General features: G+C 32.0%; 10 protein-coding genes, 2 long non-coding RNA genes and 1 pseudogene across 21 annotated transcripts in view; 5 read left to right on the forward strand and 8 right to left on the reverse strand.

Annotated features, from left to right (window-relative positions):
• Positions 1-21654: 21654 nt before the first annotated feature.
• Positions 21655-36978, reverse strand: LOC107904353 (uncharacterized). 4 transcript variants are annotated; one of them, XR_005926587.1, is made up of 4 exons: positions 36490-36969; positions 36326-36413; positions 36146-36243; positions 21655-21865 (listed from the first exon to the last, which is right to left on the reverse strand). XR_005926587.1 is itself a non-coding variant. In XM_041112315.1 (3 exons), the coding sequence occupies exons 1-3, from the start codon at positions 36757-36759 to the stop codon at positions 36179-36181; spliced, it is 375 nt and encodes a 124-aa protein (XP_040968249.1). In that variant the 5' UTR covers positions 36760-36978; the 3' UTR covers positions 36032-36178. The 4 variants fall into 4 exon arrangements, 2 of the variants coding, with proteins under 2 accessions (XP_040968249.1, XP_040968250.1); XR_001686203.2 differs by lacking the exon at positions 21655-21865 and having other exon boundaries at positions 36032-36243; positions 36490-36967; XM_041112315.1 differs by lacking the exon at positions 21655-21865 and having other exon boundaries at positions 36032-36243; positions 36326-36365; positions 36490-36978.
• Positions 36979-46394: 9416 nt separating this feature from the next.
• LOC107904350 (pullulanase 1, chloroplastic) lies at positions 46395-60630 on the forward strand. 4 transcript variants are annotated; one of them, XM_041112317.1, is made up of 27 exons: positions 46395-46761; positions 47206-47341; positions 47468-47520; positions 47717-47825; positions 48328-48464; positions 48580-48779; positions 48944-49093; positions 49611-49671; positions 50425-50545; positions 51152-51242; positions 51329-51422; positions 51581-51676; positions 51761-51901; positions 52109-52159; positions 52669-52739; positions 53503-53595; positions 54609-54699; positions 55200-55271; positions 55990-56046; positions 56676-56744; positions 57749-57805; positions 57911-57985; positions 58718-58806; positions 58960-59037; positions 59195-59333; positions 59993-60102; positions 60198-60630. In XM_041112317.1, the coding sequence occupies exons 1-27, from the start codon at positions 46732-46734 to the stop codon at positions 60406-60408; spliced, it is 2682 nt and encodes an 893-aa protein (XP_040968251.1). In that variant the 5' UTR covers positions 46395-46731; the 3' UTR covers positions 60409-60630. The 4 variants fall into 4 exon arrangements, 3 of the variants coding, with proteins under 3 accessions (XP_040968251.1, XP_040968253.1, XP_016686185.2); XR_001686202.2 differs by having other exon boundaries at positions 46408-46761; positions 59195-59287; positions 60198-60333; XM_041112319.1 differs by lacking the exon at positions 60198-60630 and adding an exon at positions 59813-59913 and having other exon boundaries at positions 46408-46761.
• Positions 60631-61749: 1119 nt separating this feature from the next.
• Positions 61750-62169, forward strand: LOC121229089 (putative RING-H2 finger protein ATL21A). The gene has a single exon (XM_041112320.1). It carries the CDS (start codon positions 61750-61752, stop codon positions 62167-62169), a length of 420 nt encoding a protein of 139 aa, XP_040968254.1.
• Positions 62170-62172: 3 nt separating this feature from the next.
• Positions 62173-63668, forward strand: LOC107904352 (rust resistance kinase Lr10). The gene is made up of 2 exons (XM_016830697.2): positions 62173-62314; positions 62414-63668. Exons 1-2 carry the CDS (start codon positions 62272-62274, stop codon positions 63505-63507), a joined length of 1137 nt encoding a protein of 378 aa, XP_016686186.2. The 5' UTR covers positions 62173-62271; the 3' UTR covers positions 63508-63668.
• Positions 63669-65297: 1629 nt separating this feature from the next.
• LOC107904349 (rust resistance kinase Lr10) lies at positions 65298-68524 on the reverse strand. Its single transcript, XM_016830693.2, has 3 exons — positions 67632-68524; positions 66841-66867; positions 65298-66741 (listed from the first exon to the last, which is right to left on the reverse strand). The coding sequence occupies exons 1-3, from the start codon at positions 68344-68346 to the stop codon at positions 65648-65650; spliced, it is 1836 nt and encodes a 611-aa protein (XP_016686182.2). The 5' UTR covers positions 68347-68524; the 3' UTR covers positions 65298-65647.
• A 14678-nt stretch (positions 68525-83202) lies between these two features.
• Positions 83203-84478, forward strand: LOC121228920 (protein MAINTENANCE OF MERISTEMS-like). The gene is made up of 3 exons (XM_041111943.1): positions 83203-83552; positions 83676-83808; positions 84377-84478. The coding sequence occupies exons 1-3, from the start codon at positions 83203-83205 to the stop codon at positions 84476-84478; spliced, it is 585 nt and encodes a 194-aa protein (XP_040967877.1).
• A 6944-nt stretch (positions 84479-91422) lies between these two features.
• On the reverse strand, positions 91423-93480 carry LOC107904348 (uncharacterized). Of its 2 annotated transcripts, XM_041112321.1 has the most exons (3): positions 93227-93480; positions 92726-92849; positions 91423-92211 (listed from the first exon to the last, which is right to left on the reverse strand). In XM_041112321.1, the coding sequence occupies exon 3, from the start codon at positions 91979-91981 to the stop codon at positions 91517-91519; it is 465 nt and encodes a 154-aa protein (XP_040968255.1). In that variant the 5' UTR covers positions 91982-92211; positions 92726-92849; positions 93227-93480; the 3' UTR covers positions 91423-91516. The 2 variants fall into 2 exon arrangements, with proteins under 2 accessions (XP_040968255.1, XP_040968256.1); XM_041112322.1 differs by having other exon boundaries at positions 91423-92305; positions 92726-93473.
• Positions 93481-108773: 15293 nt separating this feature from the next.
• LOC121229090 (uncharacterized) lies at positions 108774-109423 on the forward strand. Its single transcript, XR_005926588.1, has 2 exons — positions 108774-109029; positions 109120-109423. It is a non-coding gene; the product is annotated as an uncharacterized lncRNA (long non-coding RNA).
• Positions 109424-109553: 130 nt separating this feature from the next.
• LOC107904347 (glucomannan 4-beta-mannosyltransferase 9) lies at positions 109554-113835 on the reverse strand. Its single transcript, XM_016830687.2, has 8 exons — positions 113427-113835; positions 113251-113349; positions 112926-113178; positions 111936-112046; positions 111630-111766; positions 111413-111526; positions 110932-111326; positions 109554-110846 (listed from the first exon to the last, which is right to left on the reverse strand). Exons 1-8 carry the CDS (start codon positions 113700-113702, stop codon positions 110684-110686), a joined length of 1548 nt encoding a protein of 515 aa, XP_016686176.1. The 5' UTR covers positions 113703-113835; the 3' UTR covers positions 109554-110683.
• A 6553-nt stretch (positions 113836-120388) lies between these two features.
• On the reverse strand, positions 120389-123308 carry LOC107904346 (RNA polymerase II subunit A C-terminal domain phosphatase SSU72). 2 transcript variants are annotated; one of them, XM_016830685.2, is made up of 5 exons: positions 122878-123308; positions 122654-122799; positions 121305-121423; positions 121095-121197; positions 120389-120973 (listed from the first exon to the last, which is right to left on the reverse strand). In XM_016830685.2, the coding sequence occupies exons 1-4, from the start codon at positions 123090-123092 to the stop codon at positions 121096-121098; spliced, it is 582 nt and encodes a 193-aa protein (XP_016686174.1). In that variant the 5' UTR covers positions 123093-123308; the 3' UTR covers positions 120389-120973; position 121095. The 2 variants fall into 2 exon arrangements, with proteins under 2 accessions (XP_016686174.1, XP_016686175.1); XM_016830686.2 differs by having other exon boundaries at positions 120389-120967; positions 122878-123289.
• Positions 123309-124995: 1687 nt separating this feature from the next.
• On the reverse strand, positions 124996-127150 carry LOC107902501 (heparanase-like protein 2; annotated as a pseudogene).
• A 2390-nt stretch (positions 127151-129540) lies between these two features.
• LOC107904344 (uncharacterized) lies at positions 129541-136544 on the reverse strand. 2 transcript variants are annotated; one of them, XM_041112323.1, is made up of 3 exons: positions 136019-136499; positions 132719-133014; positions 129541-129869 (listed from the first exon to the last, which is right to left on the reverse strand). In XM_041112323.1, exons 2-3 carry the CDS (start codon positions 132992-132994, stop codon positions 129732-129734), a joined length of 414 nt encoding a protein of 137 aa, XP_040968257.1. In that variant the 5' UTR covers positions 132995-133014; positions 136019-136499; the 3' UTR covers positions 129541-129731. The 2 variants fall into 2 exon arrangements, with proteins under 2 accessions (XP_040968257.1, XP_016686172.1); XM_016830683.2 differs by lacking the exon at positions 132719-133014 and having other exon boundaries at positions 136019-136544.
• Positions 136545-143142: 6598 nt separating this feature from the next.
• Positions 143143-144179, reverse strand: part of LOC121229091 (uncharacterized) — a 1400-nt gene continuing 363 nt past the window's right edge. The window contains exons 1-3 of the long non-coding RNA XR_005926589.1: positions 144034-144179; positions 143810-143910; positions 143143-143710 (exon numbers count right to left, since the gene is read on the reverse strand). The exon at positions 144034-144179 is cut by the window's right edge and continues 363 nt beyond it. This is a non-coding gene — a long non-coding RNA (uncharacterized lncRNA). The remainder of the gene's footprint in view (positions 143711-143809; positions 143911-144033) is intronic.

Consider the following 144179-nt stretch of genomic DNA (forward strand, 5'->3'; position numbering starts at 1 on the left):
GAAATAAAGTGTGCAGATTTCATCAAACGGTCAACAATTACCCAAATGACATATTTCTTTTTCGGAGATAGGGGTAAATCTGACACAAAGTCCATGGTAACTTTTTCCTATTTCCATTCAAGTATTGTTACTGGCTGTAATAATCCTGAAGGTACCTGATGTTCAGCTTTAACTTGTTGACATATCAAACATTTAGATAGGAATTCTGAAATATCACTTTTCATTATCAGCTACTGGTACATCTCTTTCATCAAACATTTAGATAGGAATTCTGAAATATCACTTTTCATTATCAGCTACTAGTACATCTTTTTCAAGTCATTGTACATTTTATTACTCCTCGGATGAACAAACATAGTACCATTTTTAGCTTCGTACAAAATATTTTGTACAAGCTTCGAATCCTTTGGTACATAGACTCTGCTCTAAAATAACAGACAATCATCTGGTCCAGTCTAAAATTCTGAATCAAAAGTCGATTCACACTGTACCGTTTAACTTACAACTCACTATCACTTTTCTGAGCTTCACAGGTCTGTTGCAAAAACATCGGTTTAGCTTTTAGCTTAGCCAAGGTTGAACCATCATAGGCAATGACAATCGGTTATTCATTGCTCGTAAAGTAAACAAAGACTTTCTACTTAGAGCATCTGCAACTACATCTGTTTTTCTCGGATGATAATCAATTACCAAATCATAATCTTTTAACAATTCAAGCCATCCGTTACCTTAGATTCAAATCTTTTTGTGACATCAAGTACTTTAAACTTTAATGATATGTGAATATATGACATTTTTCACCAAACAAGTAGTGTCGTCAAATTTTCAAAGCAAATACAATAGCTGCTAATTCAAGATCATGTTTAAAAGCATAAACGTTACTATAAATTACAAATTCCTTACTCGATTCAAGTTGAACTAGAATGGTGTATCAATCAACAAGGTTTTCAATCTGTCAAAACTCTGCTGACATTTATCGGTCCATTCAAATTTCATATATTTCTGCAATAGTCATGTCATCAACAAAGCTATCATTGAGAATCCTTTCACAAACCTCCGATAATAACTAGCTAATCCCAAAAAACTTTTAACTTCAGATACATTTCTCGGTGGTTTCCAATTAACAATAGCTGAAATTTTATTCGGATCCACTCTAATGCCTTCAGCAGACACTATATGTCCAAGAAAACCAACTTCCCGAAGCCAAAATTCATATTTGCTAAATTTAGCATACAATTGTTTTTCATGCAGGGTTTGCAAAACAATTCTCAAATGATTAGCATGCTCGGTTTCATCTCGAGAATATACCAAAATATCATCAATGAATACTGTCGTAACCGTTTTTTGAAAAACGGGGATTGACTTGGATTTGAAAACGAAAACGAAAAATGAGAGTCGCCACCAATCCTTTTTGATGAGGTGTGATCGGGTCACCTTTAAATTAACCATTTTAATAAAAGTTAAGATTTACTAAAATGATAATTTTGGGTCTACGAAAATCAGAAAATGAGTTCGGGAGTCGGTTACGCACGAGGAAGGATTAACACCCTCGATATGCCCAAAATTGGTACCTAGTTGATTAATTAATGTCTTAAGATCGAAGATTGAAAACTTTGAAGACTTTTGAAATATGATCCTTCTTTATAAAAAGCTCAAGTGTTAAAGACCTTCTCGTCTCAAAATATGAAATGTCACATCCAGTAAGTTAGGACAAGATATCTTAAATTTCCGAGAGCGAGCTTGCCTTTTATAAAATCTGTGTATTTTATTAAAAGGGTATTTGATTATTTAGAGTAAACGAGAGAAATTGAAACCCAGTAAGTTAGGGCACATTTTCTCGAATTCTCGAACACCGAATATTGCCTTTATTTCAAAACAAATTCTTATTTTGAGATAACAAAATGTCATACCCGGTAAGTTAGAGCACAACACTTCGCATCTTCGAGAATAAGTATTTTTTAAAACTCGTATAGCGATTTAAAAGAGTATTCCGTTTTTTAGGTTAAATGAGAAAAATCGAAACCCAGTAAGTTAGGGCACGATTGTCTCGAATTATCAAATACGAAATATCACTTTTATGAAAGAATTATTTTAAGGTATCGAGTGAAAAATATAATGTGATTTATTGTAAAACATAAAACCAAATCGTGGTGCTAATACACAATAATAAGTGCGACAGTATCAATATAAGTGATTATAAAAGGATGAAAGCAAGGCTAGCAATATAAAAATATAAAACACAAGCATAAGGCAAATGAAATGATCGAATAAAAATAAATAAAGCATGGCAAAATAAAATGACAATGATGACGAAAACGACAACAAAAATAATAATATAAATAATGATAGCATATAACGATAATAATATATATGGTATTAAAATATATACGTGATAATGGAAATAAAAGTATATATAATATTAAAAATATATGTACGGGATACGTATGTGAAATAAGCACATAATAGTTATAAATATATATATAATAGAATATATGAATAATATGATATTTACAATATATATACATAAAAAACATAATAAAAAAATGATGTGTATGATATAATATTAATATACATGATGTAGTTTAAAAAAAACATAAACATAAGATAATATGAGAAATAAAAATATATAAATGATATAGTATTAAGGTATATGTATAACAATAAAAATACAATATTAAAATATATATACACGTAATATATAAAAATGTATCCGTATATGTATACATAATAAAATGCAATATTTAAAATATTCACATAGTATATACATGCTAAAAATAATAATAATGTTTTTTTTAAAAAAAAATATTACCTAGCTATATACGTATATATTAAAATGAATACATGATAATATTAAAAGTATGTACACAATATATAATATATTAAAAATGTATATATATATAATATTTATAAAAATATACAAGGCATAATGTTAATATGTATATACATAATATGTATTTAGATATTAAAACATATATACGTAATGTATAAAAAGAATATATATAGTATTAAAAAGGAGAAATATACATAATATATATATGTATAAAAATATAGACATCATATAATATTAACATAAATATGCATTAATAAGAATGATAATATTAAAACTATTAATAATACTTTATAACATATATATATATAAGTATTAAATAAAATGATAATAATGAGCTGTTAATAGAAATACAACAATAATAATACTACAATTAAATTAGAATAATAAGGAAAAGTAAAAAAAAGGGACGGAGTCGAATTAAAAATGGAATTTTGTGGCGAATTTAAAATAAATGAAGGAGAAAGGGGTTAATCTGAGCGCGCGAGCAACCAGGAGGGACCAAGGGGGAAACTATCCTCCCCTCTAAAACGCAACGTTTTAACTGGGGCTAAAATGAAATAGAAGTAAAATCATAGGGATAAAATTAAAGGAAAAAGAAATAGAACGAGACCCCATTGAACTAAGCCTCAAAAGCGGAGGGACTAAGGGCGCAAATAACCCCTCAGTCCAAAAACACGCGGATCATAGGCATAGGCGGGTCGGGTCATCGGGTCATTGTCTAAACGATGCCGTTTTGGGGCTTATGGGTGTCGACCAAAACGGCGTCGTTTCATAACATCTATATAAGTTAAAATTCAGCCTTTTAAGTCATTTTTGTTGCTTGTTTCTAAAAAACGAAGCCCCTTTTTTATTTTCTCTGCAGGTTCAGGCTCGGCCAGCAATCCGGTGAGCTGCCACCGTCCTCCGCCGCATCTCCAGCGCCGACGACCGCCGTGCACGGCGCTCGAAGGTAAAAATCTCCTCTTTTTTATTTTTTGATATTTTAAGTGTTTATAATATAGGTATATATATATGCAAATAGAAAATTCAAAAAATGGAAAAGAAAAAGAAATGAATCAAAAAAAAACGTACGGGATATAATCACCTTAGTTCTTTAGGTATCTGATTCTTGGTATTTGTTTTCCGATTTAGTGTTTTTTCTCTTTGATTGGTTGTTTTGTGCTTTTGACTTACTGATTTTTGTTTTAAAATCAAAATGCTTCTTTTTTTATTTCTCTTTTGTGCCGAATCCCACAAAGGTTTTGCTTGGCTTCTTTTATAGCCATTACATCTCTTTTTCTTTTAATATCTGTCTATTCTTTGCTTAATGCTCGCAGGGGTGCAACTTGGGGCGGTAGATGTGACTAGCTTGCAGACGTCAGTGGTGGATGGGATGGGGAGCAGGTGCTGAACGGCTAGGGTTTCCTTAGCTTTTTTCTTTTGTTGTGTGTGTGGGCATGGGTAGGTTTGGGCTTGGGCTAGGGTTTTAGTTTTTCTTTTGGGTTTGGGTCTGTAGTGGGCTTCTGTTGGGTCTGGGTCTTTGGGGTGATTTAGGTAGGTTATTTGTTTTGAGTGTAGTGGGTATTTAGTGGGCTTTGGTTTGGGTCAAACGGGTTTGTACAAATACAACAACAAATCTATCCAGATACGATCTGAAAATTCTATTCATCAAATCCATGAACACTGCAGGTGCATTTGTCAGGCCAAACGGCATCATAAGAAATTCATAATGTTCGTACTTTTTTCTGAAGGCTATTTTTGGCACATCCGAGTCTTTCACTCGTAACTGATAGTAACCAGAACGAAGATCTATTTTCGAGAATACTGTAGCACCCTTCAACTGATCAAACAAGTCATCAATACGAGGCAGTAGATACCTATTCTTAATTGTGACTTTATTAAGCTGCGGCAATCAATACATAACCTTAAGGATCCATCATTCTTCTTAACAAATAGAACTAGCACACCTCAAGGTGAAAAACTATGTCAAGCAAAACCTCTGTTAATCAGTTCCTGCAACTATACTTTTAACTCCTTTAATTCTGTGGAGTTATTCTGTAAGGTGCTATAGATGTCGGTGTTGTTCCTAGAACAAGATCTATAGAAAATTCAGCTTCTCTGACCGGTGGTAATCCGGGTAAATCTTCTGGAAACACATTAGGATTTCACATACCACTGGCACTGATTTAATTAGATTCAGATACTTTAGTGCCCAACACATAAGCAAGATAAGCATCATACCCTTTTCTGACATATTTTTGTGCTGACACGGCTGATATCACATTAGACAATCCGTCCAATTTATCAGATTCAATACAGAGTAATTCATTGTTCTGACATTTTAATACAATATGCTTCTGCTTACAATTTACCATGGCATCATGCTGAGTTAACCAGTCCATACCCAGAATTACATCAAATTCATCAGACGGCAATAACATCAAATCAGTAAGAAAACAATAATTCTTGCAAATTTTATCCACCATCACATACTGGCCCAAGGAGTTCGATACTTTAACAACAAATTCAGTAGACTCAACAGGTAAATTCTTACTAGACACTAAATTTGTGCAGATATATGAATAAGTTGAACCGGGATCAATTGAAGCAATTATATCAATATCAAGAAGAGAAAAAAAACCAATAATAACGTCAGGTGCAGAGGCATCCTCACGTGCACGAATAGCATATGTCCTTGCTGGTGCTCGTACTTTAGATTTGATAGTTGAATCTTTTGTCGTACCACGACTACCACTGACATTACCAGGGTTACGAGGTGGTCTACCTCTGGTAGCTGTATTGCTTGGCTTTGACGTTTGAATAATATCTCTTTCAACTTTCTCCAGACAATCTCTTAGATAATGGTCAAAGGAACCACATTTGAAACATGCTCCACTCTTCATTCTACACTCACCAAAATGCATTTTATTACAATTCTTACATTTAGGTTTGGTATTTCTAACACTGCCCGCACTTGCTATAGATGTAGCCTGAGATCTTGAACTAGAACGTGGAATACTTCTATCTCTTCTAGAGTACACCGCAGAAGTGGTAAAATAATCAAAATTTTTCTTTGATTTATTTGAAGCCCGACTGATATAACTTTCCCGTAAATCTTTTAATTAAAGTTAGGGCTTCAATCTCAACTTGTCTATTTTTCTTACTCAACTCTTTAGCTTTATGAGCTCGATCAACTAGTACAACAAATTCTTTCAGCTCAAGAATCCCAACCAATTACTTTATGTCTTCGTTTAAACTTTCTTCAAACCATTTACACATGGCAATTTCAGTCGGGATACATTCTCTGCCATATTTACTCAGTCGAACAAATTTCCTTTCATATTCAGATACTGTTCTATGCCCCTGTTTAAGCTCCATAAATTCTTTTCTTTTCTGATCAAGGAATCTCTAACTAATATACTTATTTTTGAATTCAATTTGGAAAAATTCCCAAGTGACACTTTCTTTCGATACAATAGAAATCAATGTATTCCACTATTGATAAGTTGAGTCTTTTAGTAGAGATACATCACATTTCAGACATCATCCGGTGAACAAGACAATTCATCCAAAACACTGATAGTGTTTTCAAGCCAGAATTCAGCCCTTTTAGGATCATCTTCGGCTATTGCTTTGAATTTTTCTGCCCCATATTTACAGATTTTATCTACAGGAGGCTTACTAGTTCTAACAAGTTTTGTACCTTGAGGCATTTTGGGAACCGGTTGAGAAACAGGAGGGGGAGGTTGTTGTACAGCCGGATCTGTTCTTACATATTCTATAAACTACTCATTCATCATTTAGAAGAAGACTTCTTTAGCCTCTCCTCCCCGGCCCTCAGATTCGGGACTTCTACTACTCGAAGCTACTCTTTGTACTGAAGCTTAAGCATTACTCTCAACTTTTTCAGATTCAGCTCTGTTGGATGACATTACTATATGAAAAAACATGTTTAAAATGGTCAGGAGATATCACACTATCACAGGTTATATAATAGCATGTATAGCTAGACTCGTACATGCTACGTTAGTCCGAGAATCGACTAAACTATAGCTCTGATACCAATAAATGTAACACCCCTAACCCATATCCATCGTCAAAATAGGGTTACGAAGCATTATTGGGATTTACAGAGCAAATACAAATATTTCATGTCACTTAGCATTCACACAATAAATCGATCATATTTAATCATATTGTCCCTTATATGAGCCCTCGAGGCCCATAATGCATATTAGAAACAAGTCAGGACTAAACCGGGTACTCAGAGAATTTTTTTTTTGCAAAATCTTAAATTTTTTTCAGCAAAATCTTAAACTTTTTTCAAGATACAGGGGGCACATGCTCGTGTGGTCAGGCTGTGTGGCTCACACGACCAAGAGACACACCTATGTCTCGGGCCATGTGGGCATTTGAAATAGGGCACATGGCTGTGTCCAGCCTGTGTTTGTACCCATGTAACTTTCTGACTTGGGTCACACGGCCAAGTCACACACCCGTGTGAACATGACAATTTACAGTAAATAGGTGCAGGGGTCACACGACCAAGCTACATGCCCGTGTGCCAGGCCATGTGATAAATTCTGAGCATTCTGTTTTAAAATCTTAAAGATGTAAGGAACACACGACCAAGCCACACGCCCATGTGACACACAGCTGAGACACACGCCCGTGTCTCTACCCGTGTGGACAAAAATAGGCCATTTCCAAGGCCACATTTCTCACCCAAATTTGCCTTCCACCTATATAAACACTTAAACACATTCACTAACCAATTCAAGACATTCAAATCAAGCCAAAATCATGCCTTAAACATAATATATTACTACACTCAACCAGTGTGCTCTTAGGCACATCAATTGACAATTTATTAACATTTCTACTTAGTGTTCATATTTACCTAAATAACCAAATGCATATATGCATAATCAAGCTCAATACTTTAATACGATAAATCCACTTATATATACATCAAAACATATCAAACATAAGCCATTCAAATAGCTATTATCAATCAAACATTTACATGCCAACATTTTGGCTAATTAACTTATACATGCCATTATAACCAAAATGAGCCAAGGGATAATATGATGATGCTTCGACCAACCTCCAACCTTTAAGAGCTTCCGAGTAATATAAAATAAGGAAAATAAAACAAAGTAAGCATATAATGCTTAGTAAGTTCGTATAACAAGAAATTTAACTTACCATTTAATCAAAATTAAGGTAAGCATATAAAACATACTCAAGCAAGATGACCAAAAGCCCTCGCACATATCCTCATCAACCATGTTAGACACTTTTTTCATATAAATGTCAAGGAGCATGTATAAGCTCAACAATATTGAGTTTCCATGTTCATGACTTTCCACTTCTTGTATTCACATATCAATTCCATATACTTCATGTATATACGGGTAATGATTCACTTTGAATTTATTTATTTTCTCATATCAGGGTTTTTTCTGTTGAATCATTTAAAATATCGATAGATTTCCAGGTAGTACACTCGAAGTGTACAAATATGTAATTTGTCAATTCATATTCGAGAATGCTCATGTGAGCACATAAAAGGGAAACTCTCTCTCGAGTCATATAATGGGAAGCTCATGTGAGTCATGTAACGAGAAGCTTATCCGGGCTATATAACAGGAAGCTCATAAGAGCCATAATCAGGAAGCTCATACGAGCCAATAACAGGTAGCTCCGAAGAGCCATTAATTAGGAAACTTCGGATAGCTATATATCGGGAAGCTCCGGAAAGCCATTAATCAGGAAGCTCACAAAAAGCCTTTAATTGGGAAGCTCACGAAGAGCCATATATCGGGACACTCATAAGAACTGTGGCGTGTCTACAACACATGCAGAATCACAACCAATCGGGATGCTCCGAAGAGCTATTAACGGGAAGCTCGCAAGAACCATAAAACGAGAAGCTCGAGAGGGCCAAATATCAGGATGCTCATTAGAGCTAATAACGGGACACTCCTTCGAGCTATGGTGTGTCCGCAACATATGCAGGATCACAACAAATACGGGAACCTAGTATCCATCGAATTTCATTTATTCAAACGGAACTTAATACTTGCTGATCATCATCGGATATGTAATTAATTTCATACATGGCAATTACACAATTCACATACACAACATTCAATTCAAACATGTAAATATAGAATTTAGTTACACGAACTTACCTTGACAAGTGTTCGTTGACTTGTTGTCTACTAATCCGACACTTTTTTTTCCTTGATCTAATTCTGTATTTTGTCTTTTAGGATCTATATGAGTAAGTTTAACTCAATTTAATACAATTCATATTTAATTCAATTCAATTCAATTCACATCTTAGGCAAAATTATCATTTTGCTCCTATATTTTTATTTAATTACATTTTGTCCCTAGGCTCGGAAAATAAAATTCATGCAATTTAATCATTGTTCCAAGCCTAGCCAATTTTTACATGTCATAATAGTAGCCCCATATATTTCATAAAATTTAGAATTTTTCCATGAATTTTACAACTTTTCAATTTAGTCATTAAATCATAATTTTATCAAAATTTCCTTTACAAAAGTTGTTTATCTATCAACAACCTTTCATTTTGTACTATAAAACTTCATAATCCAACTATATTCATCCATGGAAAAACCCTAATACTTTGATAACTTTGCAAATTAATCCCCAAGATAGTTAAATCAAGCTATTTCGATCTTGGAAACATAAAAATTACTAAAAACGAGACTTGAATACTCACCTAATTGAGCCAAAGTAAGCTTGTCTATCTTTAAGCTTCAAACTAGGGTTTCCATGTCTTTAATTTGGGAAAGATGATATAAAATGATAATATTTCTTATTTAATTCAAATATCATCTTTTATTATTTCATCTTTCCAATTTAGTCATTTTCTTTATTTAATTTTCCATCGATGAATCATTATACTTATCTACTAACTCCTCTTAATGTTCTATTTGTCATATAAGGACCTCAATTTTTGAATTTCATAGCTATTTGATACTTATAGCCACTAGAACGAATCCTTTCGGGCGTCAAAACAAGAGCATCCAACAGGCGAAGGAACATCCCAGTAACTCCAACCAACACCACTGCCACAATGATCTTCACTAGAAGCAATATTAATCCCATGGCTGCTCTTTTACTGTTTTTCTGCAGGCGAGGACCTCAATGATGGTAGCTTTATTTTCTTATTCTTCAAGGTCTATCATATACATAGAAAATCTTTATACTGTACGTGATAAATGGTTGGATGATTCTACATGTATATCAATTGGTCGTTTTGGGATATAATGTGGTTACTCTGTTAAATTTAAGTGGTGAGAGTAGTTGGGGTTTCCTTCTTGATTGAATTCTACATTTTTCCTTTCTGACTATTCAAAACAAAATTTGAATTATTAAAATATAGTACCATTATTAATAAAAATTATATTCATTTGATTTTTTTCTTTTAAAATGAAGATACTTTTTCTTTTTACTTTTTTCTTATATTATTAGGTATATTTTGGGTATAAATAAATTAAATTAGATATAAAATGATAGTTAAAATTTTTGTCCATTTGGTATTGGTTCGAATTATATGTTATTTTTACCCATCCCCTACTTTTAATATCATATAAAAAAATTATAAATACATAAAAAGCAAATTTCCTATTCAACTAAGGTTGAGTCAGAATTTGTAATTTCTAAACTAATTGGCCTCATTGTCATATAGAGAATATTTAAGATATAAACTGGGGCTTATAACAGATTTAACTAAGATTGTACAGGAAATAAAGTTGGCAATTTTATCCCATAAAGAAGTTAATTATGATTTAAATATTATTCAAGTTGAGCAACATTTTCTATTGCCATTTTAGCCTATACTTTATGTGTGTTCATTAAATTTACCATTGACTTTGATAATTAAAATTTGATGGCTATAGCTATATAGATAAAGACTATATTATTTGTTGGAAGTATTTTTTTATATTATCTAATTTATCAACCCAACTCGGTAAAATATTTTGATGGTTGAATCTAGAGGTATTCATGGATTGGGCCGAGTTCAATCAAAATTTTAAGCACGATTGTTAGGCCTTGGGCCTAGCCCGGCCCAAAAAATAGGCTTAAATTTTTGTCCAAGTCCAGTCCAGATAAAAATGCTAAAACTGGGATCTGACCTACTTGTATTAATTTTTTATATACTTTTTTTTAAAAAAAATAATACGTCAAAAATACTAAAAATATTAAAATAAATGTTTCCCAATAAATTGAAAATAAATTAAAAATTAATATGTATACTTAAATAACACTAAGATAGGTGCGACCTAATAAGCAAGTGCCTCTAAAATAGTAACAAAATAAATAATAAAACAAGAGTTATACAATACCCAAACAATAGCAACAAAACAATAGCAACATAATAGTGAAATGGTAGTAAAATAATGAAAAACAACAAGAAAATAGCAACAAAATAGTAAAAAACAGCAAAACAGTGAAAAAAAGTGCATATTCGGGCTGGGCCAGGCCGGGCTTGGGCCAAAAAACCGTTATCCGAGGTCTGACCCGTTTTCTGAATAGGTTTTATTTTATTTTTGCCAAAGCCCATTTTTCGGGCCTATATTTTTACCCAAACTCTCCTACTTTTCAGGTAGGCTTCCGGGTGGCCCAACCTATGGACAGTCTATTTGGATCTTTCGACATCGTCTATCCTTCTCTTTAATAAAAAAGAATTTGGGTTGGTTTGATTAAAAATATTAGTTTCTTTTATTTATATGATGCACGGATTAATTTTACGTATAAATAAAGAAATTTATTAAAATTTTAAATTTTGTATAAATTAAAATGTATAAATACAATAAAAATTAATAAACATGTGAATGAAATTAAATAATTTCTATCAATTGGTATATTTTAAATTAATTGTGATTATATTTATAGTAATAAAATATTCAAAAAACTCTTTCAAATTTTTAACATTAATTTTTTGTTAAATTTTGGTATTAGTCATTGTACTTTACAAAGTTTGTGGATTTAGTCCCTATACTTTTATTTGGTCATTTTTAGTCTATGTACTTTTCAAAGTTTAAAATTTTAGTCCTTGTCAAACAACAATTGTTAAATTCATTAAGTTTTGCTATTTCCAAAATCTAATGTACAAATATATTATCATGTGTGTAATGCCATGTCAACTTGTTATTTCCACATATTGCTCGCTAAAAATCCAATTAATAGATTAATGACGGTCATTTGCGTCAAGACTAAAATTTCAAATTTTCAAAAGTATAGGGACATAGAATGATCCAATTTGAGAATATGGGCTCAATCTACAATTGCACCCATAGTACAAGAATATTAATTGAATTTAACCCAAGGAATTTAACTATTATTTTTTGAGTCAAGACTAAAATTGACAAATTCAAAAAGTAAAGGGACTAAATTGAGCCATTTGAAAAATATAAGAACCAAAATTAATCAAATTATAGCGCAAGGACTAAATCCATAAATTTTACAAAGTATAAGAATTAATAGTAATTTTTATATATTTTGTCATTGACTGCAATATATTAAAAGACGAAACATTTATAATGTTAATGTTTAAATAGATATTCAAAAGATAGGAATGTATCTTGTATGTCTAAAGAAATTAAAATGTATTATGGAAGTATGATTGAATAAGAAAATCTTTGTATTTGATTTACAAATTATATTCTTTAATAAATTTATATTAATGAAAGTTTATTTAAATCAAAGTAAATAATTTAATCTTTTTATTAAATATGGGTATAATCTTGAGAATAGATGGAACTTTGATTTAGTTATAAAGGTTAAATTGAATGTTCAATAGCCAATGAAGGACTAACTTAGTAATTAACCCTTTTCAAGATTTATTAGGGAGCGAACTAGCTACTTTTACGTGAAAGTAAAAGAGTAAAAAAAGAAGGGTGAATTATACAAATGGTCATCCAACTATACTAGCGTTCCTATTTTAATCACCCAACTTTAAAAATTTTCAATTTAGATACTAACGTTTGAATTCTTTCTTTCTTTGGTCATTCACCGTTAAATTGATAATGAAAAGCATTTTTCTAACTAATATAATAACATATTTAGTCCTCAGTACTTACATATCAATTTGATCATAATTCTAAATAATTCAATAAATTTAACCATTCACATTTACAAATTCTATTAACTTGATTCTCAAACTTCCTAAACGAAGCTTTCAGCTTTAAAAACAAATGCATTCCACATCTATAAATTTATAAAACCCAAAAAAGAAAAAAAAAACTTCTCTCAATTAACAAGTCATTTTCCGAGCCAATTACTGATACCAATGAGTTTATCTTAAAACTTTATTTCCTTTTATTTTTTTTCATTAGTTTTCTTCTAAATATAATATTTTATAACCATTTGATTGATAAAATTTTGGGTAAAGAAAATGGAAAATGTAACACCCCTAACCCGTATCCATCGCCGAAATAGGGTTTCAAAGTATTACCGAGTAAATGTAACCTAAATCATTCATTTCAAAACATTTCAATAATCATAACATAACCCATCATTAAACATGCATAATACCACATTATTTCATGATTTGCTCTGTAACAGCCTGTTTTCAGTGAAGTCGAAATAGTGGTTTCGGGACCACAAATCCAAGTTAGAAAGAAAATTTATTTAATATTATTGCATGAATTGCATTATGATAGAAATGACGTATGAAAATTTCATGAAGAAAATTTTATCGATTACATGTTTAATTGTGGAAATGACCAAATTGCATAAAATGCAAAAGTTGAGTTCTAGTAGCTATAAGTATCAAATGGCTATGAAATTCAAAACTTGAGGTCCTTATATGAAAATTAGACCATTAAGAAAAGTTAGTAGATATTTTTTTTGATCCATCCATGGAAAATTAGAAAAAGAAAAGGACTAAATTAGAATTTAGAATAAATAAAGATGATAATAGTTTAATATCATTTTATTTCATCTTCATCCCCAAATTAAAATACATGGAAACTCTAGGAAAGAGAAAAACATTCAAGTAAGCTTTCTTGGCTTAATTGGGTAAGCATTATTGTCTCATTTTTAGTAATTTTTACATTTCTGAGTTCGTAATAGCTTAATCTATCTATTTTGGGGATTAATTTGTAAAGATATCAAAGTATGAAAATTTTTCCATGGATGAATATGCTGAGATTTTAAAATTTATGGTAGAAAATAAAAGGTTGTTGATAGATAAACAACTTTTACAAAGAGAATTTTCATGAAATTATGATTTAGGGACTAAATTGAAAAATGGTAAAACCCATGGAAAAATTCTAATTTTTGTGAAACACATGGGCTGCAAATGTTATATGTACAAGTTGATTAGGCTTGAAATAATGATTAAATTGTATGAATTTCAATTTCTGAGCCTATTGACAAAATTAGAATTAACTAAAAGTTTAGGGGCAAAATGGTAATTTTTTCTAGGAAATGAATTGAATTCAAATGAGTATGAAATGGATTAAATTGATGTTAAATTCATTTATTTAGATCTAGAAAGACCAAATAAAGAGTTCAATCGACGAAAAGAAAAGGTGACAGATTAGTAGATTATCATACACGAACAAATGTTGAGGTAAGTTCGTGTAACTTAATTATGTATATTAATATGTTTAAATTGAATGTTGTATTTGTGTGAATTGCATAAATTTTTAATGTATGAAATTAACCTTATGCTTGTTATTGCTTGATAATGATAAGTCTCGTTTGAATAATGAAATGGATAGATACAGTATTTTCCCATATTGATTATAGTCCTGCATGTGTTGCGGACATTATAGCTCGGACGAGCATCCTGTTAAAAATCCTCTTGAGCGTCCTGTTATATAGTTCCTGCAAGCATCCTGATTGGTAGTGATCTTGCATGTGTTACGCACTACCGCAGCTCTTTGTGAGCGTACTGTTACATGATTAGATCAATTGTGATCCAGCATTTATTGCGAACAAAAACGCAACTCTTTGTGAGCGTTCTGATATAGGCTATTATGAGCTTCCTAACATGGCTCGCTTGAACTCCCTGTTATGCTATCTGGAGCTCCCTGTTAATAACTCTTTGGATTTACCTGTTAAACTTAATGAGCTTCCAGATTAAAACTCTTATGAGTTTCATGTTTAGCTCGAATAAGCTTCCTGATACATGGCTTACATGAGCATTCTGTTACATGGCTCGAGAGAGTGCTTCCTGATTATGTGCCCTAATTGGGCACCCTTGAATACGAATTGACAGGTTTACTGTTTTGTACACTTTGAGTGTACTACTGATGTATCCATCGATATTTCAAATAAATTCAACGGGTAAAGTTATAACATGACTAAACTGAACTTGAGATGACTTGTTAAGGAAATGTATGAATGATGTGAAAATACGATATGAAAGAATTATGTATATGAAAGTTATTACCTGATGAGCTCATCATCATTATTGTTTGAAAAGCATTTAGAAAATTTATGACTAACTTGCCTGATTGAGTGATATATGGTTAGGCAATTGGCCAAATTGATGGGATCCATGTTTTTGATATACTTATTTAATATTTAATATGAACATTATTTGTAAGTGAAATTCCTGTTATACGAACTTACTAAGCATTAAATGCTTACTAGGTTTTCTTTTCTCTGTTTTGTAGTACTCGGAAGCTCGTAAAGGTTGGAGAGTGGTCGGAGCATCATCACAATACCTCCAGCTTGTTTGGTATAAATAAGAAACTTACTTTGGGATAATGGCATGTATAGTCTAATGGTGACAAGTAAGAGTATGTAAATGTTTTGGTTGTAATTAGCCATTGGAATGGCTAGTTGTAATACCCTGAAAATTTTTACAGTAAGATATTATCCTTGAAATAGTAAAATAAGGAAATAAAGTGACAAAAAGGGAAATTTTGAGTTATGTCAATATTGAGAAGTATATTATGATATATTAATTCAAGAAAGGACTAAATTGTAAAAGTGAGAAAAGTTTTGTTGCACAAGAGTAAATACTCAAAATTTGTGGGGTTAAAGTGTAAATATGAAAAATTTGAAGGACCAATAGTATAAATATTTTAAGAGTGGAATGATCTAGAAACTAAGGAAAATGGATGAATTAGGACCAAATTGAATAGGTGGAGAAATATGAGGGACTAAATTGTAATTTTACCAAATTAAATGATGACTCAAGGATGGAATTTTAAAAGATAATAAAGGGAAAAATGGTCAATTGGAAGAGAGAGAAATCTAGAAAGTAATGATGATGTTGATGATATTTTATGATTATTTAATTAGATATATATTATTTTAATGAGATATTTTATTATTTATTATTATTTCATTATTATTTTATTATTAATTATTTAGTATAAAAGGAAGGAAAGATGAATTTTCATCATCTTTCCATGCATGCAACCAACGTTAGAAGAGAAGGAAAAGAAAGAAATTTTCTTTTCTTTACAATTTGGTCCTTCCACCAAAATTCACCATTTTCACCTAGAAATCAAAAGAATTTCTATAGCTACTAAGAGAGAAAAATGTTAAGGAGACCATGGGGAGTTAGAATATCAAGTTGGATTCAAAAAATAGAAGCTGGAGGAGAGAGAAAATCAAGTTAAAGATTAGTATCAATAGAACAAGGTAAGTATATCAAGATTTCAATATGTTTTTAAGTTTGTTATTATTGACAAAGCATGGAAATAATGTTATAATAGAGTTTTCTTACATAAGTTCCTATGTTCTTGATATGTTAGTGAAGAGAAAATAAGAGAAAGTGATGAGAAATGGTGTAGAAAAAGAAAATAAGGGTGTTATAACATGGTAATTAATATATTGCACTAAAATAGTTTTGGACAACAGCAGTAGTCTAACTTTGAAAAATCATAAAAAAATTTATAAATCTAATTATAGGATGAATAAAATATGAAATTAAATCATATTAAGTCTAGTTTCTTATAGAAGAAATGATGTAAGCAATGGAATTGTAAATCATGAGATATGATGAATTTTGTGAGATAGGGTCAGAATGATTTCCGGTTCCCCTGTTCTAACTTTGTAAAATCATAAAAAATTGGATAAAAATAATTAGGGGCTTAAATTTATATTTTTATAACACTTAATGAGTCTATTTTCAATATAAACAAACTAGAACATCATTCAAATTCTGTACGAGGAGATAATTAATTTTTAGTGAAGAAGGGCCAGAACTGTCAGACAGCAGAATAGGGGTAAATTTAAAGAATAAACTGTACTTATTGGCTTAACCAAAAATTCTTAACATTTTATGGTAAGAATATATATGAGTCTAGTTTCAGGAAAAATTATCAAATCTTAATTTGGAGTTCTATAGCTCCAGATATAAATAATTTAGTGACTATGACGCAGATAGACAGATTGAATATTCATAAAAGTAAATAATAAAAATTATGGATAATGTTACTTACAAGTGTGTTATCTACATTAAGGATGTGGAATGGAGAGGAGAAGGAGGAAAAATATGTATGAATATTCATCTAGCATGGCTAATTTGTATATTTTAGGCTCAGGGACTAAATTGAATAAAAGTAAAACTTTATGTGTAATTTTGTAAAAATATCAAAAATGACCAAATTGCATGAAATGGATTATTTTATTATTTAAATTACAAAATTGAATGAAATTATTAATTTAGTTCAAGATCGGGGGAAAACATGCTTTAGGGATTAAATTGAAAAGTGTTGAAATTATGGAAAATTCTGATATTTTATAGAATTCATGGACTGTTATCAATACATATGAGAATAATAGCTGAAAATAAGGATTAAATTGCAAGAATTTTATTTTCCTGATCCTAAGGATGAAATCGTCATTAATTAAAAGTTTAGGGGCAAAATGGTAATTTTGCTTAGAGCATTAATTAAATGTATTAGAATATGAAATGAATCAAAATGATGATCAAATTTATTTATAAAGATCCAAACGACTCAAATATGAAACTTGATCGTGGAAAAGAAAAGATACCATGGCAACATGATATGAAATGTGCAAGACTATGGTTGAAAGATACCATGGCAACATGATTAGAAATGTGTAAGACCATGATTGAAAGATACCATGGAAACATGATATGAAATGTGTAAGACCATGGTTGAAAGATACCATGGCAACCTTATATGAAATGTGTAAGACCATGGTTGAAAGATACCATAGTAACGTGACATGAAAGAATAAGACCATGGTTGAAAGATACCATAGCAACATGATATGAAATGTGTAAGACCATGGTTGAAAGATACCATGGCAACCTGATATGAAATGTGTAAGACCATGATTGAAAGATACCATGGCAACATGACAGAAATTGAGTAAGACCATAGTTGAAAGACACTATGGCATCATGTCAAAGATAAATAAGACCATGGATGGGAGACGCTATGACATCTGTTGAACAATTGATATTCAGGGAATATGTATCAGATGACGAATGATTATATGAAATGATTGTGTGAAATGTTTACAAGAACTGGTCATATGGAAATATATGTACAAAATAGTTGTATGAAATAATTATGAAGATAGATAAACGAAATAAGTATAAGTACATGGAATATAATTTATGTTAAGATATAAGCTATTACCGAAATAAATATACATAAAATATATGGAAATGATGGAGCATGAAATATTGATATAATGAAATGAATGATATATGCTTATGAAGAAAATGTAAGAGCATGATATGTTTCATGACATGTACATATATGATTATCTTTGATATGCTGATACAAGGAAATTATGTAAGATGAGACTATTATTAAACTCAAGTGCGATATGCTGAGAAAATAGATATATCAATGTTGAATTTATATAAGATATGTGCAAGTATACTAACAATATTGCTGTTTGATGCTTATACAAGTGCCAAACTGTTGATTGAATGGTAATATATTTATTTATATGATGCATTGAATCGGTAAGTATTTAAAATTTTTTTAAGTGATCTGCATATGGTAGTAATGCTCCGAAACCCTGTTTTGGCAGCGGATACGGGTTAAGGGTGTTACACTAGTGATAACATATTTAATATATTTATGCATGAAATTATATCATGTTTAGTATGTGAGTATGCTTGGATTAGTAACTTAGATATAATCACACTTGGGTAAGTATATGAAAAAGGGGTAAGATGAATACTTGAAAGTGTGAGCAAACATGTCATGTATAAAACTTGAATATTAGTTTGAATTATATGTCTTAGATTGGTTGGTAAATATATTCAAATGTTGTTGTAGGTTGATGGAAATTTAGGTGAGAAATAAGGTTAGGAAATGACCTTATTTTGTCCACACCGGTAAACACACGAGCGTGTGTCTCAACCGTGTGACACACGGCTGTAGAAGCCCAAATTGTCCGGGCCCGATTATATCAAAACCCAACCAAACCTCTAAACCCACTAAAACCTTTAACTCATGACCCATTTACATCTACCCAAACCCATTACAAAACCCAAATATTAAACCCAATTCAAAAGCCCATTAAGCCCCCTCCCAAAAAAAACCTAACCCAAAAAAAAAGAAGAAAAACCTAACCCCAAAAAAAAAACCAAGAAACCCTAGCCACCTAGCCACTTTCCCACTTGCCCCATTTTTCCTCCCATTTTTTATATCCATTGTCTACCACCACCACCTACAAAATAGAAAATAAATAATAGAAAATCATGTAAAAGATGGCTATAAAAAGCCATTCAAAAATCATGTAAGAGGGGGGGATTTTTACAAAAATTGAAAAAGGAAAAAACACAAAAATCCCTTCAAATTTTGAACACAAAAGAAACATCAATAAAAAGGTTGCATCTTTTTCTTTTTTCCTCTTCTTTCGAATTTTTTTTCTTTTTTTGTATTGTTTTTTTTCTTTCTTTATATATACAGATATTGTTAAAAAAATTTTACCTTTTCCGGCCACCGCCCACGGTGGCCGGCGGTGGCCGGTGACGGGCGGCGACCGACGATCGACCGGTGACCGGCCCCCCTTGGCCGGATTTCCTTTCCCCCCTCCCTTTTCTCTTCTTTCCCCCTTCTTTTTTTTAGGTATTTTATATATATTATGTATATATTTTTTAATGCCATTAGTTATATATTTCTTATGTATATATTCTTAAATACTATTATATATACATATATATATATTTTAAATACCATATTGTGTATATATTATTATTACAAATTATTACTATTGCTAGTATTATTATAACTATTATTATATTAGTTTATATTTTATGTACATATGTATATATATTTTTTTTGTACATATCATTATTTTATATTATTGTTGTAAATTTTTTATGTATATATTTTTTATGTACGTTTCCTAATATTTTCTTTTATTGTAGATATTATTATTATTACATACTTTTATTATATGCATATATATATGTATTTTTATGTACATATTATTATTTTATATTATTATTACCAAATATATCATTTTTCCTATTTTATTATTAGTACATGATTTGTTTTTATTTTGTAAATATCATTATTATTGTTATTCTAATATTCTAGTATTCCATGTTAATATTTTTCATTAATGATATCATTTTTTTGCGTCCTTTATCTATTTTAATTTCTCACTTTAAGAATATTTTTTCTCATGTTTTAATTAATTTCAAAAATAAGGCAATGTACCAATTTAATATTAAGCCATCGATTTCATCGCTATGTTGGGTGAAATTCGTCGGCTTGTGTAAAAAACGGGACACCCTTTCTAAAAAAATCGAAAACTAAAAATTCTCATTTTTCAATCGGATCACGATTAAATATTATATTGAACTTGTATTTTTGAAAATCAAGTCAACACATGTTTATGAGATACCAATTTTGGGCGTCGCGAGGGTGCTAATACCTTCCTCGCGTGTAACTGACTCCCGAACCCCAATTTTTCACTGGACTTTCACGTAGCCTAAATTTGGCCTTCTTTTTGTTTTAAAATAATTTTATTAGGTGTCCGATCACACTTATAAAAAAGGATCGGTGGCGACTCCCTTTGTTAATAAAATCGAAAGTTGGTTTTCAAATGTTTAATAAATCGCCACAATTAGCGACCAAGCGAAACTAAAAAAATTTTTACGACGCTACAACGGCCATACGCACATGCGTGTGGTTTGGCCGTGTGTCTCTTGCATCCTTAAAATTTAGAAACAGAATGCTCAGAATTGGTCATACGGGTAGAGACATGGGCGAGTGACATAGCTGTGTGAATACTGCACCTAATTTTCAAAAATTAAATTATCCACACGGCCTAACACACAAGTGTGTGGATGACCGTGTAACCCAAGTTAGAGAGTTACACGGGTAAGGACACGGGCTGGAACACGGTCGTGTGCTTCATATCTAATGCCCACACGGCCTGAGACATGGGCGTGTCATTGGCCGTGTGAGCTACACGGCCTGGCCACACGGTCGTGTGTCCTCTGCACCTAAGAAAAATTTTGAGATTTCGCAAAAAATTTATGTAATCCCAGTTTAGTCCCGACACGATTCTAATATATATTTTGGGCCACGAGGACCCATACGAGGGACATTATGATTGACTGTGATTGATTTTCATAAACGAATAGTAAATGACATAAATTAATTGTAATTGAACTGTAAACTCCGGTAATGCTCAATAACCCTATTTCGACAACGGATACGGGTTAGGGGTATTACATTTATTAGTATCAGAGTCAGGTTTAGCCAATTCTTGGACTAACGTAGCAAGTATGAGTTTAGCTATACATGCCATTATATAAATTGTGATAGTGTAATATCTTCTGACTATTTTAAACATATTTTTCATATAGTAATATCATCCAAACAAGCAAGAGCTGAATCCGAGGAAGCTGAGAGCACTGCTCAAGCTTCAGTTCAAAAAGCTGCATCTAGTAGTAGTAGAAGGCCCGTATCTGAAGGCCGAGGTAATGAGGCAAAAGAAGCCGTCTTTCAAATGATGAACAAGTGGTTCACTGAATATTTGAGAACAAATCCTGCTGTACAAAAACCTCCCCTCCTGCTCCTCAACCGATTCCTGATATGTCATAAGGTATTGAATTATTTAGAACTGGTAAGCCTTCGGTGAATAAAATTTGTAAATATGGGGTAGAATAATTTAGAACTACTACCGAAGATGATCTGGAAAGGGCTAAATTTTGGTTGGAAAATACTATTAGGGTTTTAGATTAATTATCATGTACACAAGCTGAGTGCCTAAAATGTGTTGTATCATTATTGAAAGACACATATTATCAATGATGGAATACTTTGATTTCTGTTGTGCCAAGTGAAAATGTTATATGGGAGTTTTTCCAAACATAATTCAAAAGGAAGTATATTAGCCAAAGATTTCTGGATTAGAAAAAAGAAAAATTTCTAGAGCTTAAACAATAAAATATGACATTATCTGAATATGAGCTGGAATTCATTCGGTTAAGCAAGTATGCCAGAGAATGGGTTCCGACTGAGGTTGATATGTGTAAACATTTTGAAAAAGGATTAAATGAAGACATTAAACTATTGATAGGAATTCTTGAATTAAGGGAATTTATGGTACTGGTCGATCGAGCACACAAAGCCTAGAAATTAAGTAAAGAAAAGAAACAAGCAGAGAGGAAAGCCTAGATTTCTGGTAAAATATTTATGTGCAAGTCACAATCATCTATTTCAAAGAAATAAAAAAAATAGCATGATCGTTCTACCACATTTACGGGGTATTCTGGAAAAATATGAGGCTCTCAACACTCTAACCCGAGATCTTCGTTTCCATTTGTAATGAGTGTTGGAAGTGTTGGTAACCCTAAACCTAGATGCAAACACTACAATAAATTTTATTTTGGGAGTGTCGTATGAGAAGTGGAGCCTGCTATAAATGTGATTCTCTTGACCACTATCTTAAAGATGTTTCAGAAAGGATTGAAAGAGATACTGATCAGACTTCGAAGCCAAGTAACCCCGTCTTGAGAGGTAGACCCCCTTTACACCATGGTAATGTTAGTGGTAGCCGAAATGCTACAAAAGATTCAACAGTTAAGTCTGAAGCACGAGCACCCGCAAGGACATATACTATTCGTACAAGAGAAGATACCTCTGCACCAGACATCATTAATGGTACATTTTCTCTTCTTGATACTGATATTACTATTTTGATTGATCCTGGTTCAACATATTCATACATATGCACGAATTTAGTGTTTGTTAAAATTTACCTATTAAGTTCACTAAATTTATGGTTAAAGTTTTAAACCCCCTGAGCTAGCATGCTATGGTGGATAAAGTTTGTAAAAACTGTCTGTTGATGGTAAATGGTTAATATTTCTTGGTTGATCTGATGTTACTATCCTTTGATGAATTTGATGTAATTTTGGGAATGGATTTGTTAACCCAACATGATGCAGTTGTAAATTGTAAATAGAAATACATTGTGTTAAAATGTCAGAATGGTAAATTGCTGTGGGTTGAATCTAATAAACTGAATGGATTGTCTAATGTAATTTCAGCAATATCAGCATAGAAATATGTCAAAAAAGGGTATGATGCTTATCTTACATATGTGTTGGATACTAAAGTATCAGAATCAAAGATTAAATTAGTATTGATTGTTTGTGAATTTTCAGATGTATTTCCAGAAGAATTACTTGGGTTACCGCCAGTCAGAGAGGTTGAATTTTCTATAGATCTTATTTTTTGAACAACTCCAATATCAATAGCACCTTATAGAATGGCTCCACTAGAATTAAAAGAGTTGAAAGCACAGTTGCAATAACTTACTGACAGAGGATTTGCTGGACCCAGTTTTTCACATTGGGGTGCACTGGTTCTATTTGTAAAGAAGAAAGATGGATTGTTGAGGCTGTGCATTGATTACAGACAGCTCAACAAGGTTACAATCAAGAACAAGTATCCATTGCCTCAAATTGATGACCTGTTTGATCAACTGAAAGGTGTCACTGTGTTCTCTAAAATAGATCTCCGTTCTAGATACTATCAGTTGCGAGTGAAAGACTCACATGTACCGAAGACAGCTTTCAAGACCAGGTATGGACACTATGAATTCCTTCTGATGCCGTTCGGATTGATGAATTCATCTGCAGTATTTATGGATCCGATGAACAGAATTTTTAGACCGTATCTAGATAGGTTTGTGGCGGTATTTATCGATGATTTTCTAGTATATTCTCGAGATGAAAATGAACATGCTGTGATAAGCCGTAAATTATACATATTTTTACCCAATATTTAATGCATTTTATAGATGATTTCTCATTAGAATTGGTGAATTTGATGCTCCTAATGCTTTAATTTCATGTTGTGTACTTAGGAGAGCACCAAGAGTCAAAAGGAGCCAAAAAGGGACAAAATGGACCAAATTGAGAAGATGACACGGCTTAAGCCTTGCCACACGGGTAGCTCACACGCCCGTGGCTTTCGAGGGTGTCGACCAAGGTTTTCACAATTCACACGGCCTGGCCATTGACCCACACGGCCGTGTACAATTTAACGGATCGAACACGGCCTGGCAATCACATCACACGGTCGTGTCACACGGTCGTGTCACACGGGCGTGTCCCTACTGAGCCCAAGTTAAGTTCAATTCGGAAAAGGCCACTTTGAAAGGGTTTCGAAGCATTCCAAAGCCTATAAATACGCACTAAAGGAGGAGAAAAGGAGACGGAGAAGAGGGGTAAGGAATTACCCCAAGGAAGCCGATTGATCCATTTCAGAAGCTGGATTCATCATCAAGACTGGAGATCTCTCCTCAATTTCCCTTCAGGAGTTTTGGGTTTTTCTTTATGTTTTGTATTCTTTATTCTTCTGAGATGTTTTCTTATTTAGTTATGAACTAAATCTCCTAAATACCTAAGGGGAATGAAACCTAAGACGAATCTTGTTATTATTTTCTTAATCGTATGATAAACATTTAACTTGTTCTTAATTATGTGTTCTTAATTCTTGTTTTGATATCCCAGGATATTGATTCAAGACACGCTCTTATTCAGAGGAGGAATAGACCCTGTCTAAGAGTACATTTGCCATAATTTAGCGGAGTTGATTGCGCGCCTAGAAATAGGGTGACAAGATTTTGCCAGATTAGGGTGAAACCTAATAAGGGGATCCATAGATCGAGTTAATGCAACCCTAGAGCATTAATTAGAGAAAAGTCTCGGTTATTCAATCTAGGGATTAAACGTTATTAGTCTTGAATAGGGATAATAACATAACTTAGGGATCTCTACGGAACAAGTTGAATGACTAAATCGTCTGATTCAGAGCCAGAATAACAAGTAAAGTCTAGATGGATTTTTCCTTAGGTATTGTCTCAAGTCAATCGATTTTTCCAAAAGCAATTCCGCTATTCTTTTCTCTGTGCGTTCTTAGTTTAAATAATTAGTTAATTAAAACAAACCTTTTTATTCCTAGGCTAGATAATAAAAAGATAGTTATTACTAGTATTTTTGGTTCCCTTGGGTACGATATCCCGATCTTGCCATTACTATACTGTTGTTCGATAGGTGCGCTTGCCTTTTCGTCATGATAATAGTTAGTCTAGGTTTGATCTTCATTATAAATATTTATTACTTCATTATAAAACCAAGACAAATTAGCTGCCTCCTGTAATTGCAGCTAATCAAAATCCTACTCTACGTACTATGTATGACTATGTTAAACCCTCTTTAACAGAAACTGAATCAAGTATAGTTAGACCTGCTATTGCTGCGAATAATTTTAAATTAAAACCTAACACTATTCAGATGATACAACAGTTTGTTCAGTTTGATGGCTTGCGGGATGAAGATCCCAACACTCACTTAGTAAATTTTCTAGAATTTTGCGATACATTCAAAATCAATGGCGTTTCTGATGATGCCATCCATCTTCGGTTATTTCCCTTCTCACTGAGAAATAAAGCTAAACAGTGGTTAAACTCATTACCACGAGGGTCTATCACTACTTGGGAGCAAATGACCGAGAAATTTTTACTAAAATATTTTTCGCCGGCTAAAATGGCTAAATTACGCAATGATATCTCTTCTTTTATGTAGATGGACTTAGAAACACTTTACGATGCATGGGAGAGATACAAGGATTTATTGAGAAGGTGCCTCACCATGGGTTACCTCTATGTTGCAAGTTCAAACGTTCTACAATGGTGTGAATCCCTTGACAAGACAAATGATTGACACTGCTGCTGGCGGAACTATCAACAATAAAATACTGGAAGATACCTACGAATTCATAGAGGAGATGTTACTGAACAACTATCAATGGCAAGTCATGAGGACTAAGCCAACAAAAACAGCCGGCATTTATAACATCGATTCAGTCACCATGCTCTCTAATCAGGTAGAACTTCTCAATAAACAGATTAATAGTTTTCTTGGTTTTACGCAGGTACATCCAGTAATGAGGTGTGACTCAAGCAGAGGAGGTGTGCATACAGAATACCAATCCTTCAATCCTACAACTAAAGAAGAATAAGTCAACTATATGGGTAATAATAACTTTAGATCTCAAAATAATCCATATAGTAATACCTATAATACAGGTTGGAGAAACCACCCAAATTTTTCCTGGGGAGGTCAAGGGAATTAAAAGCTACAAAATCCTCAAGGTTTTCAACAGCCACCTTATCACCAAGAGAAGAAGCCGAACCTTGAAGAGATGCTCTCTAAATTCATCTCGGTGTCAGAAACTCATTTTCAAAATACCGAGACTGCACTTAAGAATCAACAAGCATCGATCCAAGGACTCGAAACTCAGATAGGCCAGCTGTCCAAACTAACCTCTGAAAGACTACAAGGTAGCCTACCAAGTAATACTGAACCTAATCCGAGGGAACACCTTAATGCAATTAGCACTCAAAATAAGGACGGACTCATTATACCCGAGCCAGAAATACAGCAAAACAACGCGACGAACAAAAGACGAGAAGAGGTAAACGATAATGATCCCAAACAGGTAAGTACGAATCATGAACCTCGTGTGCCATATCCTAAAGCGATGACGAAAGATAGAACAGAAGAACAATTCGGTAAGTTTGTCAAACTCTTAAAGAAATTACATATTAACTTACCCTTTATTAAAGTTCTTTCGCAGAATTCAGCAAAATTCTTAAAGGAACTTCTGAGCAATAAAATGAAATTAGACACTATATCGCATGTGGAACTCAATGCAGTCTACTCAGCTATTCTAAAGAACAAGCTACCTAACAAATTGCAAGATCCAGGGAGTTTTACAATTCCTTACTTAATTGGTAGTTTATCTGTGAATAATGCTTTAGCTGATCTAGGGGCAAGTATAAATGTTATGCCCTATAAAATGTTTAAACGACTAAGTCTTGGTAAACCCAAACAGACTAGGATGAGCATACAATTGGCTGACAAAATAGTTAGATTTCCTAAGGGTATTATTGAAGATGTTCTCGTTAAAATTGATAAATTTATTTACCCAGTAGACTTTGTTGTCTTAGATATGGATGAGGATAATGAGGTACCTTTAATTTTAGGACGACCTTTTTTAGCAACTGCCAGAACCATTATTAATGTAGGCACATGAGAGCTAACACTTCGTGCAGGTGATGACGCAGTAACACTCTAAACACGCGACTCAGTCAAAACCCTTAAGGCTCAGGAAAATGCTACAAAAACTGTCGATGATAAAACTAATATTCAATCGTCCTTGCAGGAACCTCCTCGAACAAAGACAACAGAGACAGTGCACTACTATCATAGAGGAGCTAGACGAATGGCGAGAACACAAACCGAGAATACATAATAAACCAAAACTACGCAAAAACAAGCCCGATACCTCTCCTAATCAACTTTAGGTCGGCGATACAGTCTTACTAGATGTTGTTGATCCTCACATTGTCACTACCACACCAAATAAGGAAATCCCTCTTACGGTACTCAGTATTTTTCCATTCGGTACAGTGGAGGTAAGTCATCCCAAGTTCAGCACTTTTAAGGTAAATAACACCCGTTTAAAACCTTATTTTAAAATTGACAACAGGAATGAAAAGTATGAACTCCTCAAACCACCATGATCATTCAACAGAGAGGTAAGTCGAGCTTAGACTATAAACAAGCGCTTCTCAAGAGGCAAACCGAGTACTAACCATTTTAAATTATTTTAAATTCAAGTTTTAAACATTTAGGTCACTAACAGAGTATTTGAAGCACAGGTTCCCAGCACCACACGGCCAGTAACACAGTTGTGCTTAAGGCCATGTGCCCAACATGGAGGGAAACACGTCCGTGCAATACGGCCGTGTGAAAATAGAATAAATGATTTCCCTAAAACACGGGATGTGATAAATCCCCACGGCCATGCGACATGGCCGTGGGTGAACTTGATAGAGGAACACGGGCGTGGGAATAGAAACACACGAGTGTGCTAGGGATAAGGCTCGATTCTGTTTCTTCGACACGGGCATGAGACATGCCCGTGCCGCTAAGCCATGGACAACAATACACGGGCGTGGTACCTTAACATGGGTGGGGGAAAAGCGAACAAAGCTAGGTACGGCCGTGCGATATGGCCGTGTACCACACACGCCCAAAACACACGGGCATGGGAGAATAGCCAATCATGACCTAAAATTGCAAGATTCGAAACACATGGGCTCACCCTCATACGTACACGGGCGTGGCCTAGGCTGTGTGGCCCTCCCCTTTATAAGCAAATCACTGTTCATTTTTTCTTCCTTTCAAAAAAAAAAGCCTAACCAAAATCTCTCCTTCTCCACTCCCTGATCCCTATTCTCAACCACCACTACCCTCTCGTCCAGTTCATGTGGCAGCTTTATATGCTGACATCTCTGAGCACCTCACCCGATTCAAGCTTTAGTGTTTTCAACGATTTGACAACATTGATGCTACTCTACAGCAGATTTGTCAGCACCTTCCTATCTCATCGCCAGTCCCACCTCGCGAACCATCCAGCAATGAAGATATCTAGAAATATTGATTTATTATTTTATGTTTTTACTAATTATTGAAACCATTTCTATTTTTTTATTAGACTTTAGATATTTTATTTTTCCTTATTAATTTCGGCTATTTCTTTTTGAGTATTTATCCTTTCTAATATCCCCTAAAAAGTTCCTGATTTTATCCAAATTATATAGAGCTCTTGAGCTCATCATCACATAGGAACTAAAGCTCTACCGGGAAACGTTCTCTACGACTTCCATGTCCTGCTCGACCACGACTATAGCTACCACTAAGTATAATATTCTTTTGGCGCAGGACTTATGGCCTAATGAACCTCTACGACCGCCGGAGTATCCTTATCCACTCTCAAACCAATCACTCTCCAAAACTCTAGTTCGAGGAATTCCTCATCCAGGAAGTTTCACTTCTCCCCCTATCTTATTTTTTCTCTAACATCTATCTTTGTACATTGAGGGCAATGTACATCTTAAGTGTGGGGGGTATTTATTTCACTATCAAAAAAATCCCTGAATAATCACCTTATTCTCATGAAAAACTCTCATATCATATTTAGGATAAATTTTAATTGATTTATGATTTTGATTGATATATTTTGAATTAAAACATAGGGATTTATGCATTGATTTTTTAAACTTTAAGACATTAGAGAATCAAGTATGATAAGTTGATTTTTAAGATATTAAATTATAAGTTGTTTCCCCAAGTCGAAGTATTACTTTGAATTAAAATTCACGAGCCTAAACATAAAAAAGCCATAATTTTTTGTGAGATTTTTTAGCCTTTTAAGCATCTATTCATCCTTTCATACTCACTTTTATTATTGCTTTGAGTGCGTCAATATTGAATTGTTATTTTAGAACTTGCTTGATTATGCATGTCGAGACCACACCATTGATTTGATATATCAAAATGATTAAGGCACTTAGGATTAACCCACTCATGCCATGAAAAGCTTACCTCCATGATTAACCCCTAGTAAACCCCCTTGAGCCCAACAAACCAATTCTTGTATTACCCTTAATATTAACCTTTAACCCATTATTGTTGAAATTCTCTAAATTAATCCCTATTTTTGTTGAGATTTGAGTTGAATAGATTGCCTAGCTATGTTTTGTTCTTGATATTTAGCCTACATTATTTAACTTGTTCTTAAAAAAGAACACACAACTATGTATACATATCTATAATTTCATATTCTGAGAGAAGCTCTATTGTACACAAGTGAAGATTAACTCTTTTTTTAGTTAGGCAACTTTTCAATTCAATCTTGATTCTAACCCTTTCTTTCAGCTTGTGACCACACCCCCTAACCAAGCCTCATTACACCCCTTTAAAAACCTTTTGATTGATGTATCATCTTAAAATTAAGTGGTGGAGATTTAATTTTCATGCAAGCCTATGGTAATGACTTTCCATTATTGACTATTAAGTGATTCCTTTATTGTCCTTAAAACACCTCGAGTGATTTGAGTGAATCTTTAGTGAGGATGTAAAACTCTGTGATATTCTGAATTAAAGGTAATTACTTAGATGAGGAAGACACTTATATTTTCGGGATAACATGCTCAACTTAGAATGATTGAAACTTTTATGTTCTTTTAGTTAAATTCTCAATGTATGATTACCTATGGATTAATTTAAGATATTATTGATAGAAATTATAAGTTGAGAAGGATTCATTCTGATTATGAGTTGAGAATTTTGCTTGAGGACAAGCAAATGCTTAAGTGTGGGGGTATTTGATAAACCGTAAATTATACATATTTTTACCCTATGTTTAATGTATTTTATAGATGATTTCTTATTAGAATTGGTGAATTCGATGCTCCTAATGCTTTAATTTCATGTTGTGTACTCAGGAGAGCATCAAGAGTCAAAAGGAACCAAAAACGAGTCAAAAAAGGACAAAACGGACCAAATCGAGAAGATGACACGGCTTAAGCCTTGCCACACGGGCAGCTCACACGCCCGTGTCTTTCGAGAGTGTCGACCAAGGCTTTCACGATTCACACGGCCTGGCCATTGACCTACATGGCCGTGTACAATTTAATGGATCGAACACGGCCTGGCAATCACGTCACATGGCCGTGTCGCACGGGCATGTCCCTGCTGAGCCCAAGTTAAGTTCAATTTGGAAAAGGCCACTTTAGAGGGTTTCGAGGCATTCCAAAGCCTATAAATACGCACTAGAGGAGGAGAAAAGGAGACGGAGAAGAGGGGTAAGGAATTACCCAATGAAGCCAATTGATCCATCTCAGAAGTCGGATTTATCATTAAGACTGAAGATCTCTCCTCAATTTCCCTTCAAGAGTTTTGGGTTTTCTTTATGTTTTGTATTTTTTATTCTTCTGAGATGTTTTCTTATTTAGTTATGAACTAAATCTCCTAAATACCTAAGGGGAATGAAACCTAAGATGAATCTTGTTGTTATTTTCTAAATCGTATGATAAATATTTAACTTGTTCTTAATTATGTGTTCTTAATTCTTGTTTTGATATCCCAAGATATTGATTCAAGACACGCTCTTATTCAGAGGAGGAATAGACCCTGTCTAAGAGTACATTTGCCATAATTAAGCGGAGTTGATTGCGTACCTAGAAATAGGGTGACAAGATTTTGCCGGATTAGGGTAAAACCTAATAAAGAGATCTATAGATCGAGTTAATGCAACCCTAGAGCGTTAATTAGAGAAAAGTCTCAGTTATTCAATCTAGGGATTAGATGTTATTAGTCTTGAATAGGGATAATAACATAACTTAGGGATCTCTACAGAATAAGTTGAATGAATAAATCGTTCGATTTGGAGCCAGAATAACAAGTACAGTCTAGTTGGATTTTTCCTTAGGTATTGTCTCAAGTCAATCGATTTTCCCAAAAGCAATTCCCCAATTCTTTTCTCTGTGTGTTCTTAGTTTAAATAATTAGTTAATTAAAACAAACCCTTTTATTCCTAGGCTAGATAATAAAAAGATAGTTATTACTAGTATTTTTGGTTTCCTTGGGTACGATATCCCGATCTTGCCATTACTATACTATTGTTCGATAGGTGCGCTTGCCTTTTCGTCGTGATAATAGTTAGTCTAGGTTTGATCTTCATTATAAATATTTATTACTTGTTACGAATCACTGCAATCATGCTAATCATTTGAGAATTGTACTGCAAACTTTGTGGGAGAAACAATTGTATGCCAAATTTAGTAAATGTGAATTTTGGCTTCGAGAAGTTGGTTTTCTTGGACATATAGTATTTTCTGAAGGTATCAGGGTGGATCTGACTAAAATTTCAGCAATTGTTAATTGGAAACCACCAAAAAATGTGTCTCAATTCAGAAGATTTCTGGGACTAGTAGGATATTATCGGAAGTTTGTTCAAGGGTTTTCAATGATAGCTTCTCTGATGACTCGTTTATTGTAGGAAGATGTGAAATTTGAGTGGTCTAATAAATGTCAGCAGAGTTTTGTCAGATTGAAAGCTTTGTTGAATGAAGCACCCGTACTAGTTCAACCTGAATCAAGTAAAGAATTTGTAATTTACAGTGATGCATCAATGAATGGTTTAGGCTGTGTTTTGATGCAATAAGGCAAAATAATAGCTTATACTTCTAGACAGCTAAAACGACATGAAAGAAATTACCTGATACATTATTTGGAGTTAGCAACTATTGTGTTTGCATTGAAAATTTGGCGACATTACTTGTTTGGTGAAAAGTGTCACATATTCTAAAAGTTTGAAGTATTTGATGTCGCAAAAAGTTTTGAATATGAGACAGCGAAGATGACTTGAATTGTTAAAAGATTATGATTTGGTTAATGAATACCATTCGGGAAAAGTCAATGTGGTTGTTGATGCTCTAAGCAGAAAATCTTTGTTTGCTTTGCGAGCAATGAATACTCGATTATCTTTGTCTAATGATGGTTCAATTGTAGTTGGGTTAAAAGCTAGACCAATAATCCTACAACAGATTTGTGAAGCTTAGAAGAATGATGATGAATTACAAGCTAAACGGGTACAATGAAGTCAACTTCCAATTCTAAATTTTAGATTGATTTTGATAATTGTCTGTTATTTAGAGACTGAATATGTGTACTGAAGAATTTAGAGTTGATACAAAAGAATTTGCACGAAGCTCATAATGGTACTCTGTCTGTTCATCAAGAAGTAATAAAATGTATAATGATTTGAAAAAGATGTATTGGTGGCCGGGAATGAAACGAGATATTCCTGAATTTGCATAAATGTTTGATATGTCAGTAAGTAAAAGTTGAACATCAGGTGTCTTCAGGATTACTACAACCAGTAACGATACCGGAATGGAAATGGGAAAGAGTTACTATGGATTTTGTATCAAGATTACCCTTATCCCCGAAAAAAAAAAGATGTCATTTGGGTAATAGTTTACCGTTTAACGAAGTCTGCACATTTTACTCCGGTACGTATGAATTTCTCCCTGGATAGTTTGGCTGAATTATATGTTTCTGAGATTGTCAGACTACATGGAGTGCCAGGACGATGTTAGCTACGGAATTAAAACAATTAAAATACATCAATACAACACAATTTAATTTCACATTGAATATTTCAATTTTTACTCAATATTTGCTTAAATTTTAATTTAGTCCGTAAACCGAGACTAATTTTATTCTTCACATTTAATCCTATATTTTTATACTAATTTTCACTTTAAGCTAAATTTAGCTCCCTATTTTTAATTAAATCCCTAAATTTCAAATTTTTCACAATTTAGTCTCTATTACCCAAAATTTACAATTTATTCTACAATTTAATCATTTTCCATTTCTAGCTTAAAAATCTATCAATTTAATCCCTAATACTAAAACTATTCAACATTAACAACATTTAAAATCTTAATCAATACTAAAATTTTAACATGAGTCAGGTAGTACTTAACATTGAGATTCCAAAAATATAAAAATTATAAAAAAGGACTAAATTAATTGACCGATTGAAGTTTAAACCATAAGTTCCCTATAGCCGTGCGTTAACCCTTCTTCTTTTCTCTTTTTCTCTCTTTTCTTTGATCAGTTTTTGCATGCATCCACTTTATTTTTAAATCTTTTGTTTTATTATACTTTATTTTATTAATATTATAACATATATACATGTATATACATTTCTTATTATGTAATATAACATATAATATATAATAAGTAAACCTATATAGAATATAAAAAAAATCATCATTAATGCCGTCCACTTAAAGAAATAAAGGTATAATTGTTTCTTTAGTCCCTTTAATTAATTTTTAATCTATAATTCAACTTTTACTCTATATGTGATTTAGTCCTTATACTACAATAATTCTTAATTCATGCATATTCACTTAAACAAAATCTAATTAACTGCACAACTAACTTTGTAAATACTTATTAAAAATATTTACAAGTCCAATTTATAGGAACATAGTCCTGGAAATACACTTTCCAACACCCCTGACTATAGGATCGTTACAGAAATACCTTTAAAAAAAACTTTAAATTTACTCTTGTTGTTAACAATATGATATTTACTTCAAGGTTCATAGAAATAGTCCTCGAAGTTGGTCATTAAAATTGAACATTAAATCCAGAGTTAAAATATATGTCTTTGAAAAATCCAATTGTTATGAACATTAATTTTTCATAAGAAAGAAATGTGAAAGAATTAATTAAATTTCTTTTTGGATAATTATTTTTTTAATTTTATAAAATAATTAAGGGATTATTATGTGTTCTATTTATTTTTAATTATTTTTTAGTACTAATAATCTGATTTAATGACAAATCATCTACCAAATTAATTAAAAACTAAAAATTATGCTAGTCAGAGTGAAAATTTTATTTTTTACAAATATTTAAATATTTTTTATTATATATTATATTTTTAAAATTTGTATTTTCTATTATTTTTAATGGTGTTTAGTTAATTTCTAACACTAGTTTCTTAAAAAAATAAATAAAAAGAGTTATGTACCAAATTAGATAATTTCAACCATAAATACAATAATTAATAGATGTGGGATCCCTCTGTTTTAAAAGTTGAAAGCTTTGGTTAAGTTAGATGATCAAATTGATAAAATTTGTAAATGTGAAGGGTTAGATTTATTGAATTATTTAGAATTAGGATCAAATTGATAGAATATATAAGTATTGAGAACTAAATGTGTTATTATACTAATTAGAAAAAGACTTTTCGTTATCAATTTAATGATGAGTGACCAAAATAGGAATGAGTTCAAACATTAGTGTCTAAATTGAACATTTTTAAAGTTGAGTGATTAAAACAAAAACGTGGACATAATTGGGTGACCATTTATGTTGTTTACCTAGAAAAGAACTAAAACTAAAAAGGTCAAAAAAAAAAGGGTAAGGTTTTGTTATGAAATAAAGATAAAAGAGAGTAAAGAACAAAGAAATTGGGAGAGCAAAAGAACTATTATGTTTTATTGATCAATAGAGATGTTTACAATGCTTCTCCAAAGTCTATAATTATAGACATAAAAAGGATAAATGAAATAAAATTCTACTTCTAATGAATACTAGAATCCTAAAGTACATCAAAGTTATCTTGATTTTGATTGACATCCACTTAATAATAAAATATTTATAACATTTCCCCTTAGATATCCATTGGAAGATAATATGCCTCGTTAAAACTTTACTAAGATAAAAATTTTGTGGGACGAAAATCTTAGTGAAGGAAAAAAAAAAGTACACTTATCATAATACGCATAACATATTGCCTCATTAAAAATCTTACCAAAAAAACCCAGTAGAACAAAACCTTGATTAAAGAAAAAAAAAAGAAAGGTAGAAGATGACCATTTTAATTAATGATTTTGACTTTTATACTTATAATTAACGTAACTAAATCAACATTAATTTATTTAAATTTAATTAAGCTAACCTTGGTGGACTTTTATTGTCATCCACCACCGTTTGGCCATATAAGTTGGTCTAATTGCTCATTTGGTCCTTTGATTAATTAAAAATCTATAGTGGTAAATTTTTACAATTTAGTCCTTATACATTAATTAACTATCAATTTGAAAAATTAAGCGACCAAACTTTAATAAACTTTAATATTAATCTCTTCAATATTAAATATTAATATTTACAGACTTAGACATCGGAAATGAGATTCTGAAACTATTGTTTCCGGTACTACTAAAAATTTAACTGTAACAACATCATTTTTTATTATATGACTATCAAGTGAATTTTTTTATCAAAAATATCACATCAAAGAATTGAACATAAAATCTTAACAATGTCAAGAGCTGAACCTTTATTTTGAAACTTGAAATGTAAATAAACTAAATTCTTAAGAATAAAAACAAAAAGAATATGAAAGAGAATACCAGGGTCTGAGTTCTATTTTGAGACACCCTCTTCTAGTTGTGGTAGCCCATTGGTCCCCTCCACTGGTGGGTTAAGTTTAATATGGATACGAGGTAATCTGGACCAAGAAATCAAGCTAGTTCAGGGTTTATTCAGGATGACATGGGGCAAATATTAGGTTCAAGGTATCGTATCCATACATAGGCTTGTACGGTGTGTATGGCTGAAGTGATGGCGGTCCTGCATGGATTATAGATTGCCCAAGAAATCGGTTTTCGGTGAATCATCCTGGAAAATGATTCAAGGACAGTAATAAGGAAATTACAATCAACTAATAAGGATTACTCAGCTCTTTGACCTATACCTGAGATGTGAAAGCTCTATCGAAAATTTTTGAGCTCTGTCGCTTCCCGTCTCGAGGATGTAATACTACTGCGCATTCAATAGCAGCTTTGGGTCGGAAAGAGTCGACTGACTGGTTCTGGGTGGAGGATGTTCCTCTAGAAGCCCAAGAAGCTTTTGTAGAGGATCGATGCTGGCTAGACCCACTGTGAGGTTGAATGCTCTGCTTGGTTCTGGGATTGAGGTATTTCATGATTTTGGAAAAGGTTCCCTCAATCTCCCTTCTTATCATAACAATTTCAGTAAGTTATGTAGGGGGTTCATTGTTTTCATTGGATTGGTGGATGATGGTTAATTGTTTGCTATTCATTTTAGGGTTTCAAAGTGTGTTGCTTTGTTTTGATTTTGGGTACTTATCTAAATTGTTTATGTTGTCTCTTCAACTTTTAGCTGTACTTTAATAGCCTTAGGAATTTTGTTGCCGCGTGTCTTTACAATGTTCTGCTGGTGTTTGTGTTTGTATTTGGCCATTATCCCATTAATAAAACCAATACGAATATTTTCAAAAATAAAAATAAAAAGACTAAATCTCAAATATAGAGATTTGAAGTATATTTTAACCGATTTTAATTTCAATATTTAAGATTTGAGTCTAACTTATTTTAAAATATATAATATTTATTGTGTAATTTATATTATAAATATATATAATTGTGATTTAAACAATAAAAGTCTATATAATGAATAATATATAACTGACGTAAATTTCTTTTATTTTCTATCATATTACTAAATTGATATTTAAAAAAAATTATAATATTTAATTTATATTGTTAATTAAAAAAGTTGACATAAAATAAAATTTGTGATAATTATACATTTAAAAATAATTATAATTTCCATTTACATTTATTACTTAAAAAAGTTTAGTTAAAATAATTATAATTGAAGTAAAAGTATACAATTACAATCATTTTAAAAAAAAATTCTAAACCTTGTGTGTTGGCTTGATAGTTAGGGTGTTTACCGTCCCAGGTGTAGCCTGAGTTCAAGTCGCATTAGTTGTAACACCCTTAACCTGTATCTGTCGCCGGAAGAAGGTTATGGAGCATTACCGAAATAGACAAATTAAATATAGACATTTCATATTAATTAACATTCATGTCAGATATCAATCATAAAGTCCCTTATATGGACCATCGAGGCCCAACACATATATTAGAAATAAGTCGGGACTAAATCGGGAACTTAGAGAATTTTTCACGAAATTTCGAAATTTCTCTTACATGCAGGGTATACACGTCCATGTGGTCAGGCCGTGTGGCTCACACGACCAATAGACACGCTCATGTCTCAGACCGTGTGAGCATTCGAAATGGGGCACACGGCCATGTCCTAACCCGTGTCTGTACTCATGTAACTTTCTGACTTGGGTCACATGGCCAATTCACACGCCCATGTGCTAGGTCGTGTGCAGGTGTAGGGGTCACATGGCCAAGCCACACGCCCGTGTGCCAGGCCATGTGAAAAATTCTGAGCATTCTGTTTTGAATTTTTAAGAAGCAAGGGACACACGGCCAAAACACACGCCCATGTGCTAGACACACGGCTGAGATACACGCCCTTGTTTTTGCTCGTTTGGACAAAATAAGGCCATTTTTAAGCCTTATTTCTCACCCAACTTGTCTCACACCTACATCAACACATAAATACATTTACAAGGCAATACCAATCACTTAAATCAAACCAAACCAAGTCATTTTATCACATATATCTTAGCATTCACATTTACCATGATGATCAAAACTCATATTTGCTTACTTACACCAAACACATATCAAACATGATAAAACCACATACATATTTATTTACTTCAAAATATGTTCACATAAACTATACCAATAGCAAATCACAACCAACACATATATGCCATCATTTGGCCAAACTTAGCCTATACATGCCATTATACCTAAAAGAAATTTTGCTATTTATACCGAAACGAGTTGAAGGATAGTATGATATAGCTCCGACCAGCTTCCAACCTTTACGAGCTTCCGAATACTATAAAACAGGGAAAATAAACAAAATAAGCTTTAAAGCTTAGTAAGTTCGTATAACAGGAATTTAACTTAACATTCATTTACATTTAAGGTAAGCATACAAAATACATCCAAAGAAAATTGGCTACTTGCCTAAACACATATCCTTATTAAGTATGTTAGTCATGTAATTCACATCAATATCAAGAAACATGTATGAGTTTATCAATATCAATTTCTACATACATGTATTTAACATTTCAATCCATGAACATGTACATATCATATCTTTATATTTAAAGTATTTCTTATAGTAATTCATCTCGGATTCATACCATCTCATGTCGAAACTTTACCCATTGAATCATTTAAAATATCGATAGATACAAGGGTAGTACACTTGAAGTGTACAAACTGTAATCCGTCAATTCATATTCGAGAGTGCTCCTTATAGTACATAATCGGGAATCCCTCTCTCGAACCATATAACGGGAAGCTCATGTGAGCCATGTAACGGGAAGCTTATCTAGGCTGTATAACAGGAAGCTCATAAGAGCCATAATCGGGAAGTTCATGCGAGCCAATAACGGGTAGCTCCGAAGAGCCATTAACGGGAATCTCCGGATAGCCATATATTGGGAAGTTCAAGTGAGCCATATCAGGTAGCTCCGGAGAGCCATTAACAAGAAGCTCACAAAGATCCTTTAATCAGGAAGCTCACGAATAGTCATATAACGGGATGCTCATAAGAGCTGCAGTGTGGCCACAACATATGCAATATCACAACCGATCGGGATGCTCCGAAGAGCTATTAACGGGAAGCTCGAGAGGGCTATTAATGGGATGTTTTTTCTAGTTATGGTGTGTCCGCAACATATGCAAGATCACAACCAATTCGGGAACCCTGTATCCATCGAATCTCATTTATCTAAATGTGACTTATTATTTATCGGGAATTATTGGATATGTTATCAACTTCATACATATGGCATTTATATAATTCATATATACAACATCCAATTCAAACATATAAATATTAACAATTTAGTTACACGAACTTACCTCGACAAGTGTTCGTGTATGCAAATTCTACTAATCCGATACTTTTTTCCACGTTCTAACTCCGTATTTGGTCTATCCAGATCTATATGAGTAAATTTAACTTAATTTAATACAATTCGTAATCAATTCAATTCAATTCACATCCTAGGAAAAATTACCATTTTCCCCTATACTTTTAATTAATGACAATTTCAACCCTAGGCTCGGAAAATAAAATTCATGCAATTTAATCTTTATTCCAAGCCTAACCGATTTTTACATGTAACATTAACAACCCATGCATTTCATAAAATTCATAATTTTTCCATAAATTTTACAACTTTTCAATTTAATCCCTAAATCACAATTTCATCAAAATTCCCTTTACAAAAGTTGTTTATCTATTAATAACTTTTCATTTTCTACCACAAAACTTCGTAATTCATACATACTCATCCATGGAAAAACCCTAGTACTTTGATAACTTTACAAATTAATCCCCAATATAGCTAGATTAAGCTATTATGATATAGGAAATATAAAAATTACTAAAAAGGGGACAAGATTACTTACCCAATTAAGCCAAGTAAGTTTGCTTGAGTTCTTTTCTCTTAGCTAGGGTTTCCATGTAACAAAATTTGGGAAAGCTGATGAAAAAGATGATTTTTCATTATTTAATTACTTATCATCTTTTATTATTTTTACTTTCCAATTTAGTCATTTTTTAATTAATTTTCCATGGATGAATCATCATACTTATCTACTAACTCCTCTTAATGGTCTATTTTCCATATAAGGACCTCAAATTTTGAATTCCATAGCTATTTGATACCTATAACTACTAGAATTCAACTTTTGTATTTTATGCAATTTGGTCCTTTCCATCTACTTAAATATGAAATCAGTAAGATTTTCTTTACAAATTGTTTTATATGATATTCCTATCATAAGGTAATTTTTCTTACAGACTCAGATTTGTGGTCCCGAAACCACTGTTTCGATTTCACTAAAAACGGGTTGTTACATTAGTTGCGTTGTTGTTAGGGCTTTTGCCCTCCTCTTGTAATTCACCAAAAAAAACTATAAATATTTTTTTTACATATATTATCTTTTGCTACTTATTAATTACATATTGGGAGGAATCCATTTACATTGGTATGAAACTAAAATAGCTTTGTACCCTTTCGCATATTTTGTACAATTAATATTTTAGCGATTCAACCTTTATATTTTATATTTCATTTATATAGATCATGCATGTCAAATTTGGCGTGAATTAAATTTTTAACTATTTATTTTAAATAAAAAATTTGAATCATTCAATATATTAATATAAACACTTTTTTAGATTGATATGATAGAGATATTGAATCGGTTTGAAATTTTACATGCATAACACGTACTATTATATGGATAAATTCAATTGTTGAATCATTAAAATATTAATCGTACAAAAATATATGGAAATGTGTACACTGGTATAAGTGGATCCCTTCCTATATATATTATTTACAAATTATTATAGTCAATTTATTACCTATTAAAAAAATAAAAATAAAAATTGAATAATAAAGAGTATATTTTACCCCATATATATTTTATTGGTTGTACAAATGTTTTGATAATAGGAACTTTTTATTAGTATTATATTTGAATTATTAAAATAATTAGTATTTTTGATTAGTTATTAATTTAAATAATAATTCCATGAAGTAAATTTATATTGTAGGTTGAAAATAGTACAAATGTTTTAATTATGATTTGATTTTTTTAATATTATTAAAAAATTATTAATTTACAAATTATCAATATTTTAATATGGTATTTGAAAATGTTTTTCTATTATATTTTAATTATATTTAAAAATTCAAATAATGAATAAAAAATTAATTACAATAATTAAAAATATTTTATTTAAAAATTAATAAAAAATTAAACGCGTAAAATCAGATGCAAGTATCATTAGAAATTAGTAAATATAAATGCGCGAGTTTGGAGAAACTTTATTTTGAATATATAAAGCGTTAATGACGAAACTTGTTGCTGCTATTACTCCTACTGATGAGAGGGTTTTTTAGGGTTTTCTTATTTCAATTTTATTTCAGTATTAGACTTTTTTTAATAACTTTTTGAATTGTTACAATATTGTGGGGAAATTCTAGGGTAAACTCCACTAAAAAAAGCTTAGCGAAAGCTTTTACCAAAATATCTAAGGATTTACTTTCTTTGATAAATCCTTAGATATTTTGGCAAAAGCTTTTTTTTTTTGAGTTGAAACTTATGATTGAAGTGTTCGTGTAGGATTACTTTCTTTGTACAAACTCTCTTAACTTTTTGCTTAACTTAATATGATTCTAATTATTATTACCGATGCTCAAGTTTAAAATGCATCAATGGTTGAATTGCTTGGATATTTTATGAGTTAAGTTTGTTTGTTTAAAGGAAATGTATTAAGGAGGAGATTTTGCTACATTGATGTTATTGTTTTCATATTATTTAGTTTTGTTTAAAAAATTACTAAAGGGAAAGATCGTTGAGGCAATTATATAACCAATGGCTCATACAGTGCCACAAGTAATGTCCACTATCATAACTTTGTATGGAGTACTTAAATATGATGTTTTGGAAGATTATTCAACAAAGAAATGGTTCTCTTTAAAATGCTTTAGATATTCCTCTCTCTCAGTGGAACTTCCTGGTTCTATTGCCACTAGAGTGCTAGCAACATGCTCATCCACCTTCACAATGTGTCATGACACTGTCAATTGGGGGGTTAATTGAAAATGGCCTTTTCTCCCTAGAATCAATATATCTTCTTATTAGTACAAATTTCCAGTGAGGAAAATCTCAAACATACGAACAGAACTCGAACAAAAAAAGAAGAAATAGGACAAGGCTCCAGGGCAAGTATCAAGTCACTATCTTTAAGGTTATATTCGCCTTACCTATCTTCAGTGTGCAAATGAGTTCTAAGGAAATTAACCTCGAGGATACAATGAAGCCAATGACTATTTACGTTTTACACTAACGAGAATAGTCCACCAAGCACTAAGGAATGTATAACAAGAAACTCAATTTCTACAAAGAATTTCTGTAGTAACTCTTTATAGAACAATCTAATAATATTAGAAAATGAGAAATGATAGAAAAAAAACTTTTAGAACTTGTTGGTATGGTTTCCAAATGAAATCTCATTCCTATTTATAGGAATTTTCATTTCTTTTCATAGAGACATATTTCAATAGGTGTCTTTATGAATAAAAAAATAATTATTCATTTAATTTTTACAACTTTTTCAAAAATCAAATGATATAACTTTTGACCAATGGCTAAAAGATTTTTCTTTTGATTAATTACACCCATTCGTTTATAATTATTGGAATACTATAAATATTTGAATATGTTCCAACACTTCTTTCCCTGGAAATCAAGGATGAGACTTCATAGCCAAAACAAGAATGGGCATGGGTTTAGATATCGAAGCTGATCCCAAAACTATGTATCCTTTGACAACGTTCTTTAGCTTTCCACTCTTTTACTTTCTTTTCTTTTTATTTATTACTTTTAATCCAAACATAGCGTTATTCCAAATTGAGATAAATGAAAATTAAGTATTTTAAAAGAAAGTAAGAGATACTCAATTTCCCTTACTTTCCCTTGTTTAAATTTAAAAAATAAAAATTTCAAGCCCTTTCCCTCTCCTTAACCCAATCCAAACATAGTATAAGGCACAATAGTATCAAAGTTAATTCGAATGGAGTAGCCAATAAGAATGGAGACTGGTCGACGACTAATGGTGTATTATGTGATTTTTTTGGAAATTGGATCGAAGGGTTTCGTAGGTTTGTTGGCAGGGGCTTGGCCGTGAATTTAGAGTTGTGGACGATTCTACATGGCCTAGAAATAACCCATATTAGATAACACAACAAGGTGGTTATTGAAACTGAATGTAGGTGAGCAGTGGAAGATTAAGGATTGCTTGGGAAGTACTTTTTAGGAAAATAAAAGAAGTATCTCACCAATTTGAGTATGTCAAATTCCAGTTTATGAACAAGGAATGAAACATGGTTGCTGATTGGCTAACCAAAACATGTCCATCTATTGAAGTTAATCTACATATTATTGATGCTCCTACATTCCATATTAGGAAATTACTTTTAGAATATAAATTTGGTATTCTTTATTTAAGAATAAATTGATCTAAGGCAATACAAAGCTTTCTCTTATTTATCAAAAAAGTTAGGCCTTCATCCCTATCTTTGGATAAATAGTGTAAAGGAAAGGAAAGGAAAGGAAAGGAAAAGAAGAGAAGATTAAGGAAAGGAAATGATATGTGTTTTTTTTTTTCGTTTGGATAGTTAAAATTAATAAAGGAAAGGAAAGTGAAGTGAAAAGTTTAAGAAATGATAACTTACGTAAAAGGTTAATGGGATAAAAAAGACATTTTACATATTAAAAGGCAATATCATTTTCTTTTTTCCCCAAATTGGGGTAATTAAAAATGGAGTAACTCTAAGGGAAATTAAAAGATATTCAACTCCCTTTACTAAAAGATATTCAACTCCCTTTACTTTCCCTTAAATAAAAAATATATCTAAATATGGGAAAGATTATTATTTTCCATTGCTTTCCTTTTCTTTTCCTTGTTTTTATTCCATCCAAACATAGGTCATTGTTACTTGAAACAACCGGATGTTGAATGGTTCAAATAAAACACATATGGATCCTATATCCATAATCCGGGCTTTGTAGGTGTGGGTGCTATTGTTTTTCGAGATTATAAAGGATCGTGGGTTGCCACCATTTTATAGGCTACACAACGAACTCAGTGGCTGAACTATGGGCTTTGCATGATACTCGCAGCAAACTTAGTTGTGGAAGTAGATGCTACAACAATGATTGCAGAACCTTTGATCAATGATTGCATGATTTATTGAAGTCGTTTCGGAATACTAGACTTCTCTATCTCTATTGCCAAGGAAATCATTGTGCCGATGCACTAACAAAGAAAGGAAGTGACCCAGCTTTTCTTTTCAATTTCAGTACTAGGAATAGTTTAAATGACTTCATTGTGTACTATGATATCCCAGTCTGTAAGGCTTCCTTTGTTCTTGCTGATAAACCAAGTTATCCTATGTTTAGACTTCTATAATTTATGAATGAAAGCGCTTTATTCCACAAAAAGAAAAAACTGAAGCTCCAAGGCTTCACATTGGTGTGTTGGCAAGGTGAAGTTTATATAGCTGCGTTTAAGTGTTACTAAATTTTTTTAATTGCACTTTAGACCCTTAAAACTTAATTGATTCATTCAATTAAGTCTTTTTCCGTTTTCCTTTTCCTAACGACACTCTAAAATGTATGATCTATTATGCTTAAATAAGTTATCAACAAATTCCTGTATTGTTGGGTAATTATGACAGTTTCAGTTTACTTTCTCTGTTAAACTTTGCTTTGTTGGAGAAGTCTTGTTTAACCTTTACATTTTTCTTTTATACTCTGTATTCTAAGTCATCTTTGATACCATCGCCTTGTCGGTATCTATAATTGAGAAAATATTGGAGCTAATATTTGGCAAGATTGATGGTTGTCATCAACAAGACTAAAGATTGAATCTTTGACCTGTTTAACAATCACTTTATGTTATAAAAAAAGAGCTTGCTTGGTGTCTTCGCCATTAGCTTGTACCCCGAAAAGGCTCGCCAATTATTTAAGTAAAAATTTAAGTTCGAAAATATGTTTCGAACAAATATTAGATCTATTTAAAATATAGATGGGGTTTGGGTTTAAATATTCTAAACTCAAGCTCGATCCGTCTCAACCATTTTCTAAGTTTGTAATATATTATAAGGATAAATCTAAATATTATATATAAACTTTGGTCTAATAAACAATGTTAGACATGAACTATTACTTTTTGTAATTTTATACATGAAATATTGATTTGATTCAATTTTCATAAATCAGAAGCACAATTATTGATATAACTTTATTTTATATTGACAAATTGTATATACAAATAATTATATCTATCTAATATAAAAATAAAGTGATGTATTTATTTCTTTAAATGTATATGGTTGAATCATAGTTAAAGTTTCATGTATATATTTGAATGAAAATCAAGGTTTAATGTGTATAATTGTGTCAAATCAAAGTTCATATATCAAATTGCATATTGGATTGAAGATTATAGGAAGTTTTGAGATTTATCCTTATATTATATTATTTTCATATGTTATTTACTTTATAATAAAAACAAATAAATCTATACTAATATATAATACTACAATGTAAACATTAAAAAATATTAAGTTATTTATATATAAAATTTAAATAAATGAAAAATTATAAATAATATAATATTTAAAAAACACTAAAACAATAATATGGGTGAGCTTGGTTTCAGTAAAAAAAAACATGAGTAAGCTTAAAATAGGCTTAGATTAGCCATGAGCAAAATTTTAAGTTGATATTTTAAGTTGAACCAAATTTATATAAGCATAAAATATGTTAATATTATATTTAAGTTCAACTCAAAACAATACAGAGGACAGCTAACTAATGACGATTAAAAATCAATAAAATAAGTGAAATTTTTAAATGGCAGTAAGGGACAATGCATTCAAATTTTCATGCGACAATACTAGAGCTGAGTATGGGGTTCTTCAATACAAATTTGATGTAAGCATTTAACAATACAAATTTAATAGATTATAAAAATGTAGAGGGATTAGTTTGCTATTTTTCAAAATTGAGGGATTGTAATGAAATCTGAGTTATAATACAGGGGCTTTTATTTTACTTTTACCTTATAATTCAATATCCAGATATTTATCCAAATTTAGTTGTTGGAAATTCATAATAAGCAGATTTGATCTTAGACATTGCTTCTAACTGTTAAAAAAGATCAGCTCCCACTCTCATTTCTCTGAGCATTGATAATTGATCATTCATCATTCAACAGACACTATTAGCCTAATAAGAAAAACCCAAATGGTTGATGTACTTTGTGTTCCATTTCCAGTTCTCCAATCATCGCCATCACTATCCTTCAAGCCTCGTCTTTGTCCTCTAATTCCTCCTTTACGACGTCGTCTCCATCTCAAGTCAAATCCTCTTCTCTTTCCTTTATTCTCTTCTTCCCCTTCCTTTTTCAAACTACCCCCCGTTGCTCTTCATCTCCCATGCCCCTTCAACTCTCCTCTTTGTCTCAGGTTCTTCTTCACCTTCTTCTTTTTTTCCGTCTTTGGGTTTTCTACGTTTTTTCGACTGGCATTTTCATTTTTAAGTTCGAATTTCTGTTCTTTGGATACTCTTTTCCTTTGGCAGATGTTATATACAGTTTCTGATGGTAGTTTAGGTATTTTTATTACATTTTAAGAAATGGGTTTCTTTTGGTTCTCTCGTTTCTTCAAGGATTAAATTCAACCAAAAAAAAAAAATACTTGGTTCTTTTTAATTCGGAGATGATGAAAATAAGGATTGGATTTGTTAATAATGAATGTTTCAAAAAGCATTATGAATACATATGTGATTGCAAGAAAACTTGAGACTTCTATAATGGAATTTGATATATGTATTCATTTAGCATCTTGATTAAAATGAATGCATGCTATTTATTGACGTAATTATTTGCGTGAAATGGTGATCAATTGCAGGACAGGTTGTTGTACTCGAGGGCCTATTGGGTTACAAAAACTATAATCGCGTGGAATGTGGATGTTGTAGAAGGTTCTTGCTACTTGTATGCAAGTAAAGTTGCTGCTTTGTCTGTTACAGATAATGGAATTCAAGGTCTGGATTGTGCTAACAGTTACCTTTCATTTATGATGATCTAGGTTTTCTGATTAGCATCTCATGTCTTTGATGTAAATCAAAGACCCCTATTTCTATCTTTTAATATTATCTTTGTCATTATAGGCCATGATTTGGAAATTAAGCTTGAGGAAGACCGGAGTGGGCTACATCCATATGTACGCATTTCTTTTCATTTTCTGTAATATTAAAGACATCAAGTTCTATCACTGCTATTGCTAGTTGTTGATGGTCGGCTTGTGTGGTTCACCTCCAAATTGTTCTTTCTTATTCACCATAATGTAGCATTACTAGTGCATATTTCTTAAGTTTGTAAGTAATTTTGAAAAAAAATATCATCCTTGATCTTGTTAGGTAATTGAGAAGTTTCCTCATATTCGAGATTATAAAGCTTTTAAGTTGCCTCCTGTGCTGGATGCCAAAAATCTCGTCAAATGCCAATTAGCTGTTGCTGAATTCAACTGTAAGCCTTTTGGCTGTGGCTTGTTTCTTCTATTTTCTCTTCTATTTATGTGCAAACTATTTTGCCACTGATAATGAAATAAATGATCTTATATTAGGATAATATGTTTTGAAGCATCCTCGGTTTTGTCTTTTCCGTTTTCTAATGAAACAACTCCCATTGCTAACAATCTATTCATGCTAGTTCAGTTTTGAATTTGTTTATTCATGTATATAATTGTAATTTTGTATGCTTTTTGGTGCATTGACTGATCTGCTCAACCTTCTAATATCAGTCTTCTTTTAAGTTCCTATTGGCCTTGTGACGTGTCAGAACAAGGTATTGCTGAATTCTATTGTTGCATGAGTGTTAATTTTTTTATTAAGTATCTTTACCTATTGTCTGGTCACAGTTCTCATCAGGTTGTCATTCTGAAAGAAAATAGCGCTTCTAATAACTTTTGGCCAGTTAGTGTTTGTAATTTGGTGCCTATAATTTATATCTCTTTTCTCCTTTTTTACAGCACAAGGAAAATGCAGAAATGCTACCGGTTTGCAGTTACCTGGTGTTCTGGATGAATTGTTCTCATATGATGGTCCTCTTGGTGCTTTTTATTCTGCAGAAGCAGTGTCTCTATGCCTCTGGGCTCCCACTGCCCAAGTACCGTACCATGAAAAAAATTGAAAAAAATCTTGTTTATGATCATTATAATTATTTTTTATTCACACAACTAATGACATGCAATTGTTATTTTTGCTTATTTTGAATTAATTAGGCAGTTTATGCTCACATCTATAAGGATCCAGTGGGTGGGAGTCCCCTGGAAATTATCCCGCTGGAGGAAACTAATGGTGTTTGGAGTACTAAAGGACCAAAAAGTTGGGAAGGCTGTTACTACATGTATGAAGTATCTGTCTACCATCCAAGCACGTTGCATATTGAAAAATGTTATGCAAATGATCCATATGCAAGAGGGTATGCTGGTTCTTTCAATTAGCCAACAATTTTTCTGGAACAGTTTTGGTGATTCATCTTTAAAGTTATATGGTACTCCTACCTGGTCATGGTTATATTGTGAGATCAAAACAAACATTGCATTCATTTTGTGTGGTGCTTATGCTGTCTTGTTGTTGAAGCAGGCTTTCAGCAGATGGAAAGCGAACTTTATTTGTTAATCTTCATGCTGATGATTTAAAACCTGAAGGATGGAATGAATTGGCAGACATGAAGTCGGATATACTTTCTTTCTCTGACATAAGCATATATGAATTACACATACGGGATTTCAGGTAGGTATGGAATTACTTTACTGTTTGTACAACTTAATCTGGCTTGCATTTGCCTTGTTTCTTTAACATAATTATAGTTTTGATTGGCTAGTATGTAGTATTCATAAGTTCCTTTCTTGGGTGGTGTTCAAATAGTTTGTAGAGTTATTCAATGAGGGAGAGTCTCTTCAAACACTGGCCCCTGAACTTAAAATGTGAAGCCTGCCCTGTCTACGGCTCCGTTGGAGCTTTGGCTCATGTTATCCTTTTACTATAATTTTTTTTGTTCAATTTAAAAGGATTTGACTGGGAACTTGAATTGGGGTGGAAGAGGGAGGGAGAATTTGAACCCTAGTCTGCTCATCCCTACTCTCTTTTAAGGGCCATTGTAGTAAGGCAAAAGGTTTGTATTGCCTAAAATGCTCAAAAGTTTTAAATTTAGCTTATGTGCTAAATTAGGTTTTGTCTTCTTTTTGGCCTTTATACAAAGTTCACCAAGTTGTGTTCATAATGAGAATCTTTGTTGTTGCTATTGCAGTGCCAATGATGATACTGTCAATGCTGACTTTCGTGGTGGTTATATGGCTTTCACCTTGAAGGTAGTTGTGTTCCTGTGAACCTTGTTTTCTGAAGAATCACAAGTCTCATATGCTAGCGTATTCTAGAAATCTAAAATGTTTATAGTTACTGCTACAGCACAAAATTGCTAGAGTCCGGAATTGGTGTAGTTTTCTTTAGTTGCATCATTGACTGTTTTGAAAAAGCAGAGCAAATTCCATTAGAACACAAGTTCTCATACATATATATATCTGTACCATACGGAATTAGAAGTACTACCATTCTACTCCCTCCCTCGATATCGATTCTTGTGTGACTTCTGCACCTCGTTCAGAATTATTTTTTAATGCTTTTTTATTTATTGAAATATCAAAACCATCTTTACTTTTAATTTCTTTTTTTAATTTTTAATTTTTAATGTTGAAAAATAGAAAGGAAATGTAAATTTTAATAAAGTTTAAGGCTAAGGGTTACAGACAATAATATTTGTACAAGGAATAGCATTCATAAAATTTCATGATTTATATGCAAACTACTGTTTTGTTACACAAGATGATATTTTCTAAGTTTTGGTTAAAATTCCACAATGCATTTGTGTGATCCACTTCCGTATTTACTGATCGGAGCCTAAGATAGATAAAAGCAATGCAAGTTGTAAGGACTGCTGTGCATAGAAGTTCATGTATAAAGAAAGGAAATTGCTATGATTACATACTACATTTTGTTTTTCTTTGGGTTTAAGATATTTATGCATGATTATTTGTTACTTAACATTTAGTTCATCCAATTTGAAGGACTCAGCAGGCGTGCTCCATCTGAAAAAATTATCGAAAGCTGGTATTACTCATGTTCATTTGCTGCCAACCTTCCAATTTGCTGCTGTTGATGATGAGAAGGAGAATTGGAAGTATGTGGGTAAGAGAGTTTCCTAGGTTAATGTCTTGGGATGTTGTATCTTAAGCAACAATTGCCATTCCTTTCCCTTTACCCCCTTGTTCTATTTGAAAGGAGACAAAAGCATTCCCCTGTGTGACGAAAAGGAGGCTTTTGTGTATCAACAAGTAATCAAGTTCCTTGTGAGCTTGATCTAGTTAAGTTTAATGGTTAGATTTTAACACTTGAACTCATTGAGCATCCTTTTTTTCTTTAAAAAGGAAAAAGAACTCTGGTCGATTCTCCGTCCATCTTTGTTGATTCAGCCTTTCCCCTTTTTGATATTAACTTGCTTAATTGTGTCTTTAGAAAAGTAAACAAAAATATAAGGGTTTAACATTATGATATTTTGGACATACAGATATATTTCCTTGGCATCTATCCATGTCCAAAGTAATGCTTTGACCAAAAAAAAAAAAAAGTAATGTAACATTACTTTTCTAAAGATTCCTTTTGTAAAGTTGGTTGCTAATCTTTTTGTTTGAAAGTTGGACGTACATATTTATTTATTTATTTGTATATGTGCTTGGTTTTGGCTTTCCTAGGTTGTGTTGGCAGCTAATTTGTTCAACACCAACTCTATTGCAGATTCTAAGATTCTGGAGAAGCTACCCCCAGATTCAGCTGAGCAGCAAGAGAAAATCACTGCCATCCAGGATGATGATGCGTATAACTGGGGGTGAGCATGTGAATAAAATTTGGATAAGAATTGTCTTATTTATTGCCTTTTGTATGCACTAATGCTTCCTTTATTGCCTTATGCAGGTACAATCCTGTTCTCTGGGGTGTCCCTAAGGGAAGCTATTCAAGTGATCCAAATGGTCCATGCCGTATAGTTGAATTTAGAAAGATGATTCAGGTCCAGATGTTTTCTTTTCCTCCTTTTGCCATATTTTGGCCATTGAGTGCGTAAAGTAGCTACAATGGAGCCATCAATGTTTTTACTTTATTGATCTATATAAGATTCTAAAGAAATTCATCTTTAGTCACTCAAATGATTTCACTTTCTGGCTGCAGGCACTCACCCATATTGGCCTTCGTGTTGTGTTGGATGTCGTCTATAATCACTTGCATGCAAATGGCCCTTTTGATAAGGATTCTGTCCTTGATAAGGTCCTTTTCTGATGTCAAAGATGCTTATACTCATTGGGTAGTAATATTTATTACCCTTTTGTTGTGACAGAAAGTTTCTTATAGATTGTTCCAGGTTACTATCTGAGAAGAAACACTGATGGTTTTATTGAGAACAGTACATGTGTTAACAATACTGCTAGTGAGCATTATATGGTCGAGCGCCTTATTGTTGATGATCTTTTGAGCTGGGCAATAAATTATAAGGTTATTATATTTTATTTCTTACCTTTCTTGGGTAATCAGATTACTTTAGTTCTCCTATATTTATGAAACTTTCTGCCATACTTTTCTATAGTTTTACTAATGCCTTATAAAATGTTTTTAAGGTTAAATTAGACTTCAATTTTATTTATATGAATTATTTTCGAATTTCATATATAATTGATCTTTTTCTGTTGATGGACCTGTCAGGTTGATGGGTTTCGTTTTGATCTCATGGGTCACATCATGAAACGCACGATGGTATGTAGCTTACTTTGATTCTATTTTTGGATTTCCTATTAAAAAATTGAGAGAAATAAAAAAGGCTTTCCATTAAAATTTTAATTGCATATCGGTTATGATCATGAAAGTGATGAGCATCATATAATTTTAATACATAAATGGCCTATTGATGGAGCTGAGTTGTATATGTAGCTCAGTTAGCTGTTGAAGTGAATGCGTTTAGTATATTAAAAATTATTGATGAGGCTTTCCAAGTTAGTTAATGATGTAACTTCTGATTTGTAGTCTATCAGTTTCTTTTTGTCAACATAGACTGGTTCCAAACAATGATCATTGATGTGTGGATAACTCTACGAGTGAGCAATAATGGTTGGGCTGAGATTTCTTGTTATTGGGATCTTTTGAACTGACAATCAATTTATATGGTCATTTCTTATAATTTCTTGCGGTTTTGGTTTCTTTATATCACTTTATTTGGTCTATATTCCGATATGCAACTCAGCAAGACTCATATGACCTATGCATAGGTGAAAGCAAAAGATGCACTTTGTAGCCTAACTAAGGAAAGGGATGGGGTTGATGGTTCAAGAATTTATATGTAAGTTTCATGAAATGATTTTCTTCCTCACTGACTCCTTTCTTGGTTTCTTGTGTTACTTTATAGGAAAGGCATTTTAAGTTTTAACTAGATACTTAAAATGTTGCAATAAGATCATTTCTTTTAAAGGGATTGGCACGGTTCAAACTTTCCACCCAGCTTTAATGGTGAACTCACAGCACATCTTTTTGAGTTGCTTCTCTTCTCTTTTCTTCTGATTTTTATCTTGTTTTCCCTTCATTATTGCTTATTCTTTTCACCTTCTGTAACATCCGTTTTATTTCTTTCTATAATCTTCCCCTGCACTCCTTGATCTCGCACTTGCTGCCACCTTTTGAGGGGTGAAGAAATATTCTAGAAAGAGACATTAGGGATGGGAGAGAAAGGGTGGATGGAGGTGTTTTGCAAGGAGAAAAGCAAAAGAACCATGGAAGAAAGAAAGAGCAAAATGAAAGATAAAAAATGCATTGTTATGAAATGAATATGATGTTGGCTTAAGGAATTCTCAGTAGTTCTCTTACCACCCCTGTGAAAAGATGGGTAAAAGAGGCAACTTAATCAATTTTAAAGATTAAAGGTTTGACTTGCAACATCTAGAAATTGTGTTTTCTTTCTTCACATACATAAATAAAGTGTTTTGTACTCAAAATCTTAAGGGTTTTCTATGTAGTTTCTCTATGTATCTTGGAGTTCCAAAGATTTTGAGTTTTTTTCACAGCAGCTATGCTTGGGGTATTTTAGTTGGAAATCTTCTTATTTACAGATACGGTGAAGGATGGGACTTTGGCGAAGTTGCAAAAAATGGGCGTGGGATAAATGCATCACAATTTAATATTTGTGGGACTGGAATAGGAAGGTACTTCGAATTCTCTTAAGGGATCAATATATTCTATACGCTATAATACAAATCTCTTACTGTTCTCTATTTCTCTTTTTTTAACCATGTACTTATTTCTGATTAAACTAAAACAACTTCTTTGACTCAGCACAGAGTTTTAAAGCAAATTTGTCTTTGAGGAATTTATTATTAAAATTTAGATATGTTTTTGTAATAATATTGACATTCAATTTGGTAATGAAAAATTAATTTTGAATATGGTAAATTAAGCAAATTTTAGATGTTCAGAAAGAAGATATAGTTTGTGATTGTCCAAATTTGCAAGGTGAATATCCATACTGAAATAAATGTAGTATTTTCTAACTAAATATTTAGTATGTAAAGGTTTCAAGTCATGGTTAACTCGATTGCATATCCAATTGTTGTAAACCACATCTATTGTAGTTTGAATTGCTTTCAGTAGATACTCTTAAGAAATAAGAGATATATTTGGTAATACAGCAGAATCCCGGGCTTTTAATTGGCTTTGTAATTATCATGCTAGCACGAGTTAAAAGAAGCAGTGAATAAAGTATGACATACCATTGAACTTTCTTTAGTTCTTAAATGAAGCCATTATGTCTTGTTATACCAAACCATTGAACTTCTAATTTGGTGCAAATATGTGTTATTGTTGTCACATCTGTTACCTACATAGCTGACGCTTGCAATAGAAAAAAAAATCAGAGTCCGCTATAACATATGGAATGTCTGTAATACATTTATGTTATTTCATGTAAATAGCAGTTCTATGATGTACTATGATTTTGGAAAGAGTGCTAAGTGCAAATTTAGACAAAATTTAGGTCCTTTATGCTTCATCCTGAAGTTCCGTTGTGTTCTTTTGCTGCCATTTTGCCACAAATGCTCATAACTTAAGTTTTTCTGTCATTTCTCTCAAATCTAGAAATATAATCTTCTTTTCTATATGGACCTGAATTTGTTTTATTTAGGTTTGTTTTGTGGTTTTATGCATTGTTGACTTTATTCAGTTTTAATGATCGAATTCGGGATGCAATGCTTGGTGGGTCTCCATTTGGTCCTCCACTCCAGCAGGGATTTGTAACAGGCCTGTTGTTGGAGGTAATGAAAAACTTAAAACCTGTAAAAAGGACTTAGATTTCTTTATTTTCATGTTATCTTATTGGACCACCTTCTTATTAGAAAATTAACTAAATTGATAATTTATTTTGTAGCCAGTTGCACTACAAAATTAAGACATCAGGTCCCAAAACCATTAAGCACAAATCTTAATAAAAGGCCTCTATAAATCCAAAATAACTGATGTGAGATGTAAAAAGGTGCAGCAGTTGCATTCCTGGATTCTTCCATGATATGCATCTAAAAGAAGTTATTTGTATTTACATATTCTGCAACAATTCATATTGATGGAAACTGTTATTGTCAGCTTCTCACTTGCATTTTTCTTTGTATGGGAAGTGAATTTAGAAGAATTAGGTTTTGCTTCAGTTAATTAGGCTTTGCTATACTCTAGTTGGAAAAACTGTTTCTTCATATGTGCGCGTGTGTGTGTGTGTGTTTGGAAAATTATACAGTACCTTGTTTTTATTCTTCTTATGCAGCCTAATGGTCATGATCATGGTACAAAGGATGTTGAAAAAGCAATGCTTGCTTCAGCAAAGGACCACATCCAGGTTAATTGTCTTGTTCAGCACATTTGATAGTGTTTAATCTGTGGTTTAAATCAGATAGGTTATTTACTGCATACTCTTTATAAATTGCTGTGGCGATGTTATTTTGGAGTCTTAAATTTTGTGGTAAACAAAACCAATCGTTTATAAATTTCTGGACTCTTTATGAAGATTCAACTGGTAAGCAGAATGGGTGCGGATTTTTAGTGCATTTTGAAGTATTTTTTATTACTACTCTTTAATTAACTTTTATAGCTAAGGACCTATGTCCAACACTTATTTTTCTTGAAGTATCATGTCCAACACTTGCGTCCGATGCATCTCCGGACGTGGATATGAGGATATGACTGTGCAAAAGAACTACATATACTTGGAAAAACTATTATTGAATATACCCATGTCACAAGCCCACCCTTGTCCGAGTAGCATAGGTTGAGTTGATTCCATCTGTAAATAAGGTTGGTAGATTCCCTTAGAATTGAATTAACATGGTTGCATAATTGTTTTTAATCATTTTGCAGCCTATTCTTGTGTGTAGCTTGGGGAATTGACATTTTTAACATTCACTCGCGTGTTTGTGTATAATGCAGTTATAGAGGTGTTGCATTATTATTATTTTTTAATCATGCTACAATTTATAATCCCCTTGCTTTAAGATCCAGATGTGACAAACTGGATTATGCTTGCCTTACAACTAATTAAATTAGTTTAATGTGATTAGGTTGGTCTGGCTGCAAATTTGAGGGATTTTGTGCTTACTGATTTTGAAGGAAAAGAGGTATAGGTTAATCTTGTTGGAATGTTGCATTGAGAAATTTTATTTTGGTGATGCTCCCATATAATTCCTCATATAAAGAATATGGCTCATGTTTTGTTTTCTTTCACTTATGGCAGGATTTATTTTGCTATGCTTTTTCCAACTAATCTGTCATTATGTGAAATGTTCTCCCCGCATTTGTTGAGAGTCAGCTTAAGTGATGCATAAAGTAGAAACTTGTTAATATATCTTTTCAGATTACAGGCATTAAATGCATGATATTTATATCCATGGCCATGTATAAGCTATGTTATTTTGACTCTTTGTTTTTCTTGAAGTACCCATGTTCGAAAATAACCCTCCTAATACATTGAAATTTTTTGAAAAAACTGAGTATATTCATGGTAGAAACATAGCCATATATGACATTCACAAATGAGTCTAAGTATTGTATAAGCATAAACTTCTATTCAATCTACCTTCACAAGTGTGCCATAGATACAAGTCAGATTTTTTGTATGTTTTATCATTTAATTCAATTCTATCTATTGTAATTTTCAAAAATCTCTATCTTTTTTACCACTTATCTTTTAATGTTAAATTTATGGGATGCTATTCTCCTTCTGATTCGTAACTTGATGTTTTCTTAGAGGAAAGGATCGGAAGTTCTCTGTTATGGTGGGACACCTGTCGGTTATGCTTTATGCCCCACAGAAACGGTACTTATCTTACTTTCTGAAAACACCTTGCTCAGATTCAATGTACCTGGCTTTGTTTTGAAAGTGTGCACATTACTTTCTGGAGTTAAATTTTCATGAGCTATGTGCTGTCAGTCATTCGTAACTTAAAGCCTACCTTGCCTTTATTCTCTCTGACATAAAGTAATGTCCCTAAGGGACAGAGAAGGGAAACTACAGTGGTTAGCACATCCCAACTTGCAACGTGATCCTATGAAATGGAAATCCAAAGGGGTTTTGGATGAAGGTTCTCTGAATGCTTTGTTTTTCAGGAACATGCTGTGAAGTTTTTAGAGATCAGACATTAGGCAGTATGATTTAGACCTTGGTCATCAGAATAGATGCTGCAAGATATTGACGGAACTGCTATACCTTGTTATTATCAATTGTTTTTGGTCTTGCAGTGGGTTGGTAGATTCTTCTCAGCTTGTATATGTTTGGTTTCTCTTCTAGAGATCCAATTCAGACAAATTTTAACTGTCGTATTCTGTTCTAGGGATAATATATAGATGCCTTAGATCCATTGGTAGGATAGTTGACTGCAGAAAGAAAATATGTAAGGACCATCAATTGGATTATACATTAAAGGAGATCTTAAATTTGCTAGTTGAAATTTCCTACAGTGTGACTATAACTATTACAAGATTTCTATGGTTAAGGAGTGGGGATACTCTGATCCAGTAATGGAGACTTTGGACCTGGATAGAGATCAAAAGTTTTCTGTTGACCAGATTCATGTAATGGTCAACTTAGAGATGGTTTCTTCAGTAAAACTGGGATTTATTATTTGGATATTGCCTTGCTGCTTGTCTTTTCTCTGTCATTCAAAATTTAAATGATTTTGCTTAGAAGGAATCACTGTTTCAAATTTTAAATATCAATTATGTGCATTTTCTAATAATGTATAAAAAAAAGTAAACGTTTTTACATAAGAGTATAAAGTTTTCTCAAACCATAAAGTATATATAACTGTAATAATTTCCCAGGTCAATTATGTTTCTGCTCATGACAATGAAACCCTCTTCGACATTATCAGCTTGAAGGTATGCTCATGATCATACTGTGTATAATGTTCTATTGTACTTATCAGAAAAAGGGAATAAAGTCCAATTTTACTCAACTATGACTATTAACTTTGCCCCTTGCAGACTCCAGTGGGAATATCGGTGGAAGATAGGTGCAGGATGAATCATTTTGCAACAAGTATAATTGCACTGACACAGGTTTTCCCCTCGCTAGTACTCAATATTTACATATCTGCATTGACCTATGGTCATAATATATAATAGGAACTTAAGATAAATGGTAACAGGAAATGTACCCCCCAACAAGAAGCTATGTTCAAAATGATTTAATATCTTTGTCCCAGATGGCCTGATACTGACACAAGACTAGAATTTGCATTGGGCACAAAATTGCCTAGCCTTTGAATAACTTATCCAGAATTAGGTTGAATATTAAACTGGTGCAATCTTAACCCATTTTGCTATTTGTAGGCTTTTGAAAACTTATGTTCCAATCTGGTGAAGTGAAGCTATTGATTCCCTACACATGATTGCGTTTATATTTATCAGATACAAATCTAGTTTTGATCCCATAGTCTAAAACACAATCAGGTCAAGATACCAGTATTTAAATAAATGTCTGGTTTATCTCGTTTTGCACAATAAATAAATAAATAAAATAAGCTCCTAAAATTATATAAAAATAGATGATACAAAACTGAAGTACATATGTTTACTCTCTCTCTCTGTGAACCTTAGTTGTTTTAAACCCTTTGGTCTTTATCCTCTACTGTTTTAGATGAGTTTGGTTCATTTTGTAGCAATGAAGTCTGTAACTTTTAAGGATCAAGCAAACGGTTTAGTATAATCTATGATGATCACTGCTCCATTTGCTGACGATTTGATGTTGTACTGTTGCTTTTTGTTTTATTTTGTTTTGTACAATTGTAGGGAATACCATTTTTTCATGCTGGGGATGAAATGCTTCGCTCAAAATCACTTGATCGTGATTCATACAACTCTGGTGATTGGTTCAATAGGTCTGATTTTCCATTTTACAAGTTTTCTTTCTACTTGTTATTTCAAAATTTGACTCTCTTTCTGAAAAAAATGATAGTCAATTATATCAATGATGATATTCTCAAAAAGTTGTTGCCCCCTCAACCTCATTTTTTGCTTGCCATAATTTCCAGACTAGACTTCACGTACAATTCTAACAACTGGGGCGTTGGGCTTCCTCCAAAACAGAAAAATGAAAACAGCTGGCCATTGTAAGCATCATCTTTTTTTCTGTTTTTTTTTTTTTTTTGGTTAACAGGGGTCACTTTTTGATGCTAAAATATCTTTTTGGCTAGTTAGTGCACAAGTATTCTACTTCTGAATTTTGTTGTATGATATCCCTAATGATCTTGGGTTTTGTTGTTGCAGGATACAGCCAAGACTAGCAGATCCCTCCTTCAAGCCTCAAAGGAGTCACATTCTTGCAGCTGTAGAGAACTTTACGGATGTCTTACGTATACGGTATTCTTCACCTCTTTTCCGTTTAAGGACAGCAAATACTATCCAGGTGAGGAAAGCCATTTATGACTTTGCCTTTACAAGGTTTAGTTTGAGATTCTATGACATTGTTGTGGAATTGAATCAAGGATACAGTTTTGTTTGTTAACTGCACAAAAAAGTTAACGGTTTTAGGTCAAACCAAGGTTAACTACATCTTTGTTGATAACCAGACTGAACTCATGTGAGATCCTTGCCATTTTCACCTTTTTGTGGCGTTGATAAAGGAATGCATGCCGGGGTAGTAAATTTTCCGAAAGTTCAATCAATTTCTTCCTATGTCATTGTGAAAGTAGAACCCAGATAAATGCATTTTTCCTACACTATTGTAGATCAAACTAAACTATTCCAGCTGACGTTTCCAGAAATGCAACTTGGTCATTTGGACTTGATGCTGCATCAATGGTTTTATATGCATTATATCTAGATTTGTGTTTTGTATACCTTGTATTGTTAGATATTGGTTTCCCATTTCTGCTTAATATTCAGCTTCCCTTTGTTACCTTGCGAACCCATCATTCTGAAGCTGAAGACCAACGCCTTCTTCCCCCTGTTAGCTTTAGTCTTTTTAAGAATGGATCTATTGAAAGGTAACATTAGGTGAAAGTTACACAAAAGAAACATATCGTTTTCTGCTCTCTATTGAAATGGCAAGGCTTATGTTCCCAGGAACGAGTACGGTTCCACAACACCGGTCCATCAAGTGTCCCTGGCTTCATTGTGATGAGTATCGAAGATGGTAATGAAGGCATCCCAGGGCTATCTCAGTTAGATCCCGTGTGGGTATTAATGATGTTTATAAAAATATATAATCATATATTGTAATATTGATGATATTGTGTATCGTAGTTTTGTAATTCTTTGTTATTTGCAGCTTTTCATACATTGTGGTTGTCTTCAATGCATGTCCAACTGAGGAATCATTCAGTAGCCCTACACTGCGAGGAAGAACTCTTCAACTGCATCCCATTCAAGTATCGTCAACTGATGAAACAGTCAAAAAGTCATCCTATGAAGCATCCACGGGGTGTTTCACTGTGCCTGCAAGGACAACATCTGTATTTGTTGAGCCTAGAAAGGTATGAGAAGTTTGTGGTGCTGAATTTGTCATCTGTTTTGTAAAATTTGGTGCCTAGTCATAGGGTTCTCCCTTATGCAGAAACTATACCATATTATATGGGTAATACTGGGTTGCTTACTGTACTGTGAGGGTAACGAAGCAAATAGCATAAGGATTGGTAAAGATTTTGGTGTTTAATGTAGATACTGATGAGTACATATGAATGGTAAAATCTTTCTATTTCAAACTTTGGGGTTTAAGTCAACTTGGTAATTTTGGACATGATACAATTGCATCACATGAACATGAGACAGGAAAGTAACTAAAACATAACTACAAGAACATGAGACAAAAATATGACATCAACAAAAAAATTTCATACATAAAATGACACAATGCAATAAAAATTATATAGATTATTATGAAAAAGGATAATGTTGAAGATCAGACAGTCAATGTTAAACATCAGAGAAGAAAGTTATTTAATAATAAAAAAGAAAAATGATAAAAGAGTCTTTGATTGATGACATAAATTTTAAATTTTAACAATTCAATAACTTAAATAAAAAAATTCAAATTATTCTGTATATATTTTATAAAATTTTAAAGTAAAAAAATCAAAACATTGATTTATTACATTAGAGTATAGTTGGCATAAAAAGAAAAGCGTGTTATTTTTTTCTCTTTAAATGGATCAAAAGTTCAAAGTCAAAATTACACGTAAAACACTTGGGAGGTATAGTCGACTGAAAAGGAAAAAGGAACCTTCAATGAACTTTGTAGTAAACAAGAAGTTTATCCATGGAGAAAAATGACTCACTTTCTTGGACTTCCTTTTATTGGTAATAAAGAATAACTTAATTAATTTTATGAAAAAGATTAAACTAAACTTAAACGTCTGGTAATTATGTATTATCTAAACGTGTTGTAAAAAAAAATAAATTAAACTTATTCATGATAATTATGTATTGTAAAATATCGTTTTCGATACTATAAGTCTGATAGTATTTTTTTATGAGAAATTGTTCTATTTCTTAATTATATTATATTTTTTTATTTTATTTTTTTTCCTTGAGAAAAAAATATATGTAATAAAATATAGAACAAAAGATACCAAAGAGAAAATGGCACATGTTCTTACTTTATATACTTAATCTTAGATTGCTTTCACTAATTTGAGCATTTGAGATGAGAATATTATCTTAAAAATATTATTTAAAAATAAAATAAATAGGAACAAAAGTTGACTTGGAAACTTCGGTCGTCTCCCCAGTCCCCACCGTGATGGATCGACATTAAAATAAAAGGCCACTAATTGTTCAACCTCCAAAATTGCTCAGTTTACACACAAAAAAGAAGTATTAAAATGGTGATTATTATCTTTCACTTCTTCTTGATATACAGTGCTGCAGCAGTTGGTCTTGCTCCACCCTCAACTTATCTAGATGGTTGCCAGCCGATGAGCTGCAAACGCGGCGCCCCCTCCGTGCGGTTCCCCTTCCAATTAAAAGGCCGGCAACATGAAAGCTGTGGCTCACCAGGGTTTAACCTGTCCTGCAACAACAAGAACCAGACGGTGCTGGAGCTGCCCAAATCGGTGAAGTTGTTGGTGAAGCGTATAGATTATGTAAAGCAAATGATTCAAGTGTATGCTGAAGATGGTTGCGTCCAAAATCAGCTCCCAAATCTCACAATGTCTTTGTCTCCTTTCAATCTCTTATCGGACAGTTATTATTACAGCGAACTGGGAAACTTTACTTTGTTCGAATGTTCCGATGAGGACTAATCCGACTACAGTAATGATAACAGCTTGTTTAACCAAATTAAAGCTTTCCTAGGAAGTGTTGTTTCAATCAGAAGCAAAGCATGCTGCTGATAAAGTTTAAAAATGGTGATGTGTGCAGGTGCAAGAACGAAGCTGATGATTTCAGGTACATTTGGGTAATCTAATGAGAAAATTAATGGAAAGTAATGATGATGAAACATATATCTGACAAGGATGGATCCCTGTGGGTGTTATTTGAATGCAGGTATAAGTATCGGTTCCTTTTTTCTTGCACTCAGCCTTTCTGTTGTTCTATATATGCACCATTTGCATAAAAAAGAGAAAGACGCTCAGCGCAAAATCGAACAGTTTTTGGAAGATTACAAAGCTCTCAAGCCCTCTCGATATTCCTATGCTGATATCAAGAGGATCACCTTTGATTTCAAGGAAAAGCTGGGACAAGGTGGCTATGAAACTGTTTTCAAAGGTACACTTTCCAACGATGTTTCCGTTGCCGTCAAGCTTCTTAACAATTTCAAAGGAAATGGGGAAGAGTTCATCAACGAAGTCAGCTCCATGGGTCGAATCCACCATGTCAATGTCACTCGTCTCGTCGGCTTTTGCGCCGACGGGTATAATCGAGCCTTGGTTTACGAGTACTTACCCAATGAGTCATTAGAGAAGTTCATATTCGGAGACAAAGGTGAGAATCATTTCCTGGGCTGGGAAAAGCTTCACGAAATTGCTCTAGGCATTGCCAAAGGCATTGAGTACTTGCACCAAGGTTGTGAGCAAAGAATCCTCCATTTCGACATCAAACCTCACAATATCTTGTTGGACCAGCACTTCAATCCGAAAATCTCTGATTTCGGGTTAGCCAAGCTATGTTCTAAAGAGCAGAGTGCGGTATCAATGACAGCAGCAAGGGGAACCATGGGCTACATTGCACCTGAAGTGCTGTCTAGGAACTTTGGGAACGTATCCTACAAATCAGATGTTTATAGTTTTGGAATGATGCTGCTGGAAATGGTGGGAGGACGCAAAAATATCGATGTCAAAGTGGAACATATGAGCCAAGTCTACTTCCCAGAATGGGTTTATAATCGTTTGGACAAAGGTGAAGCGTTGGGAATGAGCATTGAGAACGAAGAGCATGATAAGATAGCAAAGAAGCTTACAATTGTTGGACTTTGGAGCATCCAATGGTATCCGGTGGATCGTCCATCAATGAAATCGGTGGTTCAAATGTTGGAAGGAGAGGTTGAGCATCTCACAGTACCGCCAAATCCTTTTGCCTCTAAAGATGAAATGAGGGCTAAACTGCCCATAAACAGAGAGCTTCAAAATATTTCTGAATAATTAAGAGTATATATCAAACCAATAACCGATCTCTTATATTATAAAAAATTAAGAGTACATAAACTTTTGTTCACTTTAGAATTTAGTCCTTATTATAAAAAACTCAATGTAACTTGAAATTTTCCCACTCATTCACTTTTTATATCATCACTATTTCATCACACTTTATTTACATTCTCTTTTCAACATTCAAATTCACATAACCTATTTATGCTAATTTACAATTTAGTCCTTTTTCTACTACTTCATTGTACTAATTTAATTTCATATATAATATTTGAACATCCACAATTAATTAAACCAATTTAGCATACTCTATTCTTGATTTAAATTAAATAAATTAAAATTATCGAAGTACTTATATTGTCTCTTTAATCTCCTCACTTTTTCCACAACTTTCTCCAGTTCCACTTCCAATTTCTTTCTTCCAAGATGATATTCTTACTCTCTAATGTCTCTACTTCACTTCTCCCTTTGGGTGACTATAGAAATTTTCAGGAAATTTGGGAGAAAAAATGGATTTTATGGTGAAAGACCAAATTGTAATAAAAACAAAATTTTCTTCTCTACCTCTCTCACTCACGTTGGAACATGGAAGGATGATGATTTCTCTTCATCTTTCCTCTCTTTTTTATACTAACATTTTCATAACAAAATATTAATATTATAGTATTTATCTAATTATTAATTTAAAATATCATTAAAATATCTCCCATTTCATCATCACAATCTAGAATTTTCTCATTTTAATTGACCATTCTGTCCTTAATAATCCTTAAAAAAATTCCATTCTCATCATCACTTAATTTGGTAAAATGGTGATTTAGTCTATCAAATTTCTCCATGTATTTAATTTACTCCTTATTCATCCATTTTCCTTATTTTCTAGACTCTTCCACCCTTAAGATATTTGCATTATTGATCCTTCAACTTTTTCATATTTATACTTTAATCCATCACATGTTAAATATTTACACTTAGACCACATAACTTTTCATATTTTTATGATTTAGCCCCTAGCTCAAATTAATATTTCACACATATTTCTTATTTCATTTTTCTCTAACATCCTTTATCATTTACTTTCTTTATATCTTATTTGCTAAGAATATATCTCTTATTATTTTCAACCAATAGGTTTTGGGGATGTTACATTTTACTTCATAGATTCTGCTAAACCATTTTATAAGTATAAACACCAGTTCAATAATCATTAAAAGTCTAAGAAACAAACTCACTAGTATTAGTAAGAATCGTCTCAATTACATAATCTAAAAGTTTTGTTCTCAAACAAACAAGTAATCTCACAAACTACAAGTTGTGAGTTGATAACTCACATGTAATTAACTTGTAGATGCATTTACCAAAATTATATAAAGATATCCACTTGTTGGAAAAATGGACCCGTATTTCTTTCAGAAATGTAAGAGATTCAATCTTAACTTTTGTTAATGAGGTTGTTAATAAATCATCTTCTTTGAGAACAAGCAACGCTTGAAAATGAAGAATCTTTAAATTCTTTAATGGATGTCCATATAATTTCTTATTTTGTCGCATCATTATTAATCAGGATGGTTTAACCAATCATGCTAATTAATTAATATATCTAGACTGGTAAACTTCTGGTCTACTATACATGTAAATCAATCATACTAATATAAATAATTTCACTAGAAAATTCATTTAATAATATAGAAAAGAATAATTTAACACTAGTTTCAACACAATAAAATCAAAATCGAAGATATATTCATTTGTTGCAAATAAAATTTATCAATTTACAAAATATGTACAAACAAATATTTCATTTGTATAGATATATGTGTAAAATTAAGCAAATCATACAAGCATACCTTAAATACACAATAATTGAAAGTTGGAACATAAGATGAAACTATTTATTTAAATTTCAGTATCAATCATATTATCCATCTCATAATATCTTCAATCTTCCACTTGTAGTGGTGAATAAAATTATTATATCCATCCCTTTTACGATTATTATGGAACCATTTACTATACCCACGTTAAAGATTAGTTTGTTATATATTAATGCATTCAGCTCAGGGATGGAGCAAATCTAATATGAGATGTATACCAATCGTTGCAGATCGGATACTGCTTAGATATATACTCTTAATTATTCAGAAATAGTGGGAAGCTCTCTGTTAATGGGCAGTTTAGCCCTCATTTCATCTTTAGAGGCAAAAGGATTTGGCGGTACCGTGAGATGCTCAACCTCTCCTTCCAACATTTGAACCACCGATTTCATCGATGGACGATCCACCGGATACCATTGGATGCTCCAAAGTCCAACAATTGTAAGCTTCTTTGCTATCTTATCATGTTCTTCATTCTCAATGCTCATTCCCAACGCTTCACCTTTGTCCAAACGATTGTAAACCCATTCTGGGAAGTAGACTTGGCTCATATGTTCCACTTTGACATCGATATTTTTGCGTCCTCCCACCATTTCCAGCAGCATCATTCCAAAACTATAAACATCTGATTTGTAGGATACGTTCCCAAAGTTCCTAGACAGCACTTCAGGTGCAATGTAGCCCATGGTTCCCCTTGCTGCTGTCATTGATACCGCACTCTGCTCTTTAGAACATAGCTTGGCTAACCCGAAATCGGAGATTTTCGGATTGAAGTGCTGGTCCAACAAGATATTGTGAGGTTTGATGTCGAAATGGAGGATTCTTTGCTCACAACCTTGGTGCAAGTACTCAATGCCTTTGGCAATGCCTAGAGCAATTTCGTGAAGCTTTTCCCAGCCCAGGAAATGATTCTCACCTTTGTCTCCGAATATGAACTTCTCTAATGACTCATTGGGTAGGTACTCGTAAACCAAGGCTCGATTATACCCGTCGGCGCAAAAGCCGACGAGACGAGTGACATTGACATGGTGGATTCGACCCATGGAGCTGACTTCGTTGATGAACTCTTCCCCATTTCCTTTGAAATTGTTAAGAAGCTTGACGGCAACGGAAACATCGTTGGAAAGTGTACCTTTGAAAACAGTTCCATAGCCACCTTGTCCCAGCTTTTCCTTGAAATCAAAGGTGATCCTCTTGATATCAGCATAGGAATATCGAGAGGGCTTGAGAGCTTTGTAATCTTCCAAAAACTGTTCGATTTTGCGCTGAGCGTCCTTCTCTTTTTTATGCAAATGGTGCACATATAGAACAACAGAAAGGCCGAGTGCAAGAAAAAAGGAAGCGATGCTTATACCTGCATCCAAATAACACCCACAGGGATCCATCCTTGTCAGATATATGTTTCATCATCATTACTTTCCATTAATTTTCTCATTAGATTACACAAATGTACCTGAAATCATCAGCTTCGTTCTTGTACCTGCACACATCACCATTTTTAAACTTTATCAGCACCATGCTTTGCTTCTGATTAAGATTAATGTAAAAGGCAGCTGATGAGTAAAGTTAGAAGTTGGATTTAAGGCTAAATATCTTTTTTTTCACTAAATAATTAATTATATTATTTTCTTTTGAAAATTTATGAGTATTTTACTTTTTTTATTTATTGAAAATAGCCAAAAATGGTATCAAATAATTTTCATTATCTTACTTTACTCGTTATATTTGAATTTATCAAACATTCATTTGTACAGTTGAATTTTTTTTTTTAAAAAATTTAATTAACATAACGTTATTATTTAATTAAATTGATAAATATTAACTATTATTTTTTTAAAAATAGAAAATATTATATTATTTTAATAATAAAATATTTGATCCGGCCCACAGCAACTTAACAATATCACAGTCTCAGCCTAAGTCAAAAGTCAACAAAAGCAGGTATTCGTCTCTTCCAGAATATAAGTGGATATTATTTTAAAATAGGTAAATTAAGGAACTAGTCTTTTTTGTTTTAATAATTAAGAATTTAGTTAGCTTATTTTTATTAATTTATTGTGTTAAACCATCTATTTTAATTCATTTTTAACATATCAACTATTGAATAGTAAATGAAATAAATAAATTTAAATTTAGCATTTTTTTATATTTATTTTTACGTAATTACTTATTTTTAATACAGACCTCTACCCAATTTACTTCTACCGTTAAGATTAATAGCATAGAAAATCAGAAGAAACATACCCATATGTTTGATAGGGATGACAAAGCATTCGAAGCCGGAGGGATTGGTATCATTGCGTCGACATCCTTGGTGGCGTGCTTCGCAGTAACCGCACGACGGTCTGCTCCAATTAAAGTAAAAATTGTTGCTCCCAGTCCAACCTGATGATAACAGCGCGTGGGGAACTTCTTTGAGATCTATAGTCTTCCGGCAATGTAACAGATCGGTTCTTGCATAATCAGAATCCGTGTATTTAACGTAAAACCCAGGCTTACTACTTAAGCAACTGATGCTGTTATCATTACTGTAGTCGGATTGGTCCTCATCGGAACATTCGAACAAAGTAAAGTTTCGCAGTTCGCTGTAATAATAACTGTCCGATAAGAGATTGAAAGGAGACAAAGACATTGTGAGATTTGGGAGCTGATTTTGGACGCAACCATCTTCAGCATACACTTGAATCATTTGCTTTACATAATCTATACGCTTCACCAACAACTTCACCGATTTGGGCAGCTCCAGCACGGTCTGGTTCTTGTTGTTGCAGGACAGGTTAAACCCTGGTGAGCCACAGTTTTCATGTTGCCGGCCTTTCAATTGGAAGGGGAACCGCACGGAGGGGGCGCCGCGTTTGCACCTCGTCGGCTGGCAACCATTTGGATATGTTGGGGGCGGAGAAAGACCAACTGCTGCAGCAGTGTATAGCAAGAAGAAGTGGAAGAGAATAATCACCATTTCTTTTCTTTGGGTAATCTGAGGAATGGATGGTATGTTCGGAGGCTGAACAAGTCGTCTTCTGATTTTATGTTTGGACCGAGCCAGCCGGCAGACGACGACTGATGAAGTTTCCAAGTCAACTTCTGTTTTTTTTTTTGTTATTTTATTTATTTAAGCTGCTTTTTCTTTTTAGAAAAAAAAAAAAAGTCGTCTTCGCGGTGGTAAATACAACAAAGTTTAAGTGCTTGGGTTTTTAGTTTCAATTTAAATTTAAAACAATTTTTTTATTCAAAGCTAAATTCATTTAAAACTAATCAAAATATAAGTAATAAATAATAAATACTCTTAAAAATGAATATGAAAAATGTAGATTTAATTTTAAAAAATGATTACTTATCTAACCCGATTTCTTTAATTTGAAATATCAAATTTAAATATGTAAATTTCCAAAGTATACGGCCATTTTACAAGGAAAATCCCTTTTTTTTCTAAAATTACAAAAATAGGCCGCCTTTTTAATTATTTACCGGATTAGGTCGTTTTTCTTGAAATCGCATCGACGTCAGCGCGACTTAGTTGTTCACGTCAGCAAAACGCTCTCCCAGGGAAGCGTTTTGTCCACGTCAGCAGAAATCGCGTCCTTGAGGGCGCGCTTTGCTGATGTGGACAAAACGCTTCCCCGGGGGAGCGTTTTTGCCCGTTCAACAGTCAAAAATTTGACAATTGGCTTCCAACAGTCAGAAAAAAAAACTATAAAATGGCCCCCTAATTCATTTTTTCACACAAATCACTCTCAAATTCTCTAATTCTCTCAAAATTTCAATCCCCTCCTTTATTTTTCACACAATTCTTTGTTTAATCTCGATTTTCTTTCAATATTCCCTTAAAAAATCTATCAATTTTTAGTGCAACTTTCTTACAATTCCATCAAAATTTTACCAAATTTCTCTGTTTAAAATTTTTTTGAATTTAATTTTTTTAAATTAAAAAAATACCATCGTGCTAGCAATGGCCAAAAAACTAATCTGTCTTGATAATAAGCACATCTCCGTTGAGCAAATGAAAATGGTAAGTGATACTTTAATTTATTTATGCAAATTTAATTTTCATTTATGCAAATTTAAATTTTTTTAATTTAATTTTCAATTATGATATTTGCATTAATTAATTTATGCAATTTTAATTAATTTTTGTTTTATAATTTTTTATAATAGTCTGTAGATCAGGTGTTAGAATGTTACATTCGTAATATGCCTAATCCTCCATCGCCCTTGATCGAGAATTACTTGCGGGAAGCGGGATTCTGGCACGTGGCCACGATAGGCCGAGGGTGCAACTTGGACCCGAAACTAATCAGTGCGTTGATAGAGAGGTGGAGACTCGAGACGCATACTTTTCATCTTCCATGCGGAGAATGTACTATCACTCTGCAAGACGTACATTTGCAATTGGGATTGCCGGTGGATGGGTACGCAGTCACCGGATCCGCATCATCTAGTGATTGGAGCGCCGTATGCTACGAGCTTTTGGGTGCTATACCGGATTATATTAACGGAGGTCGGATCCAGATGGGCTGGTTACGAGACACATTCCCGGAGCCGGATAATGATTCAACAGAACTCGAAAGAATTTGATATGCTCGGGCATACATTCTCGAGATTATTGGAGGTTATCTGATGCCGGACTTGTCACGAAACCTTGTACATCTGAGATGGCTGTTGAAACTCGTAGATTTTAGAGCAGCCAGCGAATTGAGTTGGGGGCTGCCGTGTTGGCAAAGTTGTACAAGGAAATGTGCGGTGTGATGCTACCGAACAAAGCCAAAATAGGAGGTTGTCTATCACTACTGCAATCATGGGCACGGTTTCACTTTCCATTTTTACGTCATCGAGTTGACCATTCATATACATTTCCACTAATAACGAGGTAAATTTTATATTATATTTTACAATTATTACGTAGATTTAGTATATTGTATGCTAAAAAATTATTTAATTAGGTAGAACCGTTCGGCGAGTTATGTCGGAATACCCAACTCTCTCGAAGATATACGGCTTCTATTAGACCAACGATCGGATACACAAGTAAGTATTAAATAAATTATATATAATTAATAAAATAGTCGTTTCATATTTAGTATTTAGTATTTAGTATTATGTATATAAGTAATATTTTTATCATGTTCATATAGTTTGAATGGACACCATACGACGATCCGGCAATTCGGGCAATAATTCCAGATGAATACGTTCAAAATCCGAACGCTTAGCATGTGAAGGTCCCATTGGTGAACTATACTACGGTCGAGATGCACCAATCAGACAGAGTATTGCGACAATTTAGATTTCGACAACCGATTCCCGTGGCACCCGAAGTGTTTGATGAAGAGCATAAAGTCGACTTACGGCTATTGAATATGGATTGGCCAAGATACTGGTCAGGCTATATCGAAATGTGGGAAAATCGGTATGATTATATACCTACTCGGGAACCGATTATCGTTCTAGAGTTAGCACGCGTACCAGAATACATGCCATGGTTTAGGATCTATGGCAAGCCATATTTATTGTCGGAAAAGGAAAGGCGACGATAAATTCTTGTTCAAAGGGAACGACGGGGCCCTTCAAATCCAAGAAGAAGGGGACGACGATGCAGGCCCATCAACAGCGCCCACACAATCAGCTGGCCCATCAATAGCGCCCATACAATCAGCAAGCCCATCAACAGCGCCGCCACAATCACCAGGCCCAACAGTTCAACAGACGACACCCACATCATAGCCTTTTCCTAGTCCTATGTCAGGTACGTATCCTATCCCTTATATGTATCCTAACCCTTTTATGTTTCCTTTTCCTAGTCCTATGGCAGGTTGGAATCCATGGTCCGGTTCATCTCCGTTCCCGATTACATCGGGTCAACCGCCAATCTATAGGTCGTCGTCGCATGAGGGATCGTAGGAGACGCCATCGGGGGGCTCTTCTTTCTACCAATCCCCATCACCTTACGGGGTTCAAACACCTCCTCCATGGGTGATGCAAACACCACCGCAGTCATTATTCTATCAAGGTGGGTCAAGCTCTCAACACTCACAACCAGATCCCCTGCCGAATGAACCACAACCGCCGCCGGAAGCCGAACCAATGAGGAATCCAACACGAACCCGTCGACGACCCCCGTGTGGCACTGATTCTGACCGCCACGGACATTGAATTTTTTTAATATATGTGTACAAACTTTTTATATTGTTTAATTTGAATAAAATAAAATTTCTTTTGAATAAGGCAATTGTAAATTATATGTCTTAAAAACCCAATTGTACAAACTTTTTATATTGTTTAATTTTTATTTTTATTTATATTTTCTTTATTTGATTATATATGTCTTAAAAATTGTTTCTATATTTACCTCATTTGACCTCTCTCACCAACCCTACATTAACCCTATTTTTTTATCTCAATAAAATCAAACAAAAATACTCGATTGAATGATAAACATCATATTTGTGAAGAAAAGGAGGATGATAATTTTTTTTTATCATTCATAAATGCTAACCTTGAAGGTTTACATATTTATCAATTTGATGAATTCCGTCATTCTTATAGATAATTAAAATATATATAATTATACAAAATTAATAAAATTAATAAAATAATTTTTTTCAAAATTTTAAAAAAATCATAAATATTATAAAATATTCATAAAAAATTCTAAATATATAACTAATAACTATAATCCATCAATACATGTATTCCAACAAAAATTGAGGGTAATCTTTGAGCTAATTAATTACGTCTCAGTCATGTCTCGATGTCTTACTTGTATTTGATCGACATAGTTATTACGTAAAATAAAATAAATTACTATATTTTTATTAAAATAGAAGGTATTGTTTCGTTTGATAGAATAAAAGTTTGATATATTCCAATAAAAACTAAATTGAATAAAAGTAAAACTTTAGGGGCAACCTTATAAAATAAAAGTAAAAGTTTGATACATTTCATTTAATAAAATATAAATAATAAAACATAATTTTTTATGACAACTATTAACTATTTCGATTAGGACATGATCTACTTGTATGTCCTGGGTTCCTACAGTATCCGCATAATTTCTATTGATTGGTTGTTTCTTGGATATCCATATCGGTACGTATTCTAGTCGAGCAAGGTCGACCCTTTGGTTTGCGACGCAATTCTCTATCCGGTAACAGCTTAAACGGAGCAAGCGATACAGGCGGCCACTTACGTTCATCTGGGACAGGTGGGAATACATGTCTCCACACGTTGTACATGGTTTGTATTCTGTACATTTCGTTGACGTATCTCATAGGATCTATACGCAGATTTTGACAAGCTGCAATTACATGACTGCATGGATAACGAAGTGCGTCAAACCTCCCACAATCGCAAGTTCTATTTCTCAAGTGTACACGATATTGCCCGCCAATAATACTTTCCTGCGGTCTGTGAAACTCTGTCATACAAAACCATAGATTATCTCGATCGTGACACATTGTGTGCATGGTGTTCGCCCGCGCCTTCGTCTTGTTAATTTCTTGCAATACCTTTGCGCACCATACATGTCATCATTGGATTTGGCCTGCATAACTTGCTGTTTCGGGAATAGTGCCGCTAAATGAAAATATATCTCTCGAACAACTGATGTTATTGGTAAATGGCGTGTTCCTTTCAGAACAGAATTTATACATTCAGCCAGGTTTGAGGTCATATGACCATATCATAGGTCGCCGTCGTATGCTTGTCTCTACTGTTCGAAAGGTATATTACACAGGTAGTTTGCTCCTTCTTCGTTATCCGAATGCAAAATCGCCAACATTTCATGGAAATGATCCTTACTTATCTCATACCCTACCAATATAAGTTGATAGCGAAAATTACATACCACATTTCCAGTTAAAATAAATTCAGTATTACAAACGAAATTATATTAATAGATATTACATACCCATGTTGGTTACTTGTCGTTTTTCAGTTGTAGAATGAAATTGCCCGTGGTAGTTGGACGTAACGTGCCTTAGGCAATACCGATGGTGTGTGATGCCATATGCTTCCCTATCGCGCAATTGCGGCTAGTATTCCTGTGCCCCTATCTGATATGACACAGATATTAAGTTAGGGGCAAACATGCCTTCTTAGCCTAGAAAGAAAGAAATCCCAGTCATCAGCTGACTCCCCTAGTGTTATTGCAAACGCAATTGGAAGGATTCTCCCACTGTCATCCTGTGCCACAGCTAGCAATAGCCGATGGGTATATCTACCGTACATAAATGTACCGTCAATTTGTACCAACGGCTTACAATATGGAAATGCAACTCGGTATTGCTTAAAGCTCCAAAATAGACGCTTAAATACTTGGCATCTACGGAGCAATCGGTCGTTGTAGTACGCAGGTTTGGTTTGAAGGTCCGTTATGCAACCTGGGACATATCTCTCCAGCACCTGACACCACTGTCTGAGTTCGTTATATGAAGCGTCCCACCCACCATATAGCTTTTCTAACGCCTTCTGCTTAGCTACCCAAACCTTGCGGTAAGAGGGTGTGTACCTCAACTGGCTACGAATATTGGCAATTATGACAGGCACTGTAGTTCTAGGATCCGCCTTCATTGTCGGTAGTATTAAGGTAGCTATCATTTCTGAATTCATCTTGGGATGATCTCCAGAAACACCTGTCAATGAAGTAGGTTAAAAATATCAACAGTACACAATAATAGTACTATTAAAAAACCCTAAACAGTTAGTGGTACTATACCGGCAGCACATGTATGTGGACCTTTGTACTTTTTTATCTCCCACAAGTCTGTCCTTTTCCTCAATGAAGCCATGATTTTCCATGAAAATGTACCATCTTTCACTGCACACTTGGCCTCAAACTTATCGGGTTTAGACTTGATCACATTGTAGTTAACCCCGTTCATGATGCTATGTTGTTTTAATGTACCAAGAAAACTATCTTTATTTAGAAACTCTTTACCAGCTTCCAATTCACCCGAATCCAATGAGGAACTTGTACGATCACGCCTTTTATGTGGTAGATCTGGAAACTCCAACGCATCATCTTGAGATAAATCGACATTATGCATGTGGGCTGGAGGCGAGTACGCCTTGAATCGCGCATCTTTTTCTTCATCATCTGAACCCCCTTCGACATCTTCATGTATGGTTGGAACAGTCTCTGGTTCAGAAAATAATGCAATTTTTGCACCATCGGAGCCAGCCTCTCGAGGTGGATTCATATCGGACTCATCATCTGACCGATCATTATGTGCAACGTACTAGGTCCCCTCACCGGTAGAAGTTGTGGGGAATACATCATCCCTCTTTGTGGACGTTTCACAACGTCTCCAATCAAATGTGGATTGCCAACCACTTGAAGTTGATGTCATTCCCCAATATGTATTTCCAGCATCAAACATCGACCCACTGAGGTGCATGTCCCATCTACTAACGGAGTGTCGTGCAGGGGTCGGGTGTTCTATACTGCTACCAAATACGGGCGCTTCCGTCTTTTGCCACCCACTAACGGAGTGCCAGGCAAGGGTCATGTATTCCTCTTCACCAGTAGTAAATGTTGAAGTTTTAAATGCATCATTTGGCGATGAAAATTGTACATATAACTCAAGATAGGGTGATCCACTATCGAGATGAGTCTGCACCATTGCCTCCAAGCTCCGAGCACCTTTGATGTTGAATGAGTCGTATGTCACCAGATCAACAGAAGCACAAAACTGATACTTAATACACAAAACTTTCATTGGCGTCGTTCCAAAGATTTTGCGCCTAATTCTTTTACGAAGTTCTGTCAAATCTATGTTCTGGTTAAAAACCAGTCTCGCTATGTTCTCCGATAAAAAAACAACACCGTTCTTGGTGTTACAGACCTCACCATCATAGTAAATAACAGCACTAATACGTTCACTCATCTTAGATTTCTATTCTTCTTTGTCTCTCAATTTTTTTTGCTGTAAGTTATGCAACCTGAGAATAAAATTTGGCTCATTTATAGCCTCAGTTTTTCTACAAACTACTGTAGCAAAAGCGCGTCCACGTGGGAGCTTTTTTTCGAAATTTTGTTGACAGTGCATCCAGCTTGAAGTGTTTTTGACACTATTTGTTCAGAAACGTCTACTCAGAATTATTTTTCTACGAACTATTGTAGCAAAAGCGCGTCCATGTGGGAGATTTTTTCCGAAATTTTGCTGACAGTGCATCCTGCTTGAAGCGTTTTTGACACTATTTGTTCAGCAACGTCTACTCAGAATTATTTTTCTACGAACTACTGTAGCAAAAGCGCGTCCACGTGGGAGCTTTTTTCTGAAATTTTGCTGACGGTGCATCCTGCTTGAAGCGTTTTTGACACTATTTGTTCAGAAACGTCTACTCAGAATTATTTTACTACGAACTACTGTAGCAAAAGCGCGTCCACGTAGGAGCTTTTTTCTGAAATTTTGCTGACGGTGCATCCTGCTTGAAGTGTTTTTGACACTATTTGTTCAAAAACGTCTACTCAAAATTATTTTTCTACGAACTACTGTAGCAAAAGCGCGTCCACGTGGGATCTTTTTTCTGAAATTTTGCTGACAGTGCATCCTGCTTGAAGCGTTTTTGACACTATTTGTTCAGAAACGTCTACTCAGAATTATTTTTCTATGAACTACTGTAGCAAAAGTGCGTCCACATGGTAGCTTTTTTCCGAAATTTTGCTGACAGTGCATCCTGCTTGAAGTGTTTTTGACACTATTTGTTCAGAAACGTCTACTCAGAATTATTTTTCTACTAACTACTGTAGCAAAAGCGCGTCCACGTGGGAGCTTTTTTCCTAAATTTTGCTGACAGTGCATACTGCTTGAAGCGTTTTTGACACTATTTGTTCAGAAACGTCTACTCAGGATTATTTTTCTACGAACTATTATAGCAAAATGGCGTCCACGTGGGAGCTTTTTTCTGAAATTTTACTGACAGTGCATCTTGCTTGAAGCGTTTTTGACACTATTTGTTCAGAAACGTCTACTCAATTAACCTAAATTAACCCTAAATTAATCAATTAACGTTCATTTAATCAAATGATTAATCGAAACGCTGAAGTAATCGAATTATTTTTCTAATATTAAAATAGTATATGTAAACCATTATGTATCAATTAACCCTAAATTAATCAATTAACGCTCATTTAATCGAATAACCCTAATTTAATTAACTAACCATAAACCTTAAACTCTAATTTAGCATTTAGTATTTAAATTAATAGTTAATTTTATGAATTAACCCTAAAATCATAAACCACTAACCATAAACCCTAAACCACTAACTATAAACCCTAAAACAACTAATTAAAAAAAGGGGCAAAAATGTTCCCCCGGGGAAGCGTTTTATCCACGTCAGCAAAGCGCGCCCTCAAGGACGCGATTTTTGCTGACGTGGACAATTAAATCGCGCTGACGTGGACGCGATTTAGAAGAAAATAGCCTAATCCAGTAAATAATTAAAAAGTCAGCCTATTTCCGTAATTTTAGAAAAAAAAGAGATTTTCCTTGTAAAATGCCCAAAGTATACAATAATTTATCTTAAAATATATTTTTATATTTATTCATAGAAATACATTTTATGTTCCAATTATAATTTACATTTTAAGTATTTTCCCTTACTCTTTCAAAGGATGGAAAAAATAAATCAAGTACTCATGGAATATTGCAACATGACATAGGAATGATGATTTTGGTGTATATATTTCGATGTGATTCTTTGTATTTCACCATCACATTATAACTTTCCTGCTAGATTTTACTATATCTTAATTTAGTATTATTTTTCTAAATTTTTTTTTCGTAAAATAATATTTTTGTATAGAAATTAAAATTTTTTGCTTCTAATTTTAGTTAATTTTTTTGTCTCAAAATCACTTTTGAAAGGCTTAAAAATATTTTATTTAACAATATTTTATCTTAAAAATATTTTTTTGTCCCAAAAATATTTTTTAGAGACAACTCTTAGTCGCCAAAAGTTATTATTTTTAACCTCCTTCCCAAACAAAAATAAAGGATTTTTTATTTAAATAATTAAAAAATTAAGTATAAATATAAATTATTTATTTTTAAAGTAAAATTGGGTTTCTCTACCACTCTTATCATATGACAATCATTCCAAGTGAATTTAGGAAGTAGAAAAAATTAAAGTAATGCCGGAGTGAGTGTAATTAAAATTTTGGGCTTATCAATGAATGTTCAGACCAAAACGTTTGAGTGGGGAAAGGGTTTTTATTTGGGTTTATTTCTGCTTTCAATCCCTTTACTTTCTTAATTTTTAAAATTTATTTTTTTTCTCAATTCAAACTTCAAACTCTCCCAACTTTCTCTCTCATCTATTATATTCATAGGAGCAAATCAATTGGATTGGTTTCTGCTGAACACCAAGCTGCTCTATCTTATCCCTTGAGGAGTGAAAGAAACGCGAGGGACCATGAATGAGGTGAGTTACCAAAGGATCAAAACAAATGGTATATGGCTGCATAGAACAGAGCAAGGGACACGACCACTTGTTCTATTGCTTCAAGGCTTCCCTGAAATAGGGTATTCATGATGCCACCAGATTACTTTCTTGGCTAACCATGGCTATCATGTACTTGCTCCTGATTTGAGAAGCTATGGAGGCTCCGACTCCCCACTTTAGCCCAACCTCCTACACTTTATGCACCTTGTTCGGGACATCATTGGCCTGCTTGACCATTTTGGGGAACAACAGAAATAAATTTTAATTTTACCAATAAATTTTAAAAATTAAGAAAGTAGAGGAACTGGAAGCATAAATAAACCCAGAATAAAACCCTTGCCCACTCAAACGTTTTGGTCTGAATATCATGGATACGCCCAAAATTTTAATTACTAGCACCACTTTAAAAAAATAATTTTTAAACAAGTAGTATTTTTTACTCGTACAATATTTGTTTTGTATTTAAAGAAAATATTTATATATTTTTTTGTGTTGCTTGATAAAGTGGTGACATCACTTAAAAAATTGGTTTTCCATTTGAAATGATTATCAAATGATGGGGTGGTTTTGAGAGTGATGCTGCTTAACTCAATAACCACACCCAATTTCATTATAAAAAAATATCATTTTCATAAAAAATTTACAACCTATCCCATTTTTTAATTTTTTTTCATCTTATTTAGATAAAAAAATTTAAAAATTAAAAGAAAAAAAAGGAAATGGATAAATTCTTTTGCTTATTTTTTAAAAGTGTCGGTTGAGCAAAACTCGATTCGATTCGAAAAAATAAAAAAGAAATTCAATTTTGAGTTAACCGAATCAAGTTATTCGAGTTTCGAGTTTGAGTAGAGTTGAATTTCACAATTCAAATAACTCGAATAATTCAAATAACAGATTGGTGTAAATACCCTTTTAATTCCTGTCAACTTTGAAAATAAATAAATTCGTCTCTCTCACAACAAAAATTACAAAAAAATAATTTTAAAAAATTCAAAAAATTTATAACTTTTTTTAAAAAAATCTAAAACTCGATTGGATTCGAAAAAAATTTAAAAAAAATAAATTTTGAGTTAACCGAATCAAGTTATTCGAGTTTCGAGTTTGAGTCGAGTTAAATTTTACAATTTGAATAACTCAAATAATTCAAATAATAAATTGGTGTTGATACCCTTTTGATCCCTGTCAACTTTGAAAATAAGCAAGTTCGTCTCTCTCACAGCAAAAATTACAAAAAAAATTTAAAATAATTTTCAAATATTCAAAATATTTATAAAATTTTAAAAAAATTATAAAAATAAATAAAAATTTAAAAATTTTCTAAAATAATAATTTTGAACCTAATTGATGATTTAAATGTATCATACTCAAATATTTTATTTTATTTTATTTTATTATTTTGCTTTGAAATTTTTTTCAAATATATATGGTTCAAATTTATGTACCCTAACATGGAATTAGTTATAGTATAACAATATTTTTATTTGATATATTTAATTTTTTAAATTTAACTCGAATAATTTCACTCAATTCGACTTTACTCGAATTTCATTTCACTCGAATCAATTCGAAAAAAATTCAAATTGGGTTAAAATGATAAAATAAGACTCTGAACTTGCTTAACTAAAAAAATTTTTACTCGATTTGATCAAATGCTCACCCCTACTACAAGCTGCAATAGCTAAAATATTATGTTCATAAATTAGAAAGAATCTATATTTTAAGGGTTATTTTTTTTAAAAGCTTTTTATTTTATAAGGTTCAATCGGTTAACTTGTAAATTAATAGTTCAACCCAATTTTAATAACATTGATAAAAAAGACAAGTATTAAATAAGTAAAATTTTTACATTCGATTACAAAATCTCAATAAATGGCATAATTTTTAAAATTAGATCGGTCAATTGGATTGAGAGCTAATTGAAGTACTAGTTTGAAATAAAGAGTTAAGTCTATTAACCGAGTTGAATAAGTTATTTAACAAATTTTCTCTATTTTTAATATATATTTTTAAAATTTTAAATTTTTTTAATAATTTATTCAACTGAACAATAAACTAATTAAAACCAATCAATTAAATTTAAAATGATTTTTTTATGGTTTGAAGGCGAAATAAATTATTATATATTTTTTTTCGTAAAATTGTCTATGGGTTGCAATGGCTAAATTATTAGGTCCATAAATTAGAAAGAGCCCATATTTTATGGGCTTTTTTTTTCCTTTAAAGCCTTTTATTTTATCACTGTGATATTATTATTTAAATGGTGATTTAATCAAATGAACTGTAAATAGAAGATTTTGATTAGTTATCTCATATAGAGAAAGTGAATATTCCCAATAATGACTCTTACTAAGGACTCTAACGTGGTCTAGTTTTCTTGTTCATAAAATATTTGCAGCTTTTTTTTTGGTTATGTCAAAATAAGATAGAGCAAAAGCTTAACACACCAAAATACTAATAGTATAAGTATTTAATTAAATCGAGTAAAAATGTTTTGAGTTATTGACGAGTCTTATTTTATTATCCTATATTTATTTGAATTTTTTCGACCTTAATCTAGTAAAATGAAATTCAAGTTAAATCGAATAAATTTGTTTGAGTTAAATTAAAAAAAAAAACTAGTCACATTGAAATCTTGTTAACAATACCATTTAATTCCAAGTGAAGGAATACAAATACTATATATATATATTTGAAAACTCTTTTAAAATAAAATAAGAGAAAAAAAAACAAGATAATTAATATATGATCAACTTGATAATTTACTTGTTTAACACCTCAAATGTATCTTTTTTTTTTCAAAAATTATAATTTAACTTCTTTTAAACATACATTTTTAAGATTTCTTAATAATTTTAATTTTTTGAATTTATATATATTATAAAATTTTGGAACAAAATTATAAATATTTTTAATTTTGAATAATATTTTGAATTTTTGTAATTTTTTTAGAGTGGCCAATTTACACATTTTTGAAACTGTCAGGGACCTAAGAAATATTTACATCAGTTTATTATTCAAATTATTCAAGTTGTAAAATTTAACTCGACTCAAGCTTAAAAAATCAAATTACTTATTCGTATTGATTAGAAATTTGAATAATTTGAAATTCAAAAAAAATGGAAAGTAAATGATTACATTTTTTAAATTGTTAAAATTAATAAGAGAAAGAAAAGTAAACTTAACCATTTTTGTTTAGTTAAATTGTAGAAAAAAAAAGGAAATAATTAAATATAATGATTTATTACAATCATAACATTATTTGTAATATAATTATGTAAAAAGAAGGGTTTTTTTTATGAAAATAGGATAAAAAAATTAAATAATACTTAAATAATACAACCTAAAAATTATATATCAAAATGGTGCATCCCAGGGTGGTGCCGCCTATGGCAGTGGCGTGACCACCCTGGTCTGCCACATTTCTACCACTTTTTTTGACTTTTCTGTTAAAAAAGAGAGTAAAAAACGAAAAAAACAAAAATCTGAAAAAAAAAGGGTGGAGGGGGCGCCATAGGAGGCATCGATTGTGCCTCTGGTAGAGGCGCCACCGCCGATTAGACCCCTCATGCAGGGGTTTTGTATTTTTCCTTTGGGGGACCATAATATATGGTCCCCAAAGTCCATTTCGGGAAGAAGAAAGAAGGAGAAAAAGAGAAGAAAGAAGAAAAGAAGGAGAAGAAGAAAAGAAGAAAAGAAGAAGAAGGAGAGGAAGGAGGCGGTATCGGTGAGGGAAGAAAAAAGAAAAAGAGAAAGAGAAGGAGAAGAAGAGGGAAGGAAAAAGAAGGAAAAAAAAAGGTAAATTTTTTTTATAAATTTGAGTAATTAATGTTAATTTAAGTAAATAATTTATTTATTTTAGGTGTTATTATTATTATTGTTGATTGATTTTAATTTAATTCATATTAATTTTTAAATTTATTTTTTTGAAAGGTGTTATTTGGTTAAAAAGAAATATTAAGGTATGTTTGTATTTGTTTTATATTTTCATTCATTCCTAATTAATGTTCAATTTTTATTGAAGTAAAAAAACGTATGTATGTTATGTGCAAAGAATGTTTTATTATTATTATTTTATGTAATTTATTTGTTAAGTGTGTTTTAGGTTGATTAGATATATTTTTTATAAAATTTATTTGGCATGTTATATTCTGATTATTTTAATTTTTTTTATTTTTATGTGATGAGGTTTTAAACCTTTTATAAAAATAGTATAAAAAAATAAAATACTAAAAAATATCTTAATGAAAAAATAAAATATGAAAAGAAATAAAAGATGAAAAAAGACTTTTTTGAGGAAAGTGGTGCTGGTAATTTTTTTACTAAAATAATATAAAAATAAAATACGAAAATAATATATTTTAAAAAATAAAATCTGCAAATTTTAAAAAATACAAACAAAGGGCCAAAATCAGGGTTATTTACTAAATTATTATAAAAACACTAAAATAATACATTTGAAACATTATGTACTAAAATAATATAAAAAATAAAATCCGAAAATAAAAACTACCAATAAAGTGTCAAAATCAGGGTTATTTATTAAATTAATATAAAAAACACTTAAATAATACATTTGAAACATTATGTACTAAAATAATATAAAAAAATAAAATACGAAAATAATATATATTAAAAAATAAAATAAGAAAATAAAAATTTACCAACAAATGGCCAAAATCACCGAACAAAAAAAAAGAATATTGCAACATAACCCCTCCTTATTTTCCCATCTTTTTTATTTCCCAAAGAATTTAATTACATATTATAATATATTTTAAAATAATATTGAACAACTTATCATGTTATTTAATTATTATTGCATCACTCACATTAGTATTATTAAATAAAAATTAATTTAAAATATATTAAACTACATGCTGGGTATATATAATATATTATATTTTAAACCAAAATATTTTAGTTATCATCATTTTAAAATAATAAAAAAATATTTTTATTTAAGTTGAATATATTTATTTTTTTAATGTAGTATAGCAAAAAATATGTTGTCAAAAAAACTGTTTGGTATTTTTTTTGTAATTAGAAGAAATATATAAAATTTTGTTATTCTGATAAATATTTAAAATCTATCAAACATTAAAATTAATAACCAAAATTTATTTTGAAATTGCAGGCATCGCAATGGCTTCATTAATTAAGAAAGATCCTCACATATGTGACACAGTTAATAATATGATAATATATTGTTATTTGTTAATCACGGGTTCCATTAAAAAAAGATCTATGTAAATTAAGGAAATAAATTATGTTATTATAACTATTTTCTGTAATTTAACAATGTCAAGACTCGTACCGCGTATTAAGGGGCTGGGTGAATGGTTTAGGATATTTCCCGGATGCACGACTGATGCCCTACTTGGAGCTAGTTGGATTCGGGTCAGCAGCATTGACCCGGACGCTCGATTTGCGGTACGATTTAATATCCGCATTGGTCGAGCGTTGGTGCCCGGATACCCACACTTTTCATTTGCTGTGTGGGGAGTGCACTGTCACTCTGGAGGATGTTGCATTGCACTTTGGGCTCCCAATCGATGGGAATGTCATAACGGGCGTAAGTGCGATAGCTGAGCCGGCTGCATTTTGTTATAGCCTACTAGGAGCCTCGCCTGGCGATGATGAGTCCAATTTTTTGGAGTTGAAATTTACATGGCTAAAAGCTAATTTTGAGCATTTATCAGTTAATGCCACTGAAGAAGAGTAGCTCGAGCGTACATTATGCATATTATAGGGGGTGTACTGATGCTCAATGCGAACAAACAACAAGGTTCATCTCCAGTATTTACCTCTATTAGCTGATTTGCGTAATGTTTGCTCATATAGTTGGGGTTTCGCAATTCTGGCTATGTTGTATCGTGAGCTTTGTCGGACGACAAAGCCTGATGCCTTAGACATAGGCGGATGCCTTTTATTGTTGCAGTCATGGGCTCTTTATCGGATGCCATTCTTGGCATCGGTTAGTCACCAACTATACGTATTTCCACTAGTTAACAGGTAATAAAATTTAACTTGTTATTAATTGACAATTTCTTTATAATAATACTATTCTAACGATACTATATTTACTTGAAAATTATTTTCGTAGATGGAGTATTTATCTGGGTATCGGGAGGTCTACACTATCCCGATATATCGTTTGATGATTGAACAATATGCCGGGAAAGGGGCAAGCTATTCAAATATTCATGGCATGTAATTACTTTGTATATCTTACGTGAACCGTGTTAAATTTTAACCATGATATTAATCGTGCAATTTATATGGATGTCATATCGTAGACCAGAATTTGCGGCTATTATACCCTCGTCTGGCTACGTTCATTCTCAATTGTGGTGTACTAACGCACAATTATCAGTTTCAATGTAGTCGAATAGTACCACGAGGATTGAGTACTACGACAGTTTGGTTGCATCCAGTATATCCCGGATCCACTAATGCAGGTGGGGAAGGTTCACGGCATCAACAAGAGAGGGAAACATGGAATGCATTGGGGGGTTGTGCACTGGAAATTTGTTGTGTTGTAGGATAATCGGATGGGTCGAAGACCTCAGATGGACATGTCTTCCGATTTGCAACCATCGTTAGAGTACATACAATGGTGCTCTAGTATGGGAAAGCCATATTGACTTGGTAGGCAGTCGACTATAGTCCTCCGCATGTGCAGCGACCTGGGGCATAAGAGCCAGTGGTCGATATAGAGCCCGATCCACAACCAGATCTCGAGCCCGAGCCAGAGCTGGAGCCTAAGCCACAGTGGGAGGCCGAGTCTGAGTGATCACATTCACATAAATCATCCAGATTTGCTAGGCAATGACTATTTCTCGGGTTCATTAGGGGACGAATACCATTACGGATTTGATGTCTTTGGGTTATATCCACCACAGTATAACACTTCTCCCGGCCCATATCCACCTCAATATAGCACTACCCTCAGCCCGTATCCACCGCAATACTCCACTCCTCTTGGGTTGTATCCATCGCAGCATGACACTCCTCCCGGCTCAAGTTCATTGATACTATTCGAGTCATATGATTTTTCTTCCATGTATCAGACACCCTCACCTACGACTGAAGGGGATGTTGATCGTTGTAATCACCCACAACGTGAACGTCGACCTCCGCAGAAATATACCCCTAGGACCACACCCTTGAACCATCAATTTTAGAGGTTTCTTGGGTTTTGATATTAAAAAGGTTCCTTTTTTTTGTATATCTTCAATTAGATTAATTGAAACTTTGAAAAGTTGAATAAAAATTTGACCATAACATAAATTAGATTAATTTGGACATTTTGAACATTAAAACACTAAAACTTGTAATAAACTTAGTCTTGTAATATAAATTGGAACAAACTTTAAATACATTACAACATTAATCTAATTAAATACATTAATCTAATTGGAACATTAATTAAATACATTACAACATTAATCTAATTGGAACAATCTTTGCAATGTAATTTTTTTATATAAATTAAATACATTACAACATAAGTTCAATTCCTACCTGATCTTGACGATTGTCTAACATGATAGTTACGCTGCGGGCATTTATTCCGATTATGACCAGCTAACCTGCATAATCCACAACGCGTACCATCGGATTTCTCCCTAACGTCCATTTCATTACGGATTCTGGTTGATTGCGGACGACCTCTCAGATTCCTGGGTAGCCCTCTGTCTGGGACAAGCTTGAAAGTCGTCGGAGGCACCTCCCACGTAGACAGGTCAGGCAAGACGATGAACTCATTTTCCCAGACACATAACGTGCGCTCGAGTGTGTACACATCATCGATAAATTTTTCAACATTAAGGTTCACTTTAGCACACGCTGCCATGACATGCGCACACGAATAATGAAGTGTTTGGAATTTGCTACAATCGCACATCTATTTCGGAGATCAACTCCATAGGACCTAGGTGGTATACCGGTCGACAACCAATGGCTTCCATAACTTGAAACGTTTCCAGGCGTTGTGAATATATTTCTACATTCATTGACCTCGCCATCCGACAGTTTGCAACCATTGCATCCCTGACATCTTCCACAAAGAGGTGTCCCGTCTCCATCTATTGACTTGTTGCTAACCCATTCTTGGCATCAAAGTAGCCAACCTGTAGAATGTAGCCGAGAAGACAGATGAAATCGGAAGATGTCGTGTTTTCAACAACACAGTGTTGATCCCCTCCACTAAGTATGTGGTCATTTGACAATAACGAAAGTTTTCGTCAAAATTTTGAGCCCATTGCCACAGCTCTATAGTACCCAACCACTGTCAGAAAGATGTGTTCGTTTGACCCTCCATGTCACTCTCAAGTCAAGTAATTCTTTAGTGAAAAATGTGTAGCTCTAACTCGTACACTGTATATGTATTAAGAAAAGATAAGTTATAGTATTGCCCTAAAACATTAAAACTTATATTGAAATGATAAGGTAATCATTTACCTATTTTCACAACTTGCCTCTTCCAGTCTGCATTCTTACAATCTCGATGGAAGTTAGTCACGATGTGTTGGATGCAGTAAACGGATCTTCATGGTACACCGAAACGCCTAATAGCGACAATTAATCCTTTCCCTTTATTAGAGATAATGTAAATATTATCGCTGCTAATAACATACCTCCACAGGTTGGTAAGAAAGAATTCCCATGATTCTATGTTCTCCTTATCTGTGATGGCAAATGCTATCGGGAGCACGTTCCTGTTGCCGTCTTGAGCAACTGCAAGAAGTAAGATCTGTGTATGTTTTCCATATAACCAGGTTTCATCCACTTGCACAAATGGCTTGCAGTGGGCAAATGTGCGCACACATGGATCAAACGTCCAAAACATCCGATGAAAAATTCTTTCCCCATCTGTAGTTGGTCATTCAAGCCGTAATAAGGTCGTGTCTATAACTCAATGACAGTCCCCGGTACGTACTCTCTTATAGCGACTATCCATCGCTGTAGCTCGTTATACGACGCATCGAAATCCCCATACAATTGCTCCATTGCCATCTGTTTAGCTATCTATGCCTTTCGATATGATACTCGATACTGAAATTGTGCCTGCATTTTGGTAATCAGTACTGAAACTTTAATGGTCGACATGTCCTTCACCATTGGCATGATAAACATATAGATAGTTTTAGAATGAAGTTTTCAATGATCTTCTTTTATACGTGTTGATGTGCATGTGTGAGACCCAACAAATTTACGTATCTCCCACATCTGAGAATTTTGAATAAATGCAGCTTGTACCCGCCAATTGTAGCCTTCCGCCAACTTCTAACACTCCCCAATATATAATGTCGGTTTAGACACTGCAACTTTGTAATCCACTGATATATTCATGCTATATCGCTTAATAGCAAATATGCATTCTTCTTTACTTTCAAATCTCTGGCCGACGAACAACTCCTCAGGATCGAAATTTACGGCTAATCATTGAGCAGGAAGTATTTCAGGGTACTCTGGGAACTCAGCTACATGCGCTGCATTGGGGTCTATGAGCGACATGTGTGGCCCAAGATTATTGTGTATCACAATACGTCCTATCTGGTTCCCGACCGAAGACGCATTAATGTTTTCATTGTCATTCACGTTTTCATCGTCAATATCATTAGGGACGTCGTCCACATCGAGATCGCTATCACCATCGAGCTCTTGATCACAAGGATCATTACTATCGTAACCATCATCGCCCACCACATCAATATCGGGTGTAACATTAAGATCGATATCAATTCCACATATAGTCGATTCACTATCAACGTACGATATTGAAGCCACCGAGCACGGTTCTTGAGCTCTATGTTCTTCACCATATCTTCATTTTGTTCCATACTGGCTAACTCAGCAAATAAGTGAATCGGTGCATTTTTGTCACTTCCATTCCCACAGTAAAGAACAATCATTGTCTCCACGTCTTCGTCATCTACAAGTTCCATTCCGGTGAATTTGATGGGACCTGTCGAAATTGGAAACTTGTAGAAAAGTTTTGAGATCCTTCTTCCACAATGTCTAACAATTTTTACGTTAATCCTTCCCTTCATATCATCCAACGAGACATTTCTATTAAATCTCATTGCTATTTGTTATCGACATTCAAATATGCATCCAATGGTTGTTGTCAAAATGATTCTATCGAAATAAACGCATGCGAAAAACTGATTATCCATCTTCAATGCTCAATCTGTTAAAAAATAAACAAAATTTCTCAAAATAATTTCGAACAGCAAATAAATTACTTAAATAAAAAATTTAATTAATCAATATGCAATTTTTTTCATTCATAAGCTCATACTTTTTCAGTTCTCATTTTGTACATGAACAACATTTATCTTTACATTTAACCATTTGAATTCAGTTCTACGTTTTCTTCCATCTCCGACCCTGTATCTTCCTCTGGGAAATATTGTACAATCCAATTTAGATATTCTTGATTCTCTTCATATTCATCTTCTACAATCCAATTTGGTAATTCCTCGGGATCTTCTTCCTCTTCAATCTTTATAACGAGTATTGAAATTAGAAATTCTCTTGGTAATTTCCTAACATCTAATTTATCCATCCATGGTATGTCAATCACATTTTTCTTCTCAGACTACTTTCGTGAACCTATACTTTGTCTCGCTATTTTCCTTGCTCTATAAGAGATTATAAACTTTACGAAGCATATAGCTAGATTCCAATAGGTTCGTGGTACCAATATCTTTCAAAGTTGGTCTAAAATGATTTGATGGTCCCGTTCTATTAATGTCCCTCTAAGGGTTAAATATTGCACTTTATTCTTTCTAATCATTTCATGACCCTTCCACAACACTTCTTGCATCTTTTTATTTATTGTGATAACGTGTTGAACAATGTCTTCTTCTGGTTTCATTCTGTAATCTTGCACTTCTCTCATCATCTTATCAACTTTCTCCCTTTGTGCTGAAGTTATTATCTCATCAGGCAATACTAAATATGTTGTCATTTCTAATAATATCTATAATATGCCAAATAAATTTCTTAAGTATTATCTAATCAACCTAAAACATATATAACAAATAAATTACATAAAAGAATAAAACATTCTTTACATAACATAAATAGGTTTTTTTATAACTAACAATAATTAAGGTTTTTTACTAACAATAATAACCAACAATCCTAATAATAATTTTTTACTAACAACAACAATAACTAACAATAATAATAAGAGTTTTTTACTAACAATAATAATAATATTTTTTTCTAATAATAATAATTACTAACAACAACAAACAATAAAAATCAACAATAATAATAACAACAAAAACACAATAACAATATAAAATTCCATTATTTAAAAAATAATAATACCTTCTCTTTTCTATTTTTTTCCTTCTCTTTCTTCCTCTTCTCTATTCCTTTTTCTTTCTTTTTCAATCTTCTCCTTGCTGCTGCTTCTTGTTTCCGGAGTTGCTGGTTCATATTTATACTGCTTAGGTGCCGCCTATGCCAGAGGCACAACTGGTGCCGCCTCTGGCACCCCTTCCACCCCTTTTTTTTTTTCAGATTTTTGTTTTTTTTTTATTTTTTACTTTTTTTAGTAGAAAAGTAAGAAAAAGTGGCAGAAAAGTGGTAGGCCAGGATGGTCACACCACTACTATAAGCGGCACCACCCTGGGATGTACCATTTTGGTACATAGTTTTTAGGATGTATTATTTAAGTATTATTTAATCTTTTTTATCCTATTTTTGTAAAAAAAAACCCTAAAAAGAATAAGGACGGTAAAAGAATATTTTACATCTTAAAAATCTTTTGACTTTTCTGCCCATAGCTTTCTCTTTGGGGTAATTAAAATTTTGATATTTTGTGGAAAAGCAATAAGATATTCAATTCTCTTATCTTTACAATATTTGATTCTGTGTATTCCATAAAGTTTTGAGGGAGTTTATTAATGGAATGTTTTTCAATAAATATTGTTTGTTATTATACATCTTTATTAGTTTTCCAAATTAATCTTACAGATACATATAATTCAGAAGAATATGTGCGTGATTCATAAATAATACCCCTTTCTTTTATCAAGAGTTCCACTAACTAATATGTTTTCACAAATAATTGAAATTCAATTTCTTGCTTTGTATCTTTAATTTTTGGAAACTTATAAAGTTCTTCTGTTAAGCCCTAATCATGAACTCACAAAATCCTTCAAATTGTATATGATTCATCCCTAAGCATTTTGAATTTCCCTTTTCTCAAAAAATCTCATTCTTTTCTCATTCTTCATCGAATCATTGCTACACTTAAGGTCGTTAAACTATTATTAAGTTTATGTTGTGATCACTAAACTTCAAAAAGTTACAAAATGATCATTGAATTATTTAAAAGTTTTCATTTAAGTCATTGGACTATTAAAATCGTTATTGTATGACGTTCTTTGCTCACATAACTTGCACTAATTGAAAGCTTTCATTCCCCTTCTATTTTACAATTTAGTTTTGTTTCATGAAATAACTTTAAACTTTATGAATCTACGAACCAAAATCCAAACAACTTTCTTATCCAATCTTCAACACTAATCTTTAGGTTGACTTGAATCTAAAGTATGTTCTACTCATTGATAAGTATTGCTCTACCATACCAACCGCTGAATCGTTGTTTAGAGCTCGCTAGCCAAACATTTAAAAAAATCGTAATAACCTAATGACTTAAATAAGAAGTTTCGAATAGTTTGGTGACTTAAATGAATACTTTAAAATAATTTAGTGAGCATTTTGTAACTTATCTGATAAGAACAAATCATAAGTCCGGGGTTCCCCCCAATTATCTAGCAGGGTACTATCAAAATGCTTATTTATAAAAGTATAACGTCATTTCCTTTATTGCCGCAGCACCTATGAAAGTGGCAATAAGAACCAAAGCACCATATAAGTGATATTTCCTTCGTCCTTACTCACAGTTGTGGGTATATATGTCGTTTAAGGTAGAGTGAGGGGGCTATTGGCTATAGCCCCTGAGCGATACTTCCTTGTTCTATAGTTAAGTTAACTGTATTATAAACTATTGAGTCTTTTAAAAAGCCTCCCCAAGGGAGGTATGGAGGGGTAACGGTACATCTGACCAATCGAGCATTCATAATCCAAGTTGTCGAGAATCCTTGACAATTGTCTAATAAATTTAATAATTGTTTAATAATTTTGAGTGTAATTTACCCATAAGAAATGTATCTAATTTCATCCCTTTGCTTTGTTTTCCTTTCCTTTTTATTATCTCATCCAAACATAAAGTAAAATAAACCTGAAAAACACCTAACACCTACATAGCGGAAGAACACCATTACTAGACACAAGAACCCCTAAATGGAACTACTCCACAACATCTTGAAACACCAAGACCAAATGCCAAATACTCATTGGAAAAAACAGCATTAATATCAATTTTCAAGGCCCATCACAAACGAAGGTTCCACTAAGTACTTATGCAATGATCAGGAACATCACCCCCTGCTCTTCACCATCAATTCACCACTTACACACATAGCTTCACCAAAGAAAACATAACCCAACATCCCACTTGCCACAACACTCTCATATTTCACTGTCGAAACTAATACAATGCAGTTTAACACCCAATCTTATATACATAACAAACTTTTATTTTCATTCAGTCGGTACATATTTAAATAAACAAATACTTATTTTTTTAAGTACTAAAGCAAGGCGTTAAGGTCCTCGTATTGTCCTGAATACAAATATGGATCAACATTAGGTGTTCTCAGAATCAAACCTGAAAAAGCTGCTGATGAACCCTGTTCACCCCATCTCCAAACCCAAAAGGTTCTTTTAACACGCAAGGCTTTCTCCGCAGCCGCTTTTAACTCATCGTTGCAATCCCCGAACTCCTCTGTCTCCGTGCTGAAATTCCTCTCCGACAACCCTTCCACGTATGCATCCACGGTGTGCATCACGCACCTTGACCGCAGCCCAGGGTATGCCCGAGACTGCATCTCATACACTTTTCTCTTGCACGTGCCCTCCACGATCTGGACCTTTTCCTTCACATCATCCACCTTTAGGACTGAGGCGAGTTCTTCTTGGATGGTGCGGTGAGCAGTGACCTCTAGCGACTCGCCTGCTCTCATTCTTTTAGATAACGGCGCCCCACACGGCTGCATGGTCCCATCGGAGAGCAGTTGGCATGATCTATGGAGTTTCCTCTTGTTGTTGATGATTGTGACGCAAATGATTTCAACAAGGTAAAGGGGTGGGGTTGTGTTGAAGAGGGTTGACTCACCAAGGGTGAGTTAGAGCCAGAGGTTATGAACGTTTTTGCTGGCTGGTTTGGTTCCCCAAAAAGTGACAGTGTCGGATGGAAGACGAGGCTTGAGCCAGTGGAGAAGTGCTTCTGGAGTGGGAAAAGAGTTAGCCATTATAGGAAATCTTTTGCTTAACAATGGGGGGAATGAGTGAATTACATGCTTTCTTACATATGTAAATACCTGAGATTTATACATTACAGTTTCCTTCAGTATCCATGAATGGAAATGAGTAAGATAAAAAGAAGACTCCAAAAATATGGTAAAGTTGGAAAATTCAGTAGTGGGGGAAATTTCTATGCTAGGGCCAACAAATTACTATCCCATGGCCTAATTAAAAAGCATATCTTATTGACTAAAGGTAATAGCTTAGGAATTTCCACGGAAAAGATCTAGATGATAAAAAGATGAAATGAGAAAATAATTTAAAATATACTAATTATACAAGATTAACAAGTAATACAAATATAACATGAATATACATGACATATAATATGAAATAACATGAATTATTGATAGGTTTTACATATCACGCAATGTACATCAGTGCACCAGGGTGAAGGCTTAAAAAATTGCAAACTATAGCTAAATGAATGATCATACCTGACACTTTTTGACTTTTTACTTGAGCTTAGGGACTTCTCTTTTATTGATCCAAAACACTTTTTTCTCTCTGTACCTCAGAAATGGAGAAACTAGAACCTCCACTCCCTGTTCAGGCCATTCCCTGTTACAAGTTTGTTCCTTTTACAGTTTTCTCTAAAATCAAAATCTAGCCATGATCCAATTCCAAGAAACACTTTTCTCAATTCATTCCATCTCCAAACAGAGGTATATTTGATTTATCTATGTTGTTCATGAATATAGGACCAAAAAAGATGCATAGAGTTCAGTATTTTATTAAGTTCCAAATGTTTTGACTGTCAGGAAAGAGGTGCTGAAAAGAAAAGAAGTTTGTGATGGAAATTATAGAGAAGCAGTTTGAAGAGGAAAGAGCCTGGGTTCCCAAGGCTAACCCACACTGACTATCTTGTGGTATGTTAACTTTTGTGTGCATGAATTTTAGTTAATGCTAGTTTAATGGATGTTTTCTTATGTAGATACCTTCAGAACCCGAACCGAAACAATGTACTAAACCAGAACCGTTCCAATTGGAGAGTCTAGTGAGGCACGAGGAAGAAATGAAAAGACAGTTGGAAGAAAGACAGAGAAACGAGAAAGAAGAAGCTCAGCCGATTCTAAAAGAGTAACATTCATCCATACATACATTTGCATATACGTATATTAAATCTTTTTCTTTTTATGCAATGTTATGTAGGGATCAAATTCATGTTTTGGAATAAGTTTGTAAACCGTCGAATAAGCAAAACTTGATTCGATTCGAAAAAATTAAAAAGAATTCGAATTTTGAGTTAATTGAATCGAATTATTCGAGTCAACTCGAATAAGTAATTCAAGTTTAGAGTTTGAATCGAGTTTAATTTTATAATTCAAATAAAAAATCGGTATAAATACCTTTTTAATCCCTGTCAAGTTTGAAAATGAACAAATCGGTCTTTCTCAACAAAAATTACAAAAAAAATAATTTTTTAATTATAAATTTTTTAAAAAAATTATAAAATAATATAAAGAAAGTTAAAAAATTAAAAAAATTCTAGAATAATAATTTCTGGGATCTAAATAAGTTAATTAATGATTCAAGTTTATCATACTAAAATATTTATTATTATTATTTTGCTTTAAATTTTTTTTCAAATATATATGGTTTCAAATTTATGTACTCTAACATGAAATTAGTTATACTGTAACAAAATTTTAATTTAACATGGTTAATTTTTTAATTTAACTCGAACAATTTCACTCAATTCGAATGTCATTTCATTTGACTTAATTTGAAAAAAATTTAAATTAAATTAGAATAATAAAATAAGACTCGTCAATTTAATTAACTCGAAATTTTTTTACTCCATTCAATCGAATGCTCACTCCTAAACTTTAAGTGCAAGCATTCAACTTCCATGTTAATCATCGAGAAGTTTATATATATATATATTTCAATTCAATAACATTCTTTTTTTCTTAACAGGGAGTGGTTTTTTTGTTTCTCCATTTTTTAGGTACAGAATATGGAGAAGAGAAAAAAAGTGTTTTAGTAATTTTTAGTCAAAAGAAAAAAATGGTGTTAAAAGGTGTTACGTGTCTAAATTCAATAGGTTAATGTGTCACGTCAACAATCTGTTAATAGATTAATGGAGTAATAAGTAATAAAATGATTAAATTAAAAAATTGTTTTAAAATTATGAATCCATAACTTTATCATTTTTAAGAAATTTACAGAATAACTTTTCCATTTTAAAAGTTCTACTTGTGCTGACCCTAATGTAGATGATGAATGAACATCATTAAATATATATTAAACTACGTGGAATCAAATATAAGTCTTTCTAAATGCTTAAATTGGGTCTATTTTTCTTTTAAGAATTGATTAAATAAGAATTAATAAAGAATTAAACTTTATAAAAGTGTTTAAATCAACTTCATACCTTTTAAAATAGTTAAATAAGAGTTTAACACTTTTGAAAGTATTCAAATAAAGGTCAAAATTTTTCAAAAGTACTCAAATAAAGACGTATGTCAAGTTTCAAATTATATTCTGATTGTTTTCTTTTTTTTAAGCAATATTTTATAAGTGTTAAGTGTTTTACTTCAAACACGTTGACATTTACTTAATTTTTTATAAATTGAACTGAAGTACGTGAAAAATTCTTATTTAAACACTACTATAAAAAAAATAAACCCTTATTTTATCATTTAAAAATGTTTTTAACTTTTACCTAAACAATCTCTAAAAGGTTTAATTGCATTTATTCATTCACTTTAGTTTTATTAGATAGCGAGAGATTCCATTTTTATAATTGCTTTTCCGATACCAATTACGACTTTTTTTATAATTAAAATAGCCGAAGGATAAAAAATGCTTCAATTAAATATCATGCGATTTTCTAAAATAAAATTATGCACATTCAATTTTGAGTAATCTAAAAATATTTAATTATTTACTCATTATAAGAAAATTTTAATAATTAAATACATATATATAAGTTTTAATAATTTTAAGTGATATAATAATATCAAATTGATTCCAAATTTTTAAATAAACAACAACTATAACTACATTACTAAATTTATTCATCAATTCATGAAAATATAAATTATGTAAAAAAAAATTCATTAAATGGTCCAATTTTTTTAAAAAATTGAGCCATTATGAAATAAAATGTACTCAATTAAGTCTGACTAAAAAAATCAATTAATCTCTTCCATTAATGAAAATTGTTAGTTGATTAGTTTGACCATTAACCTCGCTAACGTGACTAACAAAAACCACCTTGTGACTAATAAAAGTCTTTTTTTTTAAAAAAAAATAATCATCAAAATGTGTATAAAAGCTGAATCTGGACAACCAATTGTCTAGATTTATTTTAAATAAGTACAAAACTAAAAAAAACTCTAAAAATTATTTTAAAAAAAACTTTTTTTTTTGGAGTTTTAAAATTTATAAAAAAACTTTAAAAAATTTAGAGTTTTTACACATTTGAAAAATATATATATATATATATTAGAATGTTTAATAATTATTTATAAAATTTTGAAGTTTTTATTATTATTTTATACTCATCTAAAATGATTTAAAAAAATAATTGTTTAGATTCATTCTATAAGCACATTTTAATTATTAATTTTTTTAATAATGTGATATGCCACATCAACATATTGTCACATGGCTATTTTTAGTGGCTTTCATTAACTAAATTAATGATCAAACCAATAATTGATAGTTTTTAGTTAATAGAATGATAAAAATTAAATTTTTTTTATCATTGAGAAATTAATTGGGTACATTTTTTTTACAAAGGCTAAATTTACTTTTTGAATTTTTACTAATGATATTTTTTCCCATGATAAAAATTGTATTTTAATTTATACTAATATCATAGGTTGCGCAAATCTAAATCCGTGACAGCATCAACAAATTAAATAAGGAATGAAAATGGTGTAGCCCAGTCTCCATTGCCCTGTTATTCCGTTCCTTTCGAGTAATGTTGGATTGTTGCTTGGGGATATAGCAAAAGTTAATATCTGCCAAAAAGGCTCTATTCTTTTAAAAAATAGGAATGTAGTACGTATACTTTTATTTTATGGAATTTAATTTTTTATTTTATTTTTTTATTTTTTAAAATTTAGATTAAATTGTGAATGCTGTTAAATTTTTTTATTAAATTTGTTGTTGTGATATTTTTAAATTAAAAAAACTCACTTGGTAGCTATATAATTAAAAAATTAATTTTGTAATTAACTTAAATTTAACAAAAAAGTTAACAATGTGAACAATTAGACCTAAAATTTTAAATCTGAAAAGATAAACTAAATTTTATGAAATAAAAGTATAAAGACTAAATTCTTAATTTTTGAAAAGTATAAGAACTTGTAACATGTTTTAAATGTTAAATCATATGACAAGATTCAAACGATCTAAAGATCGAATTTACAAAATTCAAACCCAACGATCTAAAATCATGAACGACTTTGACAAGATTAAGTTACTACACCAATTATTCACTTTGGGATGGAAAATAAAAGTGATTTTCGTATTTGTTGAAGGAAAAATAATTGGGTACAAGATAATATATACGGTAAAATGTTTTTCTTTGATAGAGAGAGGGAGTGTTGTAAATATATGATGAAATTTTATTAGAAGTTAAAGAAAAACATAGGAGTGGACTTTGTAACATTGAACACAACGATAAACAACGGTTATTAAGGTGGAGAAATGGTGGAATAGGCTAAGCATAGTTAGAATAATGTTTAGTAAAAGAATATATTTAGAGAGCTTTAATAAGAGTTTTGGGAATCATGATGTTAAAATGTCCAAAACATCCCCATAAGTTGTGATGGGCTCTTATTTTTATATTTCAATAATAGGAATTACAGAATATTTAAATGTTTAAGTTATATTTTTGAAAGATGGGCGATTCTGTGGGCAATAACATGGGAAGGTTTGTGAAGAAGTAAGGCGTAGGTCGGATGATCCATCGGATTCTGATGATTCTGTGGTGAATGATATGGGACTGAAAGTGGACTCGAGTACTAATCCAGCACTGTCATGGAAAGATAAATTGTTGATGGGTTCTGACTTCTAGAAGGCGAATACTTAGAAAGAAGATGATTTTGAATTGCTTGAGGATGATGCCAAAAAGGAGATTGTTGATGGTATCCCCGCTATTACATTCTCAGAATGGGTTCATCAATTTATTGCAAAGCGAATGGCTAGAATGGTGATTGTGAAACTACTGGGTCGACGGATCTCTTATTTCACCATGACGAATAAGTTACAGGCAATTTGGGGGACTAAGTAGGCTTTACAAGTCATTAATTTGGATAACGACTACTTCTCAGTGAAGTTCCAGAATGATGAGGATTACCTAGAAGCATTGCCAGGGGGCCGTGACAATCTTTGGTCACTATCTAATTGTTTGTCCGTGGACACCGGCATTAACCATAGACCAAGATCATCCAAACAATCTGATGGTTTGGATCAGATTTCTTGGTTTTCTAGAAAGTTTATACACTAAAAGTCTACTCAAATTCATCGGAAGCACAATTGGGCCTATTGCAAAAATAGATCGGAACACAAATAATTGTACAAGGGGGCAGTTTTCAAGACTCGCGGTCTACATCGATTTGGGTAAACCGCTTGTTTCAAAGGTTAATATTGATGGGGATATGCAACGTGTCGAGTATGAATCACTGTCGTTTGTTTGTTTTGAGTGCGGGAGGTTTGGGCATACTCAAGATTCATGATTGCATGTTGTTCAACCAGAAGATGTCTCTAAAAAAACATCGGATGAGAATCATGGTAAAGACGCTTCGACGTAAGGAAGAGTGGATGAAGAATAATTTGGGCCGTGGATGGTGGCGGAGCGCAAATAATGTAGGAACTCACGATCGGGGGTTAAAACGAAGGATGCTTCCGGTGACTAGAAGGATGAAGAGTTCAGGTTTCTAGCCTTTAGCGGAAATCACAAGGGGAGGAAAGATAGTGGATTGAATGCTATTATGAATAATGAGGGGAATAGAGATTCTGAAACGTTAATTGCGGATCAAAATTTGCTGGTGAAGGAGAAGATCGTTCCTCTCATCAAATCTAAGGGTTTTAAGAAATGAGGTATTAAGGGTAAAAAAAATGTGTAACTATCTCAAATGGGCCACGGGTTGGGTCAAATGTCCTTAAATCTAACAACCATCAATCTGTTTTTACTAACTTGTCTAAAAACCTATTTAGTGATGGGTCATTAATGGGTTTGAAAACATTGGATAAATGATTAGATCCAATAGTTTTTCAATTGGTCAGGAAGGGATTAAATAAGGGAAAAAAATATAACAGTGAAGTTAACACCTTCCAAAGGGATTTCTGCTAGAGAAGGGAACTTGGAAAATGTGACTAGTATCAAATTGAAAAGGTTGATGGGTGAAAATTTTGGGCAACGACCATCTGCTGGGCCAAGTAATTTAGGGAAACAAATTGGTTAAGAATGTGATGCCGTTTCGAAAGGGGATTTTTCTTCTCTCCCTATTAAGTTGGCAATAGATGGAATTATTCATGGATTAAGCCAGGAAATCCAAGAAGATTCGACTGACTTAGAGGGAGCAATAGAGATGAATAGATATGTCAGTGAAACATTAGAGGATGTATGAAGATGCTGGTATGTATTTCTATCCTTTGTGTTATCATTATCACAAGGTTTAAGGCTTTCTTCTGGAATTGTCAAGGGTGTGGGCACTCACGTTTTTGTAATTTCATTAAGGAATATAAACGTGAATTTGAGCCTGATTTGTTAGCACTTTTTGAAACTAGAATTAGTGAGAGTAAAGCGGACTCAGTTATTGCTACAATGAGGTTTGATAATTCTTTTAAAGTTGAGGCCACAGGGTTTTCTGGTGGGATTTGGTTGTTTTGGAATGATAACTTAGGTGGGGAAATTCTTAAAGTTAATTCACAATTTGTTCATATGAGGATTCAAATTAGACAAAATCATTCATCCTTCTTATGCACTACTGTTTATGCTAGTCCTCAATGGGATTTGAGAGAGGTTTTATAGGATAAATTGGAGGCAATCACGGTTGATGTTGAGGAACCCTGGATCATGGCTGGTGATTTTAACGTCATATTAAGTTGTGAAGAAATGAGAGGTGGGGATGAAAATTGCAATGCAGGTTGTAGAAGTTTTAAAACCTCTATTTTTTAGAATGATTTGACTGATTTGGGGTTTCAGAATTCTATGTACACTTAGAATATGAGGAATCTCTCTCAAAGGCTTGATCGAGCTTTCTGTAATGACCATTTGCAAAATTTTGCATCTAACACCTTAATCCTTCACTTACATAAACTTAAATATGATCATCGACCACTTCTGGTGTCCGTGAATCAAACAAAAAAAGGAAGTAGGGAAAGACCTTTTCGGTTCTTAGCCAGTTGGTTATCTCATCCGGAGTTCCGCGATGTCGTTGCAAAGTCCTAGAAAGATGATGATAATATTGTTGAAAATTTGGGAAATTTTATGAATATGGTTCAGGATTGGACTAAAGTTGTGTTTGGAAATATTTTTTATCAGAAAAGAAGCGCAATCATCAACATGCTATAGAGCGATATGGTTCTAAGTGTCTTAGACTGAGGGAAATTGATATCAGGATGAAAATTGAAAATATTCTAAACCAAGAGGAGTTATTGTGGTTTCAAAAATCGCGGTGTGAGTGGCTTGCAAATGGTGACAGGAATACGAAATTTTTTCACAGTAGGGACTAATGAGGAGGAAATAGAATATGATTGGAGCTCTTAAAATTGAGGGATCTGATTGGTGTTATGATGATGAGACCCTTAAATGTCATGCTATAGATTATTTTTCCAAACTATATACCGTGGATGCATACTTTCCTAAGGTCTTTCTTATCAATGGACGTTTTCTGAAGTTAAAGGTTGAACTTATAGACTCTCTTAATGCTAAGATCAGTATGGAGAGGTTTGCCATGCCTTATTTAGTATGGCACCTTTTAAAGCACTAGAAATTGACAGGCTTCATGCTAAATTCCATTAAGCAAACTGGGATGTTGTGGGGAGAAGTGTTTTCAATATGGTCCATAAGGTGTCCATGAGGGGAAGCTTAGATCTTGACATTAATAGAACGCTATTGGTTCTAATTTCTAAAGGCATTGGGGCAGACACAATAACTCAGTTTCGACCTATTAGTTTGTGTACAGTACTATACAAGATCATTACTAAAACAGTAGTGATTCGCCTTCGGAGGTTAATGCATATTCTAGTTAAACCAAATCAATTTAGTTTTATAGTTTCACAGAACATTTCGGACATCATAATTGCTCAAGAGGAGATTCATACAATGAAGACTACAAAGAGTAAAAATGGTTGGATGGCAATCAAGGTCTATTTAGAGAAAGCCTGCGATCAAGTTAGATGGGACTTCTTTTTAGAAACTCTTTCTGATGATGGATTGCCAAATTCGCTTGTTAGTTTAATTATGGGTTGTGTTTCTTTGGTATCTTTGCAGCTTCTGTGGAATGGAACCACATCTGAATTTTTTTTCGTCCAGAGGTGTACGATAAGGAGATCCCTTGTCTCCGTACTTGTTCGTTCTTGGAATTGAACATCTTGGTCATCTGATTGAAGTTGCCATCGAATAGAAGATCTGATAGCCATTAATGTTATCTCTAAGAAGGCCGGAATTATCACATTTATTTTTCATAGATGACTTACTCCTCTTCTGCAAAGTTGATGAGGAAGCTACGAATAGTATTAAACATGTCCTAGATATTTTCTATTATTTTTTCGGTCATCGAGTTGTCAACAAAAGACACAGATTTTCTTTTCAAGAAATGTGAGGGAGGAGGAAGCTACATATCTGAGTGATAAACTCTGTTTTAATAGGGTAACTAACTTAGGGAAATACCTTAGTGTTCATTTGTTTCATAATAGAGTTGGGGTCAACATTTTTCAATTTGTTTTAGATAAAGTGAAGACTCAACTCAATGGATGGGATGTCAGAAAATTATCCTTGGCATGGAAACTTACACTAGTAAAGTTTGTCTTGATGGAAATTCCTAACTACTATATGGCTATGGCAAGTATTCCTATTTCGATCTGCAAAGAAATTGAAAAAATGGCTCGAGGTTTTTTATAGGAGGATTCTAGTGCAAGAACGAAACTAGCTCTTGTTAAATGGAATGACTATTGCAAATCTATTGTAAATGGCGGTCTTGGAATCCAAAAAATTCAAGATTAAAATAAAATTTTTCTTTTGAAGATTGGGTATAATCTAATTGTTAACCCGAAACTTTATGGGTCCAGTTATTGAGGAACAAATATAAAATTCATGGGTTGATTTCGAGGGAAATCCGTTGTATTAATTGCTCACAACTATGGCAAGGATTAACAAGGATTTGAAATTAGGTTAAAAATGGTCTCATATGGTCTATTCGCGATGGGAGATTGGTTAATTTTTGGAATGATGTCTGGTGAGGGATGTGGGACCATTGAAGCGAAAATATATTGGTCAAATGTAGATAGACGAAATGATCCGGGTCTATGATGTTGTCTTACCAGAAGGTGGTTGGAACTCACAATAGTTGTCATCTGTTCTTCCGTAAGAAGTTGTTGATCGCATTTTGGCTTGTAATGTGCCGTTCGAAAGGATAGGGTCTGATTAGCTTACATAGCAATAGATGTCTACAGCAATGTTCTCCTTTTCGGAGTCCTATAAACATCTCTTTGAAGTTAATAGTTCGAATCAAAATGAGTGTCATAGATTATTATGGAAAGTGGTTGCACCGCAGAGAGTCCGTGTTTTTTTTATGGTTATTAAACAAAGGTAGACTCTTAACCAATTAGGAAAGAGGGTGACGTGGTATGAATCAGATTTCTTGTTGTGATGTCGTGGTTGTGTGATGGAAATTGTAATCCATGTAATATGAAATTGCGGGTTTGCAAAAGCAGTTTGGAAAATTATTATTCCTAGACGTTGTTGGGAGGGTTTCTTTAGTGTTACTTTAGAAACCTGGATGTTGTGGAATATCAAGAATGAAGGTGATCTTCAGATACATGACAGTGAATGCGCTACTATCTTCTCGATAATCTGTTGGTTCACTTGGAAAAGTAGGAATGATTTTATTTTCAATAACTCCAATCCTAATAGTAATAAGCTTATCAATTCGGCAATGGCTTGGACAAAGTCATTGAGAATGAATAAAAAAATTAATCGGATGGCATGCACGTCAATTTTAAGGAAAATTTGGCACCCTCCAGCCACTGGTTAGGTTAAGATAAATGTTGATGACTCGATTTTAAGGAGCAGTTCAAGGGCGAGAATAGGTAGGGTGTTGAGAGGACCAAGCGGTGGGTGGCTTGTTGGGTTCAGAATGAGAACAGGTATGTTTGATATCTTTTTTATTAAAGCTAAGGCTATGTTAAAAGGATTGAAACTAACTTGGAATAGAGGTTTTGGATAGGCTGAATTGGAATATGATAATGTGTTATTAGTTGATGTTTTGCGAAATGGACTTACAGCAATAAGTAGTATTGCCGAAATTAGGTTGATACATGAATGGTGCTCCAAGGATTGGCAAATTAAATTTTGTCACATTTCGCGGGATAGTAATAAAGTTGCAGATTAGCTAGCTAAGAAGGACGAAGATAGAATTAATTACTTGGTCACGCTTGAAGATCCACCCCTCTTTGTGCAGAATCCGTTGGAGAAGGATATCTACAATTTGAGTATGGATAAGAGTTGAAGCTGTTAAGCTCGTTCAATTAGACATGTTCTAATTTATTTTTGTATCAAAATAATAATAATAGGAATTACAAAGATAAGTATTTAATAAGAGTAAAGAGATAGTGTAACATCCCTAACCCGTATCCGACACCTGAACAGGGTTACGGAGCATTACTAGACTTATAACTTAAAAAATCAAGCATTTCAAAAACAATTATCATTCAGAACAAAAACCATTCATAATCATTCATAAGGTCCCTAATACAAGCCCTCGAGACCTAAAATAGACATTAAAAGTGGTTTGGGACTAAACTGAGTACTTAAGAAATTTTTAGGAAAACATAGAAAATTTTCAAAGTGCAGGGGACACACAACCGTGTGGCCAGGCCATGTGTCTTACACGACCAAGGGACACGCCTGTGTCTCAGGCCATGTAGGCATTCAAAATGGGATCACATGGCAGTGTCCTGACCCATGTCCAACCCCGTGTAACTCACTGACTTGGGTCACACGGCCAGACCACACGCCCGTGTGCCAGGCCGTGTGAAAACTAGAGGGTATACTGACTTGTGCCACACACCCGTGTGCTAGGCCATGTGAAGCTACTGACTTAGTTTCTAAAGAAGTATCAGGGGACACACGGCTGAGACACACGCCCGTGTCTCTACCCGTGTGGACAAAAATAGGCTATTTTCCAAGCCATTTTTCTAACCCAAATTAGTGCCAACCTAAGCTCAACAATGCACATACAACCATGGCATAAATAGGCACTTAAAACCAACCAATATCAAGTTTATATCATGCACTAGCCACATACAACATGATATCCGCATATACATTCAATTGCTCACTTTAAAACATACCAAAAATATATCCAAAATGGACTTAAATGGTCAACCTCACATATGATACCTTGTGCCTAAATTCAACATGCATACCACATTTCAACTTCATTAAATTGGTACCCACAATACTAACTCATACCAAGGCATTCATATAGCAACCATGCAACACATACCATAAGGTCATATATACACATTTACATAACCAAGCACCAACCATACTCATGCCAAATCAAATGGCCAAAACACAACAAAACGTATAGGTTACATTAGCCAAAACACCTATACATGCCATTTAAGCCAAAATGTAAAGTCCAAAGTACCAAAATATAGTTTGATAGTGTAACGCAAATTTCAGACGACTTCCGAACCGAGCAAGCTTCCGAATCACTATAAACACAGAAATTAAAACTGAGTAAGCAATTAAACTTAGTAAGTTCGTATAGTTAATAAATACAAATTACCAAATCATCCAAAATTTAGATAAGCATAATTAAAACATAAGTAAATCTCCTATTTGGCCCAAAGCCTAACACATAATCACAATTATGTTAGCTATGTATAAATAAATCAACTATGAATTACTTCTCGTATTTTACATGAATACCTGTACCGATTCGTATCAATTCGTATAACCTCGTATCATCATCTGTGCCCATTGAACCAGTTGCAATACTATCAGATATTGGGTATCTTGCACACTAAGTGCCAATACGTGGTCAAAACCACATTTATCTCATTTATCGTATAGATGCTCACTCTCGAGCCATCACTGGGTCTACTTACACAAGTTGTCAGTCAAAACATAGCTACACGGTGCTACTCATTCAAGCTGTAAAGTAACCGCAACACATGCCAAAAACTCAGCCACCGGTAAGACGTACGAGACTAGCACCCAAAACACGGTAACCACTAATGACATGTCATTTGTATCCTATCTATTCTTGAGGTTCAATCGGGATCCAAACCATATGTCGTCGAATCTTCGTCGAGTATTTCCGTTGAGTCGTATCATTTCAAATATAATTATAAAGCATTTAAACATGTAATAATTTAATACTTACTAAACATATGCACTTACCTTGTATTTATACAAAGCTAATCGACCGATCAATCCACTATCTTATCTTTCCATCGATCTAATTCCGAACGTGGCTTTTCTTGATCTATATAATCAAATTTAACTAATTTAATAATTATTATATTCAATTCAATCCAATTTCATGTTATGAAAAAATTACTATTTTTCCCCATAAAATTTATGCAAATTTCTCTACACTCGAACCTAGCCGAACTTTATAGGTGCTCATACTAGCTCATATAATTCACAAATTCACACATTTAACACATAAATTTCACATTTCTCAATTTAGCCCTCAATTGACAATTTCACTAAAAATCACTTAACAAAAGTTGTTTATTTAACAACCAAGGTTCATCTTCCATTAAACATAAAAACCCTAACTTTTTCATCAAAGGAAAAACTCAAACTATTCAATAGTTTTGCAAATTAGTCCCCTAGATAGCTAGGTTTAGCTACAACGATCCCGTAAACATAAAAATCAACAAACAAGGAATTTTCTTTGCCAAAATTTCAAGCTCTCAAATGGCCATTCTTTGCTGTAATTTTCAGCTTATGCATGTGTGAAGATGATAACTATTTTGTTTTATTTTATTTTTATCATTAATTGCCTTTTAACAATTTTACCCTTACCTAAATTTAAAATTTTCACAAATACCAAGCCATGCACATCCACTAACTCAATTAGTGGTCTAATTACCACATAAGGACCTCCACTTTAAAGTTCTATAGCTATTTAAAACATTTAGCTAATAGAACACAACTTTCGCACTTTACGCGATTTAATCTTTTTTCAGAAATTAAGCATACAAACGGTAAAATTTCTTAACGAAATTTTTATACCATAATTCTAACATGCTATAGACCACTGTCGAAACCATTTTTTGAAATGGTTGACTTTTTATTTTGAAAACGAAAATAAAAAATGGGAGTTGCCACCAATCATTTTTGTATGAGGTGTGATCGGATCACCTCGTAATTTGATCGTTTTAATAAAATGTTTTGATTCATTAAAACAACTATTTTGGTCTATGAAATTTGAAAAAAAACGGGTTTGGGAGTCGGTTACATACGAGGAAGGATTAGCCCCCACATAACGCCCAAAATCGGTACCTAATTGATTAATTAATGTCTTAATGTCGAAAATTTGAAAACTTGAAGGAATTTTACTATAAGATCCCTCTTTTTATTAACGTTAAAATATTAATTAAAATTTTCTTGAATGAAATAAACGTTAAAGACCCTCTCGTATCAAAATAACGAAGTGTCAGATCCTGTAAGTTAGGACACGACATCTTGCCTCTTTGAGAATAAACCAACCTTTATTTTTTATTTAAAATCTTATGTGTTTTAATTTTTGAAAGGATATTCGATTATTCGAGTTCAACGAGAAAATCAAAACCCCGTAAGTTAAGGTACGATTTTCTCAAATCTTCCAAATATGGAACATTGCCTAATTTTTGAAAATTTTCTTTTTTTATGAATTTAGGTGAAAATTAATGTAATATTTAAAATGATATACAATATATAATAAAATATTATGATGACAATGATATAATTACAAAGATGAATACAATATTAGTAAACAAGTCTCGATAAATAAGAAAAACAATAAAACATAAATGCATGATATAAAAACAAACAAACATAACATAAAATGTTTAAAAATGGATGGGACAATGAAACCATATACATAAAATGAGGAAACAAATGATAAACAAAAGGATAAATAAGTAAATATTAGTAGTAAGGAAATACACGAATCAACAAACATTTATAAAGAAAATATTAACCTTACAAAATTTAATATGTATACATAAAGCGTATAGAATAATAAATAAATAAGAAAGTAAAATAGATATACATAATGTAAAGTAAAAAAAAATTTTAATGTGAAAAATAATAAAATAGCAAAGACGAGATAAAAATATAACAATAATAATAAGAAGAAGAAGAATAAAATGTGTAAATAAAGGAATAAATAAATAGATAAAATAAATAAATATTAAGAAAAATAGTTAATAAATATAAAAAATAAAAGGACCAAAGTAGAATATAAATGAAATTAGAAGTACAACTTTTAATAAAGTACATAAATAATGATAACAATGGACAATAATAGTAATAATAATAAGAACAATATATAGTAAAAAAACATAAATAATCTAATTCTTTTAATATATATATAAATGATAAGCAAATAAGCAAATAAGCAAATAGATATATTAAATTAGGTATTTCCTTTTTTTGAAAAAATAATAAATAAACAAATATAAAAGGATGAAATTAATTGACTAAATGACTGAATTGAAATTCAAACGGAATTAAAGGTATAAATCCTATTAAAATAAATAATAAAACCTAAATAAGGACCCAAATGGAACGCGCGCAAACATAAAGGGACTAACTAGGAAATTATCCCTTGTCCCCCAAAACGATGTCACATCTTAGACGACTAAAATGAATTAAAAATAAAATTATAGGGTACAATTTAAAAAATAATTACAAAAGGAAACAGGACTACATTAAAACATCCCAAAAATGCAAAAGGACCAGGGGCGTAAATAGCCCAAAAAATGAAAACACGCGGATCCCTCTGGAGCGGGTCAGGTCGGTTCAGTTCAACCCCAAAACAACGTCGTTTTGGGGTTTTTTGAACCCCTCTAAAACGGCGCCATTTTAATACACTATATAAGTACTTTTAAAAAAATCCAAAAAAAATCATTTCCTCCTCTTTTTAAAAAAAAATTTAGAAAACTCTCTCTCACTCTCTCCCTCCCCTCCGAGTCCGGCCATTGCTCCGGTGCCAGACCACTGTGGCCGCCTCAGGTCATCAGCGACGGCGTCGCTGTCCACGGTGGCCGAAAATATAAAAAAAATCATTTTTTTATCATTTTGACCCCCCTAAACATAGATTCAAGGCCAAAATTTCCGAAATCCCCACAAAAAAGTACCCAAAAGGTTAAAAACCTTTCGGTTTTTGGCCACTTTTCATCGGAAGTGGCTACCTCCGCCATTCACGACGACGGGATTCGAAGGTTTGTTTTCTTCAAACCTTTCCTTTTTTTTGTTTTTTATTTTCTATTTACAAAATAAATCTACTCAAAAATAAAATAAAAGAAAAAAAGAATCACCTTTTAAATTTCTATTCTATTTTTTGATTGATATTCGTGTTTTTTTTTTATTTCATTCTGTCCAAAAAAATACATTAGTGATGGCGAGGGCTTTATAGTCGAATAAATACAATATTTTTGAATTTTTGCTATTGTTCATTGCGTCTCTGTCCTGCTCCTTTTCTTACTCTGTTTGTAGGTCTAGGGATTCAACGAGGCAGGAGGCTTGGCTATTTTGTTGCAAAGCGGCCAGGCCTCGGGAGGTGGGCGTGCTGCGGAGGCACGTGGGTGGCAGCAGGGGGTGCGACGCATTAAGGTTTAGGTCTCCTTTTTTTTTGAAATTTTTTTAAGTATTTCGGGCAATGGGCTAGGGTTAAATTTGGGTTGAATGTAATTTGGGCTGATTACTATTGTAAATGGACTTGATATTTGGACCAATTTAATTATTTTTGGTTTATTTTTTATGGGCTTGGGCAAATTTGGGCATTTACAACCACAAAATAATATTAAAATAAATTTTAAGACATCGGATTTGTGGTCCTAAAACTACTATTCCGATTTCACAAAAAACAGGCCGTTATAGATGGATTTTCCATTAAGGTTATGTGGAGGTATCTGAATTTGGTAGTTTATACCTACTTGGTATCTAAATTTTTATTTGAACTTAATTGATCTCTAAACTTGAAAACTATAAGTCAACTTGGTACTTTTTTTAAGCACTTGACTAAGGGCCCGTTCTTCATTCCATTTGAGATGGACTTATACACAATTAAATGTTTTTTCTCCAAAAGCAGCAAAGAACAGCTAACAATGGCAAATTTTTTTTATTTAAATTTAGTGCTTTTGGCTAGTTCTAGAAGCAAGAAAAATTAGCTTTTCTCAGCCAAAAAACACTTTTGACTATTAATTTATCTTTTTTTAACCTTACTATTTCTACACGTTACAAGATATTTTTTTCACTTTTTCTCTTTTGTCTTCTATTTTGTTTGAACTTTATTTTTCCTTTGGTTTGTTCCTCTTCTCACTACCAGTAAGTTTTATCTTTTGTTTCCATTCTTCTCTCTTTGATTTTATGAAATAATTATGAAATATAGTTTAATATTTTCACATTTTTTTTCAGATCGGTTCAAGCTTCTGGACATCTTCTTTATCTGCAGCTGCTGTTAACGTTCACTGATATTTTCTAAGGTTCCATCCTTTTCATCTTTGACAGAACTTTTAACTGGTTTCATTTGCCTCTTTTTGATCCTGTATATTTTTCACAGTTCTATACACATAAACAACTCGCATCAGTATAAAAAGTACGGTAGTTATTTCATTGTTAAGGGAGCAGAAAATTGGTTGCATAATCCCATGATTTTGATCCTGAATAAAGCTTTTTTTCTTCCCAAAGGAAGGATTTATAGTAATATGCACTTCTAACATACTATTAACTTTAATTTCACCTGTAACTTTCCTTTTCACCCTCATATTCTAATTAAATTTAATAAATAATTAATATTAATTACTTAGAAATATTTAAAATTAATATTATATATTAAAATATTAACAATAAGTTATAATAAATTATTTTTTATATTTTTGCTAAAATATCATAATATTAACTAATTTAAATATTATTTAAATACATATTTGTTACTTTATAATATCATGTCTAAAATAGACATTTTACTTCTCAAAAGCATTTTTTGACAGCAACACCAAACGCTTAAATTTTTCAAAAGCACTTCTCAAAAGCATTGCCAAACTGGCTCTAACACTATAAAAACATATTGATGTGGCATTCAATAGCATGATAATACGTGGCAATATCACATTTTGGCATGTGACAAAAATCAATTTATAAAAAAAATTATAATTTTTTTACACATAGGGAAAGAACCGGTACAAATGGTTGTCCAAGTTCATTATCCACATATGGACAGCCATTTGTCCAAGTTCATTCTATATATACTTTTTTAGCATTTTTATATATTTTTAATTTTTTGATATCATTATCATATTTTTTTATATATTATTTCCACTTCTTTGACTTTGATGAAATAATAAACATCTTCTACGAAACATCAATTGAAACGTGAGTTGTTCTCGAACAATAGTTGTTCTGACCTATTACGAATAGATAAGTTATTCTCAACAGCGTTGTTCTTGGTAAAGACTATTCTGAACAATAATTGTTCTCAGCATAGTTGCTTAATAAGAGTAGTTCCAAACAATAATTGTTCTCAAAAGATGGTTATTCTAGACTAGAATTTTGTTCTGAACATAGGTATTATTAAATAACGATTATTCGTAACAATAACTATATTAAACAAGAATTGTTGTTGTGAAAAAAATACTAAAAATGATAGAAGAGATGTTAAACTAGGCATATATAGGATGATTATTTTATAAGAATTAAAACTCTTAAAATTAAAATTATTTAAAAAAGTTGACATACGGCAATATTTGACTTTTTGTTGTAAAATTAAATGGAAGAAGAGAATATTGCACAATATTTTTGAGTAAATTATTTCATTTTTCTTGAACATCAGATGATAGAAATATAATATAATACAATTCAAATTTATTATTCAAATCCTTGGCTCAGACTGACCACCTTCTGTAATAATTTAAATTAAAAAATGAAAAACAATCAAAGAGATTGAAGTATGATTATAATGTGGAGAGATGATGAAAAATAGCTAAGAAGTTGAAACCATGGTTCCAACATATCCGACACCCGCGATGAAGAAGGCTATGGATTGCAGGAAGAGGAAAATGAAATAGCGATTCTTCCCGAAGGCTAAATCATAGCATCCACAAAAGAAAAGGTATGCCCCAACTCCAAGCTCTAGTATATGGACTCTGTTTATTTAGTATCCAACCACAAATTAGTCACTCAATGTTAATTAAACTTGTAACATGTTATACGGTATTCAAGAGTAATTACCTATCTCCAATTCGAAAACGAGGTTTCCTGGGCGTTTTTCCACCCAATTTAGTCTTGAGACCATCTCCCAATTTCTCAGTAACAACCCATTCATTCACTCTTCCGGCCTCCAACAGACCAATAAATGTCGCCTTTGTCCGATGTAATGACATCACATTCTCAAAAATAATCCAAAATAAGACTAGATGCAATGACCTTGGAGTTCCAACAGCATTGAGAAGAGTGATAATGGAAGGAATATAGACAGCACCCCACTTTGGAACTTCAACTTCAGGAACAAGAACGGTTGCAGGCAAAACAACACAGTAGAACACAAATGTGACAATGTGTGCCACTATCTTTCGGACAAAGAAGAAGCTGTAGATCACATAAAACTTCTTCCACAGTGAAACTTTCTGCAATAATCAACACTCCATTCAGTAACTTACACACACATATATATAAGAAAATGAATTATTTTGGGGATTATATATGAATATACCTTATTCCTTATGATCTCCATTGCCATTTTTTTAAAGAGGTTTGCAGGGCCACATGACCATCTATGTTGTTGATTTCGGTAGGCATTGAAAGTACTTGGCAGTTCATTTTTCACCTAAAATTAATCAATAATTTGTATGGTCAAAAATCATTTTGATATTATATAACTACTGCCTATGTTAATCGAAATGAGTTTTAAACGAAAGTAGTAATTATACCTTGAGGTCACCGACATAAACGAATTTCCAGCCTTTAAGACTAGCTCGGACAGCCAAATCCATGTCTTCCACTGTTGTTCTGTCTTTCCATCCTCCAGCTTCATTGATTGCTGAAATTCTCCACACACCAGCCGTCCCTGCCATCATATATATGTCTCATATATTTATACTTACAAAGTTTTGTTTATGAGAGGACTTAAAAGGTGTTTATGGATGCCTTAAAAGCTTAATTCAATTGGTATAGTCTACTATATATATTTGATAAAAAGGGAGAAATGCTTTGATGGGAATGCATGTGAAATTTACCATTGAAACCAAAAAAAGCATGGGTAGATGACCCCACTTCTTGCTCCACTATGAAATGGTAATCCAATGACATCTCTTGCATCCTTGTCATTAGGCATTCATCTGAGTTCACTGCAACACATTACCCCAAACCTCACAATTATCTCTAAATGAGTAACACGTCCAGTATCTACCACACTAATAAATTCATGGTTAATGTATCGACATGTATAAAAGGATGGTCAGTTATGCTACTTAAACTACAACTTTAATCCATAAGAAATAGTCAAGCTTTTACATATATATAATGTCCTGCTGATCATGCATGGAGTTGCCATGTTTGACTATATATTTATATATATTATATATGACCTTTTCTAAAAAAATTTTGGGTTAAATGACAATAGTTTTCCCCACCAAACTGTGTAACCTAGCAACGTGTTGTGCACAAAGATATCACTAAAAAAAGTAATTTATGTGTTACGATTCATACAACTTATAAATTATTATTGTTCATTTTGATTTATTAGGATTCATTTTTTTTCAAAAAAAATGTCTTGCAAGTTAAAAGGTACTGTAAGTATTTATTTTTCTAGATTAACTCTAATACATAATCTATGTAGGATTTATGGCTCGTCCGAGCATGACATCTTTCCCACTCCATCAAAATCCACTATATATTCTCAATAGCAGAAAAGTAATACGTACCTCATAATCAATTTTTTTTCAGCCTCGTAACCAGTTTTGATATTAAATGTCACGATGGATCATGTTTACTTTCATCAATCTAACGAGTGAAATAAATAATGATTACTAGTATCTTAAAATCAACTCTAGCGAAACCCTATACGTTACATAGAATTGATGAAGATCGTGCATCCGTGGGCAAACAACAAAAGAATAGCGGAAGGACCACCGATATAAAAACATATGTTTCACGCAAAAACTAAAGCAAAAGAATGTTAAGGAAGGTCTAGCAAAGGAAGGGGGGAGGGATTTAATGAAGGTTACCAAATTTCCAACGAGCTTGAACAAGCCCAAGTTGAGGGTTGTTGACAAGAAAAGGGATGGTGCGGGTTAGGAAGTGTGGCTCAGGCTGGAAATCGGCATCGAAAATGGCCACATAATCACATTGTTTAACATAGCTATGTTTCATCCCTTCTTTTAGAGCTCCTGCTTTGTATCCATTCCTGTTGTCCCTTATCTCGTACTTTATATTAATGCCTTTGCTTGCCCATCTTTGACATTCCACTTGCACCAGTGTCTACAACACAATGTTACTATTGTTATTTAAAAGTCTACGTAAAAGCTCCATTAAAATGTTTAACGAGAGAACCTTAATGGCAGGATCTGTTGAATCATCAAGCACTTGAATTATGACCCGATCAGCTGGCCATGAAAGTCCACATGCAGCTCCAATTGACAACTGATATACCTATATATCCAACATAACACTAAACCTAAGCAAATTTATCTATATAGACATATATAAATCAAGGGAAGTGTACGAACCTCTTTTTCATTATACATTGGGATTTGAACTAAAACCATGGGATAACCCAAATTACCAAGCTCAACATCGTCCTTCATTGGCTCCCATTTGTACATTTTCTCAGGTTTTCTCCGAAACAACTTGACAAACACTATCACAATTCCCATATAAACCCTTTCAATGAAAAGCATTGCGGACATCGCCAAACACAAAATCACCATAACTTTCAAAACTGGCACCACCAATGGCACCTTGGTTTCCTCCCAAATCAACCCAATTTGGCCTGTAAACTCCATCTAGATAGCTCTAATGGAATACCGATCAGAGACAGATGAGGAGCTTGCCTGTCTGAGAAACTAGGGTTACTATATATGGTTTGGTTTTATAAAGAAAGAAACAGGTTGGGTTTGCGAAAAGAACACGAATCTTAATTAGTTTGGTTTGGTTTGGTTTTTTGCAAGAGGGGTGTGTGACTGTGAGTGATTATTTGGTTTTTGCTTGTGAGTTACGAATAGGCAATGTTGTAGAGGCAGCAAGCTGGACTTTGTGTGGTCAGTAAGTAGATCAAAAGCACTCCATTACAGTTGCAGACCCACTCCCAAATTTATCACTAAGTATGAACCCACTTTCCAATCTTCCTATACAAAATTTACAAACCAATAAAAAAAGAAGAAGCAAAACTATATTATATATATTCAAAAAGGCATAAAATGCTTACTGATCAGAGAGAGTTTAAGACTCTCTCTGCACTATATTCTCTTGCTTATAGAAGAGAGACCTCACTAATTAAGAGCTTGATGCTGGAAGAACAAGGCCTCTGTACATGTATATATATATATGGATATATGAGATAATATATTATAAAGCATAATTGGTCAAAAGGGAAGAGAATGAGGATCTTAAACCAGCAAAGGTAGTCCAACTCCTGCAGCCTTTGCTTTATAAATTCATTTTTTAAATATAAATTTAATCTCACTTCCAAAAGTGTTTAGGATGAAAGAAACAGCTAGGAAATTTGATATTGATTTAGTTTATTAAATAATAAGTTCTTAGTTGGCAATAAAAAAATTAATCTACTTTTTTTTTTGTTATATTAAATAAAGGTGGCTTGGTTTATAAAAAAAAAATCGAAATTAATAAAGGTGGTTTGCGTAGAACATAACTAAAACATACTAGGAAATAATTAGTAAAAAGATTGTTAATTAAGTAGGGAGAGAAGATTTGAAGTTCAGATGCTGGGTGCTAATTAACTGTTCCAGACATGTTTAAATTAAGCTTAAATAATTGTTAAATCTATCATCACTTGCAAATTATACAGTAAACATTGGAATTTTGGTAAATTGAGAATCTTTTGCTCCCATGGTGGCTAGAAATTGATACCAAGAATCTAATGTAATGATAAGACACATTTTACTTTTAAAGAGAATATAGATTTGAATTTTGGAAATAATATTATTAAGATAGATAGTCATTGAACATAAATCAAAACAAATAGAGCCAAAATGAAATTGGAAACCATTTGCTTATTGAACTGGAATATTTAAAAGCAGCATTATCTGAATTGCAAGGCACATGGTACAGTGAGAAATAATTAAAACGAAATTTGGTGATATTAATGATGAAATTAGAAGAGGGATCTTGTTATTACAACCAAAATTTGTGCCTAGATTATCATTTATGCATTATTTTATCATAATAATAACTTATATTCATTTATTTAAGTAAAGTATCCTATGTTGTGTTTTATTTTATGATAAGAATGGTGCGAATGCGGTAGTAAATTATAGGGCCATGGAGAATGTTTTAGTTGAGTTAATGATAGGGCAATTTCATCTCCAAATCAAAATGCAGAAGCTGAGGCCAGTGCTTATATATATATATATATATATATAAAAGATAATATAACTTTTGTTACTTAAACTTCCCAACTAGATTTATTTTGGTTCACTTATATTTTTTTTATCTACTTTAGCACTTGATAATGACAATTAGGTTCATTTTGGTCTTTGAACTTGAAAAATATAAAAAGTTTTATAATGTCGCACTATGAGATTTTACCATGAAATTAAAAATTTTATATAAATTTTCAGGTGATGATGTAGTACAATCTTAAAGTGTCACATTTAGTATTTTAATAATTTGATTGGTAATTGAATAGATTAGACTACTAATTTTCGATTCAACTAATTAGATTGGTTCAACCATCGGACCAAAAAAATTAAATAAATAATTAAAAATTCATAAAAATCTGAAAAAAAATATCAAATTGGTTCAGCCTATTCAATTATCGATTTTTGTTCTTATTTTTTATTTTTATCAATTTCAAGTAGTTTTTAAGTTAATCAGTCCAACCCCTTTGTTCGAAGCGTTATATCAATCAGTTGTCGACTTATTTGATTTAATCTTATTTTAATAATACTGATTAAATCATCAAATTCAGATATCAAAATAGACCAAAACAAAGTAGAAGCTGATTTTACGAAAAGATAGCTTGGGAATGGCACTTTAAAGGAGCCATGTGGGGAAAAGAAGTGGTGATGATGATGAATCATAACTTGGCCAGCAGGCAGGAAATTAGATGTACCGATAAACTTTATGTTCTCGTTCTCTTCAGGGATTGGCATTGTGATAAGAAAAAGATATATTCATTCATAAGAAACATTATTTTACGGCAGAGAATAGAGAAAGTCCAGTGAGGTGGCAACAAACTTTTCTGATCAAACAACATGGTCGAAACAAACCCAACCAATACCTGCAGTCTGTGAAATAATATCACCAACTATTATGTTATAATATATTATCACTTTCTTCCTAACGGCTCAAGGAATGTAAAATTAGGATTATGAATCTTATATTACGGATATTTGGTTTATCTGATTCCACAGTAGGATTTAGGTATTTGTTTCACGTAATTTATATTTTATTAAATTGTTCTTATTATAGATTTTTTTTTTAATAAATTTAATTTCTTTAATGTTATTTAGTCATAATTTTCATAAAATTATGATAAATTATATTACTATAATCTTTACTTTTTTATTACAATTTATATGTTGATAAGTAAATATGCGATGTTGAAAGAAATTTATAAAATATAGTTATAATAATTCATTTAAAAAAAATGATTGTATCACCAACCATAATTAATATATTAATAAATAAATTACTAGAATAAATATAATAATTATTAGAAATTGATTTAAAATTTAAAATTTAAAATTATGCCCATAATCTAATATGAGTTGTAATGAGATTACACTCTATATTATAGTATTTTGACATTATTTGAGAAAATAAAATTACAGAGGTGAACGAAATGTTGAATTTTATTTTAGAATATAACATCACTAAATTATAATGTAATATTGGAACAACCAAATGAATTGTGAAGAATGAGATATCTTATTTAAAATTAAACTAGATAAGATATTTAATTTGAATGATGTTGATTAGGTTAATATTTCTTTATCTAATTTTATTATTATTTTAACTGCTTCATTATAAATAATATAAATTATACTCATACTTATTAATAAAATCAACTTAACTTTCTATATTTCTCTTTCAATTCTTTCTTCATTTTAATAATAAGTATAAGTATGAGTATAATATAAAATTGAAAAAAAAGTATTTTTTTTTTAAAAATGAATGAATAATTAGAAACCATACTTTTTGGATTAAAATCCAAAAGTTAAAAGAGAATGATGAATGAAGTTTAAACCTTAATTGCATCGAGGAAGTTCATCTACTCCTATGAATTTAAAGTTGAAGAATCATTAATTAGGGCCCTTTATTGACATCTATTGTTAAGTCACAAATTAAACTGTTAAACCCAAGGTTAAATTATGGTTTTGGTACCTCCACTTGAATTTTTTATATATGATTTAATTAATTATGTCAAATAGTTACCATCATTCATATCTATTTTGCTTAAAAAATTAATGTAGTTTTTCTCTCTAAGGGATATTTTTCAGAAAAATCTATATTGATATTTTAATTGAAATAGTTAATTGTGTTAGCTATTTAAATAACTAATGTCATTATAAAAATAAAGAAATCGAATTATACTAAATTAAAGTATGAGAATGAAATTCCAAATTTGAAGATAACTGAGGGACCAAAACTAGAATTTGACCTTTATATATCATCGAATTACAATGATGCCCGTATAGCAAACGTTGATGTCATCGAATATCTATTTTTTCTAAACTCAACCCTTTATACTATTTTTTTTTAAAAAAAAAGAAATATTTATGTAAAAGCATGTTATCGTGCTTAAATTTATGATCATTTTAATTATATATTTTAAAGCTTTAAAACATGAATGTTTTAACAAAAATTTCAGAAAAAAGGACGGTACCCGTACTGGCAGCGATAGAAATATAAAATATAAAATTACTAATTAGATATAATAAATTATTATATTTATTTTTAAATATGTACGAAAAATGGAAATGTTAAATATCAAAGAATTAAGATTTAATTTAAAATATCAAAATTTTATATTAATTAGTAAAGTTGATATTGATATTGATGAAAAAGGGTTAAAATGCACTAATTACGAAACTTAAATTATTTAATATTGATTTAAAACCCAAACAAGCAGAGCATGGCAACCAAAACAAACTCCTACAAAATATGTAAACCAGCAAACCATTGTTAAAGAAAGATACAAGGCTGCTGATTTTTAAGACTTTAAGTAATGAGCAAAGCAACGTACGTAATCCAGTTGAGTTGATGTTTTAAAAAAAGGATGTCTTAATCTTGACATGATGCAAGCCCCTGGTTTCTTTCTAAAATAATTATATTTTATTAAAAAATGATTATTTATTTTTAATGAATTTATAACTACAATTAAAAATAATATAAGATTAGAATAAATCCAAATAGTGAAATCTTTGTTTTTTGAGATTACAATGAAAGCCTTTGTCTGCCAAAGCCTAATGGTTTTTTTTATTACTCATCAACATGATTCCTTTTCCTTTCAATATTAATTGAGAATATTATCCATTTTATTTAACAGTTTGGGTCATAACACACCTTTTTTAATTATTTAATTAAAATCTCCTCTCTTAATTACAATTATGCCATTACTTAAACTATCTTTAAAAGATTTTTATATAATAGTTTAGTTTAAATGCAATTTCAATATTTTTCTAGCTTATATTTTTATAATTTTTATCATTTTAAGGGGTCAAAGTATAATCTTATTTTTACTAATTTAAAATTTTATAAATTGTAAACAGATCTAAATGAAAAAAATTCATTTTAGGGGGTTGGGGCCCCTACCAACCCCTCGCTTCACCACTATTTTTAGTAATAATACAAACAGTAATTATTAAATTTATTAATTTTTTATATATATTATTAAATTCATTAATTAAAGTGGCATGACTTTTTCTATAAGTGTTATGTGAGCATAGAAAGTAACATAGCACCGTACATATAATAATATGTTTGTCATAAAAAATTTTAAAATTAACAAAATTTAGCTCAACAAATTTAATGATTATCATTTCATCAAGATTAAAATTTCAAAATTAGAGTACATGGACTAAATAATAGAAATTGACATGTAATATAGGTTTTTAATTTTATAACTATTTTTATGGTTTTTAATTATAATTTCATAATTTTATAATTTTGGGGTGAGTGAAGTGAAGGTAAAAGTATTAAACAAAATTGAGTTTGGGGTAGAGACATAAAAATTAGGTGGGGATCAGGAAAAGCAAAAAAACCACCCTAGATGGTCTCGTTGCCATCCTTACTTAATTTTGATGTAATATAAATTAATTTTGTCAGATCAAATGAATTTATGGATTCATGAATAAATTTAATCTACAACAATGTTGTGTCATTCAACATTCCACTTCCTTCTATACTAATATATACAAGTATTTATTAAAATTAATTTAAAATATAAAAATTTATACTAATTGGAATCAATCAGTTTATATTTATAAATCTCAATATTAGGTTTAACTAATCAAAATATAATTTTTATTTTATGTAATTATATAAATAGATTTTTATTTAATAATTCAATTTTCACCGTTGTCAATACAATTTACATAAATTGTGAATTCCATATCAAAATTTTATTGTAATTAATCATAATATTTAAAAATATTTTAACGAGCGCTATTCTAGTCTGCTAACAATACATTTTTTTTTATTAGACAATTTAAGAATAATAGTAAATTGCTCAATTAAACGATTTCAGAGATTCAACCAATTCACTTAATTATTTATATCACATTTTGTTTACTTCTTTTTTAATCTGTCTACTTATTTATCTTACCCAAAATTATATGCAATTCTTAAATTTTTTTTATAGCCCATTGATAGTTACCTTTTAAGTGCAAAGCCCTAAACTTCAGATTTTTTAACTTTTTTAGGGGAAAAAAACTCTTAAAAACTTTGGAACTATTTTTATCAAACAATAAAATGCATAACCATAGTTTTTCATCAACATACTTTGCTTGCACTTTTTGGACCACAATGCTCACCTGCTATCATCAATGTTAAGATGAGTATCGAATATGAATACATGGTATGCATAAAAATAAAATTTTTATAAGTTCTTCATATATTGAAGGGTTATTCCTTATCAAGTTCCTACATAACAGATAACATGCATTTTTCCAAAAGCACGTCGATTGTAAGCAAACCACACTATTGGAGTTCGAAGCAAAAATAATGTTTACTGTGACTATAGTGCAGACTCTTAATTTCCTTTTCAAAGTACCATGTCAGATACATGTCCAATGAATATCCAAACATGGGTATAGGCCACGACTCTCCAAATGTGCATGTATATAAGTTTTAAAAAGTTTGATCATACCCATGTTAGATATATACTCTTATCCAATCCTCACACCTAGTCCAAGTTACATAGGAAGCGACTGTTTAGGATTTCTAATTATGCAAGACTATTTTTAGGGTTACCATTGCTTGATTTGGTTTTCCCTCTTCATTGCTATTTTGTCCTCATATACATAACCTACATAAACTTGGGGTCACAAGAACAACTCCACAAACAATCCCTACACAAACCATATGAACTCTAGCAAGGAAATCAGCTTTAGCAAGAAGCATAGAGCCAATCCTAGATTCTGACCAAAAACCAGATTGTCATCGAGACAGAAAAGACTCTCAATAACTATAAAAAAATATTGAACAAAATGATAAAATACCAATCACAGAGAGGGGTGTTACATTCAAAGTAATTATGGTTCATCATGCTTGCTTGAAGTGGGCTTGCTGATGATGTCTCATTTGATTACAAGAGTATCACGCTCTTTAGACCATGAAAATAGCCCCGTGGACTACTTGATGAGGTCTCATTTGATTAGAAGAGTGTCAGTGTCATGCTCTATAGACGACGGAAATAGCCCTGTCTTTATCAATTGTGATCCCCGACTCTCCTAATACCTCACGCCACCAGAAAATCACAACTATTACATGCAAAACTACATGTAATAAAAGGTATCAAAACAGAATCACAATCCCGGTAGTTTCATCTAAAAAGGAAGTAGTCTTATTCCATCATGCTCAGAAACTAATCCTACATGAAAAGAGCAAAATAAAATGGCAGGATGGAAAAGAGGAACTGGTTAATGACAAAAAATCTTAGCAAGTGTCACGGTCAGGAAATTAGGTACTAATCATTTGACTGTAAGGGATACCTTAGTAGAAAGAGATACTATACAACAGCTTCCTACGGTGTTTATTCTCGAAAGAAACCATAATATCATCAATCGAATCCTCCCATGACTCAACAGCTTCGATCTAAGCATGAAAATCATAGGAAAAAGAAATATATCAAACGCAACAGCCTACTGATGAAATATCAAGCATAACAGAATATCAAAAACATTACATGACATGACATGCACCTGTTCACATAGATCTAAAGCAATACGAGCTCCTATGGCTGCTTCCTCATGATTATCTTTAACCTCTAAGTTGATCACCAGCACACTTTTCAGGAGAACTTGATCCCGGTTGTGCAGATCTGCCATTATTAGCACATTCAAGATGATGAGCAAAAGAAGTCATAAGGGACAAAAGAAAAGAAAAAGAAATTCTAACTGGATCAAACGATTCTAGGGTCATCAAGTAACATAAGCATATTTGAACTACATGTAAACAGAAAAGCATTATACAAAGAGGACTAGACAGACTAAGTTTGACATGAGCCAACAGGCAACAACTTATAGGAGGCAAGCAGAATCTTCTGTAATTGATGGCTTCCAACATTACCTTTGATGATTTTCAATCGACAGGTAAAATTAATTTATATCTGTGAAACATCGGAGAAAATTCATATGCCATAAAGTTCCAAAGAAAAGAACAAGTTCCATGAGCTTACGAAAAAAATTACAATTCTAAGGTATAAATTCGAGGAAAGGTTCATTGGAAATAGATTCACTAATCCAGCCAACAACTTATCCTAGACAAATAGAAGTTCAACTTTCCAAAATGTATTCTGCTACAAAACTCGTAGTAGTAATGAAATAAAGTCTCCTGCAATATTAAGCTCCCTTACCACTGAGAGCTTGTTCTTGACCTATACCTTGACCACTTGGTAAATCCTTTCTCCAATGACAGCATTAGAAGCTCGATTTAAGTTGACATTGGTTCATTTTCTAAGGAAAGGAGAACTAATCTGTTCCCACCATGTAATTTTCCCAAAAAGTCATGCAACATACCATACACCTCGGGACATGTCTAGCTAATTTAGCAGACAAAATCATGAGTTTCTATAACGTAACAACATTGGAAAATCAATTAGAAAATTAAGATGGCAATGACATCATGACTTCCAGTTCATCATATGATTCTCAAAGCAACATATAAAATTGTGATTGGTATATTTAATTGTTTTTTTTTCTTTTTTTATGTATCTGGAATTCATATCTCCATACCCCCAATACAATTTACTCACAGAAAAAAATGAAGAGTTGAAGCTTCACATCAACATCCCAAAGACTAAAACTTTATTCATTTTCTGAAGCAAGAACAAAACATAGGTTGAATAGATAAATTAACTAAATTTAACATTTACTCAAACAGAAGGGTATTAAAATTTTCATATTTCCTGAATATTGTCACGTAACCGATAATCTCAAACAAGAACATACTAATATGAATTATAAAACTAAATAAAGTTCAATAAATCCCATAAAATTCCTAGAAGGATTATTAATATTGTACGAGTATAATTAAAGAGATGGAGCTGAACCTTCAAGAACCATATCAAAAACCTTCTCTTCAAAAGTGAAAACAATGTCAAAACAACCATCAGCAGCATTGTCTTGCCAACGCTGGGGCGCCAATTTCACACTCAAGTTTCTTTTAAGCATTGGCAATATCCCATTCCGCTTATACCTGGAAAAAAAAAAGAAACCCACTCTCGGTTTTCAAATTTCAATAGAAATTGAAAGTGAAAAGTAAGAGAAGAGTTACAGCTCTGGGTCTTTGCGGCGGAGGTCGTCGAACATGTGCTTGTAAGGGGTCCCAAACTCGTAAACGTTTGGTTCCCTGAGAGAAGGACCAGGGAGTTTGACGTGAGCCCCGGTTCCGTAGGAGGAAACATCGAAACCCTGCTTCTTGAGGAGGGAGTGGGCCTCCATGCTACGGTTCTGGTTGGATGAACAAACCATGGCGTATCGGAATTTCATGGTGTGATGCAAATGCTAGTTGATTCACAATGGATGGAATGGAAGGTCAGGGCTGTTTATTCAAGAGCAGAGGAGGATTATTCGTCCAAAATCTGAGTCTGGATCCATATTTGGAGTATATGAACGAAAGTACTTAAGCCCGTTAAGACATGGGTTAGGTTTAAGGCCAACATTCAAGGTGCCATTGCCAATTATCTCCCTCCGCAGTTGAATCACAGATAGATTATTGATTTCAAAAATATATAAATAAATAATTAAAATTTTAAAAAAATTATAATATTGTTTCAATAGTAGTTTTTTTTTGTTTTTTATGTTGATTTCTTTGAATAATTTATTCAAAGATTGGTTCAATTCTTATGATTGGATCAATATACCAACTTTTTAAAAAATATAAAACAATTTAAATTTTTAAGAAAACAAAACAATTTATTTTAAAGAGAAGGAAAAAAATGGAAATTTTTTAGGTTCCCGGATGCAGGTTAAAAAACCACTGATTGAGCAGTGATAGGAGACGAATTTCAACATGCCTTTGCAAGATTTGGGCATTGGTTAGATAAATTATACTAATGTATGCCTATGTCGACTGACTTTTAGCTCGATTAGTATAAATATTGTTGTCAATATAGGAGTACGTGAATTTGAGTGTAATAAAGCGCATGCCCTCCTATTTATGGGTTGGAGAAAGAATATGTCTAGTTCTAGACACCAATACTTTCATCAAACAATAAATCTCTAAACCTATGGAAAGAAACATAAAGCAGACAGTCTGCAGCAACATTTCCTACTCATTAGTCTATCCTTGACCAGCAACCAAAGAAAATATTGCACTCGATGCGACAATTTGCTCCTCCATATTTGTTACTTCACTCCCCAGTGCTCACAAACTTCCTATACTAATGAAAATCTCTCAATTGAAGACTCTTTCGATACATATTGATCATCCCGGCTAAATGAAGAAGAGTTGTTTGATTAAGTTTATTAGCAAAAGCTACCATTTGGCAGTAGCATCGAAATTCAATAATTCCTTGAGTGGCCAAATGGTTAACCAGCGATTCTGTCCAAGAAACGAACATTTCGACCATTCCCAATTTACCAGCGAACATCATTCCAGATTTTGGAGATGGGCCATCAAACCAAAGATCGTTAGCTTCCATTCATGCTAATAGGACAACCTGCTCCAAAATTATACTTATTCTTCATAACACCAACCATAAATTAACAAAACCAATCAAATCTAGATAAAAAATGTATATTATAATCTAAAATAAAAAGAATATATAAATATCTCAGATTGGTACAAAAAGCTGCAATAATGAATGAGATAAGGTTCGTTTAATAAGCCAAAAACAATCTTTATTTATTTATTTAAGAATAAAGTTTGTTTTCTTTTGCTGTTTATTTATGGCCGAGGATGTAGGCAAAAGTAGCAAGTTGTATTAAAGAAGGCTTTTGTAGTAATTTCTGACATGTATTGATTAATTTGTAGTAATACAGTATTAATTACTATACAATGTTGTAAATATGTATACTCATAACCTTTATTCCAAACTTTTGCTTAAAATCTTCGATGAAATCGCATACGGAAATTGTTACTAAACATAATTATAAGTTACATTAAAAAAGAAAAAGAAACAAATAGTAAATTAATTTTAAAAAAAAGAATAATTTATTTTAATCAGAAACAACAAATTAAAAATTGAAAAAATGAACATCATAACCTAAATTTACCTAAGGACCAAAATTAATGAATCTTGTTCCTCAAAAATCAAAAATTTTAAATTCGCCTAATAAATAAATTTTGCTCCTAAAGGAAATAAAATCTTAAAAGCATTCAGGTGCATTGAAATCTCTTATGGTTACAAATGCGATTGAATGAGCAACGATGTTAATGGGTTTCAACCCATCAACAAGCTTTGGATTCAATTATCTCCAACGAGTCTGAAAGTTCTAGTGGCCTTCCGTTCAACAATAAGACACTGCTTAAGATGTTTCCATCTTTTGGAGTCAAATGATACTCTTCTCGCTCTTTATGTCCTTCAAATTCAAAATTTGGACTCCCACCATTTAAATTTAGATCTTGGAAAAGATCGATTTCAAAAGAGGTATTTTTCGATAAGTTGATGAAAACGAAAGAAACCCCAAGCTGCAATAAAAAAAATTTAATAAATGAAAAATTAAAATTAAAGTTAATTTAGACGACCAAAATAATAAAAATTACCTCCTTTTTGGAACAATGAGAATATACACGTAAATATGGAGAACCCTTATGCGTGACTGAAAGAACTTTGCTCCCCATAATTTTATGCCACAAAAGCGCACTGCAAAAGATATTTTAACAAATAAAATTAAAACAAATGAAATTAACAACAAATATAGTGGAAAATATATGAAAGGTACCTGTAATAATCTGGATTAGGAACAAATGTGGTAGTATTAAGAAGAGCATAATTGCCCCCGGTCAAAGCCTGTCTACAATAAACTTTGTGGTTATAAATTGATGTCATTCCCAATTGGTCCAAGTACCTCTTGGAGTCATAAGTTAATTATTAGATTTTAATAGGGACTCCAAAACAATCAACAAATAAAAGATTTAAAAAACACTTACCAAAAGCCAAATGCAAATGTATACGACACTAATTGGCCACCACTGTTATAAGCTCCACCCGATTCACTAACCCATGCACCAGACCATGGTGCAAATTTGTCAATAGCATTTGAAACATCTTTAAATGTTTGAGCAATTTGAGTCAAGAAAAATGGATCTTGAACACGACGAACCACATCCGGGTTATTACCTGTATTATTCACCAATAAAATTAAACAAATCATGGGAACGCAAATTAATAAAAAATATATTTATTTTTTAATTGATATGTAGATAGATACCAGGTCCAAGATTATAAATATGATGTGTAACTCCATCAATAACATCATGTCCTGAAGCATCCAAAAAAGTATCGAACCATTTGTTGTCATAGAAACCTCCCGGGCCTAAAATCTTTGGTTGAGTTTTAGGATTTGGATACATCTCTTTTACAAGATTTTTAAGTGTTGCCATATCTTTTGCATATTGTTTAGCTTCAATCTTAGCACTAACTCCTAATCCACACAATTCATTTCCTAAAAAAAAATGAAAATTGCATTTGATGAAAGTCAATCGTATATAAACTAATTTGAAAACATATAAAATAAAAATATTAATATTAATCAAATACCTAATTCATAAGAGTCAATTTTATATCCTTTGGAAATTGTATAACTCATGAGATCTCGAGCATTATGTGAATACCAATCACCAACTCAAAGAGTCTTTTCAGTTTTAGACTCTGTTCTTCCGATAAGAGCATTTAAACCAAATGTAACTTTGGCTCTGCAACATAAAAATAACATTAATAACTCTTATCATAATTACTATTTAAAAATAACATAGATGTCTTAAATTTATACCTAGTTTGATTGAAAAACTCATTGAGTTCATCCCATCTCTTCATGTCAAGACATCCAATGGAGAAACCAAATAAGAATCCCTTATCTTGTTTTTGGAATGGTTGACAATTCTCAATATTGTTTCGAACATTGTACACCACTTGATCTTGCAAAGAACCTCCAACTCTAATTCTCAAAGGATGAAATGCTGAAACCATAATTTATTCACCAACCTTAATTAGCATATTAGTAAACAAAACATTCATTAGAATAACTCCAATATTCACCTTTTACAGCCTTTTCAATAATCTTGTTCTTCAAATCCTACAAATAGAATATATAATACAAATTAATAAACATCTAAGTAAATAAATCGTCTTTATCAATGTATACTCAAAATATAAAATAAAATCACCAAATTAAAAAGTCCAGCTTGACTCTACGGGCATTGATCGTAATCACACTTGTTTGTAGGCCACCAATCAAGGGTAACACAAATAAAATCTTCATCCGTTTGAGCAATGGAAGTTGCTCCTTCAACCACAACTTCAACTTTTTCAGCTTTTGAGACCAAAAGACATGACAAAAGCACAACGAAAAACATTATACTTTTGAAATTCATCATTGGAAATAGCAAACAAAACTTGAATAACTTGATATGATAAAAAATATATATATTGAATCAATTGGCTATTTATAGATTAACAGTACACTTAGAAATTAATTCAAATAGGTTAGGGTTAAGATTAAATTGAAATTTGTATTATAACATTTGGAAGCGATAAATAATATTTGATTATTTTAACTAAAATTATCCTAAGCTTTTTAGTTGGGTTTGTGTTTTATTTTAATTAAAATTGTCCGAACAGGATAGAGTTTTAGTTTAATTTTATAGATGAGAAAAAGTTCAAATTGATTAGGGAAAATAAACCCACGTCGGCATGTTAAAATCCATGCGGCTGAGCTAAAGCAGCCATGTCTTGCCTTGATTCAGAAAACCTGCGTAATTTATTTCTTGGATTCTTTTGCTTATTTTTTATTCTGTCCAAAAAAGAACATTTCCACCATTCCCAATCTACCAGCCAACATCATCCCAGATTTTGGAGATGGACCATCAAACCAAACACCATTGGCTTCCATTCATGCTAATATGACAACCTTCTCCAAAATTTTACTTATTCTTCATAACCTCAACTGTCGCAAGCCCAATCCACCATAGTGTTTCGGCTTGCAGCAGTCAATCCATATATTTAAGACCAATTTTAAATTAATTAATAATTTCCATCAAATTATTTAGGGTAAATTGCACTAATCACCCTAAACTTTAGTTTAAATAATGTTTTGGTCACTCAACTTTCACATCTTACAAAGCTATCACTACTGTCATCAGATTGTTATAAAATGCTTATTCAACCATTAAGTGTCATTAATGGACTTGACGTGGCATGTCAATTTTGTTAAATAGTAGCATCTTTAGCATGAAAGTTGAGTGACCAAAACATTATTTTAATCATAATTTAAAGACAGTTGGTGTACCCTGTAAAAACAGATGTGCAATGTTAGATAAACGTTAGTCCATTAATGACAATTAACGGTTGGTTAACCATTTTATAACAACCCGATAACATTAATGATAGTTTTGTAAGATGTGATATTTGGGTGACTGAAATGTTATTCAAATCAAAGTTCAAGGATGGTCAGTGCAATTTACCCTATATGATTTTGATCACTTTGTTGGAAATTATTAGTTAATTCAAGTCTATTTTAAATATTAATTTTTTTCTTTCTTTTAGTTCTAAAACTAAGCATTTTTGTTTTAGTATTTTTATTTTCACAATTATAATATTTATGAAATGTTACAAAATTTGTATCAAAATTTTAACAAATAAATAAAATGTATTTAAGTTAATAGATACATCAACTAGCACATCACATAGAAAGAAAGAACTAGTTTGCATCTATATCTTTCATCTTATTATCTATTTAAAAGTAATAAATAGTATTATGAGTGGAATGTTTTATACATTTATATATATATATATATGTTTATACAAAATAAAGAACAATGTAAACTTAGAATATATCCAAAAATGTGGGAGTTGAACATCAAGATCCTCAAAACTTCAGTTTTGCCGTTTCAGCAAACTTTGCATCATCTTTCTTGGAATTTTTGTCTTTTTTTTTTCATTCATATTATTGGTGTTACTTGTAAAAATTGTTTAATAAAGTTAATGTGAGAAATTAATTAGACGATAATTCAATTAGAAAGAGACAAAAAACTAAAATTTCTATATTACGGATGCTCTTATGTATTTGAATAATTTTATAATTATTATTAAATAGCTGAAACTATAGATAAAATCACTTTTTTTTAATCAATAATCATTTTTCAAAGATGATTATTAGTTATTATTTTTACTTCATATCCACTTCTTTATTTTCTTCCGCATACTGGGTGCAAAAGACTCGTATTTTTTTATTTCCATATATTACAAAATTTATATCAAATAAAAAAAATGCTCGAATAAATATTAATTATGAATTTGTAATTGTAAAGTTGTTGGTGCTTACAATTTTAATAAATAGATATGTAATTATTAATTATGAACTTTTCTTTTTGTATAAATATATATCCGAATAACCCTGAAAAGCATACATATAGACTAAAAACTGGAAGAAAAGTGTAGAATCAACTCACTATAGCACACATTGGCTAAGAAAGTAATATATAAACAAACAAAAGAAACGGCTTGTTACAGTGAAAAAAGGATAAATAAAATGAGATATGTGACAAGTTATGAAAAACTAAAAATCCAATTTTTGAAAAAAAATACCATTATTCTAAAAATTTTGATATTTTTAAAATAACCATTTAACATTTCTATTTTTTTAATTCTTTTACAAAATAAATATGAGATAATAAAAAAACTCACTCACAGAAGTAACTAGATGAATATGACATGTATTGTATGTGCCTAACATCCTTGCAAGCAATAGATAAAACAATCCCAGCCATGCGAAATAAGGAGTTCAATCTGATGATTGTATTATTTTGTAACTCATTCATTGGATTCAAACTTTACTTTCCCTTTTCTTTCACACAAAACCATGAAATTGTATTTTTTTCCAACTACAACAAGCAACAACGAAGCAAAAATAGGTACAGAAAAAACGATAAGGTCTTGGTTTAGTAAAACAATAATCGAGAGAGAATCACACATATTGGGAGTCATCCACCGCAGGTGGCTGTTCGTCATCGTCCGACGCTTCCTTCTTGGATCCCATCTCTTTCCTTTCGTTCCATCTAGCCCAAATCCATTTCAGTAAAAAGAAACCACCAATGGCATATACCTGACGGTAAACCAACTAATTTAATTGCAGAAACACCAAATGAAGTAATATGGTGTTTAAGAATGAAAGATAAAACAATGTTTTCAAGCTTAACATACAACATTCACAGCAATTTATGTAAATAAATGAAGCATCGCCAACACGAATGTCAGAAGGAACAGTTAGGGATTTGCCTAAACCCGAATGGACAAAATCTACATAACTTGCAGTTCCAAAATATGGGATCGTGGGGAGGATTCCTCCAATGAATCAATGAAAGAGCCACCCAACTATTATGGTAGTTTGAAATGCATTGTTCCGAAACCTCCGAATACATGAAAAGAACTTGATAAAAATTGAGCAAACTTGTATCAAACACATACCTAATTCTCACATCCGAGTCTATTTAACATATGTACAGAATCAATACAGGCCTATTAATTTAGAGTTCAAATAGCATGTAATAAACCATCGAAGTCACAAATTTCAGCCAAACAATTTATTTATGCAGTTTTTGGTTTGTAATAATAGCAAAGAATTCTGGAAAATGATGAAAGAAAGGTGGAAGAGAAGAAAATAAAAACAATGCACAAAAGGGTGCGAAAAAAGGAAGACCAAAAAGCATTTATAAATAAACAAAAGATTGGAGATCAATTTCAGAAGTATAATCGCTACCTCAAGATAAAGCCAAGATTGCTAAACAGAAATGGAAGATCAATATCAATAAGCAAACCTATAAAATTATGGTAAAAGGTAAAGAAAACCATAACTGCAACTTAGGATTTTACTAATCTATTCTGGATCTTATTTTTCTCGAAATACTAAAGTCCACTCATGTGTGACACTTGTACCAAATGCATATCTAGACATTTATATGGGGATATGACACTCCGAGAACCCTCCAAATACATGAAAAAACTAGAAAAAATTCGAACATATCTGTGGCACATACACATACCCAAAACATACACTTGACCCCAAGTAACATAGAAACTAACAATATTAGACAAAATGTACATCGAGAAACAACCAGAGCACAGGTAAAAAAGAAACAGGGAAATGTTATAGAAACGTAAAAATAGTTAGAATCCCTCATAATTGGATCTTAGCTCCCACTAGAAACAACTAAGGTTGAATATCATATACAGCCTCTTACATGTCACATCTTGACACCTCCAAGGAAATAAAATACCTAAGAACCCAGAGATGAGGAACAGTGTAGCAACCGAAAAAGTGCCTAGGCAGTTTAGATCGAATCATCACAGTCAAGGACGTAGGGCACACTCTAGTACTAGAACCCTCACATTGCCTAGGCATAAGGTAGCACTCGCCTAAGTGAAGTAATCCGTATGTGTGTAATTTTTTTATGCGTGTCAGTATATATATATATATAATAAGCATAAGATATATAATTATGATAATAAAAGCTGAATAGCTATCCTTTTTACCCTACAAAACATGCAAAACACATCTCGTTGGAATTTTATTGGCCAATATGCATGATTTCCTCATGCTCCCACGTCTATAGTTAAAAGACAACATTGAAAAGTAGAGAAACCAATATTTTTATTTTACACTACTAGAAAAACTAAAAGCTAATGAAATTATTGACGTTCAATCAGGCAGATGTTTTCTGCATCTACCAACATAGAAAAGAGCATGCCTAGGTGCATCAAATGTGTACTTGGTCAAATGTGGCTCACCCAAAATGATTAACAACGTTTTTGTTGCACACACAAAGACAGCAGTTAAAAAGCACCTAGGTGCACATCTTCACAGATCCAAAAAAATGTCTTGAAATATTATATTTGCAATGGTGTGCGCTTAGCATTGCTTCTTAGCACCAAACAAGATTTTTTCCAATGAGACGCATTTGGTCAAACGCAGACTGGACAGAGTGGAAGAGGGGAGAAGATTCTTGAACGAGGGGAAAACCCAATGACTTCGAAAGAATTGAATGAGAGCCTCATGTACGGTTCTGCAGAGTGGCAGTAAGGCTGACTTACCTATCAACTCTTCCACTAGCACTCAAAAACCCAAACGAAAAGTTGCCAGAGTACCACAAAAAAGACGGAACTTTAAATGTTTTGTAGGGTAAATTGAAGCACTCTTCAGGGTTCATTATTACAATCGTTTATCTCAAGCTAATTTTATTTATATGCACAGACATGTAAAAAAGTATGCAGATACTCGTACTGACAGTACTCTACTCAGGCAGGTGCCTATTTAGTGCCTTGCGCTTAAAGCAATATAAAAGAGTTCTTGCACCTAAAGTGCATCTTGTGCTCTTCACAACACTGAATAATATATTAAAAGAATATCATAGATATATGCTCTTTCTAGGATACACTATTAAACTTCAAAGGTTCTAGAGACTACAGTGCTCACCCTCAATTGCTTTCATCTTATTCCACAGTCGACATTCTTAAAATTTCATAATCTATCATCAGCAATATACTCCTGAATGCAATCATAAATTTACTCTTTTTGTGATTACAAACGAAATAATAATGTCAACCAAATTATTAAATAAAAAATTATGGCTTCAGATTTTAAGCACTGGAAAATACTTCAAAATTTCCATTTACCCTATTATGTTTACTTTCTATTCCCAACAAAGATTGGCATATAAATCACTACCACACTCTTTGAAACGACTCTTTTCCAATGAAACTATAATTATAATGAGATGGAAAAGTCTGGTTCACTGGCATTTCATAGAAGAATCATACAACACAACAGAACCAATAATAATAATAAACAACTAATTCTGACATTTGAAAAAATCTGCAAACGTTTGTTTCTTTTAACTACATTTTTAGTTACCTAGAACACCCAAAAACAGAAACTATACAAAAAAGACAGTATACCTGCCCGAGAACTATAGGATTAGAAGTTCTCCCAAGGCACTCCTCCGCCTCGAATTCCAACGGCGGAGGATTTTTCCGGCGGTTTCCCATGAAAACAGATGGTGGTTTCGCAATTTCAATTTGCTCCTCTTTTTCAACCGAAGCATCTGGTTTTTCCGATTGTTGGTCAAAGGAAGGGAATTTGAACTCAACTCTGGGTAACATTGAGAAAAAATTTCTGGGTTCTAAAGGATTTTTACTTTTGCTCTGAGCTTCTTTGTTATTTGCGTCTGCCATTGCTTAACTTGGACTTGTTTCTGACTCCAGAATCCATACATCAAGGTTTTCATTAAATATCAATGTTCAAACTTTTTGATGTTGTAAAACTTTTGAACATATTGATTATGATGTACAATTTCATTTTCATCTAACTTTTTCTTAGTATAAGTTAATTATGTTTATGCAGAATATAATTTTCAAGTTATATATTTAATAATAATTATGTTAATTTATATTTTACAGTATCATATATTATGATTTCAGTAAATTAATATAAGAATATTAATTATTAAGAATTTTATTAAATTATATAGTTTAATTAAAATATATTTAATAATAATTATGTTAATTTATATTTTACAGTATCATATATTATGATTTGAGTAAATTAATATAAGAATATTAATTATTAATAATTTTATTAAATTATATAGTTTAATTAAAATATATTTAATAATAATTATGTTAATTTATATTTTACAGTATCATATATTATGATTTCAGTAAATTAATATAAGAATATTAATTATTAAGAATTTTATTAAATTATATAGTTTAATTAAAATATATTTAATAATAATTATGTTAATTTATATTTTACAGTATCATATATTATGATTTCAGTAAATTAATATAAGAATATTAATTATTAAGAATTTCATTAAATTATATATTTTAATTAAAATATATTTAATAATAATTATGTTAATTTATATTTTACAGTATCATATATTATGATTTCAGTAAATTAATATAAGAATATTAATTATTAAGAATTTTATTAAATTATATAGTTTAATTAAAATATATTTAATAATAATTATGTTAATTTATATTTTACAGTATCATATATTATGATTTCAGTAAATTAATATAAGAATATTAATTATTAAGAATTTCATTAAATTATATATTTTAATTAAAATATATTTAATAATAATTATGTTAATTTATATTTTACAGTATCATATATTATGATTTCAGTAAATTAATATAAGAATATTAATTATTAAGAATTTTATTAAATTATATATTTTAATTAAAATATATTTAATAATAATTATGTTAATTTATATTTTACAGTATCATATATTATGATTTCAGTAAATTAATATAAGAATATTAATTATTAAGAATTTTATTAAATTATATATTTTAATTAAAATATATTTAATAATAATTATGTTTAAATATGATTAAATTATTTATTATTGATAATAATAATCTTATTATAATTTAAATAACAATAACAATAATCATTTACCAAAACAAATTTATGCTAAGGGTATTCTAGTCATTTTAGTTTTTTCCATTATGCTATTACACCTCTATTCCATTCAACCAAACACAAGATTACTATTACGCCTCTATTCCATTACATTCAACCAAACAGTGGATTAGCTATTACACCTCTAATTCAATACACCTCTAATCCCAATACACCTTTAATCCAATACGCCTCTAATCCAATACAGCGAACCAAACGTGCCCTTATTGTATCGGCGGAGAGCACGGAGAGGTCACGTGTCTATTGCGTGCTCTTTTTGAATTTTTTTTTTGGGTACAAAATATTTTAGACTTTTTAAATTTTAATGAATTTGATTTAAAAAGAATTTTCAACAATTTTTTTTTATCTTTAATATATATTGGTCAACACCTTTACAGTATTTCACTTCCACAAATATTTGCTATGATGTTGTTTGATTAAGTGGCAAAAATTAAATAAAATTATATTATAAAGTTATTTGATATATTTGTCAAAATTAATTATTTAATATAATTATATTTTTTATAATAATTTTTATTTTAAAATTTATTTAATTTATAATTTTAATCTTATCAATCTAATATTTTATGTTAATTATTTACTTATTTATCCCATTCAACAGTTTTTACTGTTTTATTAAAAATTCTTTATTATTGAACTAGATGGTATGTAGTTAATAATTAAAATATAATTTATTTTTAATTTAATACTAAATGTTATAAAAGAATTGATGATGCATAAAAAATTAAAAATAACAACATAGAAAAAGCAAAGTTAAAAATAAAAAAATTTTATTCTTTAAAATAGTTTTATAAAATAGTCGTAAAGAGTTGTAGATTTTTTTTTTAACTTTTTAGAAGTTAAATAGTACACATTTTAGAATTTTTTAAAATTAAAAGTCCATATATCTAGTAATCTTAAATTTAAAATAAATAATACATATTTTATGATAATTTTTAAATTTAATAAAATAATAAAAATGAAATTTTAAGCAAAATTTAAATTAAATTAAATAATAATGATAATTTTTAAAAAAATCTAATAATAATAAATTTAAATATTAAGATAAATTGTCATTAAATAATATTTATATTTATGACAATATTACTTATTTTTATGATAATTTAATATATTTTTATTTTCTTACATAAAAAATTATATAAAATTTTCAAAATTTATCTAACCTTTTCAAATTTTAGATAAGATTTTAAATTTTATTTATTTAAAATTTTAAATAATATAATTATAAGTTGTCTATCTTATAGTATATAATATATATATATAATAGGCTTATGAAACATATTTTGTATTATAAGTTACAAGAAAAAATTTTAAGCATAATTGATTATCACAATTATTATTAAAACAAACCAAATAAATACAACCAAAATCAATATTATTATAAAGCACAATTGGAGAATAAACAAAAATAAAATCTAAACTCACATTTACGCATTTAAGATCTCAAAATCCTAGGTTTTATTTATTATTTTTGGCCATAGGTTTGATTAAACAAACGAGATTAATTAGGGAGATATTTATTAAATAAATTATAATCTAAATATTTTAACTTATGCTATCTTTAATGAAGAGGATAATCATCCTTTTGGTTAAATAAATACATCAAATGACAACTATCAATCAATACGTTGATGATCACAATAAATACGATAGGTTTAAATTCCAACTCATTTCGCACAATCCTTGCTCTAAAATCATCGGAAAATGCAGAATAAAGGCTTCGTCATTAAAAAAAAAAAAAAAGGACAACTGACCTGCCAGAGAATTACACGATTGGAAGTCCTTCCTGTCTGGTCGGCCTCAAGCGTCAAAGGCGGTGGAACAGCCGGCCGAGGCTCCGAAAACTTCACCTCATCAGCTGGCTTATTAGTTGTTTTCTTCTCCTCGCTCAACTGTTTTCCGTTGGGTTTCTTTTCAATCACAACTTCAACACTGCGTTTTCTGTTGAAGGGAAGTTTGGGTAACAATAGCCACAAGTTCCTAGGGAATTTTGAGTTCTTATCTTCGATCTGGATTTCAAGGTTTCTAGCCATATTTTTGAAGAGGAAAGAAAAACAATGCGTTTGGAGTTGAAGGGTAGCTATATAGCGGTGAATTTTGGAGTTTTTTGCAAAGGGTTTTAAGCTTCTTGAAGATACCAGGCAAAGAGTCTAGAAAATTTCGAGCCTCTTTTTGAGTGTAGCACATGGAATGAAATAAAAAATATAGTACTGGATTGACGCTTGGAAGGGATTATGATTTGGTTGTCTGTGCGGTTCAGGTATGAAACAGAATTGGTAAACAAAAGGTAAAATTCTGTTATTAGTCCCTATATTTTACATGAATGATTTCGTATTTTTTAATTTATGTATTTTATAAATTTTAAAATTTCATAATGGTTAAATTTAATAAATTTTACTATTTTCAAAATTTAATGTGACAAAACATATTATTATATGTGTAATGTCATATCAACTTGTTATTTTCACATATTATTTAATAAAAATCTAATTAATGGATAAATGGTAATTATTTACGTCAAGATTGAAATTCCAATATTTGAAAAGCACATCAACTTAAAATGATTCAGTTAGAGAATATAAATTAAATCTACAATTATAAGCTCATTAATTGAATTTAACCAAACAGATTTAACTGCTTATGTTTAAAGGCAAGATTAAAATTTCAAAATTCAAAAAGTACATTAACTAAAATTGATCAATTTGAAAAATATAAAGACTAAATTTAATTAAATTAAAATAGAAAGATTATATTCACAACTTTTATAAATTATAAAGATTAATAGAATATTTTAACCTAAATTGATTTAGAAAGAAAGTTTTGTGGAAACTTATTTATAGTATAATGAGATTATATGTTAATTTTGACTTATATCATCGTTATGTGTATCAACTACAAATTTTTTATTTTGATGGTTAAATTTTTTTATTTAAAATATTATTTTGTTAATCTAATTCTTTAAAATTTTTAAAATGAAAGTGATAATTTCAATCAATGATAATGCATCACTTAAAATTTCTTTACATGTGTCATACTATAATCAATCAATATTGGTCAATGATCGGTGAATGATTCATATCATTGTTGATATAAAAAAGACAGTCATGTAACATGTTTTCATTGATAAGATATGCCACTTATTTTTTTTAATATCATTAATTTTTTGGGCCAAAATCTATAATGAAGAGATAGTTTAAATACCAAATTAAGATAAAAAAAAGTTTAAATATCAAAATTAAAAAAAAATGGTATTTCTTAGGGTCAAATAGTGACTTAAGCAGCTAATTCTTTTATTAAAGATATTATTATTATTACTACTAGTAGTAGTGTTGACACCATTTTTTGATGAAAACGGGGTCGACTTGGATTTAAAAAAGAATGAAAACGGGAGTCGCCACCAATCCTTTTTTGACGAGGTGTGATCGGGTCACCTCAAAAAGTGGTTGTTTTTAATAAATGATTTAATTTTATTAAAACAACGATTTTGGTCTACGAAATTCAGAAAAATGAGTTCGGGAGCCGGTTACGCACGAGGAAGGATTAGCACCCTCGATACGCCCAAAATTGGTACCTAGTTGATTAATTAGTGTCTTGGTGTCGAAAATTGAAAATTTGAAGAGTTTTTAAAAAATACGATCCTTAAAAGAAAATCTGATATCATGAATTGAAACATAAGATTCTCTTGTTCCGAAGGAATATCACATCCAGCACGTTAGGACACGATACTCTAAACCATCGAAACCAAGATCACCTTATAGTTTAATGAAACCATACTTTGAAGCTTTAAGAGGATATTTGGCTATTTAGTCAAACGAGAAATCGAAACCCAGCACGTTAGGGCACGTTTTCTCGAGTTTCCAAACGCGAAATATTGCCTTATTTAGAAAAATTTTCCTTTTGGTGTTTAGTGTCGATGCTTGACAAAACAATAACGAATACGACAAGGTGAGCAAAGTAAAATGAGTAACAACAATGCAATAGGCAAAATGAACTGACGAGGAGATTACATAAACAAAGCATACAACTAAATAAATAGAACTAACATTTTAGAAAAAGCACTAGTGTACATGGATAAATAAACATACACCAAGTAACAATGATGACAATAAATACAATTATGTAAAAATATATATATATATATATGCATGTATAATTTAAAGCCATAAAATAAGAAATATATAAATTACAGAATATGAAAACATAGATAAGTATGTACATATATGTAAAATCGGTAAATATTAAAAAAATGTAAATGTGTATTTATATATTTACAAATCGTGATTATATAAAATATATGTATGTGAATTATAAAATATGTGAAATATACGAAAAGCATTTTTAAGAGTATAAAATATATAAGTATGTATATGATGTAAAATGTGCATAAATATATGTAAGTATATAAGAATTATGAAATGTGAAAAGATATATTTAAGTATGTATAAGTACGTATATATATATATTATAAATATATAGATATATAACAAAAGCATAAACTAATAATAATAATAATAATAATAATAATAACATTGGAATATAAAAGAAACGTACATAAAATTAATAAAATATTAAAATAAAGTGAAATGAAAAATGTTAAATACAAAAATATATGTGTATACACATACGTAATAAAATATACACTAGTACATAGTTATAATAATAGTAATACTAATAATACTAATAATATAAAAATAACAAGGATATTTGATAAAGATACAAAAATAAACGAAAAAAAGGGTTAAAATCGAATTAAAAACAAAGTTGTAGGGCCCATTTAAAATGAAAACAAAGAAAAGGGACTTGATTGTAACGCGCGTGCAACTTGGAGGGTCAAAAGCGCAATAAACCCAAGTATTAAAACGCTGCGCAGCATGGGGGACCAGAATGAATTCGGGGCGAAACCATGGAGCCAGATTAAAAATAAAGAAAAGCTTGATTGTAAACTCCCGAAAAAGCGGAAGGGCTAAAAGTGCAATTAGCCCTTCCAAAGAAAAACACGCGGATCCTCCCTGGCGCGGGTCGGGTCGACCCGACCCGCGTTCAAAACGACGTCACTTTATGTGTTTAAACTGGGGGTCCAAAACGGTGCGTTTTGACCCCCTATAAAAGTCAAAAAAATTTCAAAAAAATCATTTGTAAAGTTGAGGGAGAAAAAAAAGAAAAGGGAGAGAGGAGAGGGGAGCTCGGAGCGATTTCCGGCAAAGGGGGGGTCACCGGACGGCCACCGGAGGCTCGCCGGCGCCGGCGCCGGCCACCGCACGCGGTGGCCGGAAAGGTAAAAAAATTTTTATTTTTTTTTGTTATTCTTTTTTATAAATTTTTGCTATGTATAGATATATAATAGATGAGTTTTCGAATAAAAATAAAAGAAACCTTAGATCTCTGCCTTTTCTGTTTCGGGTCTTTTTCTTGCTTCAATCTGCCTTTTTTGTATTCTAAGTAGTATTACAACTGAAAAATGAAAGGAGAAAAAAATCCCTGTTCCCATGACCGATTTCGGCTTTTAAAGCCCATATATTTGTTTTGTTCCTTTAGTTTATTGTTTTCCCCATCATTTGCATGCTTTCCTTGCTGTGGTGTCTGTTCTTGTTGCAGGTGGTGGGCACGGTGGGAGTGTCAGACGCGTGGGCGTCGTGGTGGCCAAGGCTGAGGCGTGCGAGCGTGAGGGGGACAGACGAGGCTGAGCGGCGCGCCCTAGGCATGCTGCGCCTAGGGTTTTCTGCTGCAAACATTTGTTTTTTTTTTTATTTGGGCTAGGGTTTCTGCTGTTGGGCTAGGTAGTGGGTTGGTTTGTTATTTTGTAATTGGACTGTTGTTTATTGTTTTACTATTCGGGCCTGGGCATAAAATTAGGCCTTACAAGTAGATTACAAATTTACAACACACCCATGACACGCGAGTGAAAAAAATCTGTAAAAATATGTTATTTAAAGTTATATAAAAATTAAATCATGCAATGGTAAAATTAGAATGTTTAAAATTATGGTGCTTACTATGTATTAGTTTTTATTGGTTTTGTATAAAATATAAAAAGAAATCGTTTACTAAAAGCATTAGACGAGTTCCATATGGACTAGACGTACTAATGGAGCAAGTAAGACTGATTGTTTCCAGTTGTGCTTATTCAATTGACTTGTTCTTGTACGGTTGCTGCTGTTTTGGGTCTTTTGAAGGAGAAGAGGGAAGAATGGTCCTATATGGGGATTTTGAGGAGACACTGCGCTGCTGCCATTTCATTTCACTTCTAGACTCAACCCGGAAGGGTAGTAACATCCGGGAGGAGAGAATGAGACAAGATTCAACCCCCTTATCTATCTATCTATGCCAAGCAGGGGACGAGTAAGCAGAAAAAGTGTAACTAATCCATCCCACCAGACCTTTTGGATGGAACCCGTGTTGCTGGCACGAGAGGGATCAATGGACCTATCACCCTGAATTAGATGTTCCTCTATCCAATCCCATGGAGAGAGGTATTAGTCTCAGCCACCAATATGGAACACCGATGAATCTTAGAAACCACCTCATAATAATATAATTTTGTAAAAAAATAAAAATTTTAATCATTTACCAATTAAATTTATACTTAATTAATTTGTAACACTAACTCAATTAGAGTTTTAAATAATAGTATAAATTAAATTATTAAGCTAATTAAATTGATCGTTAAATCCTAGTTGTTCGAATGACATGTCTTTAAACAACATTTTAATGAGATGGTACTCGTATAATGATGCACACGTGGTGTTATTTTATGTCTCTATGAATATTAATTAAGTTCATTATTGCTCTACATTACTCAACGTTTGCTTTACTCATTCTTTTACTAATAAATTTTAATTTAATATTTTATAGTATGTTATAATTTATTTATTAAGATAATTTTAGTATATTTATGAGATGCACATATATAAAGTATATATGTGATATTCATCTTTATATGATTTTGGTGTATGTTTGGTATAAAAAATTAAATATAATTTTTAATTTCATTCTTCTATTTTTACTTTAATTTGTCAAAATTTGATCCTCGTACTTTACAAAAATTGATAAATGAATCCAAGTAGTAATGCTATTCAACCTTACTGTTAAATTGTTGATTTAGGAATTAATAGGTTAATAATTTGTATGTAAAAACAAATATTAATATTTCAACGATTTATATGCAACAAAGTAGTAGAAATCAACCGTTAAAGTTCATGTATTTATCAACAACTAGGCTAACTTCTCGCCTCTCGGTTATCATAAAATACAATTATCAAATTCTAACAAATTAAAGTAAAGAGACTAACTTTTGATTTTCATAAAATAAAGGGATGGAATTCATAATTAAACTAGAAAGAAAAACTTAGTGACTTAAAACTAAATTCTGAATAAAGCCATATATGTTATGAATATCTTATTAAGTAGATGTCCATCATATCAAGATAAAGTTTTAATATACTTTAAATTCTAATAGTTTTTAGAATTAGATCTCTACTTCTTTTATACTTCTTATGCCTATAAATAGAGACTCTGATGAAGCATTGTAATCATCCCGTTTGATCAATAAAGTTCATACTCTGTTGATTTGATATTTTTTTTGTTCTTTATTCTCCCCATCTCTCTTTATTTTATAACAATATCAAATATGTATAACATAATTTAAATTTAAATTGATTCACAAGTTAATAATCTTACACAACATTAACGATTGAAATACAAACAAATTCTGCAACAAATCAAATAAATTTAATTAACAAATCATTAACAAAATTGTGGTAACTAAATGTTCTATTTTATGTTTGAAACTTGAAATCAATGGAGTATTGTAACACCCCAAACCCGGCCCAGACGTTATGACCGAATCCGGCGTGTCACATTGAGGCGTTACTAGAAAAGTCATGTTTTATCTAAAGTCTTTCTTAGTGTTTAAAGAATATCTTCGTTATAGATTAAAGTGAATAGAAGCTGTGCACCAGGTAGGATGCCAGAAAAGAGGAGGTGAATCAATTAGACTACTTAAGTACCCAGCTCTCCACGGATCCAATCCTAGACATGCACACAACCATTGACACACTTTAACTGAGTGATTGTTCATGGAAAACCAATTCGTTTAAAACCATTTGAAAAGGTTATTAATTTTGAAAATGTTTTCGTTGCGGAAGCTTTATAAAAGTTCGTAGTTTGCGAAAACATGTTGATAAAAAAAATAATTAATGTTTTTAGAAAACCGAGTTCTACTTAAAGCAGATAATAAACGTAACAACTAAAAATCCCCAAACTAAAACAAAATCCAAAGAGGCCTTATTACAAAATTTAAAACCCAAATCAGAATTTAAAACATAATTAGAGTCCAAGTAATCGTATGGCCATCTCCGAGTCCCTCGCAACACCGATCCACTAACGTTGGGGATTACCTGAAAGAAATAAAAGACGGGGTGAGTTTTGGAAAACTCAGTGTGTAAAGTATCCCAACCAGAGCCCAAATCAGTTCAAGCTTTACTGGGCCTAAGCCCTATTCAGAAATCAGAGTTAACTGGGCCTTAGCCCATATCAATATTAATCTGGGCCATAGCCCCTTCCAGTATCAGAGTATACTAGGCCTAGCCCATATTAGTATCAATCTTGGCCGTAGCCCTATTACAAGTTGAGATATATTAGGCCTTGCCCATATTAACACAGTTGGGCCCATTTCAATACAGTTGGCCCATAACAAAATAATCTCATACAATTAATGCATGATAAACCCATCCAACCCTGCACTTACCTCCGTCCATCCCTACACTTCCTGTGGGGAATAAATCACCCACGCCATCCCTACACTTACAGTGTTAGCACCGGTTGCGGCACTAACTATAATCCGCAGCAAAGCTACTTATATCAGAATATGTGGCACAGCCACCAGAACAGGTTCTTCCTCCATAACAAAACCCAACCCCATGCAGTATGACATGTATGCAGAATATATATATATAATTAACAAGGCATGCTTCAGAAAGACAGTCGGATTATAGCGTAAGAACAATTATTTACCCTCGAGGAGCGTAATCGTAAACTTACCCCTTTAGAGGTATTACAGTAATTATACCTTACAGAGGTATTTCAGTAATTTTATCAATCTTTGTAGGGTTTCATGCTCATTACAATTATTAACGTGTATTCAGAATACTTACCGGACGTTTTTATCGAAATAGACCCGTTGCCCATTACCCAATTTCGGCCCATCGAAGCCCAAATTTATCGAGGTGCACGAAATTGCGCACTTTGCAATCTTACCGTTGAAGATACCAAAATTATCAATACAAACAATCCCACGAGCGCTCGCACGCTCACAAGTTCTCGAAATGTCAGTTTTTCGGCATTTCAGCATTTTGGCTTTTCGGTTTTTGCCGAACTAGTCTACTAGTGGGTGTCGTTTACACACCTGTTTTTTGATGAAACGTTGACGAGTTCTGCACACGAGCAGCCTACAATCGGTTACTATACAATTAGATTAAAACTCGATAACAACTTAACACATCAAACTCTCACCATATTCGGCCATAGTCCATATCTTTAACCCTTACCTTTATCGATCTCCAACTATCAGATCTAGATGCTCCAACAGTGTCAACCCTCTATGCTTCTTGATTGCTTGTCTTTAAATCCATACTAAATACATATAAAACTAAAAGAAGAGGCTATTAAAGCCTTTAGTCTAAAACGACAGTCTTCCTAAGTGATTAAGGACTTGTCGGCTTTTCATAATAAACCCGAAATAACAAATGGACAGAAAGATCTGATCACTTACCGAGGATCTACTTGCCAGAAACGTTTCGAAGTACCTTCCTATTCCAGACTTGTTGTAGATCAGATCCCCAAAATACAAGAAGAGAACAGATCTAATGATTCGACTTCTAGAACCTATTCTAAGGTATGCTTAATTCGATTTAAGAA

Source organism: Gossypium hirsutum, chromosome A05 (genome assembly GCF_007990345.1).
Source record: "Gossypium hirsutum isolate 1008001.06 chromosome A05, Gossypium_hirsutum_v2.1, whole genome shotgun sequence".
In the NCBI taxonomy this organism is placed as follows: Eukaryota; Viridiplantae; Streptophyta; class Magnoliopsida; order Malvales; family Malvaceae; genus Gossypium; species Gossypium hirsutum.

What these genes read in the sequence shown, in the direction of transcription:
- LOC107904353 (XM_041112315.1), bottom strand. Translation starts at nt 36,759, where the DNA reads ATGATAAGAAGGGAGATTGAGGGAACCTTTTCCAAAATCATGAAATAC. An exon ending in ATAGAGCTTTCACATCTCAG is followed by an intron (nt 36,366 to 36,489) that starts GTATAGGTCAAA and finishes TAATCCATGCAG; the next exon opens with GACCGCCATCACTTCAGCCA. An exon ending in TACACACCGTACAAGCCTAT is followed by an intron (nt 36,244 to 36,325) that starts GTATGGATACGA and finishes TTCTTGGTCCAG; the next exon opens with ATTACCTCGTATCCATATTA.
- LOC107904350 (XM_041112317.1), top strand. Translation starts at nt 46,732, where the DNA reads ATGCCCCTTCAACTCTCCTCTTTGTCTCAG. An exon ending in AGCTGTTGCTGAATTCAACT is followed by an intron (nt 47,826 to 48,327) that starts GTAAGCCTTTTG and finishes CCTTTTTTACAG; the next exon opens with CACAAGGAAAATGCAGAAAT. An exon ending in TAACAGGCCTGTTGTTGGAG is followed by an intron (nt 54,700 to 55,199) that starts GTAATGAAAAAC and finishes CTTCTTATGCAG; the next exon opens with CCTAATGGTCATGATCATGG.
- LOC121229089 (XM_041112320.1), top strand. Translation starts at nt 61,750, where the DNA reads ATGGTGATTATTATCTTTCACTTCTTCTTGATATACAGTGCTGCAGCA.
- LOC107904352 (XM_016830697.2), top strand. Translation starts at nt 62,272, where the DNA reads ATGGTGATGTGTGCAGGTGCAAGAACGAAGCTGATGATTTCAG. An exon ending in AACGAAGCTGATGATTTCAG is followed by an intron (nt 62,315 to 62,413) that starts GTACATTTGGGT and finishes ATTTGAATGCAG; the next exon opens with GTATAAGTATCGGTTCCTTT.
- LOC107904349 (XM_016830693.2), bottom strand. Translation starts at nt 68,346, where the DNA reads ATGGTGATTATTCTCTTCCACTTCTTCTTGCTATACACTGCTGCAGCA. An exon ending in CATCCCTATCAAACATATGG is followed by an intron (nt 66,868 to 67,631) that starts GTATGTTTCTTC and finishes TGATGTGTGCAG; the next exon opens with GTACAAGAACGAAGCTGATG. An exon ending in AACGAAGCTGATGATTTCAG is followed by an intron (nt 66,742 to 66,840) that starts GTACATTTGTGT and finishes ATTTGGATGCAG; the next exon opens with GTATAAGCATCGCTTCCTTT.
- LOC121228920 (XM_041111943.1), top strand. Translation starts at nt 83,203, where the DNA reads ATGCCCTACTTGGAGCTAGTTGGATTCGGGTCAGCAGCATTGACCCGG. An exon ending in GTTAATGCCACTGAAGAAGA is followed by an intron (nt 83,553 to 83,675) that starts GTAGCTCGAGCG and finishes TTGCTCATATAG; the next exon opens with TTGGGGTTTCGCAATTCTGG. An exon ending in GGATGCCATTCTTGGCATCG is followed by an intron (nt 83,809 to 84,376) that starts GTTAGTCACCAA and finishes GTTGTGTTGTAG; the next exon opens with GATAATCGGATGGGTCGAAG.
- LOC107904348 (XM_041112321.1), bottom strand. Translation starts at nt 91,981, where the DNA reads ATGCAGCCGTGTGGGGCGCCGTTATCTAAAAGAATGAGAGCAGGCGAG.
- LOC107904347 (XM_016830687.2), bottom strand. Translation starts at nt 113,702, where the DNA reads ATGGAGTTTACAGGCCAAATTGGGTTGATTTGGGAGGAAACCAAGGTG. An exon ending in CAACAGATCCTGCCATTAAG is followed by an intron (nt 113,179 to 113,250) that starts GTTCTCTCGTTA and finishes ATTGTGTTGTAG; the next exon opens with ACACTGGTGCAAGTGGAATG. An exon ending in CGTTTTCGAATTGGAGATAG is followed by an intron (nt 110,847 to 110,931) that starts GTAATTACTCTT and finishes CTAAATAAACAG; the next exon opens with AGTCCATATACTAGAGCTTG.
- LOC107904346 (XM_016830685.2), bottom strand. Translation starts at nt 123,092, where the DNA reads ATGAAATTCCGATACGCCATGGTTTGTTCATCCAACCAGAACCGTAGC. An exon ending in CGCCGCAAAGACCCAGAGCT is followed by an intron (nt 122,800 to 122,877) that starts GTAACTCTTCTC and finishes TTTTTTTTCCAG; the next exon opens with GTATAAGCGGAATGGGATAT. An exon ending in TTTTGATATGGTTCTTGAAG is followed by an intron (nt 121,424 to 122,653) that starts GTTCAGCTCCAT and finishes TAATAATGGCAG; the next exon opens with ATCTGCACAACCGGGATCAA.
- LOC107904344 (XM_016830683.2), bottom strand. Translation starts at nt 136,297, where the DNA reads ATGGCTAGAAACCTTGAAATCCAGATCGAAGATAAGAACTCAAAATTC. An exon ending in ATCGTGTAATTCTCTGGCAG is followed by an intron (nt 129,870 to 136,018) that starts GTCAGTTGTCCT and finishes GTTTACCGTCAG; the next exon opens with GTATATGCCATTGGTGGTTT.